We start from the raw sequence: 137,474 nt of genomic DNA, 5'->3' as shown, positions 1-137,474 counted from the left end.
AGAAATACAGTGTTTTAGCTTTTCTATGTATATGTTTGGTCTTGAAATTCGTTTTTAACAGAGATATGCTATTGAACTTTTTAATGTTTGTTGCTTACAGGGCTAGCCTTGAGTATGGGATAGGAGCTAGAAATTTTGTGAATGCAGCAACAACAAGTTTGGGTAATCCTAGTTCTATGCTATGTCCCTGCACACATTGCCGGAATTTGTCTCATCAAGGAATAGAGACTATGTTTGATCATCTAGTGATTAGGGGAATGGATGAGAAATACAAGAGGAATTCGTGTTGGAGCATTCATGGTGATAAGAAAATTGCTCAGCCAGATGAAGATCCAAGCTCTGAGTTTGAAGCTTATGATTTGATTAGAACAGCCTTCTTTGATAGTGATTCAAAGCCCAGTAGCCATAGTGAAGATCAGAATGATGATGTTGATAGTGTAGAAGAATTAACTAAAGATGTATTTAGAAAATTAACAGATGTACTAAATACATCTATAAACATGAATTCTGTTTTCACTATTTGTGTCAGGAAAAAATAAAATCTCTTGATAGTGAAATGGCATCTACAGCTAGCACTAGCATTAGAGAGGATGCTGTGAGCCAGGTGTTAGGAAGAGACAAACCTGGAAGGCTTAGAGGGATGGGCAAAGGGATCACTGCAACAAAGCTAGGATTCCTTCAGGCTCGAGATGCACATGTGTATGAGCTTGAGAAAACGCAGAAGGAATTGGTCAACAAGGTTGAAAATCTTGAAAATAAACTTCAGTTCTTGTCTAAAGGGAATAAGGTTAGTTAATCTTTATCTCACATTGGTCAACAATGCTTGATGATTCCAATGTATGCTTTTAAAATTCAACTTCTTCTGTGAACAGCCTGATGATGTTTCTACCTCGGACCTGGGTAGTAGTTGTAGACATGATGTTCGTATGTGTCAACTACTGGATTGGTACTCAAAAGAGGATGTTGTTGTCGGTGAAGGAGAGTACTGCTCGTCTGAACCAATGTACAAGGTTGCTGATATTCCAATTGGTCCTAATGTCTCAGTTGTCATTGTTAGGTCTGTACTAGTAGAAAATGCTTCTCTCTGGAGGCCAACTAAAACTGTTGGATCACTTACCCAAGCTGTGGGAGTCAAAATAGCATGGCCAGCTAATAAAATCAAGATGGTTGATTACCAAACTTCTGATTCATCGGTAAAATTTTGATTTTGGTTGATTTTTATGAAACTGTATTATTATCATTCCTTGTTCTGATATATATTTGTTTATGACTGACTTAGGTACATGACATGGTCATCATCTACGATTGTAATGTGGAGGAGGATGAGATAGTTGCTGAGGGTCATATATGGTCTACTGATCCAAACAAAGTGATCAATGATATTCGTATTGGTTCAAATGCTGCAGTGGTGAAGACTTGCATGTTGTTGGACTGTGAAAACTCAGGAGAGATCGTTGCAGAAGGTATAGTCATGTCAGCCAATCCGGAAGACACAGTCCACTGTAAACCCTTAGGACCTAATGCTAGCAAGGTATGGGTTAAAATTATAAAGATTGGAACAGCCAAAGTATGGAGACCAAGTGCGGAAGTGGAATGTGTTGCTGATGCTTTAGGTACAACAGTGGCATGGCCTACTGATAAGATTGTAGGGTCTTGAGTTCAACACAGTTGTGTTAGAAACAAACTAGGGCCTTAGCTTGGAACTTGAACAATTGTGTGGTGTTTATGTTTGGCTAACTAGTTTATAAGTTTATTGAACTATTGTGTGGATTATGTTGGTTAGTTGGATTGAAAACCTAATGTTATTTTATAAAAGTTTTCTTCTTCACTTCATTTTGTCGTAAATCAGGAATCCAAACAAATAGCATAAAACGAATGCTACAAAAAGTAATATAAAAATGTAAATAGTCTAAAAATAACGAAATATAATCGCTATTGTATACACTTAAATATGGCGGTTATAAAAACGTTATAGTTTTTGTCAACATTCAATAGCTCGCTAAAAACGTTATTGTTTATCAACATTCAATAGCGCGCTGAAAACGTTATTGTATATCAAAATTCAATAGCACGATAAAAACGTTATCTAAAGTGTCAGACTTTTTATCGCGGGCGATAACATAGCGTTTACCAAACCGCTATCATATGATACGGTAGCGTTTTTCAGGCGCTATCAATAGTCAAATTTCTTGTAGTGATTACAAAATACTTAACATGTACGTACTTGATTTATTTAATTGTGAACATTAGTTATGGCTTTAAATGACTGTAAGAAGAAGAAAATATGTTTACATGGAGATCCATAGTGAAAATCATATAAATGATGTTAGGTTGATGATCCCTTAAGGCCTTAATACCCATTAATATGTGTACTCGGTTACTCGTTGTCAGAACTTTTTATTATAGAGTTAAAACGTAACAATATACGTATTTAATTCCATCTAATATTGAGGAGAATATGGTTTCTTATAGTTGTTTAAATAAAAATTATGTAAACCATATTAAGGAATGAAGGAATTAAGCGGTGTATGTAAGACATAATGATTGAGCGGGAATATAGAGTCGACAAGAAGAACCCAGCTGTAACGTAACTACCCTTCTTGAATTCTGATAAAGCTTCTTATAATTCGTCTTCTCCATCTTATTTATATTTTGCCAGGCTACTTCCACAGCCTATTACTACAAATTCTTTATTTACTTTGTTTGTTTTTGCCTACGGTCATTATCTTGACGTCATCGACATTAAGTAGTTTGTGTCATTATAGTTTATACTATCCGATCCATACATTTTAACGTGATGTGAAGCTATGACTCCTGCAAGTGAAGTTTCTTCTATTAATCATCAACGAAGAAAAAAATACTCGTTTAAGATCGCATCACCTTTTTAAACGGTCTATGATTTTAAAGTTATGATTTCTTGAAAGTTTAAAGTAAATAATTATACATGTGTATGTATGTGTAAACAAATATATTAGCTAAAACACAAGTAAAAGCTTATTAAAAACACCAAAGTAAGTGATATACAATATGATCCTATATTTCGTTGTATTAGAGTTCTAGAGTTGGAGAAAAAGACAAGTAGATTTTGACATATAACTATCATCTTGTACTTGTCAAATCGAATATTGACAGAAATGATAAGAAAAACAAAGAGGAGTTTCGTTGACCTTTATAAAAACAAAGTTTGAACTTTGAACTCTGAAGTTTAGAGCTACTTTTTTTCATCTTTTTTAACTAGCTATCTCTCTCTCTCTCTCTCTCTCTCTCTCTCAATTTCTCTCTTTTTATTGTAAGAAGACAACAATTGTATAATCCCAATAAATCGGTTGGACCACATTCCATATATCTCTTGATTCGGACTTAAATTCAACGGTACTATATATATATATTTTCGTATCCTATCCTTGACAGACCTAGCAGTTTTACCAGACATCATTACTCTAACATTGAACCATACAGAGCAGACTTAATAATTATAACAACTCCAGTTCTGTACTTTGTTCTCCTTTATCTGCGCAAGGTTTTATTTGACGAAAGAACAAAAAAAATGGTTTCATATTATTAAAGAACCCAGAACCAGAACAAACATTTCTAGAATCGTTATTTTTCTTTTAATAACTTTTTCCAACAATAAAATAAATTCATTTTGATATATATATTCTCAGAATCACAATTTCACAAAGTGCTCTTCAGGTTTACCTTTAAATTACAGTTGGAACCAGCAATTTATTTGGCTGATGTTCATGACGGACGGCTATCAAAATTTTGTTCTTTTAACTATTTAAAAATGACATGCGTGTTAAATTTCATTGTATCTATAGTACTAATAAATAACCGTTAGGAGTATATATATATATATATATATATATATATATATATATCATAGTATTCATGAAAATATTCTCCAATAATCAAAATGGATTTGTGTTGATGCGGAGAGTCTAATTAACTATTTAAACAGTCTAATTAAAGAACACTTTTAGAGTCTAACTCAAGACCAAAGTACCTATAGGACGTTGTTATCAAACCCCAATTCAAAATCGACGTCGTGTAAGCAAACCATCCTTTACATAAAAAGTTCTTTACCACACGTTCTAAAATGGACTGTTACATGGATTGTTCATTATTCAATAGATCTTGAGTTATCTAGTCTTATTCGTAATTCCTTGGAGATAAACTGATAATAGAGTTTACACAAAAGTCAAAACAAAAAAAAAATTACTCGAAGATCATGTTGCATATAACATTGTGAATAGATCATGGGTATCCGATCACTAGAATAACAAACAAATCCATGTCATTGTTGGTTTTGCTTGAAGATAGCTTGGTGAGCAAGCTATCATAATCCTACCAAGTTATGGAATAAGATTATTTCTATTTAGGAGTTATCTAAATAATGTTAGTTTACCAATTGTGAAAAGGAAATTACCCTAGAGATCTCTCTGTATAAAGAGATGCCAAGATGTGGTATACCTTTAAGAGTTTAAGAGAGAACAAGAGGGCTTTAGGTTTTGAGAGATTGATGTGTCTGTATTTTATAGATTTTAACCATAGTTTTTAGTTTTGTTTTGAGTCTTTTATTAAGTCAAAGTGTGCTTTTAGAGTCTTTTTAATCTTTTGTGAGTCTGTACAGGTTCTAGGCTATTTTGGAAGGAAATTAAGTGTTTTGGGGATGAAGACAAGCATCTGAAGCCAATTTGGTGAAGACTGATGGAAATAACAAGCAGATGGAGCAAACAGAGAAAAGCATCCAGGATCGGCTGATCCGCATTCGGGATCCACCAGTCCCGTACCCGAAGCAAATTTTCTTTATTTGTTTTAAACCGACTTTTAGGGTTTTATTTTGATATTTAAGTTAGAGGCTCGGCCTCCAGAGACATAAGCTTTTATTTTTTGATACTATTTTGTAGTGAGAGCTGAAGAGAGAAGATCTCTAATCCTTCTTGACACTTTGGAGAAGATTTCTAAACCCTATTTCTTATTTCTCTTTGCAATTCAATTATGTTTTCTTCATCTTTGATTTGCTGTTTCTGTTTCTCTATGGCTGAGTAGTTTCACTGTTGGGTTAAGGGTTTCAGAAGGGTTTCTATGATTAATTGATGCTAGGTTTGTTAGATTCGGGATTGATCTTATTGTTCTTCATCTATTGTTGTTCTTAATGCTTAAGCTAGATTGATCACCTAGATTAAGATATTAGGTTTAATTCATCGGAGCACCAAAAGTGTTGTTGAGTTGCTTGAAAAGAACATAGGTGAGCAAGGTGATCCTTAGCCAACGAAAGTTGAAGTTAAGGCACCTTGTAAACTTATCAAACTTGAACTTATTGCTTGCTAGGATTGCTAGATTCAAACGACGGTTTAGAGTTTAATCAATTCCTTGCATAGATAACTAACACTGCGACAGTAGGTTAGTTTTACATTCGAGATTTGACTTCAAGAATTGTGTTTAATGCATCCCTATCTAATCATCTAAATTCGTGATCATAGTCCCTAATGATTCTCTGCGCCCAATGTTTCTCTTTCGAATTAAAACACTCTTTTATTTACTGCTTTTTGTTAGTCACTTTCAAACAAAAACTTTTCCATTGTCTTAGCTATATTTAATCTACATAATTTCATAGTGTAATTGTTTGGTCTCTGTGGATTCGATCCTGAAGTGTTACAACGATACCACTAGATCATGGTGGAGTACACATTAGGTTTTAATTGATCTGTTGATCAGAGATTTTCCTAAAGATTAATAAAAGAGAGTAATTCTTTTAGCTTTGTGTTCTTAAACTTGAAGAGTGTTCTTGATACAAACTCTATATTTGGTATCAGAGCAAAAGAACTTTTAGCTTTGTGTTCTTAAACCAGGGAGGAGAAGTCGTTGTGTGTAACTAACATGGGTGATCTAATTCCTGCAACTTCTGCAACTACAACTAGCAAATCAAAAGAGAACGGTCCATCCTCAATACAATGTCCTATGCTGAACTCTGCCAATTGATGCGTATGACGGTGGCGCTAAAGGTTAACAAAGTGTGGGAGACCATTGATAACACTCTAATTCACATGTTTTTAGCATCCCTTTTTGTCCATATTCTGCATTGTTCATACCCCTAACTTAGCATTTTTAGGTCATTTACTGTAAGAATCAAGTTTTAGAGCATTTAGGGTGTTGCATTTCTGCATTTGCATATATTAGATGAAAACAGGTGCTAAAGAGCCAAAAATGGGGAAAACCAAGGACAACTCGAGCATGTACCCGAAGGAGCCATCGAGCTACAAGAACAAGTTTGAACCCCAACACGATCATAGAGGATCCAAGAGCGCGAAGAGCAACCCGAAGATCCACCCGAGGAGTTACCCGACTCAACCTTCGTGTACCCCATCGAGTAGACCGTCGGGCAGATCTGGGAAGCTAGGTCAAATGGGTTTCCATATATAAACCCCCTATTTCCCTAGCTCGCAAACGAGCACGCCGCAGACCCTCAAACCAGAGAGCGAGAGCTTCTGTGAGAGAACTGAGCGACTCAACATTTTCTTCTTGTTTTTGTACTTTTATTTTGTAGTTTTCTTAGATATTTATCCCATACTCTTTCTACTCTACTCTATTTTTTAATATAATGTCATTTTCGTTTATTTCTATTGCTTTTTTATTTGTTTCTATGTTCGAGTAGTGTAGCAAAGTTTCTAGGGATGGGATAGATGATTAGGTGTTCTTGATCGGTTAGGATGCTTTTGTTGATTGTTATGATTGATAAATTTCCTTCTAGGTTGATATTCTTAATGCGGTCAATAGACCGAAAGGTTGAGATTAGATCTAGGGCGTTTACAATGCTACAAGCCGAAAGGAGTAGATAAAATGCTTGATTAGGTCAATTCTAGAGGTATACTTAACTTTAAGTGACAAAATCAGATAAGTCTAAGTATACTGACAAAAATGAATTGTTCTTAATGCCTGCTTGTTCATATTGCTAGTGCGACAGTGTGTTAGTATGTTCAAGGTTGATTGTTGCTAGTGCGAAAGTGTGGTGACAAGGTTTTAGAGGTTCACTGTCTAGGAAATAATTGCTTGAGACATGTAAGACATCTGTATTAGTCTAGAACACTTAGGATTCGATTACCCCCATCCTTAGGAACTTTCATATTTTATTTCTTGTATTTTCTTTACTTACTCGACCACTTACCCGATCAGGTACACGATAACCTGCATCGAGTAATACCTCGAGCTGTTCATAGTTTACTTGCATACTCGACCACCCCACTCGATCCTGTACTCGATTGCTTGCATCGAGTGCTTAGGTCGTGTGGTTTACTTGTTTATATTCTTTTACTTTGTTTAAATTAGGACTGTTAGAACCAAAACCCTAATTGCTTGGCTTGACTTGTATTGTGCTGATCATATCCTTCCTGCTAGCAATACACAACCATTTGGATTGATAACCCTTTGTACTACAACTGCATAGGGAATTGATACCCTGGGTGAAAACCTGTCTATCAATTTGGCGCCGTTGCCATTTGGTTGTTTTAATTTTGCTACGTTTAGGATTTCAGGACTTGCTAGATCAAGTTCGTTTGTTTATATTTGTTTCGGATACTGACTTGTTTGCTTTCGCTTTTGTTTGTTTTGAATCTCAGGTACAAACCCAAGCACCCACCCGACCCGTCACTCGATCACCTGGATCGAGTTGATCCTCGTGTACACACTCGGACACTTGCCTGTGCATGCAAACACGATCCAGAGATAGCCAGAACCTGAGTCCTTTCATCGACAACATCGACAGATCTCGGCTACTCAGACAACAACAAGTTCAACCGGAACTAGCAACCATTGAGGAGACGATGAATAATCAGAACGGTCCACCAGCTCCTCAAGCAAGGACCAACATAGGAGCAGAAGATGCTCCGACAACTCACACTCAAAGGAATGGCATTGTGCCACCAGCTGTGCAGAACAACAATTTTGAGATCAAGAGTAGTCTCATCCATATGATACAGAGCAACAAGTTTTATGGACTGCCAATGGAGGATCCACTGGATCATCTGGATGAATTTGATAGGCTCTGTAGCCTAACTAAGATAAATGGAGTCAGTGAAGATGGATTCAAGCTCAGGCTTTTCCCATTCTCTTTGGGAGATAAAGCACACATCTGGGAGAAATCGCTCCCTAAGGAGTCCATCACCACTTGGGAAGCGTGCAAGAAGGCATTCCTCGCAAAATTCTTCTCCAACTCCAGAACCGCAAGGCTGCGGAATGAAATTTCCAGCTTTGTACAGAAGAACAATGAAACGTTCAACAAAGCTTGGGAACGTTTCAAGGGGTACACTACTCGATGTCCACATCACAGCTTCAGTAATGCTTCATTGCTGAGCACCCTATACCGAGGAGTGGTCCCCAAGATACGGATGTTGCTGGACACCGCAAGTAATAATAACTTCCTCAACAAGGATGTTGATGAAGGTTGGGACCTAGTTGAGAACTTGGCTCAATCTGATGGCAACTACAATGAGGATTATGATTGCTCTGTGCGATCTACAGGAGAGGAAGATGCCAAGTATAAGAGGGACATGAAAGCCCTAAATGACAAGCTCGATCAGCTACTCAACCAGCAGAAGCATGTACATGCTATATAAGAGGAAGAGCAGTTTCAACAACAAGATGGGGAGACTATGCAGCTAGAGGATGTCAACTACATCAACAACCAAGGAGGGTACAACAACTTCAAGCCAAATCCGAATCTCTCTTATCGGAACCCGAATGTTGCGAATCCTCAGGACCAAACCTACCCATCTGCCGTTCAAGGGAACCAGACTCAACAGAAGCCCTTTGTCTAATATAACCAAGGCTATGGACCTAAGCAACAATACCAAGGGACCTACAACCAACCACCTGGTTTCCAACAACACCAAGGTCCACCAAACCAATCACAAGAAGCCGAGTTACGAGGTCTTATTCAGCAAATGATTCAGCAACAGGCTACAGCTTCTATGGACATCGCGAAATGGTTCGCGGAAATGAGCAACAAGATCGACTCAGGATACAATGACCTTAATGCCAAGTACGAATCACTCAACACAAAGGTTCGATACCTGGAAGGCCACCACAACAACCAACCCGCACAAAAGGTCAATCAACTGCCGGGCAAAGCTGTTCAAAACCCCAAGGATTATGCGACTGCTCAGGCCATTTTCCTGGATGATGACTACCTCACTGGGGACAGTGATGATCAGGATGGGGAGGATGTGGATAACTCAATGAAAAATGAGGCCAAATACTATATATCTGAGTATGAACCCGAGCCTTCACCCGAAGAGACTGATCGAGTTGATGATCGAGCACTGATTCGAGAATCACAAACTAAAGAACAACCCGAAGTGGAACCCGATGACCTACACGATGGTGTTGATCGGATGATGCATCGAGTAGATGTTGAGAAGGGAAATCATCCTCAACCACCTGCACTGGTAGGAGAGGAGTTGGAGGAAAGGTTCAATGCTGCACTTGACATCCAGTTGGAGGCGCTTGCAGAGCGAATGGCTAAGCGCAAAGCTCCACCACCTAAGCTTTTGCCCCCACATGAGCTTCAGCAGGAAGCTGCAAAGGAAGCAGCTAGATTGGAGGATGAGGTTAAGGAAGCTGTCAAGGAGATCGAATTTGAGACTCTAAGGAGGGGAGTTTGCTTGGATCCTGAGGTAAGAATTGAGGAAAAACTTGAAGATCTTGGCTCTTTCACAATGTCGTGTTCGATAGGACTTCAGATCTTCAAAAGCTGTTTGTGTGATTTTGGAGCTTTGGTCAGCATTATGTCGCTTTCAGTCGCTAACAAGTTGGGATTCACCGATTTTAAACCAAGTAAGCTGTATTTGGTTCTAGCTGATAGAACGGTGAGATATCCGATTGACATTCTGGAGAATCTGCCTCTAAGGATTGGGAGACTGGAAGTGCCTACCGACTTCATGATCCTGGATATAGATAAGGAACCAGATGATCCACTGATTCTAGGAAGACCATTCTTGGCAACAGTTGGTGTTGTGATCGAAGTGAAATGAGGGAAGATCAAGATAGAGCATGGTGAGCACTTCAAGATGGAATTTGATGTGAAGAAAGGGGTTAAGAGGCCAACCATAAACGGTCAAGCTTTCTCCACCACGACCAAACAAAGGAAAATGCTACATCTTGAAGAGGTCAAAACCACATTTGCCATGGAACCTGGACAAAATCTGGAAGATCTTTTGAACCAGCCTACTGTAGTGGAGAGGAACCCAGAACCTCTTCCACATGGATCACATGCTTAAGGAGCATGAAGATTCAAGCCTAGTGACTTTAAACAAGCTCACTTGGAAGGAAGTCCCAAAGGTATCTTTTAATTTTATTCTATTTGCTTTATTTACTTTTATTTAATTTTTCTATTTTTGGAATTTTATATATAAAAAAAAAATGGAAAATTGGGAAGAGGGAATTGGTAAACCCGAGAGTCAACCCGACACCGTACTTGACGCGCCTGATCGTGTCTCTGCTCGGGTAGCGAGTGAAGTCCGAATGTAGCAAGGAAGCCCACTCTCGGTGAAGCCCACCAACCGAAACCCTAGCCTATTTAAGGAGGTCGAATCCTTCTCCCTCTTCATCACTGATAAGTCTTCCTTATTCTCTTAAGCTATTCAATTTCCATAAGTTTCTATTCTTCTCTCTCGATTCCAAGCTCATTCGATTTTCTTTGGAGACTAACCCTATTATCCCCAAGAACTAGCCTTTCTTTTTCTTCTCAAGGAATCGACATGGAGCCAACCGCTAGAACCTACCAAAGGAAGGGAAGAAGATCCACCTCCGCTGCTGCTACAACCGGAGGAGATGCCGCCGAAGTTCGAGAATCTCAGGGAAGAAGAAAAGTTCCACATTCCCAACCGTTGGGTGGACGTTTAGCCTCCCCAACCCGATGCACAACTCGATCCACCACCTGACCTGATGCTCGAGTAACGGATCGAGTAGGCCACCGAGTTTGCTCACCGAGTCCAATGGCGAGTGCTGTCCGCCGTTCTTCTCGACGTAGGGACTTTTCTACGTCCGAAAAGACACTTACCGACCCTATGGTGTTCGATTCTGATGCTGGAGGGGAAGAACAAGGTGAGATCCAAACCTCTCGATCGAGGAGTAGAGCCGCAATTGCAAAGGGGAAGAGACCGGCTTTGGAGAAGGCTGAGAAGGTGGTTGAGAGAGCAGTTGAGGAAGAAGATCAACACGCCGAGGAGGAGGAAAGAGAAAGAGAAGAGGAGCAGAGAGAGAGAACCCGCCAAGCCTCGCGGAGGCTGAGGCAAAAGGAAGTAGACACTACGGCAAGACTATTCAAGGTCTTCCGGAAGATGAGCTTTGTTGGTACCCGATACCCTCACCGTGAGACTATGAAGCAGTTGGGAATCGCTAGAGATGTAGAATTTCTGCTTGATATGTGCCACATGGGCCAGATGATGCAATCCCATCTAGAAGCATATGAGGAGGAGACGGTCCACTTCTTTTCAACCTTGAAGCTGCACTATTTCGAGGACAACCCGACCCTGCTACCCGATGGGGGGATCGGGTTCATCACCTTCTCCGTGAGGAACAAAGACTACCGACTCAGTTTCAAGGAGATGGAGAAGCTATATGGCTTCAAAGCTGGTAGTGGAGAAGGTATGGAGGTTAGCAAGGAAGAGATGAGGTCCCTATTGCTGACAATAGGAGACAAGCACCCCTACAAGTCCACAAGCTCCAAATCCGCTCAAATAAGGAGCCCTGTTTTGAGGTATTTTCACAAGTCTCTAGCATGCACTCTTTTTGCTAGAAAAGAGACTGGGAATGTGAACGACCATGAGCTTCAGTTGTTAGATGTTGCACTGTGTGGAGTTTTGGATAGTGCTAGGGATGGAACACCGCTAGTAGGAGACAAAGCTGATACTAGTATGTTGTTCGTGCTACTCGATCAATTCCTATACTTGAAATCGTGGGCTGTGAAAAGGAGAGAAGGAGGTGGAGGGATCTCTATTGGGGGACTAGTCACACCAATCTTAGTGGCATGCGATGTGCCCTTGAAGGGAGTTGTTCACGAACCAAAGTGGCTGGATACGGACTACCTCGTGATGGCGAGATTTTTGGCCTATGAGAGGCCTAATGACATGACATTGTTCAAGTTTGTCCATCCAACCGCCGGAGCTGCTCAAATGATTCTACCCAATGTCACATGCACCAAGGTTCGGCTAGGAGACAACATTGACTTCGCACCACCATTGGAAGAGCTGTACAACCCGGAGAAGGAGTCCGAAGCTGAGAAGAGAGAGGAGACCGGACAGAGACAAGGAGATAGCTCGGAGGAGTTTAATTTTGAGGAGTATGCATGCTCTCAAAAGCAACCAGTTGGAGTGAGGGAAGCTCACAAGAGAATTGGCTGGCTGAAGAAGATGAACAAGTTCTTGGTGAAAAAGGTGAAGGATCTTGCCAGTTCGGTGAAGATAATGGGAGGTCAAATCAAGGAGCTGCAAGACAAGGCAAGCTGTGCCTCAGCTCCTACCTTGGCGCAAGCACCTACTTGGATGGGGAGAAGCGGACCAGTAGGAGGAACTCGAGGACTGCCACCTCCAGAACATTAAAGAGCATCATTATACGAGCCCCGAGCTGAGGAGGACATCACCCGACCAGAAGCATCGAGGAGAAGCCACTCTGACGCCTACCCGACACCCAATCCGATGGGGTACACGATGCACTATCCGATGCACCCATCGAGCACCCAATCGGGTGATTATGCTAGACTTTTTCCTCCACCGTACCAGATGCCATTCACGATGCCGTACACGATGCACCCTGCGAGTGGATACACGGGTGATCATTTTGGACCTCTTCCGCCATTTCCGTCCTACTACCCGATGCCCTACCCGATGAGCTATGCGATCCCACCCTCGATCAACACCTCGGATGCTAGTCCGAGTAAGTCGTCTGTACGCATATTTGAGCTCTCTGACGAGCAAACACCGGCACCTGCTGAAGCCGGAGACGACCCTGGGTACACGTTGGCAAGCATGGAGGCTGCTGCAACCTCCTTCTTCACCAACCCATGAGGTACCACATTCATCCGAAACTTGTATATACCATTGCATTTAGTTTAATTCATCTTGTGTGATTCTTGGATTCTTTTCCAACTTTTATTTACACAGGGACTGTGTAATTTAAGTTTGGGGGAGGTCCTAGAATGTATTTAACATTGTGTTTTATTTTTTTTTTTTTATTATTTCAAATTTTTGCATGCTAGTTTTATTCATTTGAGTCTGCATTTATGTGCATTAAAACCCCAAAAAAATTTGAAAAATTTTGAAAAAAAAAAAAAAAAAAAAAAGAGTGTTCATGTAGTTGCATTTACATATTAGGATTGAGTCTAGTTTGTTTCATATAGGATTGTTGCATATGCATCTTAGGGGATAATGATTAAAACCACCTTGTTTAAAAATCAAACCTTATGATTGAAGCTATAACCCTTAGTCACAGTTCATTGTTGCTAGATCAATCTTTGGAAAAAAATGAAAAATCTTTGCTTAGACCCTTTATGTCGATTGAATGCTTCCTCCACTTGCTTGAACATTAGAACATCTCTATATTATTGGATTTAATTTGAACTTTAATTGTCTTGCTTATGGAACTTGAATACTTGGTCATGGTAACTCTAAACTCGGGTTAGCACTCCACATTTTTACTATTTTCGTTTAACCTGATTCATTTGTCCTACCCTTGAACCCAAACCTTTCTTTCAAACCTTGTTGTGAATTGTTGAGTGAGGCTTTTTTCATTGTGCTATAGGTTGTGAAACCTTGAGAGTATTGAGAACGACAAAGAACTGCCTCTTGATTTAGCTAAGTTAGATTTGAACTAGCTAATAGATTCGGTTTTGAAAGATAGGTGGTTAGAATGTTTATTTGGGGTTGGGTTGTGGAATAAAAAAAAGAGAAGAAAAGAAAAGAAAGTCCCTAAGGTTAGAATTAATTAGCTCTAAGTCTCTAAGTAAAAAAAAAAAAAAAAAAAAAAAAAAAAAAAAGTTCTTGCTATAGTCTCCTAGAAAGAAAGAAAAGAATATATCTATATTAGGAGTTTAGCAAAGGAAAAAAAAAAGATTAAGAGTTAGAAGTTTAAAGTCTAAAAGTCTAAATCTTAGGGAGTAAAAAAAAAAGAGTTAAAATCAAGGGTGTGGGTAGTTACATTCTAGGAGGTTTAAATAAAAAAATATATGATGAATGTATGAGAAAAGGATAGATCATCAAGAGTTAAGCTTTGTATGCCCAAATTGTTCTCAGTCTTAGATAGTTTTCACGACTGTCTAGCATTCCACTTTTTGAGAGAAAACCACCTAAAGAATTTGCTTGAAACCACCTTATCAAAAAGCCTTACCCTTGAAACCGATTGAGCTTGATTCACCTTCCATTTGCAAGAATTCGCCAAACACTTAATTGAATGTGAAAGAGATGTTCTTTATCTTTAGTTGAAGGTTGAGCTAGATCGATGCATGGTAATAGGCATAGAAAAATATTTGTAAGTATGTTGATTGATCTTAGCATCATTAACCTATCTTTAAGGACTATAGCTTGAATCCTTCGGTTAGCATCTTAAGGTTATGAGTCCCCACATTCAAACCGTACCTTCTTACTTCCTTGCTAGAGGACTAGCAAGATTTAAGTTTGGGGGTCTGATAACACTCATATTTACATGTTTTTAGCATCCCTTTTTGTCCATATTCTGCATTGTTCATACCCCTAACTTAGCATTTTTAGGTCATTTACTGTAAGAATCAAGTTCTAGAGCATTTAGGGTGTTGCATTTCTGCATTTGCATATATTGGATGAAAACAGGTGCTAAAGAGCCAAAAATGGGGAAAAACAAGGACAACTCGAGCATGTACCCGAAGGAGCCATCAAGCTACAAGAACAAGTCCGAACCCCAACACGATCAAAGAGGATCCAAGAGCGCGAAGAGCAACCCAAAGATCCACCCGAGGAGTTACCCGACTCAACCCTCGTGTACCCCATCGAGTAGACCATCGGGAAGGTCTGGGAAGCTAGGTCAAATAGGTTTCCATATATAAACCCCCTCATTCCCTAGCTCGCAAATGAGCACGCCGCAGACCCTCAAACCAGAGAGCGAGAGCTTCTGTGAGAGAACTGAGCGACTCAACAATTTCTTCTTGGTTTTGTACTTTTATTTTGTAGTTTTCTTAGATCTTTATCCCATACTCTTTCTACTCTACTCTATCTTTTAATATAATGTCATTTTCGTTTATTTCTATTGCTTTTTCATTTGTTTCTATGTCCGAGTAGTGTAGCAAAGTTTCTAGGAATGGGATAGATGATTAGGTGTTCTTGATCGGTTAGGATGCTTTAGTTGATTGTTATGATTGATAAATTTCCTTCTAGGTTGATGTTCTTAATGCGGTCAACAGACCGAAAGGTTGAGATTAGATCTAGGGCGTTTACAATGCTACATGCCGAAAGGAGTAGATAAAATGCTTGATTAGGTCAATGCTAGAGGTATACTTAACTTTGAGTGACAAAATCATATAAGTCTAAGTATACTGACAAAAATGAATTGTTCTTAATGCCTGCTTGTTCATATTGCTAGTGCGACAGTGTGGTAGTATGTTCAAGGTTGATTGTTGCTAGTGCGAAAGTGTGGTGACAAGATTTTAGAGGTTCATTGTCTAGGAAATAATTGCTTGAGGCATGTAAGGCATCCGCATTGGTCTAGAACACTTAGGATTCGATTACCCCCATCCTTAGGAACTTTCGTATTTCATTTCTTGTATTTTCTTTACTTACTCGACCACTTACCCAATCAGGTACACGATAACCTGCATCGAGTAATACCTCGAGCTGTTCATAGTTTACTTGCATACTCGACCACCCCACTCGATCCTGTACTCGATTGCTTGCTTCGAGTGCTTAGGTCGTGTGGTTTACTTGTTTATATTCTTTTACTTTGTTTATATTAGGACTGTTAGAACAAAAACCCTAATTGCTTGGCTTGACTTGTATTGTGCTGATCATATCCTTCCTGCAAGCAATACACAACCATTTGGATTGATAACCCTTTTTACTACAACTACATAGGGAGTTGATACCCTGGGTGAAAACCTGTCTATCAACCATCAAACCAGGGGAAGACGACATAAAGAAGTATGACATGGCTAGAGCTCTCCTGCTTCAATCGATTCCAGAAGCCTTACTCCTGCAAGTTGGTAATCTTAAAACCTCCAAGGCAGTTTGGGATGCAATAAAAACCAGGCACATCGGAGCTGAGAGGGTTAAAGAAGCGAGACTTCAAACATTGATTGCTGAGTTTGATAGGATCAAGATGAAAGAATCCGACACAACTGATGATTTTGTTGGAAGACTCTCTGAACTTTCAACAAAATCAGCATCTTTAGGAGAAGATATCGAAGAACCAAAGCTTTTTAAGAAGCTTCTTAATAGCTTGCCAAGGAGGAAATACATTCACATTGTTGCTGCTCTTGAACAGGTGCTCGATCTAAACACCACATCTTTTGAAGATATTGTTGGTCGTTTAAAAGCTTATGAAGAAAGAATTAGTAGTGAAGAAGAAGCTCTACATGATGATCAAGGGAAGCTCATGTATGCAAATACGGATCATCAACCCTATCAAGACAGCTATAATGCACGAAGAGGCAGAGGCAGAGGTCAAGGTGGTAGATTTTATGGTCGCGGAAGAGGACGTGGAGGACGTGTTCGCTATAATGATGGATATAGACAAGAAAGGGACACATCTAAAGTAACTTGCTATCGTTGTGATAAAGTAGGACACTATGCGTCTAATTGTCCGGATAGGCTACTTAAGTTGCAGGAGACACATGAGAATGATGAAGAGGACACACAAACCGCTGACGCATTAATGATGCACGAAGTAGTTTATCTTAATGAGCGTAATGTTAAACCAAACGAGTTTGAAACTCATACTGATGGTGATAATGTGTGGTACTTAGACAATGGGGTAAGTAACCACATGACTGGGAATCGGTACTACTTCTCAAAGCTTGATGAGACAGTCACATGTAAGGTCAGGTTTGGAGACGACTCACGCATAGATATAAAAGGCAAAGGATCAATTCTCTTTATTACTAAGAATGGCGATCGCAAGGTTTTAGTTGATGTCTACTTCATACCTGGCTTAAGAAGCAATGTTATAAGCCTTGGACAAGCTACTGAGTCCGGGTGTGATGTTCGGATGCGTGGTGACGTGTTGACATTGCATGATCAGGACGGTCGACTGTTGGTAAAAGCTGCAAGGTCTAGAAATCGGTCGTATAAGGTGCCTATGGAAACAGAGAACTCCAAGTGTCTACAGCTTATATCTTCGGGTAATTCAAGCAAGTGGCATTCACGATTAGGACATATTGGAAGTGAGAGCATGAAGAAAATGATAAAGTATAAACTTGTCTTAGGAATGCCAAACCTTGAGGTCGAGAAGGAGGTTTGTGCATCCTGTTTACTTGGAAAATAGGTGAGAAGAGCTTTTCCACAGTCAACATCATTTCAAGCAACACATGTACTAGAGCTTATCCATGGGGATCTTTGTGGTCTTATTACTCCATCTACACTGGCTAGAAACCGGTATGTCTTTGTTCTGATAGATGATTGCTCACGCTACATGTGGTCGCTTCTCTTGAAGAAAAAAAGCGAAGCTTTTAGCAAGTTTAAAAACTTCAAGGCAGCAGTTGAACAAGAGACAGGCATGACAATCAAAACATTTCGAACTGATCGAGGTGGTGAGTTCCTATCACAAGAGTTTCAACGTTTTTGTGAAGAAACTGGGATCAAAAGGCAGATAACCGCACCTTATACACCTCAGCAGAACGGTGTAGTAGAACGACGAAATCGAACAATGATGGAAATGACTAGGAGCCTCTTAAAGCATATGAATATGCCTAATTATCTATGGGGAGAAGCTATTAGACATACTACATATCTAATAAACAGAGTGGCTACCAAAGCACTTGTTAATCAAACCCCATACGAAGCATTTAAGGGGAAGAAGCCGAATGTGGAGCACCTCCGAGTATTCGGATGTATAAGCTATGTGAAGACTGAAGTTCAACACCTGAAGAAGCTTGATGATAAAACTAGAATGCTTTTGTACCTAGGAACTGAGCCAGGATCAAAGGCTTATCGTTTGTTGGATCTAGCAAGTAGAAGAATAACAGTGAGTAGAGATGTAGTTTTTGATGAAAAGAAGAGCTGGAGATGGTGTAATATAAGTAATAAAGATGTTGATGGTTCAGGAACCTTCATTATTACTTTTGGAGCCTTTGGTAATAACGGTTTAAGAGAAGAAGGGAGTTACGGAGAAACAGAGAACACTCGTGAACAGAGTCGTGAACAGAGTCGCAGTTCTCATAGAGAAATAGAAGAAGATGAGTTTCCTGAAACTGAAAACGACCTAGATCAAGATGATCATGAGGAGGTAGAGGATCAGAATCAAGAAGTACAAGAATTGCGAAGGTCAACAAGAGTAACGAGGAAAACCAAGCTATCTGCAGGACTATATTCTATTTGCAGAAACAGAGGTTGAACGTCTGCTGTTTGCACTCAATGAAGAGCCATGGGATTTTAATGAAGCTAAGAGTGAGAAAGTTTGGCTACAAGCGTGTCAAGAAGAAATGTCCTCGATTAACAAGAAAAATACATGGAATCTGGTCGATCTTCCTCCTGGAGCTAAACCGATCGGTGTAAAGTGGGTATTTAAGATTAAACGCAACTCTGACGGAAGCATAAACAAGTACAAGGTACGGCTTGTGGCGAAGGGTTATTTGCAGCGTAATGGGATTGATTTTGATGAGGTGTTTGCCCATGTAGCACGCATTGAAACAATTTGCTTTATCATCGCTCTAGCAGCCTCTAACGGATGGGAGATACATCATCTTGATGTAAAAACTGTGTTCCTTCATAGGGAGCTGAAGGAGGATGTTTATGTTAATCAGCCAGAACGTTTTGTCATTCTAAGAAGTGAGGACAAGGTCTACAAGTTAAATAAAGCCTTATACGGACTTCAACAAGCACCTAGAGCTTGGAACAATAAGCTGAATCATATTCTCAAGGAGCTTAACTTCGTGAAGTTTTCTAAGGAACCCTCTATGTTTCATAAGCAAGAGAAGGAGCATCGTCTTATCGTGGCTGTGTATGTTGATGATCTTCTTGTCACAGGTTCGAACCTTGAAGTAATCCTAGAGTTTAAAAGGCGAATGGCATTGAAATTTGATATGAGTGACCTCGGTAAGCTTACGTACTACCTCGGCATTGAGGTTTCTCAATCTGACTTTGGTATTATTCTTAAACAAGAAAGATATGCTGACAAGATCCTGAGTGAAACTGGTATGGGAGAGTGTAATGCAGTTCATATACCCATGGACTTTGGTGTTAAGTTTTCTAAGGCTCAAGCTGAGAAGAGTATTGATTTTAAGGAGTATCGGAGGAAAATTGGATGCCTTCATTACTTGATTCAGACTCGTCCTGATCTTGCATACTCTGTTGGTGTTCTAAGTCGTTACATGCATGATCCCAAGGAGTCTCACAGTGCCGCGTTAAAACAGATACTGAGATATTTGCAGGGAACTCGTTCATACGGTCTTGTTTATAAGCGAGAGAAGAATGCTTAACTGGTCGGTTTCAATAACAGTAGTCACAATGTGGACGAGGATGATGGTAGAAGTACGAGTGGTCATGTCTTCTATCTGAATGAGTGTCCTATTACTTGGTGTTCTCATAAGCTTGATACGGTGGCTCTGTCGTCCTGTGAAGCTGAATTTATGGCGGCCACAGAGGCGGCAAAACAAGCGATCTGGTTACAAAAGATTCTAGATGAAGTTACCGGAGAACCTTGTGAGAAGGTCTCGATTCTGCTAGATAACAAGTCGGCGATAGCACTCACTAGGAACCCTGTTTTCCATGGTCGCAGCAAGCACATTCACAAGAGATATCATTTTATACGTGAGTGTGTAGAGAATGAACAGGTGGAGGTGGAGCACATTTCTGGTGAGGAACATAAAGCTGATATCCTAACCAAAGCTCTTGGTAGGATTAAATTTAAGAAGATGAGAGATCTTCTAGGAGTTCAAGATGTGTCAAAATGTGATTTCAAGCTTAAGGGGGAGAATGTTGGTTAAGCTTGAAGATAGCTTGGTGAGCAAGCTATCCTAATCCTACCAAGTTATGGAATAGGATTATATGTATTTAAAAGTTATCTAAATAATGTTAGTTTACCTATTATGAAAAGGAAATTACCCTAGAGATCTCCCTATATAAAGAGTTGCCAAGGTGTGGTATACCTTTAAGAGTTTAAGAGAGAACAAAAGGGCTTTAGGTTTTGAGAGATTTTCCTAAAGATTAATAAAAGAGAGTAATTCTTTTAGCTTTGTGTTCTTAAACTTGAAGAGTGTTCTTGATACAAACTCTATAGTCATTCCATCATTCCATGTCATGGGTATTTTCATTTTCTATGTATGTGGTGGTGCGATTTAATTTACACATTATTTGGGATTTTACAATTTAGTTAAACATATAGTATGTATAAATCAAATATACATTTTAGTGTAGATAAAAATATACTTGGAGATATACGAAGAATAGTTTTAAATATATAGTTTAAAATCACTTTAAAACACTAAAGGGGGTGTATTCAACTTGACATTTTAAATGATTTGTTTAAAAGTTACAAATTCTATGTTATTCAATCATGGATTTTAAAAAGTCTCATGAAATCCACTGTTATTGAACTGATTTTTTAAAAATCTACTTTAAAATCCACTGTTATTCAAAACAGTTTATGGATTTGGATTTTAATAAGTTTTAGGGATTCTGGAAGATTTGAGAGGATTTGTTTAGTTAAAAATACAGAAATCCAAATCTCATAGTTTTAGGTGGGATTTGAAAAAATTTTACCATAAATCATATCAACTTCCCTAAAATCTATCAAAATTCTAAATTTCCTAAATCCCATAAAATCCTCCAAAATCATTGTTTCAATATACTTCTAACTATTTTGTCCCAACGACGTTAGCATTCAAAACCGTAAAATACCAAACACATATGTTAAACCGCAAATATGTATTCAATAGTAACAGTTCGTCCAAAGTGGAGATGTGGTTTCGTATTGTACTAGCCATCTAGGAACTCTTTCTCTCACATTAAAAAAAAAAACACAAAAAAGCCATCTAGGAACTCTTTCTCTCAAGCACATAGAAACATACCCATAGAACATGACATATCTCAAAAGAAACACATTTGCTTCTAAGTTGTTTTGCTTCCATGTAGAGCTTCGACATTACCTCATGGTTTACCTTCCATTGACCTTTCATCTGTTGTTCTCAGAAACCATTAAAAAGGTGTGAGGGAGAAGCATCTTTGATTAATTAAACAACCTAATTGCACAAAGATATATAAAATTCACTGGACAAATTAACCTGCATATAAACTAGCTTGGAGTCACTTTTCACTTTAATTTTCGTGTAACCTTTCTCAATAGCTAGCATGCTTCAATCCTAGGATTAATCCATGATATTCTGCTGCATTGTTTGTGGCAATTCCTAAACCTTGACGTATTTTACAAATCTGTTCTTGAGAAAACTGATATTAAGATACATAACTGCACTCTCTAATTAAACAACTGTGGTTTTTAGACATAATTGAGTTTTGTATAACATAAAGTCACATTCGTATAAGTTAGTTTGTACATTAAGAGTCACAATTTCTAAGTTATGCCTTATGAAGAGTCATGTCTTTTCTTATAGAAACAACATGATGTTTCACTTGTATAAGTACAGATCGAGTCTCTATTTCCTGCAACACAATCGAGTCTGTAATACAACAAGCTATTTCAGTTTATCAATACAATCACAAGTTTCTTTAATACTTTGTTTTATCTTCTATAGAATAGAGAAACAAGTACGCTTGTTTTTGTTCTTTGTGAGAGAGAAGCTTTTGCTTCTAACATGGTATCAGAGCCCAACTGATTCAAGGGCCAATTCAAGAAAAAATTCAAGCAACAAAACAGAGGCGATGGAAGGAACATCACAACAGTTGATTCCCATATTCGATGGAGATAAATATGATTTCTGGCGTATCAAAATGACAACAATTTACAAAACCAGAAAGATGTGAACGATGGTGGACAACGGAGTTTCAAATCAACCATCACAAGCAGAACATACTCCGGAAGGGTTGCGACTGAAAAGGCAATGGGAGGAAGAAACGACACAAGATATGATGGCTCTGCAAATTCTACAAACAGTCGTGTCGGATCAAACCTTCTCCCGCATAGCACCAGCAACTACTTCGAAAGAAGCATAGGATGCACTGCAATCTGAATTTCAAGGGACTCCACAAGTACAATTGATCAAACTACAATCGTTGAGAAGGGAGTACGAAAATATGAAGATGAAATTATCCAGAAAATTCTCATATCTCTCCCAGAAAGGTTTGATAGTATTGTAGCGGTGCTGGTACAAACTAAAGATTTAACCGTGCTATCAGTTATTGAATTGATAAGCACTTTGAAAGCACACAAGCAGCGTGTATCACTTCGAGAAGAGCGATCAACAGAAGGAGCTTTATATGGAGAAGACAAACGTTGAAAGAAGGCTGATAAATGGTGTAGCGTTTGCAAACTTAAAAATCACAATGAGAGTGATTGTTGGATGAAGCAGAACAACAAAGGTCTTCTTTCGCAACAAGCGGCTAACAGTTAGAAAAAAATGTTTCGTGTGTAACAAACCGGGACATTTAGCCAAAAATTGCAAACTAAGAAGAACCGAGGGAGCGGATCTAAGTCTATAAGATACAGATGATGAGGATCACATGTTGTTCAGTATGGTTGAAGAAGAAGTATCATCAAAAATAAAAGATGAGACATGGTTACTTGACAGTGGATGCACTAACCATATGACCAAGTAAGTGAAATACTTCATCACTCTTGATAAGAGGATAAAGGTTCCGATCAAAGTGGGGAATGGTCAACGTGTAATGACAGCAGGAAAAGGAAATATCCAAGTGATGACAAGCCAAGGAGAGAGAAGATCATCAAAGAGGTGTTTCTAGTGCCGGGTTTAGCGAAAAATCTATTGAGTCTGTCTCAAATGACAAATGGATATGGAGTTTTATTTGAAGATAATAGATGTGTCATCAACAATCCTCAAGGGAGAAGGATACTGAACATTCCGATGAAGCATAAGAGTTTTCATTTAGATGGAATAACTCAGACGCAAGTGCCTTACTTGCGAGGGAAGAAGAAGGTTGTTTGAACGTGGCAGGTTATGAAGAGTTCGAGATCAAAGGCAAGGAGGAAGCTTGGAGTTAGACCAAAACTCAATTAAGGGAGAGTGGTAGACATAATTGAGTTTTGTATAACATAAAGTCACATTCGTATAAGTTTGTTTCTACGTTAAGAGTCACGATTTCTAAGTTGTGTCTTATGAAGAGTCATGTCTTTTCTTATAGAAACAACACAATGTTTCACTTGTATAAGTACAGATTGAGTCTCTATTTCCTGCAACACAATCGAGTCTGTAATACAACAAGTTATTTCAATTTATCAATAAAATCACAAGTTTCTCTAATACTCTGTTTTATCTTCTACAAAACAGAGAAACAAGTACGCTTGTTTTTGTTCTTTTGAGAGAGAAGCTTTTGCTTCTAACAATGGTTTCAAAAGGATTCATACCAAGCTTCTGTCCTCAGTTTTCAGTACAGCTGCAGCACCAGAGAGACCAGGGTTTCCTTTTGATGCACCGTCAAACTCAATAATGCAAGTTTCCTACCATATGAGGAGAAACAGAAACATATCAAACTTGAGAAAATATTCTGAATCCAGTCTATTGAAACTATGAAGTATAAGTATATACAAACATATCAAAACACTCACATCTGAGGTATCACGAGATGACTTCAGCTTAGAAAGCTTTTCCAAGGGATTACTTGACATGGAAGGTGAAGGAAGTTGATCCTAGGAAAATGGAATACATAAGCAATGAGCTTAAGCTATGTTCTCATCATCATTAAACTTCAAACTACAATATAAGACAGTTAATAACCACTCAGTTCCAAAATCCAACATCACGAATCAAGGCAAATGCAGATTATAATATAATCTTTCACCTGGAAAAGGCAAGGAGTGAGGCTCCAAACATATCCTCTTTCAAGTCATAAGCTCTAAAACAATAGAGTGAATTCTACATTCCAACAGTATTAAGATACTCATCTATGTCTTTGAGCAACGAAACGCTAACTGGAAGATTATAAACCTGCCACATCAACTTCTCTTATAATCCCACCTAAAGAAAGTATATATACATACATACATACATACACAAGAGATTGAAGAATTCACCGAAGATCCAATTTGAGCTTGACAATCACTTAAATCGTTATAAATTCCAATAATGTCACCCTTCCGAACAACGAAAAAGGCGTCTTTCTCTTCATCAGAAACAGAAGAAACAGCAGCGCTGCTTGACGTCTTTGATTTAGCAGTCTTTGATCTTGAGGAGTAGCAATGAACACTAGACAGTCCAAGTGCAGTCACACATGAAGAAGGCTTTATAAATTTGTAGGCATATAGAAGAAGCATTTTATCTAGGGAATGTGAGAACTGATGACATAGCTGGACTTCTTAAACATCCCCAAGTACTTCATAGCCTTACAATGCAGTTACAGCCACTGAGAGATTTATGGAAGAAAAATAAAAAAGCACACAGCTTAGTTAACTACAGAGAGACAAGAACCAAACTTTAGAATTATATATTGCCATTGAGGAACACTGAAGCTAAATAGCCTATTCAAAAATCACACTTTTCGCACAAAAACCACTAGTAAGATAAAATCGAAAGAGAAGAAGAGACAACATATCTGAGAGGATTTTGAGGAGGGAGAAGCTCACCGGAGGATTGTTTCTAGTCAGCGTTTGTGATTGGAGTTGTTTGAGCGGTGTTTCCGGTGACAACGAGAGGGCTGTAGTGTACCGGAACTGGAACTAGAACTAGAAGTCAAATTAGTCAATTTTGGTCTTTTTCGTTTATTATAAAGCGAGATTCGAAACGACGTCGTTAAGAAACCCTATTTTGAAATCGACGTCGTTAAGGTAAAACTAAAACGTACTTTACAAAAAAAGCTCTAAATTGGGTGGTTTAATCATATGTTTACCATAAAATCTATTTACTTTAATATTTCATTATGTTTACCATTATCAAACTTCAAACATAACATACTGTATAGTCCTATAGTGTATCTTCCTACTGAGAGAAACAAACACATTCAATAAAATTGTATCCATCGTATAATTATGCTTTAACAAGAAAATATACTAAACTCAATGAATATAGTCAAACGCTAAAAAAATTAAATGATCAGAATGTATAACCAAATAAAATTCTATTTATGTAGAAATTGATACAAGTCTTTTTGCAATCCAATCATAGTAAAAATTCAACCATCTTGTTTTTCTAAATTTATGTTTAGTTTACAATGCATATATTATTCAAGTTACGAATTGATTAGTCTAGTAAAATTAATAAATATAGAAAAAGCAATACTATATTACAGATAAGATATTATATATTACCTAGTGTTGCCGAATAGAAAGTTTTTGTCACGTCTTTGACATTCAAATTCCCGGTTAGAATTGTTGCGTCTCTCCCCTCTTCAATGATGGTTAAGTTGGGTTTCAGTTTACCAATCTTAACGATCTCGTCATAAATTTCCTTTTTCACATATATCACGAACCGTGTTTTGCTGAAAGTTGGTGCTGCCGCCACCACTTCGTTTATGATTTTGTAGTTACCAGTACCATATTTAGATACGACAAGATTCACTTTACTCTTAAGTGCCTACACATTAATGAACAACATACAAATTTTAAATAATCTAGCAATTGACTAACAAGAAAATAAGTGTTAAAAATTATCTCTATGTTGTTGCTAGTTTTAAAATATTTTTTGCTATGGTTTAACCTTTTATTTGCACATATTTTGCATATGTTTTCCTTTTGTTTCTAATATGTTCTTCTCAATGTAGTTCTTCCAAAAAATTCACTTTTCCAATAGATATATAATTAGCATAAAATATTTTAAGTTTCAATTTCATAGATATGTTAATAAAATAATTATTAAATGTTAAAAGTAGATTTATATGAATAAAAATAAATAAAGTACTGAAAAAACTTGAAAATTCTGAGAAAAACCTTAAAAAATAGGTTATAGCTCAATATAATAGAACAATGGTAAAGACTAAAAACAAATATTACTAAGAGATAATTTTATTTAGAAACAATGAGTCTGTAATTCTTGAGGGTCTATACAATGAACACATAGAAAATATTTAATAAGCAATTAAAAAAATAAATAATTAATTAATAAACTGAAATAGGCACCAAAATCACGGTGGTCAGTCTTATTAACGAAGAGTTGTGGTTTAACTCTACGGAAGTACCTTACCAAAAAGGACTTTAATTACTTGTGTTTATGTTAATTAATCTTAAGTAGTTATTAGCATAAGAAAATACATGTTCCAATTATAATGGATTACATTCTGTTCATTTAAAAACGGAGCATAAACCAACTAAAGTGCCTTGAATGTTTTTAGTTTAAAGTGGGTTTTTGGTTTTTGTTTTTCCAGAATCTATTTTATGGCCATTCAAAAATTTAAGAATGATTTCCTTAAAATTTATGGAATGTATATTTTGAGAGATTTTGAAAATTTCTATAGAGAATCCAATATCTTATTTTATGAGATTTTGAGATTTTTTTTGGCTTAAAATCTATTTTCATTTATTTTTCTGAATTTCTTTTGATTATGCTATTTTCTAAGAACCAATAATTTTGTTCACTCATTTATTAAAAAGGTTTCTAAAACTAATTATTAACTATTAAAATATTAAAAAAAATTACCATTCGTTGCCAAAAAAAAAAGATTACCATTCAAGTTTATAAAAAAACTAAAATCTACACCAAAAACTAAAAACCAAAAACCAAAATCTAAAAACCATTAAAAACTTCAAAATATTCATGCAAACCAAAAATAAATAAACTTTAATTTGGTCCCCTAATCCAAATAAAGAGCAAATAAAAACCACAATCTTAGTTTGGGTTTAGGATGTTGGTTTGGAATTTGGATTCAAACCATATTCATATCATGAAAACATATTTAAACATTGAAGGGATAATTGAACAAGTCAAACAAAATTTCCATTCAACATCTGTGAATTATTAAGGAGAAATTCCTTTAAATAGCACTAAATTTTTTTTTTTCCAACAATACCACATTGTAGTTTTTTTCCCAAAAATACCACAAAATTTTTTCCAAAATTACCATAAACACAAAAATTGATTTTTAAGGATGTAGAATTTTTTCTTTTTTAAGTTTGGGTTGACACATTTAGTTTTAGAGTATAATTTTAAGGGGTAGTGTTTAGTATTTAAAATTTAGAAATTAGTTTTTAGTATTAGAACTTTAGTTCAATTATGTGGTATTTTTGGAAAAAAAATATATTTTAATGGTATTTTTGGAAAAAAAACTAAATTGTCCTATTTTTGGAACAAAAACCTATTTTAGTGATATTTATGACAATTGCCCATTATTAAAACATTTACGACATATATTTAGTTAAAAATAAATTAATCAAAATATTATTTATATTTTTCTTTATGACATAAAATCTATATAGTAACAAAAAGAACCAAATATAGCTGTCCAAAAAGAAAAAAAAAAAAGAGAAATACCCTAGAATGGCACACATTTGGGTTTTTGTTCCAAAACTAGCACACATGCTGGAATGTTCCAAAGCTAGTAATTAATAGAGAGATATATTCTTATTTTAAAAAATTCAAAAAAATCAAAACCCGATCTCTTACATTTCTCTCCGGCGAAGCTTGATGAATTTTCTGATCAGAGATCTTCATTTCTGATCTCAGATTTTCCCATGAAGCTTCAATCAGGTACTAAATCCGTTGCCTTATCTTTCAATTTCTCTTTCTTCTTCTTCGTTTTTAGAGTTTGAAATTGTTGGGTTATCTTTCTTCTTCTTCGATCGATAGCTTCAATCATTGATTTCAGAGTTTGAAATTGTTGGGTTATCTTTCTTCTTCTTCAATCGATATCTTCAATCATGAATTTCAGAGTTTGAAATTGTTGAGTTCTTTGAAATTAAGGAAGAAATTGCGACTTATGGCTCTATATAGATGAATTAGCAGATTCGGTAGTTTTTTTGTTATGTGATTTTGGTATTGTTGGCTTGATTGTAGAATGTTGGAGATATACTATGTCTTTGGTGAGTGGAAAATTAATGACAAGCTTCATTGGAGATTCTTCGTTGATACAAACAAAGGTGGATGCCTTTGTGAAGTTTCTGAGAATATCACATACAAGGATTTAATGAAGATTGTTTTTGAAGATTTCGGACTTGATGGTCTAGTTAAAGAGATTTCACTCAGCTATGAACTTCCAAAGATGAAATTAATTGTAGAAGATTCTCCTCCTATCTTCATTCGCAATGACCGCCAAGTCTGCACTTTTATCAGGAAGATACAAGAAAATCCTGAGATAGGACGTTTGTGTGTATTGGTAAGTACATGACTTTTACTTTTGTTTTCACTGTAACTTTCTTATACTTAATTCTTCATAGTTTTTTAACTTAATTCTTCTTGTAGGACTTTGATCAATCATTTGGTAGTGATATCTCAGTTTCTAAGCCACTTGGTGATACATGTTCAACCGCTGAAAAAGAAAAGAACAATAATTCATTTGCCTTGCCTGCTGATCGAGATCCTATTCTGATCTCTGCAGGAAGTTCACATACGACTGCACATGAAACACACAAGGTTAGTTCTTTAATATAAGTTTTTAGACAAGATTCATATATGTTTAGGAACCCCTTCCTAAATCACAGAACATGATGAATATCAAGAATTTTAAGGATGAACTACTTAGGAACGGTTCAAGTATAAAGCTATAGTTACTTGCAAATGTTACTTTTCATTTACTAATCTTTTTATTTTTCTAGGAACTTAATCGGTCTATTGGAAGTGATGTTTCTACGACACATAATGATATAGAAATCTCAACAGCTGAAAAAGGAATATGATCTTTTTTAGAGAATTTGGTTCCTGCTCCAGATCTCTCTCCTATATCTGTGGTAGGTTCACATTCAACTTGAGGGGCTGATGATATATATGTGGACAGATATTTCAAGAACAAGGAAGAGTTGATGTTCAAGATGAGAAACTGGGCACTTGAATGGAGGTTTGAGTTCAGAGTTTGATGGTCAAACAAAACGAGAGTTAGTTTGGGATGTGTTGATGATAAATGCAGTTGGCAATTGCGTGCGACTAGGCTAAAATCATCTGAATTCTTTGTGGTGAAGAAGTATTGTCATGAACACAATTGTGACACAACCCACAGGAATGCCAACCATAGACAAGCAACTGCAAAGTTGCTTGGGAGTTTTTACTGCAACAACTATGGAGAAAAGAAAGTTGGTCTCAAACCAAAACAGATTATGGAGTTGGCCAGAAAAGATCATGGAGTATACATACCATACAAAAAAGCCTGGAGAGCAAAAGAGGAAGGTCAGAATTTGGTTAGAGGCATTGCTGAGGACAGTTATTTACATCTAGCGAAATGGTTGTACATGGCAAGGGAAAAAAATCCAGGAACAGTTGCTTATCTTGAGTTGGATCCTATGAAGAATTTCAAATACGTATTCATCTCATTTGGTCAGTCGATTAGAGGTTTTTCTTTAATGAGAAGAGTGATTGCTGTTGATGGTACATTCCTAAAAGGAAAGTATAAGGGAACTTTGCTAGCAGCTACTGCACAAGATGGAGATTATCACTTATACCCGATAGCATTTGCCATTGTTGATTCAGAAAATGATATTGCATGGAATTGGTTCTTCAGGTGTTTGCTCACTATCATCCCTGATGCACCAGATTTGGTATTTGTTTCTGACCGTGCTTCATTCATTGAAAAAGCAATCTCAGAATTGTATCCAGCATCCCATCAAGGCATTTGCAATTTTCATCTCAAAAACAACATTAAATTAAAGTTCAAGAGTAAAAGCTTCTTGCCTCTTGTCGAATCAGCAGCTAATGCTTTTACGTTTCATGAGTTTGAAGGTGCTTTTAGGGATATATAGAATTCTAATCCAAAACTGGCCAAGTATTTAGAAGAAGCTGATTTCAGGAAGTGGGCTCGTTGTTATGCACCATCTAACCGCTACAATATTATGACAACCAACATTGCTGAGTTATTGAATTCTATGTTAAAGGATCCTTGGGAGCTGCCAGTGATTTCACTTCTTGAGACAATCAGGATAACCCTTACAACATGGTTTCATGAGCGACGGGAAAAAGCTGCCAAACACAACAAGTGTGCTACACCAAATGTTACAGATAAGATAATATTAAGCTTCAGTAAGGCAATGAAACTAGATGTTTTTCAAGTGGATCAACATGAGTTTGAGGTCAAAGATGATAGGAATAAGTTTGTTGTTCACCTAAAGAACAAGACTTGTACTTGCCAGTTCTTTGACATTGAAAGGATTCCTTGCATTCACGCCATTGTTGCTGCAAAGCGTACAAACATGGATGAATACAAACTGGTTGATCATTTCTATTTGACAGATATTTGGGCTAAAGCATATGCTGAGAGCATTCATCCAAGTGGAGATGTGAAGAATTGGGTATTTCCAGATGCAGTAGCTGAATATTTCTGTGCTCCACCACAAACTAGGATAAAGAGTGGGAGACCGCCAAAGAAGAGAAAGAGATCAGTTGGAGAGTTTGGTTTACCAGGTTCTAAATCTCAAAATCATAAGTGCAGCAGATGTGGTAATGAAGGACATAATAAAAGTACTTGCAGATTCCCAATATGATGATTTTTATGCATTTGATTTTTTACAATTGTTACTAGATTTATCCAGGAACACTCTACAGATGTGAACTTCATAGCATACTGATATTCATAAGACAGTTTCATGAAGGATATCCTGAGATTCAAGGAGTCCTTCCTGAATATTATAATTTTTAAACAAATGTGTTTCTTAATCTCTATTGTGTGTGTGCTGAGTGTTTCTTTGTGGAGTGTCTGTGTTTTTTTACCTCAACCCTTCCTAAATACCATTCAGTCTTTACCTAATCCATTCCTAAATATTTCATGTTATATATTAAAGGTTATATTTAATTCCAGAATAACAGGATTTGGCCTACTGGTTACTCTCCCACTTGCAATTTCACGATGTCGCGTGTTCGAACCTTCGGATGTGCATTTGAGGAATGCCTTCCTGATTTTTTAAAAACCATTCCTAAAATGCCTTAATTGATATTTCCCCATATATACTAAAGGTTATATTTAATTCCCGAATAACAGGCTTTGGCCTACTGGTTACTCTCCCACTTGTAATTTCACGATGTCGCTTGTTCGAACCTCCGGATGTGCATTTGAGGAATGCCTTCCTGATTTTTTAAAAACCATTCCTAAAATGCCTTAATTGATATTTCCCCATATATACTAAAGGTTATATCGATTTCCCGAATAACAGGCTTTGGCCTACTGGTTACTCTCCCACTTGCAATTTCACGATGTCGCGTGTTCGAACCTCCGGTGCATTTGAGGAATGCCTTCCTGATTTTTTAAAAACCATTCCTAAAATGCCTTAATTGATATTTCCCCATATATACTAAAGGTTATATCTATTTCCCGAATAACAGGCTTTGGCCTACTGGTTACTCTCCCATTTGCAATTTCACGATGTCGCGTGTTCGAACCTCCAGATGTGCATTTGAGGAATGCCTTCCTGATTTTTTAAAAACCATTCCTAAAATGCCTTAATTGATATTTCCCCATATATGCTAAAGGTTATATCTATTTTCCGAATAACAGGCTTTGGCCTACTAGTTACTCTCCCACTTGCAATTTCACGATGTCGCTTGTTCGAACCTCTGGATGTGCATTTGAGGAATGCCTTCTTGATTTTTTAAAAACCATTCCTAAAATGCCTTAATTGATATTTCCCATATATACTAAAGGTTATATCTATTTCCCGAATAACAGGCTTTGGCCTACTGGTTACTCTCCCACTTGCAATTTCACGATGTCGCGGGTTCGAAACTTTCATTGGATTATTCATCCATTTAAAGATGCTCAGTAAATGGTGTGTTTTGTGAAACTTTTCTTATTTTGGATGGTATTTGTACTGATTAGGGAAAGAATGAAAGTTATTTAGGAAGGGTTTATAGTAAATCAGGATTGCTTTCCTCAAAAAATATAAAACAAGGATGGCATTCCTCAAATGCACATCCGGAGGTTCGAACACGCGACATCGTAAAATTGCAAGTGGGAGAGTAACCAGTAGGCCAAAGCCTGTTATTCGGGAAATAGATATAACCTTTAGTATATATGGGGAAATATCAATTAAGGCATTTTAGGAATGGTTTTTAAAAAATCAGGAAGGCATTCCTCAAATGCACATCTGGAGGTTCGAACAAGCGACATCATGAAATTGCAAGTGGGAGAATAACCAGTAGGCCAAAGCCTTTTATTCGGGAAATAGATATAACCTTTAGTATATATGGGGAAATATCAATTAAGGCATTTTAGGGGAAATATCAATTAAGGCATTAACCTCAAAATGGTGGAATGCCACCCAAAACACACAACATATGATTCCAATAAATCCATTGTAAACTTATAAATCCAAAGAAAAATCTACCATCTGAAAACAAGAAATCAACCTCTAAACATCTCAATCTTCTTAAGAATGATATCATGATAGATATCAAAACATAACTTGGCTCTAATATCTTCTGAAACCTCTTCTTGAAGCTTACTCATCATCTCTTCTACGCCCATTGAGTGGCATTCCACCATTTTGAGGAAATATCTCGCTTATAAGATAATGCCTCAATTATAAGATACAGGAATGGTGGAATTAAGATATTTCCTATATGCCTTATATGCCTCAATTATATGCCTCAATTAAAACATCTCTTATATGCCTCAATTAAGATATTTCCTCAAAATGGTGGAATGCCACCCAAAACACACAACATATGATTCCAATAAATCCATTGTAAACTTATAAATCCAAAGAAAAGTCTACCATCTGAAAACAAAAAATCAACCTCTAAACATCTCAATCTTCTTAAGAATGATATCATGATAGATATCAAAACATAACTTGGCTCTAATATCTTCTGAAACCTCTTCTTGAAGCTTACTCATCATCTCTTCTACGCCCATTGAGTGGCATTCCACCATTTTGAGGATGAATAATCCACAGTTTGCTTCACTCTTAATGCGACGAAAGAACTTCTTAGGGCATAAGACTTTAAATGGAGACAGATCAAGTGTTCCTCTGTTTCTTTCAGTGCCTAAGAGATAAGATATCATCTCTGCAATACACACAAATAGTTATCAGTAATATATCATAAGCATAAGATTCACATCATAATCAAATTATCATAATCAAATAAGTTCTTACCTGCAATTGGCTTAACATGAGTTTCCACCAAGTCACTTTTACTCTCATGAGTTCGACAATCAAAAACAGTAATCTTCCTAGACTTGAAGCTTATTTCCATACCAATGAACCGTTTGTATGTACAGTTATAGGCAATACCATAAACTCCATCGAGATCCTGCCACTTCTCAGTAGGAAGACAAACCGAAGGCAACTTCCCACTCACAATATCAGTGACTTCTTTTGGAAACACATATTGTGATTTAAAGTTATCCTTCTTGAAATTGAAGTATGCAGCTTTCAAATTTGAAAAGAAGTCTGGCCTCACAAAGGTTGATTTGGGAAGTCTCTTGTTGTGAAAATAAACAGGATCCTTGTTTCTTCTCAACCAAAGTAAGCCCACAGCTGCATCAATATGCTACATTTAAATGAAAAAAAGGCTTTTAGACTATTAGTCGAAATAGACAAGATTATATTTGATAACCTGATATTCAGGATAGCATTCATGACATTCATGATAGCATTCCGAAATTACCGTTTCTAGCAAATTCATCTCTCGTCTTCCCAGCAAATTTAACCAATGTGAGGTGAATGGTTCTGTATCTGTTATCACTCTGAAATTATCAAAAATGACGATAATTAGATGAAAGAAAATTGACTAGAATTGACAAGAATTGTTAAAACATCACACTAACCCTGGTCTAATATTTGATCTCTTCCAAGAATTTAATTCTTCAATGTCATTGAAAGTTGGAGAGAGGAAAGGGTTGAACATTAGATGAATAGCAGATGTGGCAGGGTTTCTTGGTGCTTTATATGGAGTAACGGTTGAAAATGATGGAGTTGTGAGCCGATTGCTTCTCCTTGGAACATGCTTCACACCATCACCATCATCTTTTTGCTTCTCACCATCACCATCAACTCTTTGCTTCTTTCTTGGAATAACAATTTTATCTTTCTGATCCAGCTTTCTCTTTTTTTCCTGAAATCAAGATATAACAAAGAAACGTGTTTATGAATATCCTCTTTGTACTTTTTACCAAAATCAGCAATGATATATACAAAACAAACAAGAACTGAATTAAATTGACATACCTCAGGTGAACTAAAACATTTAAGATCAAATGATGGTCCCTCGTCTTGTGGATTCTGTTTGTCTTCTTTTTCATCATCACCATCATTTGGGCTTACTCCTTCAGGTACATAATGACTTTGTTCGTCATCTTCTTCTTTATCAAGTCCATTATTTAGATTTTCACCTTCATCGACATGATGACTTTGATTGCCATCTTCCTGAGGAAGTTTCTCTTCATCACCACCTTCATGAGGAAGGTTCTCTTCATCACCCTACAAGCAAAAAATATTTTAGAACCTTTATTAGCGTAAGAAGACTTTCCTAAATAATTTAGTAACAGGAAAAAGTTTTATAATAAAACTTACATCAACAGCTGAATCGAGCTTCTGGGTCATCTGATCTTCTGAATCGAGCATCTGAGCTTCTGAATCGAGCTTCTGAATCGATCTTCTGGGTCATCTGAGCTTCTGAATCAAGCTTCTGGGTCCTCTGATCTTCTGAATCGAGCTTTTCGGTTTGGGTGAACTCCTCTGTTTGGTTTTCGCTTGGAGTAAAGAACTGGAGTTGAATTATTTCACTTGTCAATATAATGTGTTAGAATATTTTTAAAAAGTTCTAAGAATCATTATATTTACCTCAGCAGTTAAAACTTCTGGATTTGGTTCACCTTCTTTCTCTTTCTGATTCTCTCTATGGAAAACCCGTATTTGTTCTTTTCCAAAAAATTCTTCTTTCTTTGATTCGTCCATCAAAATACTGATTCCTGTATCATGAATTGCTCGCACTCTTCCTTTGCTCCATTTGTTCTCACAGCTAACTTCAACTTCTTGCAGCAATTGTACACACTGAATCAATGATTGCTGAAAAAAGCATTAGAAGGTTTAGTACATTGATTAAGAATACTTTCCCTATCATTCAAAATACAAGTATCAAACCAATTCTTACCTCCTTAGGAATCAGAGTCTCAGAAGTCAGAGCCACATGCACTGTTTTTTGTTCAGTGGTAGACCTGTTAGATGGTCGGATCCCATCACCACACTGCAAATATAATTCGTTTTTAGGAAGCTTTAGTTCATAATTAAGAATACTTTCCCTAACATTCAAAATACAAATAAGAAATATTTTCTTACCTCCGTAGGAATCTGAGTCTCAGATGTATATTGTTCAGTGGGAGAGTTGTTAGTTGGACGGATCCCATCACCACTCTGCAAATACAAATCATTTTTAGGAAGCATTAGTACATAATTAAGACTACTTTCCCTAAAATTTAATTTACAAGTAAGAAACAAATTTACCTCGGTAGGAATTTGAATCTCAGATGTATATTGTTCAGTGGGAGAATTGTTAGTCGGACGGATCCCATCACCACTCTGCAAATACAAATCGTTTTTAGGAAGCATTAGTACATAATTAAGACTACTTTCCCTAAAATTTAATTTACAAGTAAGAAACAAATTCTTACCTCGGTAGGAAGCTGAGAGTCAGAAACTTGAGTCACATTATCTCTATTTTGTTCATCGCATTGAGAACTGGGGAATGTAGGGTTTGTAAATGGAGACATTCCACTATCTTGTTGTTGCTCCTACAACACAAAACGAAAACGGTTACCAGTTACATGCATGAAAAAAAAATTGTTAAAGAGGAACCTGTAAGTTGATTAAATTTTTTTTTTTTTACCTGATCTTCTGTATTGGTTGGTTTATATGTTCCCAGACTCTCCTCTATTTTCGATAACCGGCAATTGATATCTCTGAACCCATCCGTAACCATGTTGTAAAGTTTATCTAGCTTCTCCATTAGTGACTCTCCAGAAGAAGATGGCTTCAGACTCTCCTTGTTACGTAACTGGTAAGAATTGATAGCAATATCTTCCATCACTGCACCAACATCCAATACTCTTTTTCTCCAGTCTTCAAGTGTCAATTTGTATCCCTTGTTCAGTACATCTGTTAACATACTCAAATCTTGATCAGGAGTGTCTTCCAAGAAGACTGTATCTTCTGGATCATCGGGTATCGATGGTAATATGTGAATAACCTTGAGCTGCACACAATCAATATTTGAAAACGATATTAGTCCTTCTTACGATCGTGATTATATTAGAAAACGATTCAATATTTGAAAACGATTCAGTTTTAAATTAAAGAGAATAACTTACATGGTTTGATGCTTCAATGTTCTCCACTTGAGCAATCGACGGATTAATTGTATGTGTGTATTTTTCACACAGATATGCTGATGGTCCCTCAATTACACTCAATGTGCTGAAAGATGACTTTAACATAGGAACAGACTCTAGAATCCACAAATGCAGTGCCAACGGATATCCATGTAAGTCATATTTTTGCTTCATCAGATTTGATGGGACATTCTTCTTTAGACTTAAGCAGAAGATTATAAGCATCTTTCCCCCACAGATAATTAGCCAAGACATCCAAATGCTGAGCTCTCTTAAGGTTTTTTTGCAGGAAGCTTGTTACCTCTGTACTTCTGAAAGAAGATGCATTCGATAAGGATCAGCATCGCAAGAGAGTATCTTTCATCTGCTGCCTCTGGATCAGTTCCTTGTAGAATATCCAAAACATCTTCATATGTGTGAGCATCTTCAGTGTTAGCCCAATCATAACGATTCTGCCGTTAATCTTCATTAGCTCCCCATTCAGTGCATTTCAATCCAGTGACCATATGGAATTCTCTTATTGAGAATCTCATTGGTTGTCCTCCAAAATGCATCCATAGTTCATTTTCCTTTGATACCTTTAAACTTCTGCTCAGAAAACAGTGCACCATCTTCCCAGACATCATCAGTCCTCTGTTGATAACCTTCAAAATTGGTCCCAGGAACAAATTCTTAATCCTCTCATACTCCGCAACTGAGAGGATGTTTTTTACTTGTATGACAGCATCGTAGTTTGGAAACTGGTTTATCTTCACATCTGATCTTGGTTCCTCTCCTATGTTGAAACAAAGTTCAGGAAGCTTTATATCTATAGGGAAAGAATCACCCATATCCTGCAACATATAAAAGAAAGAGAAGAAACGCGTATCATATCAGGAAAGTGATTCTAAATTATATAGATGCTTTCATGAACTTTAAAAAAAACTAGCATCTGACTGTAAAGATGAAATGCATATCATATCAGGAAAGTGATCCTAAATTATATAGATGCTTTCATGAACTTTAAAAAAAACTAGCATCTGACTGTAAAGATGAAACGCATATCATATCAGGAAAGTGATCCTAAATTATATACATGCTTTCATGAATTTTTAAAAAAACTAGCATCTGACTAAATTATGCTTTCACTAAACGGATTCATATGCATTCACTAATCACTGAAACTCTAGCAATTAGAAACCGTATACCAAACTTAATTGTGCTAAAGGGATTGAAAAATATGAGAAAGCAGTAATGGAGTAACCATGGAGGAAATGTGAGTAAACTTGTCAACAAACAAACTTGAAATTCGATTGCTTTATCACTAATGAGATGAATAGGGTTACCGGAAGCTGCAAAACACATAATATCACACATAATCACACATAAATCACACAATTTCTTCAAAGGAAGACTTACTTGCTCTGGATTAGGACTTCCTTCCTCAATGTATACTTGTCTTCTACCCAAGTATATAGGAGAAGCCTATTACACAAAACGGAAACAGATAAGAACAAAGTGAAACAGGAACAAAAGATCACAATTAATCTAGTGAGATAACTGTTGAATATATCTTAGACCCGAAAACTGAAATAATCTACAACAAAAACTCAAAAACAACAAGAATTGAATTTTAACCCACAAGAATCTTACTTAATTTTCCATCGAATTGATTTAGGGTTTAAGAAAATCAAAATTAGACAAAATCCGATTTGATTATCAAGAAATAAAGTCAAGAAATATAATCCGATTTGAAATTCGATTGCTTTGATCACTAACCCTATCAATTTACACAAAATCAAACACATAATCACACAACCCTATCAAATTTGCATCCAATTGATTTAGGTTTTAAAAAAATTCAAAATTAAACACACATAAACACAGCCAAAAAGAACCGCAAATCGAAATATGTTGAGATAATGGTGGTTACCTTTTAATTTCTAACCACGACGAGAAGAAGAGATGAAGTGTAACAACCCGTCCCGTGGACCCCACTAGCCTCACTGCTAGCCCGCTAGCCTCACTGCTAGCCGCCCAAACGGACCCCAAGCTGGCCCTGCAGGGCATCGATCCTAACCCATCACTGTGGAAATCCACATCCACCAGTAGGTTATTGGTGCGCCAGACGTTCCTCGAACCCTGGTCCTTACCCTTTAACAACTTTCCCACAGGACAAGCTGTCACCAATTGACCTGCAGATCAATTGGTGACAGCTTGTCCTGTGGGAAGGTTGTTAAAGGGTGGGGACCAGGGTTCGAGGAACGCCTGGTACACCAATAACCTACTGTGGATTTGGATGAATAGTTCCATTTGCCCAGTGAGGGGTTAGGATCGATGCCCTGCAGGGCCAGCTTGGGGTCTGTTGGGCCGGCTAGCGGTGGGCTAGTGGGGTCCACGGATGGTCCGTTGGGGCAGCTAGCGGTGGGCTAGTGGGATCCGCGGGACGGGTTGTCACATGAAGCGTTTTGGGTTTATGTTGCGAAGAGGAAACTGAGAAGATGGTTTATACAGCGACGCGAATCAAACGGTTGATAGCACGAAACGGCGAGACAACAACATCGATGACATACAGCGAGGAAATAGGTTGGTAAAGCGGCGAGCCTCCGGTAACCACCGTATCAGATTTTTAGAATGAGGCGACGAAAAGAGATGAAGAAGAAATCGATTTCGATTTTGATTTCGATATCGTGGGCTTTGAAATATTTTTGAGTAAAATAAAACTGGACTTTAGTTTTTGTTAGCCCAATCATTTTTGCTAATTTGAGTAAAATAAAACTTTATGCTAATTTTGTCATTTTTAAGAATCAATGCTAACTTTGGAACAAAAACTAAAATGTGTGCCATTTTTGTCAATTACCCCAAAAAAAAACTAAGTAACATATACTCATATACTATAATTTAGCTATAATCGATTATAGTTCTATTTTCATTAGAAAGAAAAAAAAAAAAAAAAAAAAAAAAAGGAGAAAAGAGAAAAATATATACACTTCCTAATTAATTAAAAAACGATACAGTAAAAGTAAATTTGGTAATTTAACTAATTTTCATAGAATTTAGAGAGTCAAAAATTAGGGCTTTTAATTTTAATTTTATTTTGCAATCTTTCTTTCTTCTTCCTCCACATTCCCATAGCCTTCCGCAACGGTTCTATGATCCCTGCTCTTGCCTACGCCAATTATCCACCGTCAATGGAGCCGCAACCCTCTACGGCGGCGATTCCCCGGCAATCTGAACGACGGCGGGGACAATTGCCGGCGGTTGTTGAAACAGATCAAATTACGATCGGTCAATCTAACCAGCCGCAGTTTCTGAAATCAATCGACGATTTGGCTGCGTTTTCAGCTGCGGTGGACGCTTTCAAACGCCAATTCGATGATTTGCAGAAGCACATCGAGTCAATTGAAAACGCAATCGATACAAAACTCAAGAGTAACGGCGTTGACATCGCCGCTTCTTCCGATTTCCATCAGCCGTTATCGCCTCCGCGAGACAATGCTTCTGTAGAGACCACCACAGTGACTGTGAGCCAATCGTCTCAGGATCCTGTACCGGCGATTTCAGATAAACCGGAAGGGGGACGTTTGTGTGATCCTGTACCGGCGATTTCAGATAAATCGGAAGGGGAACGTTTGTGTGAGTCAATGTGTAGCAAAGGTCTGCGCAAATACATCTACGGGAACATCTCTGATCGAGCTAAGCTACTGGAAGAGATTCCTGTAGCGTTGAAGTTGGCTAAGGAGCCAGCGAAGTTTGTGTTCGAATGTATTGGCAAGTTTTATTTACAAGGGCGTAGAGCTTTTAGTAAGGATTCGCCTATGATCTCTGCGAGACATGTTTCGCTTCTCATTATGGAGTCTTTTCTTCTAATGCCTGATCCTGGTGAAGGGAAGGCAAAGATTAAGATTGAGAGATATGTTAAAGATGAGGCGGAGGCGGCTGCTGTTGCGTGGAGGAAAAGACTGATTGGTGAAGGAGGATTAGCTGCGGCAGAGCTAATGGATGCAAGGGGTCTGCTTTTACTGATTGCTTGTTATGGTGTTCCTTCGAACTTTAGGAGTATGGACCTGTTGGATTTGATACTGACGTGTGGGTTTAATGAGATTGCGGGTGCTTTGAGACGGTCACGTTTTCTTGCCCCTATGGTTTCAGGTACCATGTTCTGTCTTCACTCGATTAATTTCATTGCAAAGGTTGTTCCTTTTTGTTGATAGGATCGATAAGTGTCGAGTTCAATCTTTGTTTTCTTGGAGTAGAATTGTATGTACCATGCTATAAATTAAGAGAGTAGATGGCATTTTAGAGTGCAATGACTGATTGAACAAAATTTTAGCTAGAATCTAACCTGGAAAGAACTTGGAACTCTCAACCATAGCACTGGTACAAAATTGTTGTTTGTCAGAACCAAACGAGATGCTGTTGCCTTGAATGTAGTGGTTGCTGTGGTTAAAATCATATGGTTTTGCTGTTCAATACTAATTATTACGCCTTAAGTAATGCCAAGTTGCCAACTTACTAGTGTTAAATAACTGGTCTTGACACAAAATTCTATTGGTCATAGGTATAGTTGAATCAAGTATCAAGCGTGGAAAGCATATTGAAGCTCTTGAGATGGTGTATAACTTTGCGATGGAGGATAAGTTTTCAGCTTCTACAGTTCTAACTTCATTCTTAAAGATGAGCAAGGAGTCGTTTGACAAGGCAAAGCGAAAAGCCCACTCACCATTGGCATTTGTATGAATTCTTCCTTGCATATTATATACCTTTCTGAACTCTTTTTTCTCTTCTGAATTTTACCATTGTTCTATTTAATTTCTCAACAGAAAGAGGCGACTGAAAAGCAGATAGGTACACTATCATCAGTGATGCAGTTTATGGAGACTCACAAGTTAGACCCTGCGAAAGAACTACCAGGGTGGCAGATCAAAGAAGAAATTGTTAAGCTGGAGGGTGACACTCTTCAGCTCAGAAGAGAGATGGAAGAGAAAGCAAGATCCATCAGTTTAATGGAGGAAGCGGTACTTACCAAGAGATTGTATAACCAACAGATGAAACGTCCGAGGTTGTCACCCATGGAAACGCCACCAGTAGCTTCTTCATCATATTCTCCTCTGTACCGTGATCGAACCTTTCCTAGTCAAAGAGACGAAGATAGAGATGAAATATCAGCTCTTGTGAGTAGTTACCTTGGCCCGTCATCATCTTTTCCTCATCGCTCAAGTCTCAGAAGATCCCCTGAATATATGGTTCCACCTGGTGGTTTAGGAAGAAGTGTATATGCATATGAACATCTGCCTCCAAATTCTTACCCTCCGGCTAACGGACAGAGAGTTCCGCGGCAGTACTCTCCGGTTCATGGACAGAGACATCCACGGCAGTACTCTCCTCCAATTCATGGACAACAGCAACAAATACCATATGGTCTACAAAGGGTTTACAGACATTCACCATCTGAAGAAAGATATTTGGGTTTATCCAATCACAGGTCTCCTCGTAGTAACTCATCACTGGACCACACATAGGAGGAATGTAAATGCTTTTTGTTTTTGTTTAAGGTAGTTTATTTTTTCCCCACAATAGTCAAAATTTAAGTTAATTTGTAAGGCTTAAGAATGCAAAAAATTTTGGCTCTCTGTAATTGACATTTCAGATGCTAATGTTATATGCTTCACAGGGTTTTTAGTCAACCTCAGATACATCAATATCACTATCTAAATAGACCTCCGGCTCTTCATCATCTGGATTCACGTCTTCTTCTGTATCTGTTCCTTCTTGTTCCATGATATTTACATCAGACATTGATCTTGAAAACACAACAGAAACACAAAATAATTGTAACACATTCTAAATTCATGAAGACCAACTGGGAAAATTAAGTGAATACCTGAAACGGATTGCTCTGAATCGAACAAGTGGATCAAAAAAAAATATAGTAAACAAATAAAATCGTTACAATTGAAACAATAGGGGGAACTTATATTGAAGGAACTGAACAATATATCGTTTATTGATGGAAAAGTTCTCTAAAATATTCATGTCATGTGCATACAAGTTTTACGTACTTAAACCAACGAAAACCAAAAGCAAAATAAAACACTGTTACAATAAAATCAAGCCAAAAATACATAGACTGTAGGAGTCTATAAGTAATTACACGATCGAGACAGTAGGAGTCTGTCTCTACTACTACTAGATCATCGTCTCTACTAGGTAGCTAGATCTCTCCTTCCTCCTTAATATCTTCAAGTTCAGGCCAATAATCCTCAACTATTAAACGCAGACCAAGCTCTTGAAGGCTCCGAGTTCTTGCCAGATAGGATCCACCACAGAGTTTGACGATATCCTTCTCTGTTTCCAAGTTGTTTACAACATTGAATTTGGCTTCTTCTTCCAACTCCTCTAGTGCAAGCCGTTCCCTGCATAGCAATTTCAACCTGGCGGCTCTAGTCTCACTTTCAATTCTAGCTTTCTCTTCACGTTGCCTTATTTCTAAAAGTTGCTTTGCTTTCTGCATTCCCATCATCACATTCACATCAGCCTTGTTGTTGTTACTGCCACCACTCCTCTCGTCAATGAGCTCCTTTCTATATCTGGCTTTGGCGATAGTATCAGCAAATCTAATCCTGATTGCTGCCGCACGAAGAGCTTTCGGATCGAATGTGCTCTCAGGCTTATCCTCTAATTTCAAGTCTGGATTTTTCGAAACCTTTTGGCCCAAGTAAAAGCTGTCACAAGCTTTCTTCTTAATGACCGGTTCCCATCTGACCTCGAAAACCCTCATAAGCTTCTTAGCGTTCTTGTGAAGCGAATTCGCAGGAGGATAATAACGAATGGCATTCTCATAGACCAATCGGACATCTTTGGGAAACTCTTGAGCAATATCGGCGTAGAGATTCTTGGCGAGTTTGGACTTGATCGTAACGAAGTCCATTGGCTTCGATATAACAGAGAAGTAATCAGGGTTTTCAATGACGAGCTCCTCGAAACGCGAACCAAACCATTCGTCTCTCATCGATTCTAGTACCTTCAGACACAGATCATATATGGACGACGACGACGACTCGCCATCCAGATCCAGCTTTTGCTTCTTCTTCGTATTTTCCTGATCATCATCATCACGCTGCTCTTCAGCTTTACGCTTGTTCGAGAGGAGTATTTTCAGTTTCGTTTCAGAAATTCTTCTGACGACATACATGATTAAAACAAATCCGACAGAGCACAACAAAATTTATGGGAAGACCGATCAAACAGAGACACGCTCGCACGAAGAAGAACGACTACGATACGAGAGAGGGTGATCGAGTGGAACCAAAAAAACGCAAAAAACTTCTCAAGATCTCAAGAGTGAAAGACGTGAGGAAAAAGGAAATTGTTACTGCTGCAACTGAGAGAAAAAATTGCCATTCTCTTACCTTATATACACATTAGGGATTAGGGTTTTTTTGCTTTAATTACTGTGATTAGTAACTAATTTAATTATAGGGTCATGTTATTATAATGACGTTTAGTCCCCTATTTGGATTTCCTTTTCTCAGTGTCAGTGAGTAGCGAAGTAAGTGTAAATAATTTACGATTTTTCTTTGCAGTTTCATTCTTTTTTTTAATTTTAGTTTCATTATTAAAAAATTTCCCTTTACTTTTAACAAAATTACAAAAAAAAAAGTAACATAATGAATTTATATTTATAAAACAGTTTCTAAATCCCTAGACCAAAATATGTTAATTTGGCTGCTCACTTTCCTACTTTTGTTTTGAATTATTATGTTCATTTATAGATCCATACAAAACTAAAATATTATATTACCTAATCAGTAATCACTCATGTTTTTAAAACTCTTTGACTATGGAAACCCTTCAGTTATAGTTTCAAATTTGTTTTTTTCTAAACCAATTTTCTTTTTTAACTCATAACAACAAACTTAATTAATATTATAATGCTTATGAACATAGTTAGTGAAAACGTTTAAAAATTTGGTTTAGAAAATGCTCTAAAAAAATAGATGTCCTAATCAATTGCTTCACTTGCTTACCCCTCGGCCGAGCCTGTTCAGAGCCAAGGTATATCCTCAGTTTTGTTTCTGTAACCTTTCTTACATACATGATGACAGAGAACGTAACAACAACACAAATCCTAGTGACGAGAGAGGGTGATCGAATTAACAAAAGACCCGAATAAGGGAATTGTACATGTTACTGCAAAACTGAGAAAAAGTGCTTATATACACATTAGGAGGGATTAGGGTTTTTGTTTTAATTATTATGATTAGTACTAACTATAGCCATTGTGATCAAGTTAGTATTTTAGATTAGGGTTATGTTATTATAATTACGAATAGTCCCTATTTGTATTTCCTTTTTTCAGTGAGAAGCGAAGTAAGTGTAAAATAATTAAGGAATCTTCTTTGCAGTTTCTTTTTAAAAAAAAAAAAAATTAGTTTCATTCTATTATTTAAAAAAAAACAAAAGTGGATAAATAAATAAACAATAAATAAATAAAAAAAATAAAAAAATGCCAAAGTGATGAATTTGTTTGTGATTAAAAACAACAATTTGAAAAGAAAAAAAATAACGGCATTCAAATATTGCTATGAAAAAACTAAATTAAAAGATTCAACTAAGGCTATCGTATATTAACCTATTATAGCATAGAAAAATAACGCTATCGTAGGTGGGATATCTACCATAGCTGTCGATATCATAGCATTTATGAATTCGCTATGTATTACATATGATAACATATTTTCTACGCTAACAATGTACGTCTTTTTTGTAGTGCCTAGATTTATCGGAAGAACGTCTTCGTTAAAAAAAAACTGAAAAAAGTTCTCAGTTATTAGGAATGAAATAAAGAAATTGTTACTACAAACTGAGAAAAAAGTGCTTATATACACATTAGGGATTAGGGCTTTTAGTATTAATTATTGTGATTAGTACTAATTATAGCCATTGTGATCAAGTTAGTATGGATGATTAGGGTTATGTTATTATAATTACGATTAGCCCTCATTAGTATTTCCTTTTTTCAGTGAGGAGCGAAGTAAATGGAAGTAATTAAGGAATCTTCTTCTTTTTGATTGCTTAATTTAATTATATTATTTAAATATATTTTTAAAAAAGGTGGTAAGATATTTGGGTTTGTACAATCACAGGTCTCCCTATAGTAACTCATCACAATGCTTTTTGTTTTTGTTCAAGGTAGCTTATTTTTCCCCCACAATAGTCAAAATTTAAGTTAATTTGTAAGGCTTAAGAATGCAAAAAATTTTGCTCTCTGTAATTGACATTTCAGATGCTAATGTTATATGCTTCACAGGTTTTTTAATCAACCTCAGATACATCAATATCACTATCTAAATAGACCTCCGGCTCTTCATCATCTGGATTCGCTTCTTCTTCTGTATCTGTTCCTTCTTGTTCTCTTTGGGTTGCTCGAACCATTGCAGCTTCTAGCCTTGTGTTTACAGTTTCCCATGACACGAGCTTTTCCATGAATGTATTTATGTATTCAGCTCTTCGGTTCTGCGTAGAAAACAACAAATATGAGACCGTTGCGTTCAAATATAGTAAAAATCATTTGGCAATTTGATAGTACCTCAAAATCCAGATAGTAAGCGTGCTGTTTGGCACAAAAGAAGGAAAAAGAAAAAGAAGTCAGCGATCAAGAAACCAATCTTTCTAAGTCAAATCAGATATAGAGAGATGAGTAGCTTATATTTATACCTCCCATGTATCAATGGTGAGAAGTGGCTGCACAAAAGGACAGACCAAATGTGTGAGGATATAAACATCCATAATAGCCAACAAGAGTTTGATCTTCATATTAGAAGTTTAGACACTTACAGAATAATCCCATACGAGCGGATTTACTGCGTTGGGAGTCTTCACTATTACAAGCTTCTTATCTTCTTCCGTTGGGAGCGGATTTACAGCATTTGCAACTTCAAGTCTATTTGCCTTATCTGCATCAATGAGTCCCGAGAAGCTTTAGTATGGTAAGTAAGTTGGGGGGTTTGCATATATGGAAGGGGAACAAAGTAAAAAACACTCACATGCAAGCCATGTCCAACCCGAACCAAAATTAGATGCTGCAGCCGACTTGAACCTTTCCAAAAACTCTTCAAAAGACCCGAAATCTCTCTCTATTAATCTGAGAAGCTCTCCAGTTGGCTTTCCTCCACCTCCAGGTTGGATAGACTCCCAGAAGAACTCGTGGTTCCAAGCCTGCAAGCACCTCATATATCTTCAATTCACATTCAATCCAGAAAAAAAAAACAAACCATTCCACATTAAGAAACTTGCCACTACGACCAGTGGTCCTAATCTGATTCAAGATATAGATTGTCGGCTGATGTTAATTCTTATCCAATTCGCAGTTCACAAGAAACTAAAGTTTTTCATGTCAACGAATGTAGTATCCAAGTGATTTCTTGTTAGTTTTAATGTATCTACCTATCTATCGGAGTGTTTCCACATAACCGGTACATTTTCAACACCGATACTGCCACTTATACGACTACAGTGTACTTAAAGGTTCCAGTCTAATTCTTTACATGGGCGGCTTAAAAAGGTTCTTTTCCTTAAAATGAAAAAAAACTGGTGGAAAGCAATATTGCATATACCTGTGCAGCATTGTTAAAGGCAGGAAGCATATTGCCTCTGTTGTATGAAAGAAGCACAACTTCTTCCAAGGACAATGTATCTAGATCTGTGCCAACAATTTGCTTGTTCAAGTTCTCAACGTAAGTTCTGTGATGTTTACCCCAGTGATAATCCAAGGTTTCTCGGCTCATATGCGGTTCCAGAGCATCCTACCCATATATCAAACACACAACGACACACAGAGTGAGCAACATCTCCCATATGATGCCAAAGCAGGGAAGCTCATCATTTTTCATAATTATTAAGTACACGACTCACATAGTGTCCTATTTGTTGTTCTTGCATACAGTCATACAAACTAAAAAGTAATGTATAGCAGCAGAAAGAACAAAGTCTAGTATAATTATATTATATCAACCACCTAAAAGCAGGGTCTTTTCTAATCTAAGAAACTTAGTTTCCAACACATGAAAACAACAAAATTCAAGAAAACGTACAAGAGGATACGGAGGCGGCTTTAACTCAAATCCCGCTGTGATAACACCAGAACCAGCCACCTTTGTCGCTAACCGTCTCTGTGCAATTCACAAAAAAAAAAAAAACAAAGAGTTTGTGTTATTGAATTCAAGTCCTAACACATATTAAGTTCAAGTTTCACTGAAGCATTTCATCGAACACTATCTATGCATAGTTCCTTAGTCAAAAGTTATATCACTAATAGAAGATTATAGAGTTCCTTGTAGAATTAATAAGCTAATTCGAACTTTCAAGGAGATTATCTATAAGAGAAGTTGCGAAACCCAACCTTTTCGTTTCTTTCACATTGCAGCAGTCGCCGGTTTGGCCCTGTTGTAATTCACCAACACAAAAACCCATAAGAAAACCAAGTGTTTCGTTCATAGAGAGAGAGAGAAAGAAAGATAGGAAAAAGGAGAGACCTTGAGAATGAAGAAGAAGAGGAGAGTACGATAGAGATGATGAGGAAATGGCTGTCACTGCAACTGTCATCATCTTTCCTCAAAGCGTTAAACTCTGATTTGATTGTGTTTTTGAAGATGTTAGTAATGTATCTGTGCAACAACAAGACCCCTTCTCTCTTGCTTTTAGATAAGTGAGTCTTCTTATCTCAATGTACATCTTCTTTTTTTTTTAAATGTTATTATCAATTTTTTTTTTTTGTTTATCTAAACACAAACTAAAAGTTAATTTTTTTTCAATAGTCTCTATCTATATGTTGCATGGAGTCATAAACAGGTACGCGAATAGTTTGGAAACATAAAAATGGTTTTTATTTTAATTATATGCGTTGAAAGCATACATATGTGCATAAAATGTTGAAAGCATAAATACCTAGCAATCAGGTATGCGTTGAAAGCATATATGTAATAATGTAAACTAGATTAGGTCCGTATAAATATAAGAAAAATATGCTGAATTTTTAGTAGAATTTTAAATATTAGTTTCATATTTTATTTGTTTTTTCATAAAAAGAAAAAAACGGATTTAGAGTTCACGCATTCCATTTCACAAAAAAAATTCAACTGTATATTACATCATAATAAATTTTTATTTTAATTATATGCGCTTAATTCTAATGGGTAAAAAATATAATTTTCATACAAAATAATGTGAATTACATCACATTTCTATCTTATTTAGTATTAAAATAATTAAAAATTAACAAAAAATTATTCTCAAAGAGAAAAGTAATGAAAACTAATATTATCTCATATTTTTAAAAAACTAATACTATTTTAGATATATTTGTTCCATGTCTTGTAATTTCATATGTAATAATTTTACTAACTGTCCAACTAACTTTAAATAATTCTATACTAACATTATCATAAATTAATCAAAAATTCATATAAGTTCATTAGTTTCTCTCAAATTTATATGCTATCCTGAAAATTAGAAGGAAAAAAAATAGAGGTAAATGTAATAATCCCAAGAAACTGAAAGAAGAATATATATATATATATATATCTAGCTTGGTTAAGAAATTTTTTTTTAATTGTTTTTTCTATCTACAAACAGTCTGATTAAGAAAATATCTTTTTATTTTGTTTTTTTTTCTTATTCATAAGCTACCTTTTTGTTTTTTTTTTTTGGACAAATTCATAAGCTACCTAGCTTGGTTAAGAAAATATCAAAATAGATTTTTAATTGTTTTTCTATCCACAAACAGTCTGCTTAGGAAAATATCCTTTTTTCCTGTGTTAGTCAAAGTGATTCATATCCATGAGACTCAATGCACCTATTACTCCATGATCAAAAATTTTGGCAGTTTTTAATTTTCCTCCAAATTTTAAAACAATAAAATTGATTACAAAAAATTAACTTGTAAACGTATGGCAATGCCAGCTAGTGTTTCATACTCCATTACTTTCATATAAATTTGACCACATAGCCGGCCAATTACATAACTTCATCAAAACGAAAACCAAACTACAAACTAATATATTGGATTTTTCAACTCTTCTATTTCTCTGGTTGCAATCCATCATGTCGATCAAAAGTGTGTTTTCTCTTCTAGTGGTTATATTATGCACCACAGCCTCAGTTAATGCTCAATTACCGCATTTTCCGTTCCCTTTTCCATTTCCAAATCCATTTCAACCGAGTCCTGGTATGCCTGGAATTCCGGGATTCCCTTTTGTTTCCAAATCCACTTCAACCGAGTCCCGGTATGCCAGGAATTCCAAAGTTCTCCTTTCCGTTTCCAAATCCATTTCAACCAAGTCCCGGTATGCCAGGAATTCCAAAGTTCCCTTTTCCGTTTCCAAATCCATTTCAACCGAGTCCCGGTATACCAGGAATTCCGAAGTTCTCATTTCCATTTCCAAATCCATTTCCACCAAGTCCCAGTATGCCAGGAATTCTGAAACCGTCGCAAGCAACTTCTGATATGCCAAGGATGCAAGAGATAGAAATAACCAAATGTTGGTCAACAGTTATGAATATGCCGGGATGCTTTGCGGAGATCAGACAAGCCGTGATGACCGGTAAATTTGACAGCATAGGTCCAGTTTGTTGTAAAGATTTACTAGATGTTGAAGCTAACTGCACACCGAATCTTCCCATGAACCCGTTTTTCCCACCTATGCTAAAACAACAATGCGTCAAAAGTGCTGATCCTCCAACCACCGCACCCTAGGATGCAACAAGTAGTTGTTATGTGAAACATTATTATTTTCAAAATTTGTGTTAGTCCCAAAATGTTTTAGAAAATTAAGAAGACGACCTAATGATTGTATAATAATAAAAATGTCATCCCTTTTTATATTTTGGTCAAATATAAAATCTTTATTTCATCTGTTTCATTGGCATCGAGAACAGTAAACTATATGATTGAAACTTCATGGGCCCCATTGGCAATGAGAATAGTAACACATGACGGTTATAAACAATGATCTATTGTAAAAATAGTTTCTGGAATTAGATGTATTCGATTGAAATATGCATAGTTGTGTATTTGTAATGATAAAAGATTCCACAACCATAAGAATGACGGGACTAGCCAAAGTAGCCAATACTTATGTAGATAACTAAGCTATGTACTAGTGGTTAGTCCTCTGCATAAAACAAACTTTAACAACATAATTGATTAACCAACGAAATTGTAAAGACTAGTAAACAGACCTTATGGAGGAGCGTTTGGGCATCATCGGCGGACAAAGGAGGATGTGAAGGAGAAACAGATGTAAACTCAGAGGGTAAAAAAGATTTTGAAGAAATCGGGACATTTATAGAAAGAAAATTGAAACAAAACATGCATCATAATATTGGGGTACACTGTCTGACCTATGGTTTGGCATTCAGTTACCCGGATCGAATATGGAGTATCAATATTCAAAACTCTAAATTTGAAGTTTCGTTTTTTTTTGCATTTCAGTCCCTAAAAATTATATATTTCAAAAATAATCTTACAAATTATGTTGTTTATCATTTTATTCCCCAAAATTTTATAACTTCAAAGTATTTCACATATATTCTTATAAATCTAATTGTTACATATAAAATTAAATAGATACATTTAAAAAAAAATTACACAACAAAATCTTATACTAAACAAACTTAATACAAAATAAAGTAACACAATGAAATAAGATTACATGAGCACATAAATATTACACAAATTAAAATACTAGAAAATATTAATTCTGAGGTAAATTTGATATAAAAATGTAATGTTTTATAAATTAATATTGTGTATAATATTTTAATGTATGTTTTAGAGTTCTTTATAAAAATTTTATAATTTTAAAATAGTTATGAACAATATAAGGACTATTATGCAAAATACACTAGCCCTGAGCATTCGGGTTCCCGAAGCCGATTGGATTCGGGTTTTCGGGTTTAGACATATAGAACCCGTTCGGGTTTTCTATACTTTCGGGTTTGGGTTCGGGTAATACCTGTTCGGGCTCGGGTTATTCGGGTATACCCGAACTCAATCGAACCATGAACAAAAAAAAAAAACTAATTTTTATTTTTTTATAAATTTTAGAAAACTTGTATATATATAAATATTTAACATTTCTTTTTGAGACAGAGAAACTGAAGTGGTAAAATGGTTAATGATGTACCTGTAAATATTCAAGGTTGTGGGTTCAAATCCCCTAAAGTACATATTTTTACATTTAATTCGGGTTAGTTCGGGTGGGCATTCGGGTTCGGGTATCGGGTATCCAAACCTCAGAGGTATTGAACCCGATCGGATTTTATACAATACCCGAACCATCCACTTTGGGTCGGGTTCGGGTTCGGGTTTCGGGTCCGGGTAATATGCCCAGGGCTAAAATACACATTTTAAAAACTTCGTATTTGAAGTATGCTCTTGGAGGAAAAAACCCTCGTACTTTAAATTTGAAGTTTGCATACTCTATATATGAAGTAACCTTTGGAGATGCTCTTAGAACTCAATAGGGTAAATTTAAAATTTTGGTTCAAGTCTTTTCGGATTCAAGTATAGATTTTTAAACCGTGATAAACCTGATTTTTCAGATACACAAATATCCAAAATTGTACCCGAGTATCGGTGTTTTTTAGGTAAATACGCGGATTTTCAAAAAAAAAATTTGGATATTTGGATATAAAACTATTAGTATTATTTTGAATATTTTTGGGTTTTGGTTTGGTTTCGGGTTTTTGGATTAAGGAGTTTAAAACTCAATATCAATAAGGTAAATTTATAATTTTGGATTTGGGTCACAATTGTTATTGGATGAATGATTTATAACTTCATATAGAATTGTAAAATTATGAAAATCAAAACACATGGATTTTGAAAGAATATGTTTTATCATTGGATTTGAATCCTTCTACTTTTCACTTTTAAATCCATTCAAATATATTTAGGGGGGGGGGGGGGGAGTATATTCAACTTGGCATTTTAAGAGAGTTGTGTACAATTAACAAATCCTATGTTATTCAATTATGGATTTTTAAAAATTTATTAAAATCTACTGTTATTGAACTGATGATTTAAAAATCTACTTAAAATCTACTATTATTTAAAACAGTTTGTAGATTTGGATTTTAATAAGTTTTGTGGGGGGGGGGGGGGGTTTCAACTTCACATTTTAATTGATTTGTGTAAAATTTACAAATCATATGTTATTCAATCATGGATTTTTTAAAAATCTATTAAAATCCACTGTTATTGAACTGATGATTTAAAAATCTACTTAAAAATCTACTATTATTTAAAATAGTTTGTAGATTTGGATTTTAATAAGTTTGGGGGGGGGGGGGGTTTCAACTTGACATTTTAATTGATTTGTGTAAAATTTACAAATCATATGTTATTCAATAATGGATTTTAAATAGTCCATTAAAATTCACTGTTATTGAACTGATGATTTAAAAATCTACTTTAAAATCCACTGTTATTCAAAACAGTTTGTGGATTTGGATTTTAATAAGTTTTAGAGATTCTAGAGGATTTGTTTAGTTAAAAATACAGAAATCTAAATCTCATGGTTTTAGATGGGATTTGAAAGAATTTTACCATAAATCATATCAACTTCCCTAAAATCTATCAAAATTCCAAATTTCCTAAATCCCATAAAATCCTCCAAAAATCATGGTCTCAGTACACCCCCTTAGAGATTCTAGAGGATTTGAGAGGATTTGTTTAGTTAAAAATACAGAAATCTAAATCTCATGGTTTTAGATGTGATTTAAAAGAATTTTACTATAAATCATATCAATTTCTCTAAAATCTTTCAAAATTCCAAATTTCCTTAATCCCATAAAATCCTCCAAAATCATGGTTTCAACACACCCCTTAAAACATGATGTGGATATTAAAATCCAAAAACAAATCATTTAATGAATAACATGAGATTTTAACAAGTATTTATAAATCATATAACCAATAACACATAATTTTGATTATTATTTTAAAATCAATAATTAAATAACAAATAATTTTTGTTTGGATTTTCAAATCTATTAAAATCATAAAACCAGTAATCACTTGAGTTAATTTCGATTTGAGTTTTCAGTTCTGTTTTTTTATCCGGCCTAATCTTTCCGAATTTGTGGGTCTAAACGTGAGAGAGTTTTTGGTTAATCAAATTAATTATATTCATAAACGAGACTGATTAGAAAACTATCTTTTCTATTTGTTTTTTCTGTCCATAAACAAAACTTGGTTAGGAAAATATCTTTTTTACATGTCTTTTTTCTAAAGAGTAGAGACTGGCTAAGAAGATAATTTTTTCTTTAATGTGTTAGTCAAAGTGATTCATATATCCATCAGATTCAATGTACTTCGTTACTCCATGATCAAGTGCTTTGAATGTTTTTTATTTTCTTCCAAATTTTAAAACGATAAAAGTGATTACAGAAAGTAACTTGTATACGTTTCACAATGCCAGCTAGTATTCTCTACTCCATTAGACCATTACTTTGATATAAATTTGACCACATAGCCACATAATTTCATCAAACAAAACTAAACTACATATAATCAAGTCTTCCATCTCTCTTGTCGCATAAAGTAGAGAACCCAATCATCATGTCGATCAAGAGTGTTTCTCTCCTAGTGGTTATCTTATGCATTGCAGCCTCCGCTAATGCTCAGCTACCGCAGTTCCCCCCGTTCCCGTTTCCATTTCCAAATCCATTTAATCCAAGTCCCGGTATGCCCGGAATGCCCGGAATGCCAGGAATGCCAGACATAACCAAATGCTGGTCGACATTTATGGAATGGCCAGGATGCTTTGCAGAGATCAGACAAGCCATCATGACCCACCAATTTGGCAGCATAGGTCCAGCTTGTTGTAAAGCTTTTCTAGACCATGAAGTTAACTGCAACCCGTTTTTCCCACCTATGCTAAAACAACTATGCGTCAAAAGTGCTGGTCCTCCAACCACCGCACCCTAAGATGTTTGTTATGTGAAACATTTTTATTTTCAAAATTTGTTTTAGAAAATCAAGAAGACGACACAATGTTTTGATAGTAATAAAAATGTCATCCTTTTTATATTTTGGTCAATTATAAATTCTTTGAAGCATTTCATACTCAATATCCTAATTATGAAATGAATCTCATACGACAAGTAGAGCGGCTTCTTTTGATTGATGAATGAAGAATAACATCACATACATTACATATTATCAAACAAAATTTGTAACAAAATAATAAAAATGAGGAAGGTTACGCCCAAGCTCTTTTCCTAGGGGAAAGATCAGAAGTCTTGATATCATCTATCTTGGCCGCCATTATGAAATCATTCAGGCTCAACCCTCCTGCATTGTTTGTACATCCAACAACCAACCATTTTAAAAAAACCATATATATATACATTAAAACTCAAATATCAAACAACTAATCAGATTTGTATATGTTTAACATACCAATAGAAGTGGTGGATAGTTCAGCTCGAACTTGGGTAGGACTTTCCAAATGAAGAGAAGGGTAATGACCAGAAGCTTCAGCAACCTTATGGATCCTGTTTATGAGTTCAACACCGCACCCGAAATCCCTCACCTTCCACATGCACCTTATTTTCCGACTGCCTGCTTCATCCTCCACTATACTCCATCCCAAAACCTGAACCGTTTACATAATGATTGAAAACTTCATGGGTTTCATTTAACCATGGCAATGAGAAGAGTGAGTAACACATGAGACTTATAAACAATGATCTATTGTTTTATCATTCCTAATCCACACTCTTCATAATATCTTTTGTAAAAATTCTATCTTTCTTGAACTAGATAGAACCGTTTGAAATATCCATAACTGTAAATTTTTTTTGTAGTGGTAACAGATTCCACAACCATGACAATGAGTGGAGTAGCCAGTTCTGTATAGATAACTAGTAGAAATCGAATTTTAACAACATTTTGATCAACCAACGAACTTGTAAAGCTTAGTAAACCAGACCTTATGGAGGAGGGTTCGAGCATCATCGGCGGACAAAGGAGGCTGTGAAGGAGAAACAGGGGAACAATCAAGCTGAGAGAGAGACAAAACAGAAGCGTTTGGTATCAAAATCTTGTGCTCAGTGCTTTGGCATCCCAACACTTTGTCACCGAACTGGCTCGCTATCTCCTCAGGGTAAGGGTCACGAGCTCCGAAATCACCGAGAAAATCCTGCGCCAAATTAGACCGGGTCACCGTTAACCGTCCTACTCTACGGTTACTCCTGCTCCCAGGCTGTGATAAACCGAACACTCTAAGGATGGTGCAAGAAGGTTTACGTAGGAGGTGGGAAGACACTGAGACGTTAACACACGGCGGTGATGATGACGTGGCGGCCATCGGAGGCTGGGTTTTTTTTTGTTTGCTCTGTCTCCGAAGAAGAAGATAAGAAGCTTTTGGTTTCAGAGAAGAGCGACCACTGAGTTAAATGGGTGAGATGCCACGTCATCACTAATGAGATCATCTAAAAGTCAGAGTGAGGCCCAGTTGCCACGTCATGTTAAGCCCATTGGAAGGTCCAACCGACGAATTTTTTGGGTTTTTTTCTACTTTGGTGAATGTAGTTTTAAAGATTTTGTTAATTTTCCAAAATTAACCTTTTCGGGTATATTTATTTACGAACAAACCTTCCAATCCCTTTCTTTCCCGATTTCAAGCCCTAAAAATTCCGAAACTTCTGTTTTCTCTCTTTCGCTTTTTTTACGACAGTCGCCGAGTGAGAGAGATAAAGTAAGAGAGAGAGAGAGACGAAGATGCCGCTGCACGATGAGCAAGAGCACGAGGTGTACGGAGGAGAGATCCCAGAGGAGGAAGAAGGAGAGATGGATACGGAGGAGTACGAAGAACACGGCGGAGAAGAAGGAGCCGCCGCCGGTGATGAGGAGCTTGAACCAGGCTCTAGCTCTAGGGTATTTTGATTCTTCGATCTATTTTTTATCTAATTTAGATATAGACCCTTCCCTTGGCTGTCACTGTATTGAGTATGTTGTTTTGCTTTGGATTTTGTTATGATAGGACTTGGAGGATATGAAGAAACGAATTAAGGAGATCGAGGAAGAAGCTGGAGCTTTGCGTGAAATGCAAGCCAAAGCTGAGAAAGATATGGGAGCTGGTCAAGGTTTGTGCTTATAAACTCTCAATTCGTAGATTCTTGAATCTTTTTTTATGCCCAGCTTCACTTAAACCTTAAATTGATAGATTAGGGTTAGAGCATCTCTTGTTAATTAGGATATTACTTTATTGGAATCTTTTTAGTTGAATCAACGATTCTTTTAAGTAATTGACTGTAGTTTGGGTATAGTATGGAAAATATTAGTTTTGTGTGTTGAGTGATGAATTCTATTGAAACGATTCCAGTTTACTAGGCAAGATTAACCTTGAGCTAATCGTGTTAATGCTCTTCTTATTGTTGCATATGAATGAAGATCCTTCAGGAGGTGTTAGTTCAGCTGAGAAGGAGGAAGTGGATTCGCGATCAATATATGTTGGCAATGTGAGGCTTCTTCCACCATTAATTTTCTCATGTTTCTTATTGATGTTTGTATCTTTTTCAAAGAAAGTTTGTTTTTGTAGTGATTTTCTGGTATCACTGATTGTTGTTTATAATGTTGTCTCTTGCAATTGCTAACCCACTTAGCTTTTATATTTATAAGACCTTTTATCCCATCTTTGTTGCTTTGAGTAGTATCTGTAAAGTGTTAGTACCCGCTGATTATTTAGCTTTCTTATGTCTTTGGCTTTGTGTATACTAGGTGGACTATGCATGCACTCCAGAGGAAGTCCAGCAGCATTTTCAATCCTGTGGGACAGTGAATAGGGTTACGATTCTGACTGATAAGTTTGGTCAGCCTAAAGGTTTTGCCTATGTGGAATTTGTGGAAGTGGAAGCTGTTCAGAATTCTCTTATTTTGAATGAGTCAGAACTGCATGGTCGTCAGATAAAGGTGCAAACTCGTTTTACTGACATGGAGTCAATTGTCTACATATCTAAAGATTTGTCATTACTAAACTTAGTTTAATCAATTTTTCAGGTGTCTGCAAAGAGAACTAATGTCCCAGGAATGAAACAATTTCGAGGAAGGCGTCCCTTTAGACCCATGAGGGGATTTATGCCAGGACCTCCATTCTACCCTCCATATGCCTATGGGTGCGTTCTAGAAACTTCTCTGCTTTGCTCTCTTTTGAATAAAACTAGCAATGGTTGGATTGTATTGACTAGTATAAAAACTAAAGATTGTGATAAAAAGTAGAGATGAGAAATTCATATGTTTGTTTCGGTGTATATCTATTAGTGAGAGGGAATAATCATGGGGTTGTTCATAAATATTGACAATGGTTGTTCTCATGGTTTTGTGCAGGAGAGTTCCCAGGTTCAGACGGGCCATGCGGTACAGACCGTACTGATCAAGGCAAATTGGTGTTAAAAGTAGCAGCTGCCTTTCGGTTCAGGAAGGTGCTTATCATCATCATCAACTCGATTCTCAATTTGGTTCATCGGGAGCGCTGCAGTTGTTTCGATTAACAGAGAAGAGTTGAAAGAAGAATTGTATGAACAGAAGAGAGGAGAGAGGGGAATCATATTTTTAGAATTTCTGTACAATATTTGATGACAAGAGCAACATTTTGAGTTCCTTGTTCTTTATCCTTTTCAACACGAATCGCATAAAAAAAAACTCATAAGCTTTCCATTGAAAATGACCTCCACTCAGTTACTACGAATTTTAACCCTTTTTTTTATAGGTTTTGTGTGTGTTGATCAGATTTTAATATCTGGGTCGGTCATTATGTGAAAAAAAACTGAAAAGTGGTTAGTTAAACTGTTCATTCTTGCCAAATTCTCGAGCAGGTAACTCAATTTTTGTGTAGACCAAAGAAAAGGAAAGATATAGATTCAACACACAAAAAGCATGTACTCACTCACACAAAGCATGCGTTTACGTGTTATAAATATATCGATATCGCGGCCTATAATTAAATGACAAAGAGCATGAAACAAGTTACTGTTAGGAAGGTATGTGTTTGATTTTGAGGCATCAAACTTTTGGGTGTGCAATGCATGATAAGGTCCTTACCGTCGACACCCCCAAATCTGATGTCTCATCGAACATATATATATATATTCTTTTTTGGTTAAAACATATACTTTTTTTGCGGTGACTTCTTTTTTCACGCTAATCTGATTTTCAAATATGGTAGTGGATGGAACAGTTAACAGTTTTAGAAATCTTGGTAAACAAAATTGGTTACTAAAATTTGTTCTCTTCTCAACCTTACCTAATGGAGAATATATTTCTAGTGACCGATTTTGTTTAATCAGGTTTTCTAAAACTGTAACTGTTTCCCTTTACGACACAAAGGCAAGTCATAATTTTTTCGCGTTCAAATGGACTGGCATGTAATCTCGGATTACCGTTTATGAGAGGAGTGACTTTTTAGTACATAATCTGACTAACTGACTTATATTGTGATTCATTCCCCTCATAGATGGAAATCCCGAGAATCCATGCCATTTCCCTCATAAACGTTAATCTCTCATAAACGCGAATCCGAGAATCACAATAAAGTCAAACTATGTACTAAAAATGTGGAAAAAAAAAAAAAAGGCTTGAATAGAAACTTCGTATATTTACAGGAATAGGCTTGAAAATATATATAATTTCAAAAAGAAGATAAATACTTAATAAAGAGACTCGTTAAACCCTTTAGGACTTTCAAAGACGGTTCTTCTTCTTCTTCCTCGCTCTCCGCCGCTTAAAGCTCTCGACCTCTCTACGAAAAAACCTCTCTTGCGCTAGCTTCGTCGAGTCTCTCTGTTTAGATTAATCGTTTTGTTTTCGATTCTATCTCATCGAGTTGATCGCGGTAACATAGAAACCCTAGCTCCGCGTGATTGTTCTGTCGCACATATGAAACCAACGTCGTGTGAGAGAATGGGTCGAGACAACGATCAGAAGAAGGATAAGAAGAAGAGAAAGAGAAGCCATGAGAATGAGAAGAGTATTGAGAAAGTTGTAGCTAACGAAGAGAAGAAAGTCCCAACCCAGCCGAAACAGCAACAACAAGGACAACAAGGGAACGAGAAAGTCCCAACCCAGCAGAAGCAGCAGAATCAGCAACAAGGGAACTGTAATCAAAGCAAGAAGAAGAAGAACCAAGAAGTTTACCCTTTTGGAAACTACAGAAACTACTATGGCTACCGAGTAAGTCCCTCTCCACACTACTATGTTACGTTTGATGTTTATATTGGTTAGTATCTGATTTTGGTTTTCTTGTGATAAAAAAAACGTAATGTATTAGATTAGCAGTGACACGGATGAGGATCCTCGGCTTAAAGTAGTGAAGAAAGAATGGTTTGAAGGCAAAGACTGTCTTGACATTGGCTGCAACAGCGGCATTATGACTATTCATATTGGTATGTTCTACTCATAAACTGTTCCACATCTTTCAATTCATAGTTCCAGAATCAATGCTTATTAGATATGAAGGTGTGGCCTTTTGTGAAGATTAGTTACATGTCCTTATGGGAATGCTTTAGTAGAGAGTGAATGGGCTTTTTATTGTATGTGAAATCTCTCTGTTAGCATACACAATGTATAATCCTTAACTGATATTTGTTTTTCTGTTTCTTCAGCTAAAAAGTTTGGTTGCCGGAGCATTCTTGGAGTTGATATTGATTCAAGTAAGAACTATTGGCTGTTATATTATCTTCCAAGTTTTGCTTTATATAGAAACTGTATGTTTTGTCTGATTTAATCAAGTATATTCTCATATCAAGTGTAACTCAAGTGACAACACAGAACTGTTGTTATTAGTTTCCTGATACATAATTTTTTAAAACTTGTGCATTGAACAAAAGTTTCTTTGATTGAAGGTCGTATTGAGGATGCTCACTGGCATCTTAGGAAGTTTGTCAGAATGCAGAATTCTGCTAAGTCAAGTGAAAAGGAACCTAGTTCAAAGATTGCAGATAGAGCACATGGTTCAATGGAGCAATCTACTTCTCTCTCCAATGGCGAGGTGAAGGCAGACATCCCAGAAACTAAAGACCTGTCTCAGATTGTGTCCTTTCAGAAGGAGAATTTTGTTCTAACCCGAAATCTCGACGATAATCGTTATGATACAATTCTATGGTAAATTACTTAAGTCCTTTCTTTTTTTGCTCTTTTTCTCACTCGTGTGTTTAGAAACAAAAGAACAGTCACCAGTCACCTCAAAGTGCTTATGAAATTCCAACTGTAGTTGAGAAAAGACTTACAGGAGGTTTTAGTTAAATTATCTTATGTTACTAAGCCTGTCTGTCTTGGTTTTCTAATGCTGGAATCTAAAATAACAGCTTTATTGATAATATGTTATATTTTTTATGCAGTTTAAGTGTGACAAAATGGGTTCATTTGAATTGGGGTGATGATGGTTTGATCACCTTATTTTCAAAAATTTGGCGTCTTCTTCAACCGGTAACTATATTATACTTAAATCAGTTGCCCATTATTTGCTTTTCGTATCTGCAACTGACAGTTGGGTTTGCTTTTCAGGGTGGTATCTTTATAATGGAACCTCAGCCTTGGAAATCGTATGAAAACAATCGTCGTGTCTCAGAGGTGCGTGTATAAGCAAGTTTCTTTCTAATTGCACAAGTTAGCTAGATATATAGTTTAAGTCTTTGTTTGCCTTGTGTGTTTGCAGACAACTGCGATGAATTACCGAAAGATTGTTTTACGTCCTGACCGTTTCCAAGAAATTCTTCTTGATAAGGTACTCCGTCCACTCCATTTTATTCCTTTGTTCGCCCATTCTCCTACTTGATCTGTAAATACAATCATGCAATAGTATAAGTGTGGTTCAAAGCTAGATTAAGAGTTTAGGGTAAAGTGTAGATCAGAGTTGTTATGCAGCACGACCAACTTGTGTAACAATGTAGTTTTGGCTTCTTTTTGTTGTAACCTGATGTTGCTGGCAAGTTTTGGGGTTGGAGCCTTATGTTCCATTACTTGTGTTTTGGTTTTGGTACAGATTGGTTTCAGAACAGTAGAAGATCTTACATCAAGCTTGTCCGGTGCAAGCAAAGGGTTTGATAGACAGATTCTTGCGTTCCAGAAATGACCAGTTGCGTCGCTGAGTTTTTGAAAGGCCTTGTGAAAATCAAATTAATATGGAACGGCATGGTTATATTTCGTTTCATATCTAATATGTAAACTATTTTTCGCTACAGCTTAGGCTCTCTAATCCAATTCTTTTGGTCCTCTTTTTGTACACGGTTTTTAATGATAATGACACAAATCTTTGAATCGATAAATGAGGGAATCTTTGAATCCAATGAATCAACTTGATACTCTTACTCTTCCATGTAAGCACTAATCAGCACATTTGTCGAACAATGTAATACAATACAGTTGTCAGAAGTGTTGGTAACAAGAATCACAGTATCAAATAAATGTAGCTAAAGTGATGCCCAAGATGGATAAGGACATTCGTATTCCCATCCAGTTCCAGAGTATTGAACGCAATGTAGCCAGAGCGCCTCGTCATGCTCCTCATATCTGCATAAGGTGGAAATATGAGACACGATTTGGATGAAAACAATAACTCACTGGTGGTTTTAGCATTTCTGATTTTTACCCTTGTGGGATCAACTTTGGGCAGTTTGTGCACATTGGATCAATGCTGAAATCTTCACTGGAATACACGTAGTCATCTGGAGAGACCATCTTTCTCTCACCCGCATCAATTCTTTTTGCAATATAGGTCTCAAGATTATCTATGTGTTGATTGAGATAAAGTGGGTCATTTGCTATGGGATGCCCTGTATATTGAAGATGCACTCGAATCTACAAACGTCAAAACCAAAATGAGAAACCCCAAAAGGCGAAACTCTCTCTTATCTATTTTCCCATGGCTACTAAGATCTAGACACCGAAGCTTTATAAATTTTTGACCACATTCTATGTATAATGGCTGATAAATACGCATGATCTACTATGTATAATAACTTGCTTACTTGATGGGTTCGTCCTGTCACTGGTTCACACGAGACGAGGCTATGAGTCCCATTTGTAGCGATTCTAGTGAACTTGGTACATGCAGGCTTCCCCTTCACCTTCTTATCATCACCACTTGATATGGCGTCCTGCATAAACCATATACACATTCCGATATTTTTACTTATAAGTGTCGAATGGAAGATTGCATTCTTTAAATCTATAGGCATAATGTGGCTTTACCTCTGCTGTGCTTCTTCCTTCGCTGCCATTATAATTTATGTTGGCGTCGACTACCATCTGACAAATCAAAGTCATGCAGCTCACCAATTTATTTCCCAAACCAAAGTGTTCTCCATATTATAATTCCCTCAAGATAAGCTTGTAGATTTTAAGATTTGGATAGTATGACTGCCCTCAAATCAGTTTTAATGTTGATTTAAAACATATTAAGTATCACTCGTGCACCAGTATAAACAGTCCAATAGCATCAATAATGTGAGAAAGATTCCAAACCTCATCTTCTGGGAACACGCCAATAACCTTTGCAATATAACGTTTCTTCACCAGTCCACCCTCAATCTGAAACAATCAAGATAAGCACTAAGTGTGACATTTTGATTTATCAGAGCCAATAGCATCTTCGGAATTATAGTATAGCCAAGCAAAAATGAAACTAACTTCTACCAGTACCTGTAGCCTAAAAAAATCAGCTTTTGCAGCAGTTCTTGCTATGATGAGCAATCCAGAAACCAAACGGTCTAATCTGTGAATAGCTGTGAAATGATGCAAGGATAACTAACATATTATTATTTAAGAAAGAGTAAACTAAATCTATGTATCCTTGTCAAAATATCTGTGGCTGGATACGAAAGAGAGTGCCTAGATCATGCTCAGCATCAAGGATTCCAACAACCGTGTTCTTACGGTATTGACCACATGGATGCACCTAGACAAAAACAAAAATACCAGGACTGTTACCAAAACATCAATCATACGCCACAAAGGCCACATGAATTGAAAAATATCAATCTCAATCAATCATTCTGAATAAAACATGATTCAAATTCTCGACAGAACACACGACTAGAAAAGTAACCAACGAAACACTCACAGGAACAGAAGCTGGTTTGCAGACAGTAACAACATCAGGTTCTTGATGAAGGATCACAACATCATCAATCATCACCGGTGGTTCATGCCTGAAAACCTCCACACATTTAGAATTTGGATTCACATTCAATGCAAAAACTGATTTCAATTAGCAAAATGCAAACCATCTGAATAAAGTTCTCAAAGAACAAACCTATGAAGAAAGTGAGTAATCTTTTGTGATGATTTCACAATGTAAGAAACAGGTACAATCTCTCCATCAACTTTAATTCTACCACTTTTGACTGCACCAACCTGCAAATGTTATATCATCACCAGACTTATATCATCAAACTAATCCCTTTGAGATCAGAGGAGAATGAGAGCTAAGTTACTTACATAATAATCACGAGGCCGTCCTTTAAATTCGTCGGCGAACAAATCCACAATTGTTTTCCCTGTCCATCTTTTGTTCACCTACATCAATTTCAAATCTCCCTGTGACTACTCTAGTGGCATGAGCAAAACAACTAGGACTAAAGAAGAAAGATGAAAAAACACTTACATGAGAAATGAACTCGAAGTAGTACGGCCTCACATGGCGTCTCCCTACACAAACGAAATCAAACGATTGATTGATTGAAGGGATATCGAAGATTGTACTAAGATTCGTGTTTTACCTCCATGGAAGATGTAGTCCTGTTTCTGTGATAGTTTAGAAGATGACTGCAAAAGTAGGTGGTCAGTACTCATGGTGTTTGAGCTAGTGGCGACGACTGTAGTAGTAGAGACGGCCTTCTCTACGCCGTCGTCTTCTTGCTGTTTCCGTTTCATGTTTTTTTTTTTCCGATTTTAATCTTAGCGGTGGTACTGGTCGTTGTCAATCTTAACTTGGTACAGTTTTGGGGTTAACCAAGTTTTTAATTAAAAGCTTACAATAAACCAAAAATTAGACTATTTGGTTCGATTCAATTTGGTTTGAGTTGAAAGGGAAATTACAATTCGTGAAACCGAAATTAAAATTCGGGTTTCGGTTTGAGCTTTATTATGGTAAGAAGGAAAAAAAATATTTTGGATTTTTCCCAAATAAAGAAAAATGGAAAAAATCAAAAAAATAATAAATGATGACGTGTCATAGCATCATATCCCAATCGCTTCTTCCTCACTGCTCCCAACATTTCTCTGATTGCATCATTTTACACATAGCGACGAGCTTTGAAGCTTTCCGATTTCAATTTCCGTTACTCGACGATGCCTTCTTCGTTCTCCAAGCCGGTTTTGGATCCTTCGTATTCGCCTCCACCGGTAACTCCTTTACTTCAAGACAGCTCGGAGGCTGAGCGCCGGCTTCGCGAGGCGGAGGAGAGGCTACGCGATGCCATGGCGGAGCTTCAGCGTAGACAGCGCTCCGCCGCGCGTGGATCTCATGCGGAGCTTTGTGATCACGCTGACGTTTCCTGTGTAGCCAATGCAATCGGGAATTTATGTCAGAGCTTTCTTCTCTCTTATGGTGTTAGAGTTGGGATCGGAATCCTTCTTCGCGCTTTTAAGCTCGCTAGGGGACAGTCTTATTCTTCGCTTCTTGATCTGAAGGTGAGGGAATTGAGAGAATTAAGATTGTTTTTGTGATTTTTTTGTTTGTGGCAGTTTCTATGGTTTATGTTTGAGATTTTGAGTCTTACGAGTTACGAGTCTGCTTCATCGTTCAATTTGATACGATTCTTTTGAAATTAGAGCCAATGGTGGTCATTGACTTCGACTTAGAAATATGAGGCGGTTCCAAAATAGTTCAATTGTTGTTATCAAGAGGCAAAAACTGTTCAAATCTTGATGCATGCTCTATTATCTCTTCTTGTTGTCACGCATTTCCATGTTGTGTTCTTATTTTCCAAAGACTAGGTTGAATTTTCCAGTTGGGCTACACACGTTTAGATGCACCTGTGAGGTGTTTGACTTTTGTCTAGGATGTGTCGAAAGATGTTGTTTCCATAGGTCTCCCTTCAAGTTCTACTAATAATGCTCTGAGTGTTTGTAAATGTGATTCACTAATACATGAACGTTGGTTGCAGCAACTTGTCTCAGAGAAAGATTTGATAGTGAGGGAAGAGGCATGTCGTATTGGTCTACTATTTGGTGGCTTTACGGGCTCATATCATGCCCTTAGATGCTGTTTGAGGAAGTGGAGAAAGAAAGAGACGCCACTCAATTCGTAAGTCTATTCTTTGTTTATGTTCGCTATTGTCTTCATGGTTGTATTGTTGTGTCTGTTTTTTTTATATGCTCCTCTTGTTTGCTTGTGCATAGTGCTTGAAAAGTATATACCTTATTATGACTTTGATTAAGGGTGGAGCAGAGTCTTAGCAGGTTCAATTGCGGGTTTGTCTGTCCTGGCTTTAGATGATTCCAACCAGCGGCGCACGCTTGCTCTATACCTCTTGGCTAGATTAGGCCAGGTAAATCTAATGGTCATAGTATTGTCTGTCGTACGAGTTATATCACCACACAGATGTATTTTTGAGTGTCTGATCTTTCTTCTTATTAATAGGCGGCTTACAATTCCGCAAAGTCAAAGAACAAGTTCCATCTTTGGGGAAGCCATTGGAGACATGGAGATTCATTACTTTTTTCTCTTGCTTGTTCTCAGGTAATTGAGATTCTTCTCTTTTCTGCCTGTTCCAGTGTTCTGAATTCTAGTAATGGAAGTGGTATATATGTTGAAGAAAAGTTTTGTGTACTATACATATTCTCTCTAATCTGATTTAGTAGTGATTATAATCAGCAAACTAATTTTGTTGCAATGAGGTCGGTGCAGGTTATGTATGCCTTTATAATGCGTCCTGAAACCCTGCCAAAATCATATAGAGAATTTATTCAGAAGACTGGTCCAGTTGCAAGGCCTGTCTATCAGGCTGTAAGAGAATGCTGCAGAGGTGGTCCAATCGATGTAGCCTCCTTATCAGACTATATTTCTAGTAAAAACCCAGCTAGTGACGTGAAGGTGGAAGAGTTTGCTTCCATCATTCCTTGTTCAGCTATTCATCCAAACACTAACTCGTGTCTGGCCCAAAATGCTAATGCAATGTCAGCTACATTCAAGAAAACATTTCCATTATACTTCTCCCTGACATTTGTCCCATATGTCGTTCTACACCTGCAAAAGGTAAGGCTTTTTCCTTAGAACTCTGTCATTTCAGTCATTTAGATCTTATGGTTTATCCTTTAGTCAGACATTATCTGTATTTTCTGATTTCATCCTTCACTTTCAGTTTGTGGCTTCCCCGTACCGGACATCTTGGCTTGCAATTAGGGATTCAGTTAGATCGACTTCCTTCTTGTCTGCTTTTGTTGGGATTTTTCAGGTAGCTGGTTTTGACATTTTGATTGTGCCCATTCTTTTGTACAGATAGTTTTCTAAAACAATTTCAAATATATGTGCCTAAATATCTGTTAGCCAATTGCCCCAGGCTTTCATATGTGCACATAGAAAAGTTGCAACCAAGGACCACAAGCTCGTTTATTGGTTTGCGGGTGGTGTAGCCGCCCTTTCGGTTATGCTGGAGAAAAAACCTAGACGCTCTGAGCTTGCCCTATACGTTCTTCCACGAGCAGGAGATTCTCTGTGGGAGATACTTATAAACCGCCACCTTCTTCCCGATATTAAAAACGCTGAGGTACAATACAAACCACTGTTGTTATATCCCAACTTTCTACCCCGTTTAACAATTGAACTGACGTTTTATTCCTACCAATGAAACCAGGTGGCTTTATTCTGTGGATGTATGGGAGGAATCATGTACTACCTAGAACATGAACCGGATACAATGGCTCCATTTCTGAGGGGACTCATCCGTCGGTTTCTTGCTAGTCAAATAAGCAATCCTAGCAGCAAATACCCTCAGAGTTCGTCGTATACATATCTCCAGACTCTAGATGCATTGAAGAAACCGAAAACGCAGGAGAGCCGAGAAGGCGAAACTCCCAAAGCTGAAGAAAAGTATAACTTGGAGGCAATTCCTGGTCTTTAGAAGCAGAAGCTATCTGGTACTGTATTAGCATCTGACGATGATATTGAACAAACCAAAGACGGCCCTTTTCAGATCATGATTTTGATTGTTGTGTTTTCAGGAAGTTAAACCCTTACAGATCATGATTTTGATTGTGTTTCAGGAAGTTAAATGTAAACTTTCCAGAAGAGAAGGGTTAGTCTCCACAGAGAAATCTTAAGAGATTGTAGTGATTTATAGGATTTTAGGAGTCTTTTTAAGTGTCTATTATTTTCTTTCACGTAATAACAACTATCTCTTCTTTATTTCAATGAGAGAAGTTGCAGAATGTAGAAGATTTATACTCCTTTTTGTTTGCTACAAAACAGTATTGAATACAATTACAACACAAGTTTTCACTTGATTTATTCCTTTTTCGACTATTATTCTTATTCTTTTGTCTAATCTCGATACGTTCCTTATATCCTTATTCTAACAAACTCACTTGAACAAAAAACACAGTTTCGTAAATTTCATCGTGTGAAAATGATGGGAGATAAGTCAATTCGGCTAAGATCGGACTTGGTCTTTTGACTCTCATATCCAAAAGTTATTTTATCTCTTTGGTTGGTGTGGTCTGCGGATCAGAATATCTGGTTTAAAACATATATATAATACAAAAATAACTGACACTTGTTATGTAAACGTTTGTTCCATTTAAGGATTTCTTAATATGCTACGAAGTCAAATGTCAAAGGGAGTTTTGTAATAGAATAATTTCAAGCGGTTGTCGTGATGGGTACACACACCTTCATTGTATATTCAAAATCTAACTCTTTTCTCCCTTCTGCATCATCACCAAAATGGATGCTTTTGAGATTCATTTACCAAAGGAGATCGTGCCGGATCCTCTCCATAACTCCTTTAACCCTAGGCGTGAAGAGTATGCTATCGGCGGGAAAATCCTCAGGCAGCGGTCAGGCGTTGTCTTTGACTTGGACAAAGACGGTTTTAGCCCTCTGCATGCGGCTGCAGCAGCCGGTCAAGTAGAGACCGTGAAGGCAATTTTGGGAATTGATAAGAAGTTTTGCCGGTTAAAAGGTAAAGATGGAAAGACTCCACTTCATCTAGCAACGATGAGAGGGAAAATAGATGTTATCAGAGAGATAGTGTTGAGCTGTGTTGATTGCGTAGAAGACGAGACGGTCCAAGGTCAAACTGCTTTGCACCTTGCTGTTCTGCACCAAGAGGCTGGAGCAGTCACGGCCATTGTTGATTTGATCACTGAGCAGAATCGAATTGACGTATTGTACAAGAAAGATGAACAAGGTAACACTGCTCTTCATCTTGCAACATGGAGAAAAAGTCGCCAGGTAAGATTAAAAATTATGTTGCGGTTATATATTTGTCTTAGAGTAGAATCAAAATCTAAATTTTTAAATTCTTGTAGGTGATTGAAGTGTTGGTTCAGGCAATGCCAGAAGAGTCAAGGTCATTTGAGGTGAATGCTATGAACAAGATGGGTCTCTCTGCACTGGATTTGCTGGTTATGTTTCCGAGCGAAGCTGGCGATAGAGAAATCTATGAGAAATTCATCGAAGCTGGAGCTCAAAGAGGGCGAGACGTTGGTACCACTAATGTCGAGAGAACCACTTCTACTTCTACTTCCACATGCCAAGAGAGATCCCAAAGCCACAAAGATCTTGTTAAGTACTTTACTTTCAAAAAGCACAGAGACTCACCATCAGAAGCACGTAGCGCATTGCTGGTGGTGGCTTCACTAGTCGCCACAGCTACGTTTCAGGCCAGCTTGACTCCACCAGGTGGAACCTGGCAAGATAGCTCAATACCTGCTGTATCCCAGAACACAACGAGCGTGAATGGTACAAATCAACAAGTTCATATAGCAGGGCAATCTATCATGGGGACCTTCAATGGAGTTGCTTTCACTATGTTTGTGTTCTTTAACACAATTGGCTTTTCGGTTTCACTCTCTATGCTCAACATTCTCACACTCGGGTTCCCATTGCGGTTCCAGCTTCAGATTTGTATGATGGCTATGTATTTCTCGCACAACACAGCCATGACCAGCATTGCACCTGATCAGGTCAAGCTTTACTGCATTCTCATCACGTCCATCCTTGCTGCTGCCACCCCGAGTCTGATGAGGTTGCTCGAGAAGCCTATTAGCATGCTCGGACAATTTGTGGACTCCAGATTACCGAAAATTTGTTCCATGATTTGACTTTCTTGGAAACGATTTGTAATATAACAGCCAGTTCAATATCTACCTTTATTTAGCCAATCACTGTCCACAAATCACCATTGTTATTATGATTTGTTAAGACCTTTTTTTTAATAAGAGACATGAATACATCTAATGTGGAATACCCTAGAAAACATTTCATTCATGCTTCTATGTCGTTACACTAACAAATGCATACCTGATAGGTCTTTAAACACATAAATTGGGATATTCTTATTCATCTGGGAGTTAACATATTCTGTGTTTTTGTTTTCCTATCTTACACTCGATCCCAGAAAACTCAGAGGCAAAGATACGATTCTGCACACAACCACCAGCTCTAAGCTTCCTCAGTTCCCCATCAACAGCTCCCTTTAGTGAATTTCTAATGTCACCCAATGCCCAGACCAAGGAAATATGCGGCCGCGGATCCTATAAGAAAAAATACAGATGGGTAAAGTGTTGGTGACAGAGACATTTGTTACATACACAATCAAGCTTTTATATAGAATAATAAGTGGAGATACCTTGTAGAACTCTGGCAGATTGTGAAACTTGTAAACTTCATTAACAGCATCGATCTGCTTGCTTATCTAAAACAAAGCTATAAACATCAGTGCAATACCTAACATCAAGCTAACATTCAAAGGTAACTTTTGTTGTTACAGCATTACCTCGGATAGTCCTGAAGTAGTGATTTCCAAAGAAAGGAAAGAGCGAGTACAGTCATCATTCACAAAGACTTCCCACTTATTGAAATCAATCAAGTACCTGTCGAAAAAAATTTCACAAATCTCATCGTTATTGGTTCATATAGTATATAAAGGAAAATGTAGCTATACCTCTTATGAAACTGAAGCTTTTGTCGAAGCATAGAAACGACTGAGTTAATCTGATGAACACGTATAGGAACGCTCCTTCCTAAGCTTATATGGAACTCTCTCCCCAATGCACGCTTAAACCTCTGATCATCCTTGCATAGAATGCTGAATGGCACATCAGCTTCAACTAAATGAAGATTAGGAACAACTGATGCAACCTTCTTTAAGAAACAACCAATCTCCTTCTTCGAGGATGGAGGTATAATAACTAGAACACATACTGATCCTAGTTAGCAAGAACATTTTGATAGAATTGAATGATGCAATTGGTTAGGGTTCTAAGAAAAAGAGGGTTTACCAGGGATGTAAACGTAAAACGCGTAGTTGCCATCGACGTGAGGGAAGTTTCTAACTCGAGCCACAGGCTCTGTTGTGGAGAAATCCAGCGAACCTTCAGATTTCAGAGAAAAGAATCAGTATGAATCAGATTTGAGAGAGAGTAACAAGTTCGTGAGGATCATACCTGTGGATACAATGGATTCGAGAAGCGAGAGTGGTGGAGGAGGAAGGGGAATCGATTCCTTATCAGCGGTTGATTTCTCGCCGGGAATTGCAGGAACGGAACACGGCGGAGGAAGATCATCGGTATCGGAGTCCGATGAAGCGTCGCCGTAAGAAGCTCTCAATGCGTCCATTTGGCCGTAAGTGTAAATTAAGAAAAAATAGAAAGAGAGGAGAAAATATTTAAATCAGAATTCAATTTCAAGACAGAACCAGATTAAACCAGATTAAACCAGATTAAACCGAATTTATTAAGCCAAAGCGGCACAAATTCTGGAAACCTTAACGGGCCGATAATGGGCCTTTGAAAAAACTACACACCGAAAACCTAGCAAAACCCTAAATACGACGAGTGAGAAATCTGAAGCAGCACAATTCTAGAAAACTCTAACGGGCCGAAAATGGGCCTTTAGGAAAACTACACCGAAGAAGACCTAGCAAAACCCTAATTATGATGTCCCCCTATAAATTGAAAGCAATCGCCGTGGTCAACCTCATCATCAGTTTACAATCTAGGATTCTCTCTAATCTGTGAAGCTTTTTCTGTTTTAATCGTCGTCTTCTTTAGATTCTTTAGGATAATTAGGGTTCTATGATGCTATTAAGTGTTTTTTGTTTTTTGTTGATATGTGATGGAGAGAGAGTTGTTGGCAGTGATGACTCGGAAATTTCAAGCTCAACAGACCGGAATGAGTCGTTTCATCCATAATTGGTTGATTCGTATCTGTGTCGATACTCCCGCTGATCTGAGCCTTCCTCTCTCTCTTTTCTTTAGTTTTGTTTTCGTTTTCGAATCTGAATTTTTCTAGGGAAATTTGCTTTACAAATTGATTGATTTTCTCGAGAACAATTGTTTTTGGATCTTGATTGGGGGTAATAAAGGAGATAACGATGAGGATATACAGCTCCCTCTTCTGATATAGCTGAAGAGAATTGCTGGCAGAATCGAACCTAAAATCACTAGCCACTACTGAGTTATCTCCTTTATCATTCTCTTAATTGATTTCGAATCGTTTTGTTTGCTTGGTTTTATTCAAATAATATTAGTTATAGGAGGATGACGATAATTTAAGAGTGGTGATAATGATGAAGCAAAATTAATCTAATCCAACACTTGATCTGAGAGTTGCTTTGTGCAACTCAAAGTGAATGTCAACCGTTTAGCTTCTGAATCTATACTTTTTACTTATAATTTTTAGATAATTCTGTTTATTTTGGTATCCCCTGGTCATCTTAAGTGATCGTTTCCTGCGAATTCTGAAATTTAGTTATTAATCCCTTTTTTTTGTGACCACGAAATTGTTATTAACAATTGGATATAAACAAGCCAATCTTATTGGATTAGAACAAGTTAATTTGGTACCACGCCTTTCAATCTTAGGATGAATGAAAATGAATCTGCCGTTCTTAATAGACAATTGATGTATTGTACGAATGACCACTTAACATGGTACAACTGGACGTGACTTTAAACCTAGTAGACTGGACATTGATTCGTTCGGTTATGAAGATCAAACTGGAGCATAATAACAACAAACTTGCTTTAATGTAAATAAGCAATCAGCTAATTAATAGATACAAATCTGGACTGGGTTTAAAAAGACAAGATCCCTCAAAAATGGTCAATAAGGCTTATGAGGGTATTCTATGGAAGGCATGGAAACATTGTGCTGATCAATGAATTTCATTGGTATCACCATTTGTGGAAACGGATTATCTCTGTATTCTTAATACAAACACCTTTACTTCAAATTTATACTAACACAATTCAGTTTGTCCAAGAAAAAAAAAGTTGAGCAGTTCGGTTATAACGAAATAACTGATTCCCTCATATCGAGTAAAGTGAAAATATTATTTTTGATTTTTTGTAGTTCAGAAAAAATATTTATTTTTCCCCGAATCAGAAAAATAAAAATTAAAGAAAAAAAAAGAAAAGCAATGGCGTAGAGAGAATCATCAGTTCCCCCAGGAGGTCGGTAATGTCCCTGTGGAAGCCGACTTGACGATTCCTTACTTCCACGGATTCATTTTTTTATCTTGTCTTTTGCTTCTGTGTTTCCTTCTCAGGCAAGTCTGTCTCTTTGCTCCCTCTTTATCCCCACTCTCCAACCACTTTCTCTACTCTTACCCTATCCCTCATTTATATTCCCACCTTTTTTTTTTTGTTCTATCCCAATTCTTCTCATTGGCTCATTGTATCGTACCTCGTTCCTGAAATTGGCTGTGTTTATGCTGTGAACTAGATCCGATCGGGTCGAATTCGAATTTCAATTTTGATAACTTCGGCGTTTGTTTTGAACCTCTGATTGATCCCATGGAGAATAAGCAAGAGGAGGAGAACGGTGTTTGCTCCGCGGAGTCTGTTGATGGGAGCCTTGATGTTTGGAGTTGTCAGAATTCTGATTCTTCTTCCGCTGATCACCTCGTTGTTATGGTCCATGGCATCTTGGGAAGGTATTTAAAACCTCTCTTCTCTCCGTGAGTTGTGAATTTTACTTGAATTAGATTTGGGAGGAGAATTGTAATTGTTGTTTCCTAATTTTGGTTCTGCAGTACGGATGATTGGAAGTTTGGAGCTGAGCAATTCGTTAAAAAGCTGCCTGACAAAGTATTTGTTCACTGTAAGACAATTCTTCTTACACTTTGTTCTTCTTAATGCATAAATCTGATTTGTGACGGTTTTAGGAATTTGGCTAATTAGGATTAGTTTCCCTGTTCAGAATTATACTTTAGTTAGTGGTCCCTTTAATTGGGTTATGTTGTTCTCTCTCTTGCTACTATTGGGTTTATGTAGCTGGCAATTATCTCTATTGCTGATGCTTTTGAGACTTATATCGTCCCCAAGATTCTTATGATCTTGCTATTTCTAAGCAGGTAGTGAAAAGAATGCATCTGCGCTTACTCTAGATGGTGTGGATGTAATGGGTGAACGTCTTGCATCTGAGGTAAGCCATCATATACGTATTTTACTCTTTCATTTAGCCATTAGGGAAGTTGGACTCTGTTTGATGTAACGAAATGCATGTCACAGGTACTCGAAATTATTCAGAAAAGACCAAATATCCGTAAAATCTCCTTTGTTGCACATTCTTTGGGAGGGCTTGCAGCAAGGTATGCTATTGGGAAATTGTACAAGCCAGCTAATCAGGAAGAAGATTTGAAAGAACCGTTAGCAGAGAGTAGTGAAGGGCCTTCCAGAGGCACTATATGTGGACTAGAGGCTATAAACTTTATTACTGTAGCTACTCCACATTTGGGTTCAATGGGTAATAAACAGGTAAATCTTCTTATGTGCATGCATAGTGTGTTTATTCTAGTGATTTGTTTGAAGTTGAAACGAATTCTCTTCTACAAAGTTCATTGCATTACATGATTCTTGTGAATGTAAAGATAACATGATTTGCTTTCTTTAACCATGGAGATATGTTTGTATAATTGAATTACTATTAATACTTATGTCTAGATGTTATTCTCATAGGAGTTGTTTGTTCTCTCATTCCAGGTCCCGTTTCTCTTTGGGTTTTCTTCCATTGAGAAAGTTGCAGGCCTCATTATCCACTGGATATTTAAAAGAACTGGCCGGCACCTATTCTTGAAAGATGAAGATGATGGAAAACCACCCTTGCTTCGACGCATGGTGGAAGATACCGGTGACTGTCAATTCATGTATGCCAGCCTATGCCCCATTTTTCACAAGTTAATTCACCTAACCATTTCTCGAAGGAGTTCTGTTCTCACTGGAAAACGGTTTTCTCTATTGCAGATCTGCACTACGTGCCTTCAAAAGGCGGGTGGTTTATTCAAATGTGGGCTATGATCGTATCCTTTATGTGTGTTGTTTGTAGTAATACGCTTTGTAGCATATGAAATTACATTTCCTTTCCTTCACTAAATCTGAATAGGCGTCGTTGGCTGGAAGACTGCATCTATTAGACGTGACAGTGAATTGCCTAAGGTAATTTGACTCTTACTGGATTACTTCATTGGCTTCAGAATTTTGATATGATGGGTCTCTCTAATAAATGAATAATTTCTTGTTGACCCAGTGGGAAGATTCTCTGAATGATAAGTATCCTCATATTGTTTACGAAGAACTCTGTAAGGCATGTGATGTTGAGGACATACCAGAAGGCGAGAATCATTCAGACGACATAGAAGGTTAGCTTGCACTTGATGACATACTGACCGTTTAGGCGTTTATTAGTTATATTGTAGAACTTATTGCTCACTTCTCTTATTTCTATTTCTACTTTCTATGCCTTAGATCTCATTAGCTGGTAGAAAGATTAGTGTTCACTACAAACAATTCATATGTTGGTCTACCATTTGTAGTGCTTCTGCTTTCTTATTTTAATAAACAGCATGATGTATTTAAGTTATAATCCTTGTCGATTTTGCAGAAGAAATTATCAAAGGTCTGTCCTCTGTATCATGGGAAAAAGTTGATGTTAGCTTTCACAGTTGCAGGCAGAGGTTCGCTGCCCATAATGTTATACAGGTCACTCTCTAGTCTCTCCTGTCATCCCTCACGTGTCCTAAGATATAACATTTGTTTATCCTCCTTCCTAAGGGTTTTAATTGCATCTTTTCGTGATAGTTATCTTTCTGTTGTTATTAAGCTTAAACAATATCGGAGTGTTAATTCATTCTGATAGGATGAATTTCCACATACTTTCTAGTGAAAACATGAAGTCTAATAATAGCCTGTGTTATGCCATTTACAGGTTAAAAATGAAGATATGCATATAGAAGGAGCAGATGTCATAGAGCATATCATCGATCATTTCCATGCCTAGATCAGTAAACTTTCATCACCCAAGAGTCTGGGACAAGATAACTAAGGACTCAATAGTAAAGCAACAGTTTTCCAGTCGGACGAGATATGTCACGTAGTTGTTTACACTATAAAAATCATCAAATTTTTTCTGTGAGTGCTCAGGTAGCAAGATGTCGATTATGACCAATGTATTTGATACATGGTTTAGCAGCAAAGGAAAGCTTGTTCAATTCAATTGTATCATGTATTATATTATGCAATGGAAAGTATAAATTCTGGAAGTTGTGTGCCTGTATATTTGTTCTATTTAGAAGAAACCTACTGAGTTAGCGGTGTCACTTAATAAAAAACATTTTTAACAGTCAGGGTGTAGCACTAAAATGCAATCAATACTCTCTCATATCCAGTATTCCCCTTTGGTTGTTCCCTTTGATTTAGTGACTTGGAACGATCAAGATACTCTTGTTTTGTTGTATGATGTGAACATGTTACGACCTTTTGCATTGGTTGTTCCCTTTGATTTACTGACTTGGAATGATCAAGATACTCTTGTTTTGTTGTATGGTGTGAACATGTTACGAACTTTAGCATCACGTACATCTGGAAGCCGAAGCTCAGGTGGAGCGGGTGACAAACAGATGGCTTAGGTTTTTTATTAATCATACTGAATTTTTTGTGTCTTGGGCAGTCTGTATCTCTGCATTATGGACATTGATAATGATCTGGCAAATACAGGTATGTTGGTTCAAGACCTCCTTAAGTTGTTGCCTTGTTTCCTTTCGTACTTTTTAGTTCAATGGATTTCTTCAGTATAATGTAAATATTCATTCTTATGTAATATTTCCACTTCAGATGCCAACAGAGAATGAGAGGATTTGGGATCTGAATGGAACTTGGTTGTTGATCGAAGATCCACTGGATTTGATGTTTTGCAGCATGTTTTCTGCTTGGTTAAAATGGTTTCATTGTAGGGGATGAAAGTTCCGGTAGAACCAAAGTAGTTTTCCTGTCTCTATAGGACCCTTCCATTGGCCGTGGAATCGTCTGTGTGTAGTCAGTTTATGTACTCTACATGATCAGCTCTTCCGAAATGTAGATATCTTATCTTTTGGTTCTCTTGAAGGTAGGTCCAGCTTTTCTTAGAGTATATTTGTAAGAATTTAGTTCAGCATCATCAGTAACCAATGGGTTCAGTTTTTATCAAACTATATGCTGCCATCTAGTTTATTAAATGATGCAAATTTTTGTTCTATGGTGAAATATATAGGGTTGAAGCAATGTCCATCTGTTTATGGATGTCTGCACTATTGGATGGCGACCAAAGTCTTGGATTCTTATCGTATTATTCGAACGGTTTCTTACCATGGTCTTGTAAGTTTGAACTTCCTCTTTGTTCTATAAGAATCCAATCATCCTCTTGAGTTCTTAAAGGAGGTTGAAAGAATTGCATTTTAGAAGAATGAATGAATATAGTATAGCAATTACAGTCAACTAATCTAGAAGCTAGTTCACTCCATGAGGAATCTTGAATACAACCCTTAAGATCAACAAGTTCGATTTTTTTTAATGTTTTGCTTGTTTTGAGAGTAATCCAAAGTTGATGTCACCTAATGTTCACAATTTGACCCAAAAGCTTCTGTAAGGACGAGTTGAGAGTATCCACAAGATGGATAAGGAGATAACGCAGGCACGGCGAATATTGTCATCTCCTTACTGTCTTCTCCGTCCCAAAACCCCATCCAATTTGACGGCGTTAACGGACAAGCCTCAGCCTGAGACTGAACTTCTGCTTCTTCTCTCTTCACAGCTTTATGGATACACAGGTTACTTCCATGGCTTTCATCCTCCATTACTTGTCTCTTCCTCTTTGCCTTTAAAAATACAGTCTTATTATTGTTGTTGTTGTCTTCTAAGTCCTTGTACTTGCCTGCTTCGAGTGGAAAGTTAAGAATGGCTTTACTTCCTCGTAGTTTAAAAGCAGCCTTGTCGTAGCCTCTTGCAGCTTCCATGGCTGTGTCAAAAGTCCCTAACCAGACACGAACACCTTTCTTGTTTGGGTCTCTGATCTCAGCTGCATACTTACCCCACGGTCTTCGCCTCACGCCTCTGTAATGCCTTTGATCATCCTCTTGAGCCACTGGTGCAGTAGTAACTGCAATGGTGGCAAGAGGTGGCTTGCGTTGGCTTAGAGTGGAGGTGGTGCTGTGGTGGATGTTTGAGACAAAGGTCTCTAAGGAAGGAAAATCGGTAAGAAGGTGTTGGGTTATGCGATCTAAAGCTGATTGGTCTTGTTCTTGTTGATGTGTAGATGCCATAGATGATTTTGGAGTCTTTTTCTATTTGATTCTTTTTCTTCGATTGTGGATTTTGGTTTTTGAGATTGCAGGGTTATATAAAAGTGGGAAGTGAGAGGTTTCGTTGGTTTGACAGAGGAAGGATCCTTTTCAATTCTTTGACTTGTTTACTTCTACTGTTGTTTTGGAGTGTGGCAAGTGGGCTTTAAATATTTTAACTTTAAGATAAGAAAGGAGGGATTTTGGAATTTTCTTTATCAGTGAGGGGCCATCATCAAGCTAGTGTCTATTTCCAGGTTTCTTCGTATCCGATACACATTTTAAAATTGTTTTTATTAGAGAAATTTGAAAGAAAAAGAGACACATTTTTTGTTAACTTTTTAGGGGTAAAGTTTAATTATATTTTGGAAAGGTGGATGCACGAGTGTTTGTCGACTTGCCTCTTTTAGACAATATCTCGATGTTTGTATGTTCAGGAGGACTTCCATAAATTACTCATTGTCTTGGTACTATACTTCAGTTCAATGTTCGTCAGTACAACGTGTATACAGTATATTAATTTGTATGTGATACTTCGACTTCTGAAATACCCACATGGTTTGATGTTGTGTAGCCAGCTTTCAGCTTAGTCAAATGGTTTATATGTATATTGCAAGGGTATGAACATTCCGGTGGTTCCAAAGTAGTTTCTCTGTCTTTGTTGGGCTCTTTTGCCATTGAATTGTCTGTGTAGTCAGTTTATGTCTATATGAGTGAGATCAGTTCTTCAAAATGTAGACATCTTTATCATATACTTTTCTTGAAGGTAGGTCCAGCTTCTCTTGGAGTCCGTTTGTAAGAATTACTCCACTATCAGTCTATCACCAGTAACCAGTGGGTCAGTCGTTATCAAACTATATCTACATGTACTTTATTACTGATGAGATTTTTTGTTCTATGGTGAAAATATATAGGCCCTATATTATAGGGTTGAAGCAAAGTGTTTTGTGGGTTTCTGCACTATTAGACAGAGCGACCTAGTCTTGGAGGCCAATCGTTTTGTTCGAAGGGCTCATTAATAGGTCTTGTAAGTTCGAATTTCCTCTTTGTTTTCGTTTAAGAAAAAGGAAGACATGCTATAAAAAAGATCATCATACTCTTGTGCTCGTTTAAGGAAAGGTAGAAAGAATCGCATTTAAGAAGAATGAATGAATATAGTAAAGCATTTTTTTTTACAATCAGCTAATCTTCGAAGCTTTTAACACAATTTAAAGTTGCTAATGTCACCTAATGCTGGAATTTTCCAGATTTGATCCTCGGACGTTTACGTAAACACTAGTGAAGAGTATCCTAGAGATGGATAAGGAGATAAAGGAGGCACGGAGAATATTCCCATCTCTTTACTGTCTGCTTTGTCCCAAAACCCCATCCAACTCGACGGTGTTAATGGACAAGCATCAGCCTGAGCTTGAACTTCTTCCCTCTTCACAGCTTTATGGCTGCTCAGGTGGCTTTCATCCTCTGTTACTTGTCTCTTCCTCTTTTCTTTTAAAGACACAGTCTTCTTCTTGTTGTCTCCTAAGTCCTCGTGCTTGCCTGCTTCGAGTGGGAAGTTAAGAATGGCTTTACTTCCTCGTAGTTTAAAAGCAGCCTTGTCGTAACCTCTTGCAGCTTCTATGGCCGAGTCAAAAGTCCCTAACCAAACACGAACACCTTTCTTGCTAGGGTCTCTGATCTCAGCCGCATACTTACCCCACGGTCGTCTCCTGACGCCTCTGTAATGCCTTTGATTCTCCTCCTCTTGAGCCACCGGTGCAGTAGTAGGAACGGCAATGGTAGTAAGAGGTGGCTTGCGTTGGCTTAGAGTACTTGAGGTGGTGGAGTGGTGGATGGTGGAGACAAAGGTCTCTAAGGAAGGGAAATCGGTAAGGAGGTGTTGGGTTATGAGTTCTAAAGCTGATTGGTCTTGTTCTAATTGTTGCTGTTGTTGTTGATGTGAAGAAGCCATAGATGATGCTAAAGTTTTCTTTGTGTTTTCGATTGTGGTTTTGAATGTGGGTTTTTAGTTTTTGGGATTTGAGGTTATATATAGAAGTGGGAAGTGAGAGGGTTCGTAGTGAGCTTCTTGTGTTGGAGAGAGGAAGGATCCTTTTTCAATATTTTGACTTGTGTGGTTCTTTTGTTGATTTGGAGTGTGGCAAGTGGACTCTAAATTATTATTTTTAAGATAAGAAAGGATTTGAGCCTTTGTCTTTTTGTTGTGGAGGGGGCCATATCAATTATGAAGCTAGTGTCGGCTTCCAGATTTTTTCATATCCAAGACAAATTAAGAAAATGTTTTTAAAGAGAAGTTTTGAATAAAAATTTGACACTTTTTTATATACTTTTATGGGTAATTTATATTTTGGAGAAGTTGGATGCACGAATGTGTTTGTCCTCCACTTGCCTGTTTTAGACAAATATGGCTGCCTTGGATTCTCGTCTGGCACACTGGATTATATGATTTGGTGGTTGTACGTAGACTTGTAGTAGCTCTTTTGGCCGCATTATTTGAAACGTATTCTTTCGTTTAATTGTTTGAACTTTGAAATTATTCTGAATTTGGTTACTTGAGTTCTGTGCCTTTCACGGCTAAGCAATATAGTATAGTTATTAGACCATCCACATTGGTGTGGAACTTTTTTTGGTCCCCCACATTTAATACTAATATTTTGAGGGTTTCTTATTTGTAGTAGGAGCATTGGGATGTATTTGTATTTGGTCCCCCAAATAAAATAATAATATTTTGAAAGTTTAAAGATTAATTATTTAAAGAAAGAAAATACAAAAACATACAATTTAGAGATTAATAACATTAAAAATATAACATAAAAACATCAAAACAAAAACAAACATTTTATTCAATTCATAGAAATTTTAAAATCAAACTTCATTATCCGGAAGATGTCCAAAGTTTGTCCAAATATGCTCAATCAAATCTTGTTTTAGTTGATCATGAGCTTGTTTATCCCGAAGTCTTGTTTGACGAGTAATCGTACTGATGATATTTGAACCCACACCGGCGGCACAAACGATAAATGTTTGATCCACATGTTCTCCGTGTTGAAATTCAGAAATAATGTTTCGGTAACTGTATGTATGTCGTTCGTCTTCGACAATCATATTATGGAGTATTATGTATGATCTTATTACATTTGCCATTTTGTTTTTATCCCATAAACGAGACGGATTTTTAATAACGGCGAATCTAGCTTGCAAGACTCCAAAGGCACGCTCAACATCTTTCCTCACAGCTTCTTGTTTTTTAGAAAAGAGAGATTTTTTCCTACCTTGTGGAAGTCGGTTTGATTGAATAAAAGTTGCCCAATTTGGATAAATACCATCAGTGAGATAGTACGCCAAGTTGTACTCCCTTCCGTTGACAACAAAGTTGACTTCCGGAGCTTGACCGGTTATTATGTCATCAAAAACATTAGATCGATCAAGAATATTAAGATCGTTCATAGTACCTGGAGCTCCAAAAAAGGCATGCCATATCCAGAGGTCATACGAAGCTACTGCTTCCAGCACAATTGTAGGTTTTCCGGTTGATCGTGAATACATGCCTTTCCAAGCCGTGGGACAATTTTTCCACCCCCAATGCATACAGTCAATGCTACCAATCATCCCGGGAAATCCACGCTGTTCATTCTGATAGAGTAGTATTTGTAGATCCTCCTGTGTAGGACGTCTTAAGTATTCATCTCCAAACACTTGGATGATGGCGGCGGTAAATTCGTGCAAACATTTCCGAGCTGTCGAAGCACCAATTCGGACATACTCGTCAACACTGTCAACAAGTACCCATGACAGAACATAGTCAAAATACATGTAATACCCGTGAGAGACCAAAACAAAACAACATACATGATAAGAAAATAACAAGTACCCGTGTAAATCATTACACCAACATGAACAAAATACATGTGAAAATGATGATTACACCTACAACCAGCAAATCAGTAAATTTTCTTAACTTATTTTCCTTACGTATCTCATTAACTACATTCTCCAACCTTACCAGTTTCTGTTCAGTTGCGTTACTCTCATCATTGAACAAGGTTAAGTAATCTACCTTCTCAGCCATCACTTCAAATCGTCTATCACTGTCCCTCAACTCCTCCATTACAGCCACATCCCACCACTTGTGAATATGCATCTCACCATCATCGACATTTGGACATGTGAAGAACCTGCAATAAATAAGGAGTTAGTACGTATACGAAACTTACACTTATACTTTATTTAAACTTATACTTCATCACATACCTTCTGTTGTAGCAGTTGGATAGAAAAGGCTTCACACCACATAACATTCCTTCGGGAATCCATGCTCCACCTCCGGCTGAGGTGGGTATTGCCTCGACTCTGCTTCATCCATACAAATCAAAGCATCTAGCTCTCTATCCGCAGTGTCCTCTGAGTACTTATCAGCCAGATAGGATGAAGAAGGCTGGGAATAGCTATAGTCGTGGCCCATGTCTTACGTAACCTGAAGATAAACAAGAAGAAGCAGATTAGACTTAGTACAACAATACACAATCTGATTAAGTTAGTTTATACAATAGCCGAGTACTAGAAATTAAAATAGACGAGTACTAGAAATTAAAATAGACTTATATTAATTTAGTTTGAAACAAGAAATACACAACTGATTAAGAAATACTTAAACAGGAAATACAAATCAAACAAACAGGGAATACAAATCAAATACATAAGCCGAGTACTAAGCAAGAAAAACAAACAACAAACACATGCTCTAATATCAGAAATACTGGGACACTATCTTGTTCATGATGATTTCTTCACTCGCACTCAAGGGTTCTTTTTTGGCTAGGAGAGTGTCTAGGATGGCCAGCTTCTGTAGTTTCTCCTTTTCAGCCAATTCCTCTTTCTTGACATCCCACATACTCTTATACTCAGCAAGAGTCTTCACGTTTGTGGACTGAGCATTGTTCCTCTTCGCCTTGGCAGCCTTGATCCCTTCTGGCCGTTTCTCATGATCATCAACATTGGAGCTTGATGATTGTGACCCTTCAGCAGCTTGTTTCCTCTTTGTTGCAGGCTGAGATGGGAGCGTGTTAATAGTGTTCAGGGATAGAAATTTCTGCTCAAACCTTAACCGAAACCAACAATGTTCAAGATTAAATCTCTTCATATGGTCAGCGAAGTAGATATCATGTGCATTGATCATGATATCATTTTCAGAATGACCAGAGCTGTTCTGTCTCTCAGCAGCTGCGAATGCCGCACAGAACTTGTTAGTTTGGTCATTTATCTTGTGCCAACGCTGCTTGCAATGTGTCACCAGCATCTGTTCACCACCATTTCTAGCATGAGAAGTGTCAGCATAGTATTTTTGAATCCTTTGCCAGAAGCTTCCTCCCTTTTGTTGATTTGCAACGATGGCATCTTTTGAAGTGTTGAGCCATGCGGAGATCAAGACTTCATCATCAGCAGGTGTCCATGTCTTTCTCTCCTTGCGCTCCAATGGTGTTTCTTGTGAGCTGTGAGGAGAAGGTTGGGAGCTGTGAGGAGAAGGTTGGGAGCTTTGAGGAGAGGGTTGGGAGCTGTAAGGAGAAGGTTGGGAGCTCTGTCCAGAAGGTGGATAACTTTCCCAACGAAAGTTTTCATTTAACCCACCTTCTTCTTGACTGTTAAGCAAGTTTAAGTAAGAAGAAGACTGAAAGAAGGGATTCGTAGAATCCATAAGAAGAAACGAATAGGAAGAGAAGAGAAAAGAAGAGAAGAGAAGCGGGTATAGAAGAGAAGGAATGCGAAGAGAAGAGAAGAGAAGAGAAGTGAGTATAGAAGAGAAGTGATAAGCGAATGACAAGTGAGAAAGGGTTACTAAATGAAAGAGATTTATGGGTTAAAAGCTAACTTGCAATAAGTAGCAAAACTTAAAGACCAAACAACCAATGTCTAATCACAATTTATGACAAGTACACATTACAACTAACAAAATTAAACAAGAAACTATGAACAAACCACACCAAAATTAAATACAACCAACTACACAACAATCACAATTTATTAGAAGTACACATTACAACTACCAATTGAGAAACCTAAAATACTTTGTGAATTAAGAAAAAAAAAACAAAAGTTTAACCAAACTCAATGTTAAAAAAAAAACTATGAACAAACCATACGAATGACACAAAGATGTTGATCCTTTAACAATTAAGACAAAAATACCAAAGTTTAACCAAACTCAATGTTAAAAAAAAAGACCGAGACACAAGATGTTGATCCTTGAACAATTAAGACAAAAATACCAAAGTTTAACCAAACTCAATGTTAAAAAAAAAGAAAGACCGAGACACAGACACAACTCGATCTTCACACAGACACAAACGACACAGACACAACTCGATCTTCACACAGACACAGACACAGAAACAACTCGATCTTCACACAGAGACTAAACGATCCAACAAACACATGAAAAAACAGAACGAGACCAAAGCAACAAAACCTAAATCATTAACCCTAATTCAATAACCCTAAAATAACCCTAATTCAATAACCCTAATTCAATAACCCTAATTCGAAAACCCTAATTCGAAAACCCTAATTCGATAATCCCAATTCTCTAACCCTAATTCGATAATCAGCGCCTATCAAGGTTAAATCGAATATTGGGGGAAGAAGACAAACCTTAATTAGCACGATTCACCTGCCGGACAAGCATCGGGTGACAGAGAAAGATCGCTTCGGGAGAGAAGATCGAACCGCCGGACAAGCTTCGGGACAGAAGATCGGACCGGCTTTGGATGCGACAGAAGATCGGCTTCGTTAATATGGGGACGGAATTCCGGTGACAAGAACGGAACGGCTTCGTCAAATCGTCGAGGATGTATCGTCTTCGTCGTCGCCGTCGAGAGAGAAGAAAGAACTCGAGAAAGTTTTGTCTCGCAAATGAGTTTTTTTTTTTAACCCTAGATAAGAAGACAACCAATCAGACGACACCACGTGGCGAAGAAGACGGACGAAAAACGTCCCCAAATAAGAACCGTTTTTTCGAAACTGGGCTTTTAACAATTAAATTTAAATCCAATAAATACGGGGGACGGGCCGAGTATACTCCGTTGCCCATGGTCTTATATAGAGCAACTTGCCTATTTTGGACAATGAAAGTTTGAAATTCTTCATGGTCAAGATTTGTAACTTCCGTCCATTTAATTACGAGTCCCCACGTACAAGGGTTTTATGAGGTTTGGCTTCATAGCATTTCACGTATGGGTTAGGTTAATCATACAACGAACAAAGAACTCCAAATATTCTTGTTGGCAAACAAAACAAGAAGGATATATCAGTTCCCATTGAATATGTATTCTGAGAAACACCTCTGAAATAAATAAGAAGCAAAAGAGTGTTGGTCGGAGAACATTTGACTTATATGAAATGAAAGTACGGTGCGCATCACATACAGATTAATCCTTAAGCCATCAAAATAGTTATTTCCCAATTAATGAAACAACTAGAGTTACAGTCGTTTTGTTGAGAAACATGATGCGCATACTTGTTAAACAATGCATCGATATTAAAGGCATCTCCAAAATGAGCTACGAGCATTGTTTCAATCACCGCTCTTATACAACCAGCTTCTCTTTGCCCTGCTTTTGCTCTATGTCTCTCTAAGGTCTTCTATAAACTTCTTTTATAATTTTTCACCTAAACACATTTAAACTTCCTTAAAACTAAAAGAGTTATAACAACGGTATTGTGAACTTGTAAGGTTCCCGACGGTCTGGAGAAAAATAAGATGAATGCATACATCACAAGTTCAAGTCCCCTAAGTGTATACAAGGCTTACTTGAATCAATTCCAAAGAGATTTTACGACATTTCTTGAAATGCGTTCTGAAGAGATGGTATATAGTGGACGTATGGTTCTCACATTAATGGGAAGAAACATTCTGGATGATCCTTCGTACAGGGATTGTTGTCATATGTGGACATTGTTACCTGATTCTCTCCGCGACCTAGTCTTCGAGGTATCATATTATTTAGTATTCATATTTAATTTTTAAAATTTTCAACCCCAATATATATATATATATATATATATATATGTACACAATAGTTTGAAATATGTGATATTTTTGTTATTTGATTTACATAGGGTCTTGTGAGTGCGTCAAAGGTAAAGTCTTTCAAAATGCCGTTTTATGATCCGAGCGAGGAAGAAGTGAAGGAGATCATAAGAAAAGAGGGATCCTTCCAAATAAACAACTTGGAGGCACATGGATTTGATATCGGCCATAGTAACAGGGACTTTATTAGCTTACAATTACATAAAGCAAAAACAGGGCAAAGAGAAGCTGGTTGTATAAGTTTTAAGGAAGTTTAAATGTGTTTAGGTGAAAAATTATAAAAGAAGTTTATAGAAGACCTTAGAGAGGAAATGAACACTCTAAATCGAATGTACCAAATGGAGACTCTTTCGAGGGAAGAGCCTCGAGTGAAAGGAAACCAGGGAATCCAGAAACGAAGCATGATCCCTCGCTTGTGAGCTTCTTGTTGAAGAAAGTTATGAACTTGAAAGTTGTGTTGAAATCGTTACCAGGGAGATTGTTCAGACAACATTCTATCTCCGGCGGATATTGGTTCTGTTCTCGACATAACACATTGATTGTGTTGACGATCTCACTCATTGCCATATATAAACGAGTTTTGCCCAGAAGAACACCCCAAATCAGCTACTTTAATGCACGTGGGAAAGTCCAAGTTTGTCACCATTTCCTTTGTGTTTCTAATCAAGATCGGCTTGATCATTGATAAAATCCTTCTCTGAAATAATCAATAAAAGAGAAAGAGACAAAGAGTATAAAGAAATGAGTATAGACTCCAAGGTTTACAAATATGTTTTGTTTCCCTTTTACTTTACAACTTCTTGACACACTATTAACGTAATGAGTTCTTTTGGTGCTTCTAACCAACTATATATATGAATGTGATATATTTGAAGTTAAAAAGATGAAAGAACCGGAAGAAGAGAGTTGGCAGAGTAGCTTTTGTCTCCAATCCATCTCCTCCATTCATACACAGAGCACTCACAAAGGATATATACTACCACTCTCTTCATCAAAGCCGTTACTTTGACTCTTACACCTGCGAAATAATAATAAACTAGGGTTTAACCCGCGGTACATCGCAGGACAATATTTTACATGCATTTGATATAAGTATTCAAAGTATAAAATTTTGGTAGTGTTTTCAAAGTTTTAACCCGTGTGGTATATGTATAGTCTAAAAATACATTTATCTCCTGGTACAAATCTAAAAGTGTTTAAAAAAAAAAACAATTCCACTTAACTCCCTATATGAGATTAATGCGAACCCGTCTCACTAAAATAAAAATAAGTTTTTGCGTAAAAAAAATAATCAAAATAAGTTTTTTATCAAGTTTAATTATGTTAATTGTTTTACCAAATTAGCATATTTTTATAGTTTATAATTTTTCCATGTCAATATATATAGTTTATGATAATTAATAGAATTTTATTTTTTTTTTGTAATTCCTCAAAAAATAAAAAATAAACCAAATTATATGGGGGGTTTTCAGCATATTTAATGTGACATTTTAGAATTGGATTTTCGGTTTAGGAAAATTATTAATGTTAATATAATTATGGATAACAAATATGTTGTATAACATTTAAATTTGAGAGATTCTCGCATCCATAAAAATAGTTTTGGAGATTTAATGGGTTAAAACTTTAATGGGTAGAGTTGTTTTTGGAAAAATCGGAATATGTATGGATGTTGTTAAAATTTTATGGTAATAAATGTAACAAATGTTGGTCAATTTAAGAAAGTATAGTATTTGAGTTTCTCTGCAATGTTATTTATGGAATTGTTTTAGGAATTAATGTTGTAAAAAAAATAAAAAATAAGTAAAACTTAAAGGACATAAACCAAAATGTACGTAAAAAAATATGTTAATATAGATATACATCTATCATTGTCAATAAACATATATAAAAAAAAAGACAACAATAATTAGTATGCAGTTTGAAGATGTAATAACGTATAATGTATTAGAGAGAAAAACCTCGAGGAAGGATTAGTGTGGATGAATTTTGAATCCATTATTGCTCGCACTATTATGTTATCTCAAGAAATTTAAAAAAAAAGATGGAAGCTATCACTAGAAGAAATATGAGCTTCGGTAGCTGTAGCACAAATTTACGAACTGCTACTAAAAGTATCAAAATCGGATGCCAAGTATTTCGTAACATTATATTAAAGTTAGTATATATTTTTATTTAGCGGGAACATAAAAATCAGTATTATAGCTGGAAAGGTGTATTTTGGAGGCAAACTAATTGGGTTTTTTCCCGCAAACAAAAAAAAAAGTCTCGATACTATGACCAAATTTTTTTTTTTTTTCAACCTAACAATAAAATAAATTAAAAAGTGACTCCAAGGTTAGTCGCCCAATCTGGAGCAAAAGAGTTTACAAATGAAAATTCAGAAGCTAAAGGTCTAGAGGAGCGAGCAAGACAGTCTGCTCGGATGTTTGACGTTCGCGGAATCTGGGTCAGGGTGAAGGAGGAGTAAGATGATCTGAGGGAATGGAAATCTTCCAATAAATGCGAGAATGCTGGCCAGTCATCCAGAGCCTGCACCATCGCCACCAGTTCAGCGCTATCTGACTCAAAATTCTGACAATCAATCCCCGCCGCACGAAGAGACTCCATAGCCCATAGCAAGGCATTAAACTCCGAATGAAGGGAAGAGGGACTACGACGAAGACTGCGAGCTCCCAAAAGTAGCGTCCTATCATCATGAGTACCATACCACCATCCCAAGCCCTCTAAAGGGTCGGAACCTTTCCAGGAACCATCAACCTGACAACGAACAGAAATAACCCTTTCCTCCGGATCTGGCTGGGGAGTCAAGGAGTTCACAGAGAAGGACTTAGCCTCCTCCCACAAAAGTTTATTGTTTGATGCCTGATTTATAATATCAATTGGCTCAGCCTCAACTCCTTGAAAAACCTTTTTATTCCTATCTTTCCAAATTGTCCATAATATCCAGGGCAACATATATCCAATACCCGAACCCCCGGAGCTTGATAAGGCCTACAATATAAGAAATCTAAATTTGAATACACTGATCCATAAGGAAAGCCAGTCGAAGGAAGATGTATCGGCGATAGCTCCCAAACCAAACGGGATCGTACACACTCAAAAAGAGCGTGATTAATAGACTCCACCGCAGAGCCGCACCGTTGACACGTAACATCACACCGTACACCCCGATGAGCGATCCGTTCCTTTACAGGAAGACTACCAGACGTCACCTGCCAGAAAAAATGATGAACCTTTGAGGGGACTTCAAGTTTCCAAGCTTGTGCCCGTAAAACTGTGCACGTTGGCCCGAATTCGGCTTCCTTCTGTAATTCTCGTGCTAGCCTATAACCAGAACTCACGGAATACTTACCAGACTTAGTATAATGCCAAATCAGTCTATCCGAACGAAATGACTTACTAACCGCCAAACTCTGTATAAGCGGAATATCCGCTGGATCCATATACTCCTCTAGAATGGGCAAATGCCAATCCATCGTAAGGGGATTAATTAATTGATTGACCTTCAGATTAGGATGTAGAATTCTCCCCCTACCATTTGCTGGTCTTGGCTGGTGATCGGGTATCCAAGGATCCCGCCATACCAATATGTCACAACCCGAACCTACTATCCACCGTGCCCCTCGTTCCACTAGTCCCTTAACGGAAAAAATACTCCTCCACGCAAAGGATGGAGAATATGGTTTAGTTGCCCGTAATGGATGTTTTCTCAGGAAGTATCGACCACGCATCACCCGAGCCATTAAAGAGTTCGGGTAATGAATCAGTCTCCAATACTGCTTAGCCAACATTGCATCATTAAATTCTTCCAAAGCACGAAGACCCAAACCCCCATCACATTTGTCCTCACACATTTTATCCCAAGCTACCCAATGCATGCCTCTAGCCTTATCATTAGACTTCCACCAGAATTTTGATATGGCACCCGTAAGTTTGGTCGTTGAATGCCTGTGGCAATTTAAAGCACGACATAACATGAGTTGGAAGAGCTAACGCCACCGACTTGATCATAATTTCTTTACCCCCTTTCGATAAGGTCTTCGCCGACCAACCGTTAACTCGCTCATCCAGACGATCATTAACATAACTGAAAACGTTAGTCCTCGAACCCTGAAGGTTTTCAGGTATTCCCAAATAAGAACCCATACCTCCCTCACTGGAAATACCAATTACTGTTTTTATCCGAGATCTTACATCCGGCGGAACTTTCTTACCAAACATGATAGAAGATTTCTCTAAATTCACCTCTTGTCCCGACGCTTTCCCGTAATTACCTATAATATCCATTACCACCTTACATTCAGACTCCTCTGCCTTACAAAAGAACAGACTATCATCAGCGAACAATAAATGCGAGATCGACGGACAATCTCGAGCAATCGATATTCCGGTAAGTTTCTTTTCGCGTTCAGCCTTTTTAAAATTCGCTATTAGAACCTCTGTATAGAGAATAAACAAATAGGGAGAAAGAGGATCACCCTGACGTAATCCCCTCTTTGGTAAAATGGAACCCCGAGGTTGACCATTTAAAAGAACTTGATACGATACCGAAGAAACACACCACATAATCCAAGTAATCCACCGTCTATCAATCCTAATTTAATCATAACCGCTTCTAGAAAATCCCATTTTACACGGTCGTACGCTTTGCTCATATCCGTTTTGAATGCCAGAAAATCTGACTTACATTGTTGATTAGTATTTAACCCATGGAACATTTCCTGCGCAACTAAAATATTATCTGTAATCAGCCGCCCAGAAACAAAAGCCAATTGTGTTTCTGAAACCAGGGACGGTAAGAACCGCTTAAGCCTGAAACATAACACTTTTGAAATAATCTTATAACTCACATTACATAGACTAATCGGCCGAAATTCCGTCATACGTTGTGGTCGATCCACCTTAGGGATGAGACAAATATTAGTCTCATTAAGGCGAGGATCAAAACCACCTGTTCAAAAAAAATTCTTTAACCAAAGTCACCAGATCCCCTTTTAAAGAAAACCAGAATCGTTGAAAGAATAGGGCCGTCATACCGTCAGGACCTGGAGATTTCTCTGGGTGCATAGCAAATAATGCCTTCCGAACCTCCGACTCCGTAATTTTCCTAGTTAAACTTTGGTTCATACTATCCGTAATGATAGGTGAAATCTCCTGAAGTATATCTGAAATACTGCTTACATCAGATCTTTTAAAAAGCTCCTCAAAATAATTTGAGGCAATCCTCTCCATTCCCAAGGGCGTATCGTCCCATACATTGTTCGGACCATATAAACCAACAATCTTATTCCGTACCCTCCTCTGCTTGGTCGATGCATGAAAATATTTTGTATTTTTGTCTCCCACTCGTAGCCAGAGTTTGCTACTCTTTTGTTGCCAATATATTTCCTCATCCCTATAAGCCTCTTTTAGTTTTCTCTCAACTTCCCTAATTTCTTCCTGAGAGATCGAGTCATCCATCTTAGCCTCCTGTAAAGCTATCTTAAGGGAAGAAATAAGAGATGGACCAGACGTCACATTATTCTTTCGCCACCACGAAATCGAATTTTTGCAATTCCTGATCTTATCCACGAAAGCCGGTATCCGAAAATTATTCGTGCGGGCCCACCCTGACTCTACCGCTCCTAGTAAACCATCCTTCCCCAATCATCGTTTATCAAAACGAAACTGCCTATTCCGTCGTGAAATTGTTCTAAGACAGGTTGCCAAAATGGGACAATGGTCAGAACCAACCATCTCCAAATAATCTACCTTCAAATTGGGGAAGAAACTATGCCAATCCTCATTTCCTAATGCGCGGTCTAGTCGACACCAAACCACCTGATTATTACATCGATTACCTCGCCATGACAACTGTTCCCCATAGCACGGGAACTCCAGCATACCACAATGATTAATCATTGAATTAAAAGGCACAAAAGATGACACTGGGCGCATAGCGCCACCCCTTTTCTCATGATTACCAACTAATTCATTAAAATCACCAATCATAAACGAAGGATCAATTCGAAAAGAACCAATATCCATTAACTTTTCCCACACCTTAACCCGATTTTGCGGGACAGGATCCCCATAGACGAAAGACAAAAAAACTAAATGTTGACCAAAACACGCTTGTGCATCAATTATACGATCACTCTCGTATAAAATAGATAATTTTATTTCATCCATGAAAAATAAAGCTAACCCACCCCTAGAACCAAGGGGTCAACTGTATACACATTATTATAACCAAACTTCTTCTGAAATTTTTGTCAATAGGAAAAACATTTTTTAGTTTCTGATAAAAATAAAATGTCTGGCTTATGCTGCTTCCACAAATCTCCCAAATATCCTTCTGTCAGATCCACCCCAATGCCCTGACAGTTCCAACTCAAAATCTTCACGTTCGAGCCGGCGGTTTCGGGAGAGCCCCCATCCCTTTCTTGTTTGGACGACCCCCATCCGAAGGTTTGCCGTCCACTTTATTATTACCCGGTTTCCCCATCTGCTTCTGTTTGTGTCCATCACCTGCAGGTTTAGACAAAGACTTAGCAAGTAAGCGTTTCCCTGGAGAAGCCAAAACCACAGGAGCTATCCTAATACTACTCGCACTCTTTCTACCGTAAGAACTAAATGTCCTCCCTTTATGACCACTTGTATCACTAAATGTAAAAGCTGCCAAGGCACTATTAACAACCCCCACAGCTAAATCCATCGAATTAGAATTAAAACTTTTACCTTGTGGACCACTTCCAGACTCATCCTGAGGCTCCGACCCTTGATCACCTTGGAAATTCAGATCCGTGACTAGGATGTGACTCAGCTCCCTGGACTGGAGAATCTACCTTATCCTGAACAACTTTGTGGTCGCCCTTATCAGTATCACCAAACTCACCATCCTCAAGAAGATCATCGTTGTCAACCTCAAAATCCATCACTAGAGACGCCCCCGCATCCCCCTGATGACCAAAAATTAAAGACTGTCTTTTACACTTAGCCCAAAAAAAAAATCTAGAAAACAAAAACTTTTCAGATTCTCTAAAATTTTCAGATCTCTTATCTCAATCTCAAAGTTTTTGATTCCTTTCCTCAAATCTCAATACCCATTCCATCAAATCTCGATTCTCATTGACAAGATTTTGATTCTCAGCACCAAAATCTCTAACAGTCTCTGTGTAGCTATATCCGTTATCTAGATCTGTCTATCTTTCCGGTATCCATCGCTTTGTCTCTGTCGCTCTCTGTGTCTCTGTCGCTCTCTGTCTCAGTTTCTCTCTGCCTCGGTCTCTCTCCGCTTCTGTCTCTCTCTGCCTCTGTCTCTGTCTCAATAGCTCAGCCGATCTCAGTAGATTCGAATTCAGCTGATCTCATGCACCTGAAAGGTATAAGGCATTCAATTAATGTATTTCAGTTCTTTACTATGTACTCTGGTTTTAATTTTGACCATTATATGTACTCTGATTTAAATTTTGACCGATTTAAATTTTGTCAGGTAATCACATCTCATCAGCCGGATCTTCTGCCTGCTTGCATCAGAACACAGAGGCTAGTTCTCACAATGAAACTGATATTTGATGCATTTGTTTAAGAGTTGAATGAATTGGTTGTTTGATATTTCGTTTTAATAAATTGTTGCTGAATGTGTGAATATGTTTGTTTGGTGTTTGTTTAGTGTTTGTTTGGTATTTGTTTGGTGTTTGTGTTATTTTTATGTGTTTGTTTTGTTTTCTTTATGGGTAAGGACATATAATGGTTATGGAAAAGATATGGGTTCATCTTAACAGGTATGTGAAAACGTTTTGTATAGTTGAGTTTATTGGTTTAATTGATATGTTAAAGTTTTTTTAAAGTTTGTAATTCGTTTTTTTCTTTTGGTTTTTTGCTTTTATTTTACTTCATTGCATAACTGATCCTGGTTATGAGAAAGGTGCTTGGGATTTTGTGAGGTCTGTGGCTGCAGGTTTAGGAGACAATGCAATTATTATTTGCCCGTGTATTGACTGTCGCAACGTATATCGCCACTCAGCCGCTGATGTTGTTGATCATCTTGTAACAAGGGGAATGGGTTGGAGTTACAAGTCGAGGGATGACTGGTTTCATCATGGAGAAGTGAAATCAGGGACTGAGTGTAGAAAGAACACAAGCCAGTGGAACCAAGAGATATCTTAGGTTTGTTCAAAGCTGCTGAGTTTATGGATGAAGAGCTGGTTAGTTAGGGTGATTTAATTGATGTTGCTGAAGGGATGATAAGGTAGAAGATGAGTTCTTAGCCAAGCTAGCTGATGCAGAAACACCATTGTATCCAGGTTGCACAAACTACAGCAAGCTATCTGCGATTGTTTCACTCTTTAAGTTCAAGACTCAGAGTGGTTGGTCTGACAGAAGTTTTGATAGTCTACTAGAGACTTTAAAACAGATGCTACCCAAGGATAATGTATTGCACACATCCTTGTATGAGGTGAAGAAATTTTTCAAATCTTTTGATATGGGTTATGAGAAGAGACACGCTTGTGTGAATGACTGTTGTCTATTTAGAAATCAGTACGAGGAGCTCGACACTTGTCCTAAATGCAATTCTTCGTGATGGAAGATTAACAAGCGAACTGGTGAGGTGAAGAAAGGTACTCCACAGAAAGTACTTAGGTACTTTCCGATAATTCCACGTCTCAAGAGGATGTTCAGGTTAGAGGACACGGCGAAAGACTTACGGTGGTATTTCAGTAATAAGAGCACAGATGGAAAAATGCGTCATCCGGTAGATTCAGTGACGTGGGATCAAATGAATGAAAAGTATCTGTCATTTTCTGCAGAAGAAAGGAGCATTAGGCTTGGACTCTCCACAGATGAGTTTAATCCTTTCAACATGAAAAATGTTAACTATAGTGCATGACATGTTTTGCTAGTCAATTACAACATGCCACCTGGCAAGTGTATGAAAGAGGAGAACATCATGTTGACATTGCTGATTCCTGGACCAACTCAACCAGGAAACAGTATAAATGTGTATTTAGAACCTCTTATAGAGGATCTAAACCATCTGCGGGAGAAGGGAGAGGTAACGTATGATGCATTCAGTCGCTCTACATTCACTTTAAGAGCAATGCTTCTGTGGACCATTCAGGATTTTCCGGCATATGAAAATCTAGCAGGCTGCAAAGTTAAAGACATAATGGGTTGTCCTGTTTGCGGGAAGCACACAAATAGTTTGTGGTTGAGTAATTGTAGAAAGCACGTGTACATGTCTCACCAGAAGTCTCGGTCACCCAACCATGTTTATAGACGAAAGAAAGCATGGTCTGATGGTAAAGCTGAGCATGGAAGAAGAGGTAGGATTCTGACTGGTCATAAAATTTATCAAATACTATGGAGGCCTACAGCCGAGATGAGAACTTTGCAGGATTCTTTAAACTGTTTTATATCATGGCCTGGAAGTGGCTATGGAGGCCTACAGCCGAGATGAGAACTTTGCAGGATTCTTTAAACTGTTTTATTTCATGGCCTGTAAATAGAGTTGTGATTGAGACAACATCGAATGAATCCCCTGTTCTTCAGAAATCTACATCTAAGGGAGGAAGCATAAGATCTCATAATGAGATGTCCCCTGTAATTGCTAAATCTCCTAATCTTCCTGTATCTTCGACAGCAAGTCCAAGTTATCAGAAAGACAAGTCTCCAGAAACTCCAAAAGCTCCTTTGAAGAAACCTTTATTCAAAACAAAACCATCTCTGACAAGGGAATCTCCTCGTCAAAAATCACAGGTACATAATTGGTTGTGGTTGTTCTTGTTGTATGGATTTATTTTTTGTTGGTTGCTGCTTTCTGAAATTATTTTTTGCTTGTTGTTCTTGAAGCCATCTCTGACAGAGGCATCTCCTTGTCGCAAATCAAAGGTACATGTTTTTAATAACTTAAGACATAATTGCTGAACTGGTTTTATTTTTTTTGCTTGAGGTTGATTTCTTTATATATTTTTGGCTGGTTGTTCTTGAAGCGTCTTGCATTCAAAGAAAATCAAAAATGCAAGTTGATGGATATATCCGGAGAGAATCGCGTTGTTGCTGAAGGACGTTGGTCGTCTAGTAATCCTGATCAACATGTACATCACGTTAAATTGGGGCCTAATGCTTGTTGAGTATGGGTGGATATTGTGATTGTTAAAGATGCTGCAGTTTGAAGGCAAACTCCTGAAATCGAATATATGAAAGATGCACATGGATCTTATCTTGCCTGGCCAGAAGATAAAATTGTAATGGTGGGTATATACTTTAATTTTACATGTGTGCAAAATATGATGACAATAACAACTATTGACTATTTTTTTTTTTTCAGCAGGAATAAATTAATGAGGATAATTGATGTTTCAGATTGGGAAACGTGTTTTGTAGTTGAAAGACATAAGTACAGTAAAACCTCTATAAATTAATAATGTTGAGACCAAGATATTTTATTAATTTATTTATAAATTTATAATTATTATTTTATAGTGTAAATTAATAATTATTAATTTATAGGTATATTTTTAATTTTTTAATTTTTAAAAAGTTATGAATTGAGACAATTTTTGCAAAACAAGATTAATTTTGGATGTTGTAAATTTTATGGTATTGGAATTGAATGTGAAATAATTAAAAAAATATTATTGACAATGAATTACAAATATTATAGACAAATTCACTTATATATATGACATAAATATTCAAATTTATGAATAAGAATATCAATTCTCGTATTTTAATAGTCTATCAAACTATGAAAATGTAAATGATGCATATTTAGTAATTGAAAATTTTAAAAAGTTTTAGCTGTTTTATGAAATGTTATAGAATATTTTTTATATCATTATAGTTTGAAGATACAACATAACAATTGTTTTATATATATGAGGTTTAAGAGAAACATAGTTTACTATATCAGAATATATATATATATATTATGTAAATTTACATGATTATTAATTTATGATATTATTGGGACCATATATTACATAGGGATTTCAAAAAAATTATTATCTTATTATCTTATCGAATTTTGTTAATTTTTACACTGTCCCGACTAGGGACTAGCAAAATTTATAATGTTTATTAATTTATAGAGGTTTTACTGTACTTTCTGTTCTTTTGTGTCATACACTAGTCTTTGTCCCTTTGTTTTTATTTTTGGATTATAAGGTTGAATCATAATTTATATGTTTCAGATATTAATTTAATGGGACAAGTTATTTAATGTTTCTTTTTAACAAGTTTGAGATATATTTAAAAATATATATATATATAAAGATAATAAGCCATTTAGGTTGTTCAAGAAAAAAGCCAATTTTTAAAACGTTAGTTATATTATTAGTTAGGGATAATAATTTGGATACATACAAAATTAACATCAATAGATAAATAAACCAAATAGTTTTTGAAAAAATTAAAAAATAAGGAAAACAAATATTAACAATAAATAAATATTGATGACACAATTATGAATTATTAATATTAATTAACATTAAAAAGAAATATTTATATCATATATATAGTAATATAAGATATAAACCTCAAACCCTATACCCTAAACCCTTTACCCTAAATCTCTTAGTTGAAAGCATTATACACCAATATATGAAACATGAAATTAACAATGTAAAATATAATTTTATGTATATTTGTACATAATTATGAATTATTAATATTAGTTAGTATTATAAATAAATCTTTATATCATATAGTAATATAAGATATAGACCCCAAACCTTATACCCTAAAAACCTATACCCTAAATCTCTTACTTGAAAGCATTCTACACAAATTAACAATGTAAATATATAATTTTAAATTTTCAATTAAACTAGCTTTACCATATGAAACATTAATTTTTATTTAATTGTTACACCATATTCCAAAATTAATACAAAGAAAAATAACAAAATACTATACTAATAACATACAAATCGTGAAACAATTATCTCATTGGCTAATTGGTTAAGGTGTGGATCACCAAATTATTCATATCTACCGTTGATTAGAATACATCTAACGGTCAATAATCAGCTCTTTTTTTAATAACTTTTAATCATCTCGATATCTACTTTTCTCGAAGGAAACCCAATAAACTCAATCTCGAACCTTCTTTCACCATCGCCAAACACCAAAAAAAACACAGATTGAATCTAAAGAGGAACTCATATCATCTCTTTCACCATCGCCAAACACAACATAAAATCATCGCCGAATCTAAAGGTTTTATTATCTCTTTCTATTGCTTGTTTCTCGAATCCCCTGATTCTTTGTTTTTTGTTGTCGCTATTTTGCTTTCTCGATTCCTCTGTCAGAGATGGCTAATTGAATCTTAATAGTTTTTGGTTTCAATAATCTTAATAGATTTTCATTTATTGTTTGATGAAGTAGATCTGCCTTAAGACAATGAGTATTACAACATTGATTAGTTACTTCTTCAGTTTGGAATTAGGTTTTTTGCAGATATTCAATAGAATCCAACACTGATAGTCATTATTATTAGATTTAAGAAATAAAAAAAACAGGATCTTGTTAATATTTTGTCTGTTGAGAATGTAGATGGTGTTTTGCAGATTCTTGTTGATAGATCTATTCATTTTCAGGTTTCGGATCTTGTTATATTGTTTTCTTTTGCTTGTTGTGGTTGTTGATTAAAAACAAACATATCTAAACAATATCATATTTGGTTCTGCAGAAACTGTTACTTAAATGGAAGGTAAAAGACTCATATGCGGCCTCCCCGCTAAGAACGTTGTACCAACACTCAGACAACAGACACAACAGCAAGCAATCAACGATCAACAAACTGATGCGGATGATGAACTGAAGGAGATAACAAAGCTAGAGTTTAGAAGGTCCTGTGCTCACCTAGGCTACTTAATACGCATCGAACTAGAGGAAGAAGACATTGATCCACTGTACAAGCAAGTTTGGAAAAACATGCAACATGATACACGCAACAACACTGGTAATAAACGCCCAAAAGTAGAAAAAGGAGAGTCCTCAAACCGCAAGACTCTTTGAATAATAATGGCATGGTAATCACTCTTAGAGCGAGTTCATGTTCTTTTAGTTCATGTGATGTTTACATTTTGTCAAGTTAACTTTATGTAATATGATATTTTATGAGTCATTGTCTTTCATAAATTAAAACTAATTACATTTTGTGCAATTCAATGTTTCAAATAACAAATTATTATGCAACTCAATATATATTCAATATAGGTTAAATATAGATCCAAATTGGAATATAAACAGAATTTTCTCAGTGTCATGATAAATATTACATAGTACAAAATAAAAGCCAAGAAATCTTATATTATAGCACGAGAAAATGCTGGATTACATTATTAAACCGCAATTGATAAATGCTATTGTAAATGATGGTATAGCAAAGGGAAACCGCTATATAACGCTTTCCTATAGCAAGTATTTTGTGCTACTATAGTGTAAAATTCGAGAACTATAATGTCAGGAAACAATATCCACCAGCACATATAATGTGTTATCATTACAAGTTACACAGCACAAAATGTTTGCTATAAAAACAAACATAATAGCACAAACTGAGTGCTAGTTACTAATATAAAATAGCGGAGTATTAGCGCTATAATAGGTCAATCTACCATAGCGCGTAAAAACTGCTGTGGTAGGGGAGGGGGTCTACTATAGCTCCTCATTATACAGCGTTTTCAAATGCGCTACGAAAACCCTTTAGTAGCATTATCCGTGTGCTACCGAAGCTCATTTTTCTTGTAGTGTATTAAACTTTTATCTTGTTTAAAAAGTTGGCAACCTGGCACAGGTTATTTATAGTAGTGGAAGCTTGATGCAATATGTATCTCAAATGTGATAAATGGTTCTGGTCAGAGCCGTGCTTCAGCAGGAGAAAAAGAAGTGGCCGCCTACATTCTGGAAAAATGTTAAGGGTGTTAATAGGTGTATAAACTTATATACATTACCTTGTATGGGAAAGTAACACAACAAAAACATATAGAAGAATTGCGTTCCGTGCAAATTAATTTGAATCTGAACTTAAAATTTGCATATTTGACATTGTGTCTTTTTCTATACATATATACTAGGAGATATCCTGTGCTGTACAGCACGGATCAATATATTTTCTAAAAATAATAATACAATAATAATAAACTTATTGTTATATTTCTTTTAAAAAATATATTTTATTTGAGATAGTATTTATTTTTAATATTGTAATTGTTCAGTAAATCTATATATATATATATTTTTGAATACTAATTATTTTAGAATATTATAGTTTTTAGTTTGTTTGATGTATAATACAGTTTTATATTGCTTGTTTGCATTATTTGCATCATTATTTTGTGAAATATTTTGAGGTAGTAATTATAATATTGTAATTATGAGTAAATAAAATTTATAAATTTATCAGGCACATAAATTTAGTTTTACCAATCCGCCAATGTGTAAAATTAAAATACATATTTTTTTTTCATAGATTGAGTAATATATCTTTGATTTTAAAAATTCTAATCATAACATATGCATAAATTTTTTTACATATTTATTAATCATAAGTATTATATGATAATTCAAAATAATTTGTAAATAAAATTAAAGAAAGGTGATAGGAGAACCATAATTTAAAATCTTAACAAAATCTTCCAAATCTAGTCATTAAAAATAATCATATTATCTACTTGGATATAAAATCTTAGTTTTAAAAATTCTGATTGGTTATATATTTAAAAAAATAAATAATAATTTTCGTCCATAATTAATTAGTCCATAATATTTTTTTTTTGAAAATTAATAATTATTTAAAAGATTTTATTAGAAAATTCTGATATATTGTTTATATTTGGTCAAAGTATTTATTATCTTCATTAAATTAAGTAATTAATTTTTATTAAATATTTTAAAGAGCATTTGAATGTAAATTTTTACACTTTTTAAGGTTAGTTTCATATTTATACTTCTCAATTAATATAGTAGGATATATATATATATATATATATATGTCCCAAGGTAAGAATAAGGAATGCTCGTGGTTTTGATAGTCAAACGGTTCAATTTGACATTGATTCATGTAATTTAATTAAATACAGCGATTTTTTTCTTCGATAATTAGTTGATTTTGGCTATAAAAAACACGTAAATGAAAATATAAAATTACATAAACATTTTTCTTTCCTTTAAAGAAAAGAAAGTTACATCTCACAATTGAAATTAAAGAAAAACAACATTTTCCAAAAAAAAAGAAAAAAAAAAAAGAGAGACAACATAGCCAAAAATGTCAAATATTTCAAATTAACATGAAAAAAATTAATAATAAATAAAATTGGGGTGATAAGTCACCAGTCGGATGTCAAATACAATCCACACAACAATATATGGCTTTGGACCCTATGATAAACACTGGGAATGGACAATGGCGCTTACATCTCTTGCAAATTGGTCTGGAGAGGGAACTGTTGAGAATAACCCGAACATCTATCAATTCGAGATTTTTATCTTTAACTGAGTAGTGGTGAAAAGAGACCTTTTCTGTTTCACTAGGTTTCATGTACATGTCTTTTCCAAATAGACAATCAACATGTAGAGCTGTACTGCAGTCATTGCATTTATATTTATATTTATATTTATCAATGTCTTTTCTAATAATAATAATAAACTTATTGTTATATTTTTTAAAAAAAATTATTTTGTTTAAGATAATATTTATTTTTAATATTATAATTGTTTGGTAAATCTATATATATATATATATATATATATATATATCTTTTTAAATACTAATTATTTTAGAATATTATAGTTTTTAATTTGTTTGATGTATAATACAATTTTATATTGCTTGTTTATATTATTTGCATCATTATTTTGTGAAATATTTTGAAGTAGTAATAATAATATTGTAATTGTGAGTAAATAAAATTTATGAATTTATCAGCTACATAAATTTAGTTCTACCAATCTGCCAATATGAAAAAATTAAATACACATTTTTTCTTCATAGATTGAGTATTACATCTTTGATTTTAAAAATTCAAATCACACATATGCAGAAATGTTTTTACATATTTATTAATCATAAGTATTATATGATAATTCAAAACAATTTGTAAATAAAATAAAGGGAAATTACCTAGAATATTGCATAGAAGTAGGTTTATTACTAGACTAACACGTTGAGATTTCTGTCTTACTAGAATAACACATAAAAGTTTGCAAATTACTTCTATATCTGAGTTGTGTGTTTTATTACGATTTATGCCATTCTCTTTTAAAACGAAGATCTTAAAAGGGGAAAATAAAAAGATCATAAACCTAAGTCGATCCCTTGAATCTTTGTGTTGTTTGTCTTACGATTGTTGGGTTGAGATCAGCTATTTTTAGATAGCTTGCGGCGTGAAAAGAATCTGTGTGGAGGACGTTTGGCTGGAGGACCACTGACGGCGAGTTGACGGCGAGGTGGTTTGAAGTAGAGGAGGAGGGAAATAAAGCGATTTGCTCAGAGGTAAATTTCTATATCGTGGTTTAGTCTCTATTGCTTACTGTTTTCTTATACCCGAGTATTACATAGTAGCCCTTGTATATTGTATGTTAGTTTTCTGTATGTTGTTGAGCTCTGTTTTTTGGAAGATATTTGTGTGACTTCATGTTGCTTCGTTGCTAATATAAGCAACAAATGTTTTGTGATATTGAATTAATAACTAAACTAAAGCTTCTGTCGTAGATATGGGGTCAAGCAAGAGGTATCCAAGTAGGTTGTATGGGGTTGGTAATTTTCCACTGCCGATGAGAAGCATGCACCACGATTGTAGTTTGTCCAATCTTGGTGGTTTGAAAGGCTTTGTTGGTGATGAGGTGTATGACAAAATAAGAAAGAATTCGCAGCTGAGAGTTCTATTGGATCTAGCCGAATCTGACTACCTGTTTTGTGGGAAGACCATCCATTATCTATTATCCAATCAATTGGCAATAAACATTCCTTCGGAGGTATGGTTTTTGGTTGGAGGAAAGCCGCTGAGGTTCTCTCTATATGAATATGAAGAAATTAGTGGTTTGAATTGTGAGAAGATTGATGAAACAGAGTTTGAAGTCGATCATACACCTTTATGGGCGGCTTTAAAGGTGAAATCTTTTAATGGACCCAACTGGGAGGAGCTAGTTGAGGGTTTGAGAAGCTGCCGTGGGTGGTCTGATGAAATGAAGACGCAGATAGCTCGGTTGTATCTTGTTCATGTTGGAGTGCTTGGTTTATCAAGGAACAGTCGGATTCCTCTGGAATACGCTAAAAGGGTGTTGAATGAATAAGCATTTGAGAGTTTTCAATGGGGTAGGGTTGGATTCAAGAATTTAGTTGATTCCATCAAAGTCCTTGGGTTACCTAACAATGCTTATACCCTCCATGGATGTGTCCATGTATTGCTGATATGGGCATTTGAGAGCGTGAAGGTGCTGGGGGCTAGCTACGGGAATGTAAGAGAAGGTGTAGATTTGCCTCTGTTAAGGTGGAGAGGAGGGAGGCCAAGGAAGGATATCGAAGCCTTCATATCCGGGAGCAAACTCCTTAATAATGGGGAGGTATGCCTTCAATTTACGTATACATTATTTGTCTGCATTTTTTCTTTGTGATAGATTATTAAAAGTTATGGTATCTGAAATGCAGCTTCAGGTGAAGCATTTAGTACCTAAACCTTTGGAGTTCATATATCCAGATTGGCCAGGACAGTATTGTATGTATGGTGTAGGAGAAGGTTTGAAGAAGAAACTGGATAATCTGCTGTTAGACGTGATCAATGGCGAAGTGGATGAAAGAGAATGGGATTGTGTAAAAAAAAGGAAGGGGGAACATACGAAGAAGAGGGAGAGGAGGCAACATGTTGCAGGGGTAAGTGACGATGATTTCCTTGAAACAGCCCCAACCAGCATCCGTAATGTCCCCAATAATGCGAAGGAGCAGAAAGAAAGTGTTGGGGACAAATGTTCAGCAGAGAAGGCGTCTGGAGATAAGCATTCAGGTGTGCAGGGTGAAGATGGTAGTGGAAGGTTATTTACTATGGTTGAAACACTAGGGGCGAAAATGGATAATATTCAGATATCGTTTTCTAGAGCAATAGCGGAAGTTGTGTTCAAACTTCAAGGTATGGAGAGTAGGATGGGTAACTTTGAGAGTGACGTTCAACTATTGAAGAAAGTTGTTATCAACACAACGGATGGAGGAGCGCATACGCAAGGACCTCTTACATTAAGAAATGACGAACAAAAAATAGAGGAGGTATGATCTGCGTACCGTATTGATAAAATTGTTATTATATATCTATTGTTCAGTATGAAGTCTTTGTATTTATCTATTCGAGGACACAATATCAATTTCATTTTTATGAAGTTGTATAATTTTGTAATTATTTTGATATATGATTTTTTTCGTACACAACCAATTTAGCAATTTGTATACTTTGTCTCTAGTTTAACAGCGTCATATTATATTTCAAATGTCTTGTATATAACGTCAAATACATGTCTTTTTTTTCAAGTCATGGCTATATCAGATAAAGCATTCGGACAAGGATGGTTATAAAGTTGCTAGTTGTGTTAGGAATCCGTTAGCCATTAAGGATAAGGTCATGTGGTCTGGGAGTATTAAAATCGAACCAGAGGACAGTGTAGAGCGAATTCCAAAGCAGATGGTAGACAGTGTACAGCGTGTCAAAAGAGTACAGAGTTGGGAGAGAGAGGAAGGCGATAAAAGAGCAAAGTATAATGACAAAGTTGATGGAGCAGGTGCTCAACCCGTTCCTATTAATGTTATCCATCCGGTAAGTGGTGGTAACCCTAGCTCGTCGGATCGAAAGTGCGAATCTGTTGTGGATTTAACCAAGGGGACCAGCAGTCCTGCATCGTCTCATACAGTGAAAGATAAGGAGAAAGCCAGGTATTTTGCATATTTGTTACAAAAGGTGTTTCCTCCATCAAGAAAGCTTGATCTTCTATTAGTAGATCCAGTGGGCACCAACATAGGGTTAAACCCTAATGACGAATCAATGCGAGCTGCATTAATGACCCGACGTGAAAGCCACATTGTAGTCCTATCTCCCGCAGTGTACGATCCTTTTAGTAAGGCAATTCCTGAGAAAATTGCAAAGCTGATGTCCTTCCTAACTGATGATTTGTAAGTCTTCATTTAGAGTTGTATATAATTAGTGTCTATATTCGGATTTGAGGACTACGATCTATAACTGATTTGTTAATTTTGGTATTCAGGGCTAAAGTACCTTGCACTGGAAATGCCGAATTTTATTTTTGCCTCCTGACCCCTAAACAATTGTGGCCAACTACAACATTCGGCTGGTTATGGGATGCGGTAAGCTTCGTAGCATAACATTTGACGCAGTTAGCTATGGTATACTAATGCCTGATAGATGTCACTCGTGTTGCAGCACATGGTTACATGTATGCATATGTTCCGTATTAGGGGGACGCAAACGCCATCCCCATATAAAACAGATCGTATTGCTTTTCTCGATCCTTTGTTTGTTAGTATGTGGGCATTCGAATTCCCTAAAATGGAAGCCTCTAATCAATGGGTTTTGGAGAAGGTTATTTTGAGACGTATGTGGGAAGGCTGCCAAAATACGGAATGACAAACAAGGTGTGGGTTGACGATGTAGACACCCTGCTCTTCCCATACAACCTCGATAACAACCATTGGGTAGCCATCGAAGCTGACTTAGTCCAGTGGAGGCTAAGAGTTTACGATAGCATAAACAGCGGTAGAACCGACGAGAGTCTACAAAAGAAGTGCAAACCGTTCGCAAAAATGATCCCACGCTTGATACAAGCATATAACCGGAGGTACAAAGATGAGCATATCGGGGCGGCGGCATTTAGTTACTACCGGGTGAAAACACTCCCACAGAACTATCAACAAGGTGACTGTGGTGTGTACACGTTGAAGTGCTTAGAGTGTATAGCTCTTGGAGTAAATTACACAGGCCTATGTGATGCGGCCATGCCTTCTATTAGGATGAAACTTGCTGCAGACGTGTTTGATGAGGTCCCAGACCGAGACTGCTTTCTCCAACTAGATGCTACGTCGGAGACAGTAGATTATCCGGAAGCTGAGTTCAACTCGGGATCAAAAAGTTGAAGAGGTTCCATGTACATTACCGGAGCAGTATGATTTTGCAAAATTGAAGATTGGTTTTACGCGTGTTGCTAATAGAAGATGCGTGTTTGGTCATTTTTTTGGTAACATGTGGGATTTGAGGATGTCGTTCTTAGATTTTCTGAGGTCTGGTCACTCACATAGCTCCTATCGGTTGTTTGTAAACCCTCTTCAGGTGTAGTGTTTTTTGTATATTGGAGGGTCTAGATATGTATCATTATGACGTCTTTCTAACCAGTATTAGTATATGTTAGGCCTTTATCAGATGTGTACGTACCATCAGCTAAGTAACGGCCTTATTATGGTCTGTGTACACACGTACGTATATTCATATGTGTACGTACCATCAACTCAGTAACGGCCTTATTATGGTCTGTGTACACACGTACGTATATTCATATGTGTACGTACCATCAACTAAGTAACGGCCTTATTATGGTCTGTGTACACACGTACGTATATTTATGGTCTGTGTACACACGTACGTATATTCATCAGTGTACGTACAATCGATTTTCTAACGTTATAGACTTGATTTTTAGGTCCATGGTTGGTGCTTAGTTTCTATCCATTTTGAGCACACTAACTTGTCCCTACTGGCAATCCTATGATATGATGAGCGTGATGTGATTAAATTGTATTCAAATTCAGCGAACTAATCATCCTGACAGACTGTTACGGATCATATGGACCACCTGCGTGAAAGTAATAAGTACAACCATGAAGAATGTTTATTCGCTACTTAATTTATCGGACCAATAGCAGCTTCGTAGACGTCCATCGCGAATTCTTTCGGAAATTGTCAATATTGTTGTCGGTGATCTTCAAGCAATCATTAATCGGTTTGCCCATGCTCAACAGTTCTAAAAACTTCATAGTAAAAGGTCCACAATCTCCCGTCCTCAAGTTTTGTCCTACTTGGCTAACCCTTTCAGCGGTAAATGGATCGAGAGGGTAATTGACATCGATAACCCTCTGAAGTAGGTACGGTATCATCTCACACACCGGCTTGATCCGGGACATTGCAAGAGTTTCTCTGGAGGAGGTCATCAAAGGATCGTAAATGGAAACATGTCTCTTTATAAGATTTATGCCCACTCCTACCCAATGCTTAGATTTCCAGTTCATTGGAGCATATATAACGTCGACATCTGTAACCCACTTCAACCTTGGTTCGTGGTGCATCCTTTCCCCATTGACGATGTCAATGAGTACTTTGTCCCATCTGAAATTCCGTTTCGCCGTGCTCCTGTTGAATGCTTGGAACCTTCTTGTCAACTCGTAAAAGAGAACGGAGTCCAAAATTACGGTCCTTTGTTTTATCATTTCTTCTCCGTTTTTGTGCCACAGCGTTAGGGCAATCATCTCCATGTGCTGCAGATGCAGTTAAACGCAAACCGGTCGGATTTAAATCCAACAAGAAACCATGAACACCCCAAAATCGTATAGTTAAAGTTTAAAATATGTACCTGACTATGGACCCATTTTTGGGACGATATAAGAGTAGAGAAGAATAGGATATCTGCCTTGCAGAATCCGAAAAAGGTGTGTACCCTGCGAAATTTTGTAATTATGAATATCCTATATCAATGATTGAGCATATCAATATGTCATCGGAGTAATATATACTACACTTACACATTATCTTGTTTTATCATCTCGGTGAATTTGGCGAATTTCCCATCAGCAACATCTTCCATAGGGTCGTATGAAACCGACCCTGCTTTTATCACTATGGCTTCGGATGGTTGACTCGCACGTATCTCCATTATCACTTCTTCTGCGCGTCCTGTTTCATCTACAATAATAACCGACTTGCGGCACTAAATTGTCTGAGTCACCGGGAATACATTCCTCCCCGGGACTTTGATCTGGTTGACCTCTAGTCTCTTTACAGCCCTCTTCGACATCGCGTTCGTTGGGTATTGCTTGGTCTCCGGCCTAATAAGATGCACGTAAATGATTAGTTGTGACGTACACTGGACCATCTAAGTAGACACTATAAATATGGCAAATATTTGAAATAAAAAATAATTTTGCACTATTGGAGGTTAACTGTTGTTTCTATTTGTACATGTCCATCAGTTTTGTTACAGCCCTCCTTGCCATCGCTTTCCTTTTGTAGTGCTTGGACTTCGGCCTAATAAGATGTACGTACATAGATTCATACTTACGTACACTAATGTCACAAATACTCGAAATCATCAAAGTTAGACACTTGCCTCTTGTTGACCGTCAACTGCAGTTTCATTTTCTACAGGTATTTCGGTTTTGTTACAACCCTCATCTGACTTGCCTTCCTGACGTCTTATGTCCCCTCCGTTACTGTTAAACCACTCGACTTTCCCGCCTTCTTGATGCAGTTCTTCCCCATCCTCCTATTCAAAATAATGAAACTTTTAAGACGCGTGTTCGTAGTAGGAACTTGGTACAAGCTCAATTTTTCACACGTGTAGATTAGAGGAGATAAACAAATAACCGAATATATATGAGATCCACAGATGGTTATCCCTTTTATGGTTACTTCCTGACCTACCATTTTGTTACAATGCAGATCAGGTTCCATTTTAGTATTCAGCTGCAGCAATATCTGTTCAATTAAAGGTGGACAATGCTTTATTACGAATATAGTGTTGTAATCTCCATTTCGTGTCAAATACTTACATCGGATACGGTTTTAGTTGGTGATAGCTCGACAGCAATGTCCCCCGCGTCATAATCTTGGCGACACTCATTAACTCCATTGTCCGGGGATGGTTCGTTCATGCCACAGTCGTTATTATCGGTTACCCACTCATTAATATGAGTACGGGTTGTATCCTACGGTCAAATATATAAAGCGTATATGATAGGTGCATAAGCAAAAACACCCCCATTACGTTGATTGAATCGCATTCTAAAGAGGATCTTGTTGTCCATTACTTGGCCTCCAACTAAAGAATCACCACTGACATAGTGTTGACCATCTATGGCATCCTTCGAACCATCAGTATTCCGATCACCCTCTGCACACCACGATAGCAACATAATTTAATATATGTAAGTAGTGAAAAAATTACAACCCTTAAGCTATTTGTCATATCAACCTTAGCAGTGTCAGCGTATCCCCTGTTTCTGACCTTCTCTCCCTTTTTTTTCATAACCATTACTGAACTCATTCTTCGAAACTTTATAGTTTTCCCTCTTCTTTTTTTTTGAATACTTCTTCTCTGAAACTGTATGCGAAGCGTAAGAAGGTTCCCCATGTTCGTTTCTTTTAACCTCCAATAGTGCAGCTCTTATCTCCTTGCGGATCTCTGTGCGTACGAAAATCTCCATGTTTGCCTGATTTTCCTTCATCAGTGCTTCTTGTTTCCTGTAGAACTGGCTTAGTTCCGCCGCATACCTTTCAAATTGGTCATCGTCCAAACGTTCATCAACAATGGGCGTACCCCCCGGTCGCCCATCAGTTCTCGTGCTCTTCTCTTTCTTATTGTCAATTGTTGCGGTGTCTGCTCTTTTCCTCTTCCGACAGTCAACTGTAACTATATCACCAATTAACCATTAATTTTTAAAAAAATTATCTTTATAGTGAAGCCCTTTGTAATGTATAAATGTTTTTAATACCTTTCTCTTCGGGACGTGTCTGTTTTGGACACCTATCATCACCTCCCATCCATATTGCCTCATCCCATTTGTGGCCAGCTTTAATAAGATTTTCAATGTTGTCAACTTGATGGTCTTCCTCTTCGTCACGCCGCTTCAATTCTCCACTATCACAATGCTCCCCACTACCAACCATCCGTCTAATAACCACCTATAATATGATTACAAATATATATACATTTGACAAAACTGATAGATTCAGGTCGTTAACGTATTATATCAACCAAGTACATACCTCTTTAGCAGCCTCGCATGCAAATATGTCTGTTGTCTTGATTGGCCGCAGTTTAGCCAGATTGTGGATCGATCTTCGATTAAACGCCTGATCTTGAACGTTAGATGGTACTAATCTTGCAATTGCTGGGACAGATTGGAAAGCCAGCAGCTGGAGTGCTAGAGGAAATCCATGAACAGCAACTTATTGTTGCTTCAAAGTTTTTATTATGCAGTCTACGTCTGCTGGACATTTAAATCCTGTAATAGTCTCCAGCGTCCGTTCAAATGACAACCTTCCCCATGGATATTTGAAAAAAAAATCAATATTCTTGGTCATCTCCATTGTCTTCGGATCTGGTTTTACTGGTTGCGTGGCGCATGTTAGAACTCCATCAACTATTATTATCAGCGCTAAAGCTAGTTTCTGCCACGTTTCCATTTCCTCAGTCTCCAACCTTTTGACCAACTCGGAGATCATTGGTTCTATGTTTTCCCCGAATAGAACTTCCCAAACAGTCTTACATCCTTTATCCGTTTTTGTAGCTCTTTCCACATCTCTCTTTTTTGGATAATTTCCACATTCGAGACCTGTCAACTCTGCAAATTCCTGTAATCCAAACTTGATTGGATTGCCACCAAACACAATCCACATCTCATGCCGCTTTTTGGTCACCAATTGACGGCAAACAAATCCATGAACTAGTTTACCGGAGAACGAGATCTTGTTAGCAGGGATACAAAAAAGCTGCCTAAATGGAGACTCTAACAAGTTTTCCATTTCTTTTGTTCCACTCAGCACCCTCGATATTGTAGAAAGATATTCCGGTTTTGAATACGCATTTATCTTGGTTTTGAGAGGGTAATGGTCAAGAGCAAATAACCTCCTCGGTAGATCCAAGCTCAATTGAGGAACGATCTCTACAGCCTCGGGATCCATCCTATCACCATGAAGTAACGTACATATTAATATGTACGTACACTAAACCAATTAACCCTAATACAAATGTCTACCAAAGTTTAATTCTGTTGACGATTACGGTTATTTATCCTCTGCCCGCCACAGATACACTACTATTCATCGATTTCACATCCTGGGCTACTCAAAGCGATTCTTAAATGTATTTGCTATATACTCTTCCAACATAATATAGAACTTGGGGGTACAATCTCTCTTCCAATTTAAAGTAAGAATCCAAGAGAAACACTTACCTTCTGATTCAACACCGGTGATGAAAGAGGGATCGAAACTAGTCGCCTTTCTCTGATTTCACCCGGCCTCTGTAATCTCTTCTTCCTTAAATGTTCCGTCGCCGACTTCTATGGAGTGTCGTTTTGTAGTACTTATCCCAGATCTAAACACCTTAATTCAAAAAATCGGGATGTAAAACAACCCTGTCGGACATCCGAATGCGCCGTCACAGCTGAGGCCTCAGTTTTCCGTCTATTACTAAGAACGAAGATTTTGCCTCTACTACTAAACTATTTTAAAATAATTTTTTATTTATAAACAGTGCAATGGCTGAGCTTTTCTTTAAATATTTTTATTCAAATTATACAGTTCTTCAACGTTATTGGTTCATTTACACTATATATCAGCCTTTATTTGTCTGGTTAAACCATCATTCACTATTCCTTGATGTTTTATAAAGTTTTACATTGAATTGGTTTGTTAAATGAACCAATATATTTTCCGCCAATATATAATGTCGACTATAGGGTCATAATTAAGTAGTGCATGCGATGTCTCGTCTTCGCTTAACCGGCAGTTACACATGTTAAATATCTAAATGCGATGAATCTGTATGGAATGCAGTCACGACGTTTGAAAAGCCATAATATTGATAATCCATTTGTGTTTGTTCGCTGATTATATAAGAAGACAAATACACACCCAGTGAACTATGTATTCGTCTCTCAAAAACCAAAATATCACATCACAAAGTAAACATAAGTGCAACAAAGTCATGGTGCATTTCGACAGGCTATCCGATCTCCAGACGTGGCGATCTGATTGGAAGGTTTCTGTTAAGATCATCCGCAAGTGGAGAAAGAGAGAAGCGAACATCGTCACCTTTGAAATGGTTGTTTCGGATGTTTTCGTAAGTGACTCGTCTCATCATCATATTATATGCACTTAATATTAAATGATACATGTACATCATGGTTGAACTTTTTTCCCCCACTATAGGGAGATAAGATGCAGGCAACAATCAGCGAGGACCTGTTGCCCCAGTTCTTTGCGGGGATTGAGGAGGGTTTGTGGAAAACCTTCTCTAATTTCGTCGTCACTGACGACACATCCGCTGTGAAGGTCGTGGCTTCCAACTACCGGATCAAATTCACTGCTGACACGGTTGTAGACAACATTCGTTGCTTGTCGACCAATCACTACATCGATTACGTCCCTTTCGACCAAATTTACGAACGATGGCCTCGTTGGACCCAGAACTGCTGCTTAGGTAACGTTGCATTGTGTTGTTCCAGTTTTTAATATCATATCCAGTACTATAATTCTAATGACATGACACCATAGACACGATGGGGTAAGTTACTCACGTCAAACGAAGAATATTGGTGGACGATCCAACTGCTCCACGTTTTGCCGAGAGAACCTGGTTGATACGGTTTTCATTGACGAATCTTGAGTAAGTCGTTTTCGCGATTATTAGCTTTCACACACTTTAAAGATATACCGGGCTATTAACGTAAGGTGTCTCTGTGTGTAGGGGTCATCACTTGCACTGTGTGGCTTATGATGAGATGGTCGATGATTTCGTCCGTAATTTTTGGCTATGTGGAGGCAAACCAGTTGTAGTCTTGCGATTCTGGAGGCCCAAGTTTAAGGATGGAGGTACTGATTAGGCAAACGTATTTAAAACAATTCAATCACCTTTTAAATATAAGATTACTGCATAAAACTAATTTTGGTTACCCTTTTTCCTTATTTTTCCACACCGCAGGAGGGATGGAAGTGGTTAGTCAACCGGGTGTCTCTAAAGTGATATTTGAACCACCCTTCCCTGAGGTTAGAGATTTCAAACTCCGGTTGGAATACTTCGACCAGCGCGAGCGGAGTGATGACGATTCGTAGCCTATGTTTCCATTTGTCAATGTTGCTTACATTCCAAACTTCTAAACCACGTTGCTAGATTCTTTATATTATCTTCATTACCTACATCCCAACAATCTATCTTACGTGGATAGGAATAATTTGATGTAAAATGTTTGTGTGTATTACGCATGGTTAATTATATATTTTTATTTGGTAAGCATCTACCTAATAGTGCCAACCTTTAATGTTAGACGTATGTGTACAAACGTGTACAAATGTTTATGTTTATGTTTAATTTCAAGGGTTTGGTCGATAATAATAAAACGACAAGGTTTCAAACAGTCTTTTTTTTAGACGATAAAAAAATGGGAGTAAACCAAATAAAACGTTTATAACTTGATGTTAAACAATTAAACCACAACCCAAAGTACTACTAATAAAACGTCCAAACTACTTTAAAAAATAGGTCATTGTTGCTAGTATAACCAAAGTCGCAACAAACACATTGGTCAGTTTTAATTCCATAGTTAATCCATCACTCTTGTACGCAATCAACGCCTTCATCCTTTCCAACTCCATCTGATTTTCCTTGTGCATATTTAAGATGTTAGCAATCTCCTCTTTTTGTCCCTGAAGCGCTTCACGCATTTGATTCAAACTAGTTAACTTTAGAAGATCTTCCTTCACTGTTTTCAGTTCCTCCATCATAGCTTCATCCCACCATTTAAAAATGTGATAGTCCCCATCCTGCATTTTTTTGCTTATAATGTTTGTTAAAACGAAAACCTCAAGTTATGCAAATAAATCTGATCTTTAATCAACCTCCGGGAAACTGTACGTTACTTACCTCTCTATTTCTACAAGTGTAGTGGAGCCTCCCTGGGTTTGTCCTTGTAAAAGAAGGTTGTAGGTTTGGCCTTTCACCACAGTAACAAATAGCCGGGATCCCATACTCCGCATCGTCATACTCGACTGGACTCGTGTTTGCCAAAGCAGACATAAAGAACGAAACTGATAACGTAATTGAAGGAGGGAAAATAAAGAAAAGAGGAACGTTAAACTATTAACCGAATATCCAACTCTCTAAATCTAATCCAACATCTATGGCAGCGGCTCTCTCTGTTTCCCCCAAATCAGTTCAATGAACCCTAATTTCCCTGAATTTTATAAGATATCAATTATATTCGGTTAGCTTTTATAGAACATTCGGTTTTGTGCCATTTTTTGTATTCTAAAACAACATGAACTTTTCCAAGTTGTGTCGTTTTCCACTAGATACGAACGGCATCGTAAGCTTAATACAGTGTCGGTCCTTTAATAAAGCCCGTAAATCAAGGGCTTTATGCTACAGATTATATTAGCGATTTTAGGGGAATCAATATCAAAAAAGGTGCGGTGGTACAGTGGTAGGATTGGCCTTGACTGTTCTTCAGTGTCACGAGTTCGAGCCCTTGTAAAGTTTTAGTAGGAACTTTTTTTTTCCTACTGTTTGTTAATGGGCAAAATTGGTTGGGCCGGCACTGTTGATAGTTTTGTGTGTTTGCCCGGTGAAACTAAGTACACGTCGTCTATATGGATGGTTCGAAGCTAGGGAATTGCCATTTTAGACCTTTTTCGGAATATAAGGAGCAATACAACATCTAGTACACATTTTCGGAACAAAAGGAGCAAAACGACCAAAACGACAGATATTGGCATACACGTTAATTAACATCTTCATTACATAGTAATTTAATTATCTAATGAAACATACGTGGCGAGGTGAAACGCAACACAGAAGGGAACCGACGATACACCTAGAGGATTTCACATATAGATTTGGCCACCCACCACACTCAGCAATTTACACAGATGATGTCATAATAACGTGTGTCGGTCGATAACCTGCCCCATCTCAAACAACTACTCATGGTACAGTCCGGGAAAGGGATCAACGAACTGGAGGGATATACAAAAGAATCTTTGTACGTGTTTTTACGCGCCGTCTTAAACATACTCAATCGTTGGAACAGATCTTCCACGATAAGCCGTACTCCCTCTGATTGGAGTGGATAGTGATGTGCATCAAATTGGTGAAGAAAACGAACCGCCATCTGCTCGTCCCCATATAACATAGAGAAAATTCCACATGCGAGAGTGGACTCGGCATCTTCGGGAACGTTGTTTTTTAGTAGTGCGATACCGCGCTCAATGTCTTGCTCCTCGGCAACGATCCGTAGCCCCTCGTTGTAGATTGCTATTCTGTTCCCTGCGTCCAAGCATTTTTTGAAAATACGCCTGTGAATCCCTTCTTCCTGGAGTTCACCATTTGGCTTCCTTGTCGTTTGGAATGAAGAAGGATGTTCACAGATTTGGTAGATGCTGGCAACCTTCAGAACTTCTCGGGCAAGCACCGTATCCACTCCTCGCCGACCAGCCTTTAATAATGGGCCTGCTCGCCAGAACCCATCAACTACGAGATGCTTGGCTATTTTTATCAAGATCTCGTCTGGCAGATCAGTCTTCTTACGGCTAGAAGTCGCCATTTTTTGGGAGTTAATAGCAATATGTGCAGTATGTGCAGAACCAAATAGACGGAAACTGCCGCCTGCCCACTAATAAAACCTACGATGTGAGAGGTGGTTGGGGAGTTTGGCGAAAATCCTGGAAATTTATACTAGTTTCTATATGACGTCGTTTTAAATTACCCTATTGTTAACTACTTAATTACGAAGGAACCCATTTTAGGTTTATGAGCTCTCATGCACGCCTACTCGATTAGAATTACTAAAACAAATAAGTAGTGCGAACCACGTGTCAGTTTCGTGTTATCGGATTTCAAATTCATTATATTCGAATTCGTTAAATATCGGCTGTAACTCAACCATCAGCTAACCCTAAGCCTAGACTATGACATTTGTAGGTTCTCTGATGTGACAACTTCGAAGAGAGTCGTATTTTTTGTTGCTTAGATATGATAGTTTTCTCATCATTATGTTTATTTGATGTGTATCCAGTTACGTAATTATCATCACTTCCTCTCAACTAGATCAATCCAAAGGGTTGCTATTCACTTGTATTGATTGTACGATTATTTAAGCTTCTGTACGTAGACGACTACCACAATATATTATGACTCCCAACGTACATCAACTATGGTGTGGGGAATAAATTATCCTCCTGATAAGACAATACAACATTAAAGATTCTACTTATTATTAGGAGATAGTACAAGCATTCGGTCATTTCTTTTACTTTATTTAATGTCCAAAAACAAATGAACATTTTCTAATATTTTTGTGAAATAGCTACTAATAATAACAATTTTAATATTCAAAATTCTACATATTATTTTCTATCTCAATTTCAATAATTATTAGAATATAAAATAAAAAGGATAGAGTACGTTTTAACAATAAAACCATTGTACATATTCTCACGAAAATAAACCAATATTTGAAATAGAAAACAACATTTTGATTTCTATTTCTCGTCAGTTTTTCATTCCTCATTCCGCGGACAGTCTGACGAACGTCTGTGCAGATTCTGTATGGGTTCCGGAGCTTTCTCCTTCCTGGGCAATTGTTTCAATTGTTGTCCCATCGTGTCCCATCACAATTTTAATGTGGTGTTGTGCAGCAAACTCACTTCTATAAGTTTAAAAAATTAAATGTACATGTGAGACTATGAACAGATAAGAACACATACGCTTTCATACCAAGTATTAATATAATATCAACTTACATCTCCTTGTGATGTCGAAGTCCTTAGAAGACGCTTCGGTGTGTACAAGACATGGTACGCCTACACACATTTACGTAATTAAGTTGATAGACAAATTACATGTACTTGCTTCCATCATAATATCAATTTCATCTGACGTACCTTCATAACTCCCAACCTTAAAGAACCGGAAGACACAAAACACTGGCTCGGATTTGTGGAGAACATGACATCCCTTTGATTCCCAATCAGAGAGGAATTGATGGGCATAGAAGTCTGTGAGACGACATTTGACACTTTCATTCCTGCATTAACGCACAGTTGCTTTCAAATTTAAACCTATGAAGTTCAAATATATATATATGTATATTACTATGTCTATAGCATAATAGGTCCTTAACCTGCCATTCTGGAGAGTGAAGACAACTTCAATACATCTGCCATCGTAACGTCTTCTTATGACGTCCTAACGTCTTCTTATGACGTCCACATTTACAATGCACCCACAAACATCTAACGGGGGAAAATAAAATGGGGATGTAACGTTTATTTTGTACTTTTGCAAATGATACACTTAAAAGTAATGTCCTCAACTGACCAAACGACCACTAAATGAATCTCAGCAACCATCGCAAGTTCATAATTCCACGGACATTAATATATACATATTAAAGAAATTATAGATAAAACATACCGAAAGAAACGGGATGAGTAACTCTGCCACGAGTTATATCATCGATATCCTCGAAGCGGAAGTAATTTTTGTGTTTCAAAGGTTGGATCACATCCATGGTTGACTCATGCGTAAACTTGTTTTGGTATGGGTGATGAGTATTCCTCTCCTTGAGAGTTGGATTGATTAATTTAAACTCCCGAATATCGTACCAGGAACCGATTTCAGGGTTTGGCGGGATATTTGGGTATTCACCCTGTAGAAACGCCACTTCGATTGTGGAACCCTTCATAACAGATAAATTGTTATACATCAAAAACTGTTGGATTTAGCGAAATAAGAAAGACTTGTTCAACTAACCTCTTCGTCCACAAGGAGGAGAACTCGTTTTATAAAGCATTCGTGAATCGACCAAGCGTTCAACACCTTGGCGTGGATACACCAACACCAATTCCTTCTCTCGCGGTCCAGTTCAGCAATACGATCGGTTCTGAAGCTCATGGTGATCTCAGATTTTGGATATCTCTTACTTTAAACTGTGTTAGGAATTGACGAAGGTTGAGAGCAATTTAAATATTTACGGAGAGCGAAATCTCGAAACGGCGCGGCCTTTCAACTTTCCATGGTGTCCGTTTAATAAGACCCTAAATGTATGTACCTTCCCAATGTAGTATACGTACATATGTATAGTTTGTATATTTAGAAGACTAACAAATAACCGGGAATCATAAATTAATAACGAGATCCCGACCAAAACGAAAGAGGATATCGCTAAGCCCACACCTTAACCATTAAACTCATAAATATTAACAAGCATCGATAGACCAAAATTATGTTTCCCTCAATTCGAAACCCTGTACCATAATTGTGATAAACACTTCAAGCGATGGTTTAATCGGGCTTGTTTTAAATAATATTCGGTTATTAGCGGTTTCAGATTTACAAGCAGAGTAAAGGTAGATCAAATATTTAGCTGTTCAGGTCTAGATTAAGGGTGAAGAGCATAATAAAAAGGTATACAATTTATGCATGTATTTCTCATGCATTAATCACAAAAAGACAAATAAACTGCAGTTAAAAATAATATCTATCTTGAATGGTAACTTATAAAGTGATGACAGGACTTGATGCTTTTCACCCTTGATCTGCACTTGAACAGCCACATATTTGTAAAATTGATTTGTAAAATATGCTAGTACGGAAACGTGTCTTTTTCTACAAACCGGATTTGAGTCAAATTATATACGAACTACACAACTTTCCAATTTGACGTCCGGAACAGCCAATAGCTATAGTATTAAATGCGACAAGTACATGCAGGGATTTGACATCTTCTTTTGTGGAAAGTCATTCTTACTTATATTTTCAAATGACTATTATCTCATCATAGTGTTTACTGATCACTTTTTAAGCATGTAATAATTATAAACTTTGCCCAGCGAGTACAGTATATATTTTTGGTTACCGAGACGACGAGAGAAAAACCTTTATCGTGTGAACCAGTATGATGTTGCGTAAGCATTACGTACACCTTTTCCCAACTAATTACTCTGTGTAACTTATTCTTCATTATGCATTGTGCTAAAAGGACACGCAGAGTAATTATATTGTACAGTATATATACAAATTTCACAACCTACCTCCTTTATTGTTGAAGCATATATAATAGCTCCGATAACAAAATCTCAAAAAAAAAGAAAAAATGGCGAAAGCACACAATAAGCTCCCATATCTCCCTGATGATATTTTACTCGAAATCTTTAGGCTTCTCGCAGTAGATGGGCTGTCGCACCTTGCTCCAATTTTAAAGTTGGGTCAGCGAGGACTGAAGACGGTGCTCGACCCCTATGTTCTAAAGGATGCAAACATCTACAACATCTGTTGGCATCCGTTATTGATCCAAACGTCAGACGACCCAAATGGTGGCCCTCAAGATAAAGGGATTCATAGGCGTATATTCAAAAAATGCTTCAAAGCTGGAAACGAAGTTGCAATCTACTACGAGGGCCTCCGGATTGTTGCGGAGGAGAGAGACATCAAGCGAGGCATTTCTGTTCTATCTCGTAACGTTTTCGCAGATGCTGAGGCAACACTGGCATGTGGTATCTTTTCTATGTTATATGGAAACGAACAGATGGCGGTTCATTTTCTTCACTTATTTGATGCACATCACTTTCCTCTCAAATCGCATGGGGTCAGATTTGTAGGCAAGTCTGTGTTTCGCCTGTTGTTTACATACCAGGTGGCACTTCAAAACACGTACAAGGATACATTCCTCTATCCATCTACTCACCTCATCCCTAACCCGGACTGTGCCGCCATTTGTTGTATCCAATCCGGTTTCTTCTCTATAAACTTTCGAGATTACGACATCTTGTGTACTAATTGCGGACTTTGGTGGTTGGCGAAATCTATATGTGAAATCCTTTAGTTCTATAATCTCCAATGGCTGCTCTTTAAATTTTTTTTTTTTTAATGTGCTGTTGTATACGTCTGGTACGTACATGTGAACTTATATGAGCGGTGGCACGTACATCGATAATTTTTAGGGTATGTTATTAAATAAAACAGAACGATATGAACGGGACTAGTCCATGTGTACGTACACGTCACACACAATAGAACTGGTTTGGAACTGTGTACAACTATGTATTTATGTACGATGCCCTGTTACGTTGTACGTACACAAATACATAGGTGTGGCACCGTGTACGATGGCGGGATATTACTAAATATAATACATACGTTGATTATAAAATAAACTCCGGCATACACCGGATAACGGTTCGAGGTTCCAAAAAGAAAAAAACAACCATCAAGTACATAATATTTCTACATTAACCTAGTTGAAAACGTCGTCACTAAGGTTAAGCCGCAAAAAAAATAAAAACATGAAAAGAGGATCTTAAAAGAACGAGCGCAACTCCTGTGCATACCAGTAGAAAAAACAGGACTTACACCCGGTGAGGTAGCTACTGCAAGTACACCTACGGTGGTGGAGGAGAGAAGGCGACGATCTCACTTCAAAAAGGGGACCACGGAGATGGAGGTTCGCAACATGGAACATAACCAGGCCAGCGACTTCAACGGCGGTGTTCATGTGAGGGACCATGAACCAGAAAATATTGCCAAACGCCTCGGCCTCCATCACTTGGCCGGTAAACGTTGCAAACAGCACATAAGCGAAATTCGCATACGGATCCGTTGGTGCAAAATAGCGTAGCTTTGCCATACCTTCAGCAAAGGTGGAGGAGTTTGAAGCTAGCCTGACGCACTCAAGATAGTTCGCTACGATGTGGCCCCTGTAGAGGAGAAGCTCAAAGTAGGGCCTGAACTTAGACTCCATAGTGATGAACTGTGGCCACGTGATGAACGGACGAAGTTGAACAGTTTGGAGGTCGACAGTGTTGAGCGCCTCGACCAAGGCGGGGATAGGAGTGACAGATACGGGTATAAAATTGACAAGGAGGCTTGTAGGGTTTGGCAGCTTGATGGCCAGGAATATCTCGTTTGGAGGGGTGTTCATTGTTTTTTTTTTTTTTTTTTTTTTTTTGTTGGAGACGATATGGGCTGTGGATGGTATTTGCTCTGTGTAGGGAATAAAACATCTTCTTACGGACACACATCTATATATAGTGAGAACAGTGGTAATTTTATTTTTACTATAACAGGTAACTAACTCGATGGTATTTAACAGTAAAATGTACTGATTGTATAGGAATATATTTATATAAAAATGTAATGATTTAATTCTGTTTATTAGCCACGCCAAAAGTATTCAACAAGCTCTGTTGGTTCTTTGGTACTCGTGTACGTATATAAGTAAAATTACATAACTGATATTTGACATCTACAACCCTGCAAGTCATATCGATTCAAATTGACTTATATGGACGTCAAATCAGTTGGCCATTGCATTAAAAATTGCAACATGTTATTGCATTAAATACGACTACTAATAGATACAAACACATTGTTAATTTCCCTATATTATATATTAAATATAGTGGTTTCAAAATTAAGTATAAAAGGGTACAATTCAATTCAAGCTACACGGGCATGTAACTGTTGATGTAGGTCTTAGCCATGTATCGTACAGAATAAGATATTCGATAAACTATTAGTTTTCATGGAACTAATAGTCAGTTATCACATCTAACAAAGTTCGTGGTTACCTTTATTAGCTTGCCTTATTATGCAAAGGTGCATCACTGACAAAATACTTCGTTTAATATTAAAATTAGAATTGATAGGAGATAAGGTGTACACGGAAACGAGGAAATGCAAACATGCTTCGTTATAACTACCAAAGCATTTGACTAATTCGGCGAGCGCACCACCAGATTGTGCATTTCCTGCAACGATGCTTGTAAGGGCCCACCATATTGAGTACGTCTTTCTTCCTTATTGAGAGCGCGCATTTTAGTGCGCACGAAGGAGTTGTTATTTCCCCATCATCAGGGTAGTCAAAAAACACACCATAAGTTGTATTGTGTGATGCTCCATATTGAATAAGCTCAGTGATGAGATCTTCACACATATCTCCAACCTCTGCGGAGTCAAGTGGGTAGTGTTTTATAGAAAACAGCTGAAGCAAATGACCCGCCTGGACTCCGGACCCTTTACAGATGCACAACATGGCAGACGCAAGAGTAGCGTCGGCATGTGTTGGTACGTTACGCAGGAGTAAATTTACGGCCCCTTCAATGTCTCCATCTTTTGTTGCAAGACGAAGGCCTTCATAATATATGGCCATTGGATTATCCGCATCAAGGCACCTTTCAAAAAACTTCCTGTGTCGACCACCAAACATGATATCATCGGGGTCACTGCACATGTTGAAGATGTTTGCCTCTTTCAAGATGTCGCGACGGTAAACTATAGTTTTGCCTCTATTTTCCGAACGTAGGAGTGACTGCATGTACCACCAGTGTTTTGCTACCATTAGTTTAGCTATTCGCGCCAACAGATCGTCAGGAAGATTTGGGTTGGTCATATTTGTAGTGAAAGTATTATGTGCATATTGTAATGCAAACGATTTTATAATACGAACTTGTTGATATGGTTGGGGAAGTATTTGGTATGGATATAAATGATACTTGATATAACTGCGTGACAAGATGGCGAGGTGACATCAAACCACTAATTTTATTATTAGGATTTTAAAACATCCACTAACAAAATAGATGGAGTGTCATTTTGAGAATATTAATGGGCCGTTAATATTTTTGGCCCATTTACATCATAACCATATATGATCCCCCACATCCCCTATTAGTATACACGTGTCATAACCATATTACGGATTTGAAGTCTACTAGTATAATCTACTATCTCAATCTCGATTATTCACTACCCGCTCAGCTTAACGTAGTGGCAGACATGACACCAGCTGGCAACTGCGATGTGACAACTGATACCCGCAAAAGTCGTATATGCGAAGACGTAGAAGAGTTGTTTAACAAGTAAGTAGAGGGATGTGATGTGTCTTGATGAGTACGTTTAATATGATGTATTTGTAATCATTACTAAGTTACGAAATCTGGTCACATTGTGAACTAAATATGTCTCTGGTTAGCATTCTATATATATTCACACATGGTTTGTATGGCACAAATGATTACTACGTATTTAGGCTATAGTTTGACCTCTCTCTATGTCGAATTATGTGCTGATTTGCAACTTGTATTAGTATTAAATAAAAAAGAAAAATCAAATTATTGCTTTGTTCAGTGCGGAATTTATTAAACCGCTGGGTAAATGGTAGTTGGGTAAAGTATATGTGGTTCATGGGTTAATTGATTGTTTTGGAAACCGCAACAGTAATTTTTTTTTTTCAAAATAAACGAAAACTACAGAATATTTCTTGATTGGTAACATAACGCGGATTTAAAAAAATAAAGCTTAAAAACCGCACTTATGCATGTCGCCATTCATTGCCATAAATTATTAAAAAACCTGCAACTTCCAACTACAACTCTCCCTTTATTTAGAGTACCCTCCACAAGTTGCAACACATACAAAACATTGTTTTAGAAAAAGCAAGTGAAAATGCCGCATGCAACTGGAAAAATGCCTGAGATACCCGATGAAATATTGATTAAAATCCTCGGCTTTCTCGCAGTTGATGGTTTGGAGTACCTTGCTCCAATACTGAAGGCAGGTCATCGAGGTGTAGAAACGACGCTCTCTCCCCAAGTTTTAAAGGTTGCTAACATCTTCAGCTTATGCTGGCATCCGACGATGTTCCAAACACCACATCACCCAAATGGTAGAGTCCAAAATGAAGGGATCCATAGGTGTATTTTCGAAAAATGCCTAGATGCTGGCAACAAACTGGCAATTTTTTTCGAAGGTTTCCGGGCTGTTGCCGATGTGGAAGACATTAAGCAAGGTATCGCACTTCTAACTCGTAACGTTCCCGCGGAACCTATCTCGACACTAGCTTGTGGGTTTTTTTCAATGTTAGTTGGGAACTGCGAGATGGCTACTCATTTTCTTGAACTGTTTGATTCACATCACTACCCAATTAAATCGGAACGAGCAAGGTTTCTGGCCAGTTGTTTCGGTTGCTGTGTAGATATCAGACGGCGCGAGTAAACACATACTGGGACACATTCGTCTAACCTATTGCTCCCTTTATCCCTAAACCGGAATGTACTCGATTGTGTTTACGGGAACATGGTTTCTACTCTCTCCGGTAAGAAGATTATGACATTGTCTGCACAAAGTGCGGCCTCTGGTGGTTGGCGAGAGCTATATGCGAGATCCTGTAGTTATATTTTCTCATAATATGTTTCGCCCTAAACGTAATATCTAACGAATATCCTCTTATCAACGCAGTTCTAATATCTTCTAGAATCCTTGTACGGCCTATAATTATTATAAGAACGCGGAATCTATCGCTACTTAATATGTTGTTTACGAAAGCTAAGAGGTTGGGTGCCTAAATGTGACCATCGGAGATGATTTATGAATATAAAACTATATAACTCATACCTTCCCATTGCAAAACCAATTAAATATAATACTAAGACGTACACAACCTGAAAGATGTTAGTGTAATAACAACGTTTAAAATTTCAGTGTACGTTCAAGAGTAAGTACGTTTAGTGTACGTACAAAGGTTTATACTTTAAGGCCTTGTACGTATTACAGTTTGCAAATTGTGTGTACGTAGAATGGGAAGGAATAGTTCGGGCATTATCTCCCTTCATGCAATTTTTATTATGCAAATTAAATATAAATAAAAGGTTCTGACGCAGATTCTTCTATTACGTATCTACGTGGCGCCACCATAATAACGGATGTCAAATGCGTTATACACTACTTGGACAATTATTTCTCTTAAATTCCGCTAGGCTCTACTTAGGGTAGACATGACAGCAGTAGGTTGGACGAAGTGACAACTCCTACCCCCAAAGTCGTGTTACCATAAACGTGATGTGATTTATTTCTCAGCGAGTTTTAATTAAACAGTAGTAAGTGACGTATGTCTCGGCACATTACAACAATGAACGGGTATGGTGTTAGCGAAATAAGTATCTCGTTAGCGTTCTATAAATTATAATTACCAGTCCCACTGAGTGCAACCTGAACTTTGAGTTCTTCAAACACCCTTCTGTACAAGTTGCAGTTCCTACTTAAAAACCACAGCAAGCTGGCGTCTGCGTCTCAAAAAATGCCTCATCTACCAGATGAGATGTTGATTATCATCTTCGGGTTTCTCGCAGTAGATGGTTTGAACTACCTAGCTCCAATAGTCAAGGCAGGACCTCGGGGAGTCAAAACAGCGCTTACGCCTCAAGTTCTCAAGGATGCTAACATCTCCAGCATTACTTGCCATCCTTCTTGGTTCCAAAAATTACATCATCGAAATCGTAGAATAAGAGAGGAAGGGATGCACCGGCGTATCTTCGAAAAATGCCTTGACGCTGGGAACAAAAAGGCAATCTATTACGAAGGTCTCCGGGTTGTTGCCGAGGAAAGCAACATTGAGGGAGGTATTGCACTTCTAACTCGTAACGTACCCGCAGAAGATGATGCCACACTAGCATGTGGGTTTTTTTCTATGTTACGTGGGAACCTCGACATGGCGGGTCATTATCTTTACCTGTTTTTTGCATACCACTACCAACTAAATACAACTCAAACAAGGATTTTGGGCAGGGAGTTGTTCATGTTGCTGGGTAGATATCAGACGGCGCGAGAAAACACGTACAAGGATACATTCGTCTATCCGATTACCCCTTTGATCCCTTCTCCGGAATGTGCTAAATTGTGTTTATTGGAGCATGGTCTGTACTCTCTCAAGTATCGAGACTATGACATGGTGTGCAACAATTGCGGCCTTTGGTGGTTGGCGAAATCTATATCCGAGATCCTTTAGTGATATTATCTCTTTAGATGTTTCGCCCTAAACGTTTCATCTAAATGTCTTCTGTAATAAACGTCGTACTAATATCTACGTCATAGGGTTTACGCGCACTGAATCCGGCCTTTTGTTTCCATGGTTTTCGATTCTAGTTATTTTTAAGCATGTACCAATTGATGTTGGTTCCTTTCCTTTTTTAACTGTTCTATCTTGCAAAAGAACTATACACTATTGATATATCTGCCTATTGTGTATGTACAACAAAGTGTGTGTGGGTACATGGGTGCTTACGTTTGGTACGAGAAATGTATTGTTTTGTTACAACTGTGCATTCGGTTGGTGAAGTCGGATGTGTACACATCTCTATGAAACATAGGTATCGGGCCTCAATTTTAGTAAGCCCATTCGGTATGGATTTAATTTGTTGTTTATTTTCTTAAAAATAAGGCCTCAATTTTAGAGTTTGAGTTGACGCCCCATTTAAAAAATTTAAAATTACATCGGACTTACTGAGAAAAACAATTTAAAAGTAAACAATACATGATCTTTTCGTATTGGGCCTCCAATGTTGCTGGACCGGTAATTAAATTTTGGTTTGTTTAAACCAAATTGTGACTAGGATAACTCTACAATATCAACCATTGAATCAATTTTGTCGTAGTGGGTGGGCGCCATAACGTAATTAAGAAACCATTGGGGGGGGGGGGGGGGGGGAAAGCATACATCAACAATAAAAATAAAACAAAACCACGTACAAAACGTAAATTAGTTGTCTGTACGTACACTACGAATTAAAGTAAATTTGAAATATAAACCCGAAGAAAAACAAAGAAAGCGAAGAGTCGCGCTTATTAGAGTAGGAGAGAGGGGGAGTCGATAGAAAGACGGAACTACTACTGGCGACGTTTTGTTTTATTTAAATAGCATCACCCTTTCTCCTTTCCAAACCCAGGGTAGAAACGAGTAACACGATATTATCAGAAAAAAACCATGGAGTTTAGAGTTGATGCCATCGCTGATCTTATACCATGAAAAACGAATTGGATTATCCAAGCGAAGGTCTTGAATTCGTGGTATGTTACTGAGTTCTTTTGGAAGCGAGTTCTGCTCCTTGCTGATACACGGGTTAGTCCACTTTGCTTTGTAAAATATTTGCACGAAGTTGTTAACCAACGCAGTGGTCTTATACACAATTGATATGCAATTTGTAGGGTGATACAATCGAGGTGGCGTTTTTACCAGGGACCTATAAGAAAATGAGGAAGTATGTCTATGATGGTGATTGGTATGAAATTAGGAATTTCAAGGTCATCCAGCCAACACTTAGGGAGAGGAATACACATCATCCTTTCCAAATCAACTTTACTGATGAGTCGACGATGGGCCTGCTCTCACCGGTGAATCAAAAACACTACTTCCGTTTCGAAGATTTGGGTGATATATCTCGAGGGAGAATTACCCATCCCATATCATTCGGTACGCTTATCTTCAATTTTCAATTACAGAAATCGTTTGAAACAACGTTAAAAAACGTTTGCTAATTGATATATTTGTGATTATCACTAGTTTTTAGGCCTGATACTAAATAAATAGGTTAGTAGACAATTTCATATCAAAATACATAGGTCGTAACATTTAAAGTATGTGTCTACCCCGAATCAGATGTCTGTGGGTGTGTAGTTGGGGTGGAAGACAGAAGATTGCTCGAGGGGGAAAATGCGGCCAATGAAGTTGTCCTCACCCTACTGAATGGGAGGTAAAGGAGATTTGTGCTACCTTTTCAAAACATTTACATTTAAAGTTTTTTCGTATGCCCGTTCAATATTAACATGAGAAAATCGTAGGAATGAAACCCTCAAGTGTCGTGCCTAGATGATTATGCTGCTTGCTTCATAAATGCTTGGGAAGCACTCGGGTGTCATCTTACTCTTACATCCGAACCCGTCTTTTGTATTTTGCGGTTCTGGAAGGTTGGAAGCTACGAAGGTATGTTCAATTTGATAGATCAGATAAGGAAACCAGCCTTGTGAAACCATATACAACTAATTTTGTAAATGTTCGGAAGGTGCTCCTTGCCTCGTCAACACAACCGCCTCTTCGCTGTTCTATATAAAACCAGATTTCGAGGGAATGGAACATCACAAGGAGATGTAAGCTCTTTGTTTTCCTACTAAAATATCTAATTGTATTTGTTGCTACTGTCAAATACGTTAATACACTTTCTATATTTACTGTAGATCTGAAATCGCTGGACGTTACTATATAGAACATATAATGGAGCACGTAGGGGAGAATGCAGTACCTTGAGAATAAAGGAACTAGATGGGCGAAAGGGAGAACTCAGGGAGTTTATCATATTTATTTAAAGAACCGGCATAGATCTATGCAATTTATTAACTTTTTTTTCCCCGGTGTGTTTGTACTTTTGAGTGAACCCAATGTTACGCTGATTATGGATAATATATGGTTATGTTTTGTCAACAAAATATAAAATTTAGTACTCTGCAATATATGTACGTACATAACAATAGTTATCTACGATAAGTGAACATGTCAACACTATCCAACCATCGCATTATGTCCTCTCTAATGGACCATATAATGCCCACAAACAGATATATTTCGCTTTAAAAAGCTTCTTATTCAAACAGAAAACCGTTTGCTTGAGATTTCTAAAAAGCTCACACGAGTAAGAGGCCCATCTAGGGCAGCCGGGAACAATTTCGCTTAGAAATTATAGTTAAACAAAAATGTGGGCTTAGAAATTAAAAAGGGCCATCATAAACATGTTACAAAAAGCTATGTTGGCACTTAGGAAAAAAGAGTATTATCCTCACGCCAAGAAAAGATAACACGTCTATTGTGGCCCATGCACTACGTATTAGCTGGACATGTTGTACGGTTGTGGCCAACCTGTTGACACTGAGAACAAGCATGCTGTTTGCGGGGCCGCTTCGTCTCTAACGCAACCTCGACAAAAGACTTCCTCCTCGTCATCTTTGGCCTTCCTGGAGGATTCCTAACAAAAGGCGGTTTACATCTGGACGGTGTAATATCAGTAGGAACGATGCAGGATGTATCTATCGGCATTATCGCCTCCGCATACCCACTGCAGAGGCTGTCTCTGCGGAAGTATGGATGGTGCTGGTTTATAACTGATACGTTCGCCGTATATGCGGCTGCGATAGCATGTACGCATGGCATCCTCTCTAGATCAAAACGCCTACATGAACACCTCTTATACCTCAGATTGACAACATGCGTTGAGTTACCACCACTTACTTCAAATCGATCTTCATCAATTTCTTGAACCTTTAGACGCCTTGACTGTTCAATACGTGCCTATGAGTAAATCAAAGCGTAAGTTCATATAACCAAAACAACACAACATATCCACTAACATTTTTCAGGCCTTTCGTTAACATATATATCGATGGATATGTTAATGAATGTCACACCTGTAACAGGTTCTCCACTCCTTTGGTGAGTAAAGTTGGCATTGCGGCAGCTTGTTTTCTCCTTGTAGCAAACCAACGTGTCAACATATTCCGAACAGCTTCTAGTAACTCTACAATGGGATAGGCTCTGGCAGGATTCAGTACTTTGTTTAGCGATTCTGCAATGTTGCTCGTGGTGAAGTTGTACCTATCACCAGGAAAGTGCGCCCTGCTCCACTTGGTTACATCTGCACGAACCAAGTAAGCATGCAGTTGCGGATTCGCTTCTTGAATTTGGTGGAAGATTTCTTCGAAATCAACTACACGGTACGCTGCAGCTACTTTTTTTACCAGCCGGAATGTTTCGCTCCCACTAAATCTCAGAATAATATTCTTGTGAAGATGATAAGTGCAGATTCCTCGACTTGCCAGGGGGTACACTTTAGCGATAGCTTTACCAATAGATTTATGCTGGTCAGATATCAGTGCAAGCTCTTCATCATCAGGAATTACACTACTTAATTGAGTAAAGAACCATTCCCACGACATGTCGTTCTCTGTATCAACAACCGCATACGCCAGAGGGAAAATATTAAAATTCCCATCTTGTGTTGTCGCTATCAGAAGAGTCCCTTTGAATTCCCCTTTCAAAAAGGTTCCATCTACAACTACAACTTTCCGCATATACCTGAAACCCTTAATGCATCCAGCAATCGCAATGAAAACATACTTGAATCTGTCTTCTGCATCAACGACCAGTCTAGTAAGGGTCCCCGGATTAGAGGACCTCAGCCTGTATAAATATGCCGGTAATTCAGCGTATCCACTTTCAGGTGTACCCCTAACATACTCCCGCGCCTTTATAAGTGTATGATGTGCCTTCCAGTAGCCAAGCTATTATATAAAAATGGTCAGTAAAAGACATCAGCACTAAACAATATCAACTAGATCGAATTATATATATGTGCAGTGCAGGCCATAGAATCAACTAATTTCTGACAAACTCAACAAACTTAAGCTACGATCTGTTTGTACACCCTATAAACAAGTACACTCACAGAGCCAACCATAAAACAAACATATTAAAGTATTCCAGTAGCCAACCTGTACACCATATCGTAGGTTGAGCCCATCCCCAACAAGATTTGGCACAACAGAACTTCCCACACCACCAACATAATCCTTGTATAATTGAGCTAGGATTGGTGGTTTAGCATTACGGCTACGGCCATATCGTTCGGTAACAGAGCAAGTATGTTCACGACAATATCTGCGAATATGAAATACCGGCGAATCACCCATGGTTGAAGCCCGTATTCTCCATTTACAACCTTTTACCCAACACTCAACGATTAACAAAACGGGCGTTGAATATCGAACATTATAATCATATTTATCTAATACACTCAGCACCCTCAACCTTGCCACCAACGTTTCTTTGCTATCAAACTTATCCCCCACAGCAATATCACCACCTCCATTTTCTATTTTGCGAACCTCCTTCTCAATTGCATCAGCTACAGAGTTAGTCTTGCGGGTACGGTTATTTGATTCTGTGTTACACACATTTTCCTCTATACAAGACCCACCCCCAGGTCCGTCGTCCAATGATTCCTCTGCTTCATCCGGGGCGAAGTTGGAGTACAGCAGATAGTCTTCATCCCCTGAACTTGCACCATCGCTGTCGTCACAGTAATCAAATCTACTGTTGTCCTCGTCATCTGCTTCATCTTCATCTAGATCATTTCCTACATTATCTTCACCATCTTCCTTCCGACTCTCGTACTCATCATCTTTCTCTCCCATTTCCTCTGCCACGCCTACGAAATCATCTACAACGACTTCAGGGGTCTTGGGTGTTGGTTCTGGGGTTTTCGGTTTAACTTCCTCGAACAAGGTTTCACCAGATTTAGCTTCGATCTCAACGCATAGCCGGATGAGTTCACTCCTATGCTGTTTGAGAAAGTTTTGAAACTGCCGACCATTCGAAACAATCACCGGTGGCATATAACATCCGCTTTTTTATATCTATCTAACATATAGCTCAACTTTATCGCGGAAGTTCTTTCACAGAAACCAAAGTCATCGTACACCATAGCAGTAAAGTCTTCAAACTTTGTTTCTTTATCGGCAACTATAATCCTACACCCTTTCCTAGTATCAACATCAAACAACCATCGCTTTTTGTCTACCCTCCACCTCCCACACGCCAATACGATATCTTGCTCTTCCATGGATGAACCGAGATCAAAGATTAAAAAAACTGAGTAGGAAAAAGACGTTTGCTCCGGCAGACAAACAGAACACGATTGATGAATCTGCTACAAACTTTATTACATGAACACCATAGATCGTAAGAACAGTAAAGGTGTTTAGATCTTCTTCCAATAAGTCTATCGCAACGCTCGACTGTCTTTGCCAGCTTAAACAAATTCGTGTTATTCTGGTAAGACTTTACAGCTGTCAATCTTGCTTACTAAATCTACCACGGACAAGAAGCCTACCACAACACTACGAAAACTATTTCAAAAATCAAACAAAGTATACCAAAAATATCTGTAAGGAGAGAAGGCTGTCGCATAAATCTGTAGCAACAGGCCATTAGTCTACCATAAATATCTTCCCACCCTGTTACGTTTGCCGCTACACGCGCTTAAAACAAAAGTCTATCATCAAAGGGAAATTCCTCTACCAACTTAATCTAACGAATCGATTTCATGTACGTCGACCGATAAGTGTACCAACACTACAACTAAGTGTACCATCTACGTCGACGGCTAAGTGTACCAGCACTACAACTAAGTGTACCAAAAATATCTGCGGAACACCTTTAATCAGTCCACGTGTATAAATCTACTATCAAAGGATCGGTAGACTTAGTCCCAACTTCCAATGTTTTTTTTTTCTAATGGCATTAGCCGTAATTACGTTTTTTCTCAACACTAGTTTCAGGGGTAGTATAGGTACAAGGTGTTAGTCTAGTCATTACAAACAATTGTATGTTGCTTTTGTAATAAGGAAGCTTTTATGCAATATTCAAGTAACTCACTCTAAAATAAAAGAAAGATGATAGGAGAACATAATTTAAAATCTTTACAAAATATTCCAAATCTAGTTATTAAAAATAATCATATTATCTACTTGGATATAAAATCTTAGTTTTAAAAATTCTGATTGGTTATATATTTAAAAAAAAAAAAAAATCGTCCATAATTAATTAAAAAAAGAAAATAATTTTTTTTGGAAAATTAATATTTATTTAAAAGACTGTATTAGAAAATACTGATATATTGTTTATATTTGGTTAAAGTATTTATTATCTTTATTAAATTAAATAATTAATGTTTATTAAATATTTATAATGGCATTTGAATGTAAATTTTTACACTTTTAAGGTTAGTTTCATATTTGTAATTCTCAATTAATATAGTAGGCTTCATCAGTCCCGGGATTTCCTAACATTTAATAAATTGTCAAACAAAAAAAATTGTAAATTGTAATCAATATTTTGAAATTTTTTTGATTTAATATATATATATATATATATATATAAGGTCACAAAGATTAAAATAATCCCCCACATGGCCACATGAAGACCCTAAGATAATATATATACCGATGGCCACTTGGTAAAACATAATAATATCCTTTTATAAACAAATTTGAATTTTTCAGTTAACTATGATTATAAGAACACCTCCATATAGTAATAATAATTTTAATTGTAATAACTATTGACCACTAATAAATGTCCATATATACGAACAATGTAAAAAATGTTTTTTAGAACAGAATTTTTAGAACCATTCTCTATTCTTTCTCTTATCTTTTTAATACTCTTTTTTTGGTTATTCATTAAAGTTATCTGTTTTTTTTTGTTTTACTATCTGAATTCATGTTTGCTATTATCGTAAGAAAAAAGGGTCAACTTTAAACTTGAAGTTCTTCACAATTATTTAATTTCGTTGAAGATCAAACAAAAAACAGATAACTTTGGTTTGCTTATTTATATTATTTTCATATTATATTAGAAAATCCATTAAGTTACAGCTAAGATTGGGTTCTATGTTTATATTATTTTTCAACCTATGGTCTTTTAATATTATTTGTTGTAGAAAATCGTTAACTATTGTTTTCGATTCTCTGAACGTGTGTCACGCAGAGCAATGGTAACTGCAACATTAAACAAATAAAATTAAAGAAGTCCCGCTTCGACAACGTACATTTATCCAGTCCAATTTTTCACCTGTACTTGAGTACTAACGAAAAGAGAGGTCCGGTTCACCAGGTTTGATGTACATGCATGTCTATCCCAAGTAAACATAAAACATGCAGAATGGTGCAGCAGCCACTGCATTTTTAATATCATCTTTCTTTTTAAAAGAATCGATAGGTAACTAGATTAAAAAATGTATGTCAAGTATACCAAAATTAGATTTTTTAATTAAAAAATGTATGTCAAGTATACCAAATTATGGATTAAAATAAAAATTAGAAGAAACAAAGTAGAAAAAATGAGGTCGACACATATCACTAAAAATAGTGTCAAATATCGCAATATTATGAAAAGTTAGAAAAATATTATAATCTTATATAAGATGCTTTGAATATAGAAACAAAAACCTCAAAAACTGTTGGTGTAGATGAATTTTATATCAATTGCTCGCACTATCAATTATATTATTTCAAGAAACTAATTCAAAGATGATAGCTATCAAAACCTTATTTGTGTAAGAAAGTTGGCAACCTCGCACACTTTATTTATAGAGGTGAAGCTTGATGAAATATATATATGTATCTCAGATGCATGTGCTGTCTTTTGTTAGATATATATATATATATATATATATATATGTTTTGTTCCAAAAATGGTTCATGTCGCAATTTTTTTGACATATGAATGTTTTTCTCTGCAAAAACCAGACCTATTTGTATTCGGACGAGATCAATTTTGAATGATGCATGTTTTGCTTACTTGTTTTGGCTTTAAATGGTTAGTTCAGCACAGTTTATTTATGAAGGTGGAAGCTTGATGAAATATCTTAAATGTGATATATGGTAATGATTATTTAAAAGCTTTTGTGGACCTGTGAAATATATGATGGTAAACAAAAAGCTTACAATAGTCTCGTCAAAATGAATTAAGCTCACATGACGCAATGAGTTTTTTTTTTTTTAATTACTTTGCGCCTATGTCCCACTCTCCCAGCCACAAAATAATTGAATAAGAAAGAATCTATATACTTATTTAAGCAATCCTTTAAACAAATAACCCTACTCCATATAAAATATTACACAAAATGCCATTGTATTTTAATACAAAATATAATAACAGAATCTTAATATTAATTTGTTGTAACGTGAAAATGATTATTCAAAAAATAGTAATTATTAATTTATTAGATTACAAGAAACCATTAATAAAATAATTTCAAAATTATTTAATAAAATAATAATAAAATTATTTCGAAATTATGTAGTAAAATAATTAAACAAATTCTATTTATTGTTTCAGAAATTTTAGGAAACAATAACAAACTATTTAGAAAATTATAAAACTTAAATTTATTTATAAAACTAAGATTAAATATTTTTACATATCTAAATTATTTAATAATAACAAATATATATTAAAATTAGGATACAACATTGTTTATATTTTTAAAATATATCTATATACTTATTTAAGCTATGTTATTAAAAATTTAACCAGTTCTGATGTAACATATTACGAAAATGCTATTATATTTTAATTATTCTAATAAATAACAAAAGAAAAATTTAGATTTGTTTACAAAATAATAAAACTCTATTTATTGTTTCATAAATCTTAGGAAATAATAATAAACTATTTAATTGGCTAAAACTTAACTGTTTATACACAATATTCACTATATAAACAATACTAAGTGTCTTTGTCCAAAAAAAAAAAACAATACTAAGTGTATAATATTGATAATATACATAACCTAATTGTAATTTTCACCTATAAAATTAATATACAACATGTTATACCAATAACTTCAATTTGTAAATTTGGTATATTAAGATCTCTAAACACGATCACATCAATTTGTAATACCAAATCACGGGTCAATACATGTTTTGTTAGATTTTTTTGGCTTTATCTAATGTATAATTAACGAATTTGATATTGTACCAAACCAAAATATTAGTACCAACTACGGGTCGAAATTAGAGTATGACCTTAAGTAAATTAAATATATGATTTTATAAAATGTATAGAATTAATATATTTTCTACTATTATTTTGTAACAAACAAATCCAAATTTACATAAATATTTTCTCATGCTGATAACATTATTCTACAAAATATAACGTATATTTATGAGTCGGGTAATAAGATGGGTAACGAGACGCTCAAAAATTAAATTAATATCCGATACTCTATCATTATTCATGGATAATATAATTATTATACCCTTCACTCGATCCTAAAGCTGCGGTACCTTTTCTCGGGACGGATACAAACCAAAAAACATGTTCAATACGGGTATCGGTAGTAGTTTCCAGGCCTATCTATTAGTAGTTTAATATGTATCAAAATTCACCATATAGTACTATATTATATAACATGTAAATGAATGATACAACATAAACATAATATTAACAAATAACAAAATAAAAAAAATAAAAAAAATTCTCTGCGCTATCAGCGCGGATTATTATCTAGTACGCAGGAGACGACACATATCAATTACGACCAATGTGGTCCAAAAATTTGAAAGATTCATAAATTAAAAGATTATAATGTCTTAATTATATGGTAAGAATACATGTACCAGAGTATCTCGCCAATCTGACTTTCCGGAGCATGTATTACAGAACCCAGACCATCAGCTAAAGACGATATCACACCCTCCTACTTATGGCTTTTAAAATTATATATGAACACTTATTTAATAATTATGTTTTATGATATGTACATATAACATGTTATAGATATTTTTATTAACTTACTAACTTTCTTTTAATTTCAATTTACTACTTTAATTTATTTTAATTACTATAACTGAAATTAGTCTTTCAATTTTCTCGCAAATTTGCGACTGAATTGAGATTCGATCGGATTCTTTTTAACAAATGACTCGTAAACTTTGGTAGAGAATTGTGATGGAGTACCTACCACGAATTATCTTTGCATTTTGTCCTTGCAATTTTTTAATGAATTGGTGCTGACATTTTTTGCCGCTATTCCACCAAAAAGTTAGGTAGGGATATGCGACTAAGTTTTTATGATGGAAGAACTACACTTATTTTTTGTCGTTCGTAAAATTTTGAAAGGATTGCGATAGATTTTGTTTTACGACTATCAATTGTTATGGATTGAAAAACTGTAGCTATTCCTTTAATTGTTATAGGCCAGTGGCGACACTATTGCGATGTTTCCTCTATTCAACTCGTCTTGTAATGGTTACTAGCTACTAGTAAATACACAATTCCACATTCATATAGTTATCCCATCTAGCATTATTAATGGATATATTAATATAACAATTTAAAAGAAATAGGATGAAAATAGGTCCAAAACGAAATATATACATAGGGAAAATTAGAATTATGTGTGTTCTGT

At 36.8% G+C, this 137,474-nt stretch overlaps 23 protein-coding genes, 2 long non-coding RNA genes, 4 other non-coding genes and 5 pseudogenes across 37 annotated transcripts; 20 read left to right on the top strand and 14 right to left on the bottom strand.

The window, feature by feature from the left end:
* Positions 1-8,225: 8,225 nt before the first annotated feature.
* Positions 8,226-8,332, bottom strand: LOC147948886 (small nucleolar RNA R71). Its single transcript, XR_015586119.1, has one exon. It is a non-coding gene; the product is annotated as a small nucleolar RNA R71 (small nucleolar RNA).
* A 1,063-nt stretch (positions 8,333-9,395) lies between these two features.
* On the top strand, positions 9,396-10,031 carry LOC147948885 (uncharacterized). The gene is made up of 2 exons (XM_087469024.1): positions 9,396-9,446; positions 9,573-10,031. Exons 1-2 carry the CDS (start codon positions 9,396-9,398, stop codon positions 10,029-10,031), a joined length of 510 nt encoding a protein of 169 aa, XP_087325150.1.
* An 11,806-nt stretch (positions 10,032-21,837) lies between these two features.
* Positions 21,838-25,026, bottom strand: LOC104715404 (uncharacterized). Its single transcript, XR_015580771.1, has 4 exons — positions 24,928-25,026; positions 24,379-24,707; positions 23,914-24,292; positions 21,838-23,805 (listed from the first exon to the last, which is right to left on the bottom strand). It is a non-coding gene; the product is annotated as an uncharacterized LOC104715404 (long non-coding RNA).
* Positions 25,027-29,030: 4,004 nt separating this feature from the next.
* Positions 29,031-31,087, top strand: LOC147948884 (uncharacterized; annotated as a pseudogene).
* An 8,573-nt stretch (positions 31,088-39,660) lies between these two features.
* Positions 39,661-42,421, top strand: LOC104711315 (protein FRIGIDA-like). Its single transcript, XM_010428006.3, has 3 exons — positions 39,661-40,886; positions 41,296-41,468; positions 41,558-42,421. The coding sequence occupies exons 1-3, from the start codon at positions 39,887-39,889 to the stop codon at positions 42,254-42,256; spliced, it is 1,872 nt and encodes a 623-aa protein (XP_010426308.1). The 5' UTR covers positions 39,661-39,886; the 3' UTR covers positions 42,257-42,421.
* Positions 42,422-42,948: 527 nt separating this feature from the next.
* On the bottom strand, positions 42,949-43,929 carry LOC147948883 (transcription factor GTE12-like). The gene has a single exon (XM_087469017.1). It carries the CDS (start codon positions 43,927-43,929, stop codon positions 42,949-42,951), a length of 981 nt encoding a protein of 326 aa, XP_087325143.1.
* Positions 43,930-45,987: 2,058 nt separating this feature from the next.
* Positions 45,988-48,466, bottom strand: LOC104711316 (superoxide dismutase [Fe] 2, chloroplastic). Its single transcript, XM_087485956.1, has 9 exons — positions 48,272-48,466; positions 48,139-48,179; positions 47,831-47,908; positions 47,354-47,542; positions 46,784-46,955; positions 46,575-46,693; positions 46,455-46,481; positions 46,327-46,350; positions 45,988-46,253 (listed from the first exon to the last, which is right to left on the bottom strand). Exons 1-9 carry the CDS (start codon positions 48,342-48,344, stop codon positions 46,053-46,055), a joined length of 924 nt encoding a protein of 307 aa, XP_087342082.1. The 5' UTR covers positions 48,345-48,466; the 3' UTR covers positions 45,988-46,052.
* Positions 48,467-49,805: 1,339 nt separating this feature from the next.
* On the top strand, positions 49,806-50,490 carry LOC109126444 (uncharacterized). The gene is made up of 2 exons (XM_019229987.2): positions 49,806-49,991; positions 50,260-50,490. The coding sequence occupies exons 1-2, from the start codon at positions 49,839-49,841 to the stop codon at positions 50,488-50,490; spliced, it is 384 nt and encodes a 127-aa protein (XP_019085532.2). The 5' UTR covers positions 49,806-49,838.
* A 3,749-nt stretch (positions 50,491-54,239) lies between these two features.
* On the top strand, positions 54,240-54,831 carry LOC104711314 (uncharacterized). The gene has a single exon (XM_010428005.3). The coding sequence runs from the start codon at positions 54,361-54,363 to the stop codon at positions 54,727-54,729; it is 369 nt and encodes a 122-aa protein (XP_010426307.2). The 5' UTR covers positions 54,240-54,360; the 3' UTR covers positions 54,730-54,831.
* A 66-nt stretch (positions 54,832-54,897) lies between these two features.
* LOC104711313 (putative pterin-4-alpha-carbinolamine dehydratase, chloroplastic) lies at positions 54,898-56,211 on the bottom strand. Its single transcript, XM_010428004.2, has 3 exons — positions 55,736-56,211; positions 55,204-55,399; positions 54,898-55,095 (listed from the first exon to the last, which is right to left on the bottom strand). The coding sequence occupies exons 1-3, from the start codon at positions 56,111-56,113 to the stop codon at positions 55,004-55,006; spliced, it is 666 nt and encodes a 221-aa protein (XP_010426306.1). The 5' UTR covers positions 56,114-56,211; the 3' UTR covers positions 54,898-55,003.
* A 156-nt stretch (positions 56,212-56,367) lies between these two features.
* LOC104711312 (polyadenylate-binding protein 1) lies at positions 56,368-58,468 on the top strand. Its single transcript, XM_010428003.3, has 6 exons — positions 56,368-56,682; positions 56,789-56,891; positions 57,199-57,266; positions 57,526-57,717; positions 57,805-57,920; positions 58,132-58,468. Exons 1-6 carry the CDS (start codon positions 56,527-56,529, stop codon positions 58,175-58,177), a joined length of 681 nt encoding a protein of 226 aa, XP_010426305.1. The 5' UTR covers positions 56,368-56,526; the 3' UTR covers positions 58,178-58,468.
* Positions 58,469-59,452: 984 nt separating this feature from the next.
* Positions 59,453-62,066, top strand: LOC104711309 (putative RNA methyltransferase At5g51130). The gene is made up of 8 exons (XM_010428001.3): positions 59,453-59,973; positions 60,071-60,185; positions 60,405-60,452; positions 60,645-60,903; positions 61,140-61,227; positions 61,306-61,371; positions 61,457-61,525; positions 61,784-62,066. Exons 1-8 carry the CDS (start codon positions 59,680-59,682, stop codon positions 61,871-61,873), a joined length of 1,029 nt encoding a protein of 342 aa, XP_010426303.2. The 5' UTR covers positions 59,453-59,679; the 3' UTR covers positions 61,874-62,066.
* Positions 62,067-62,076: 10 nt separating this feature from the next.
* LOC104711310 (RNA pseudouridine synthase 7) lies at positions 62,077-64,738 on the bottom strand. Of its 2 annotated transcripts, none has more exons than XM_010428002.3 (12): positions 64,521-64,738; positions 64,406-64,449; positions 64,240-64,317; positions 64,055-64,155; positions 63,863-63,950; positions 63,619-63,697; positions 63,442-63,524; positions 63,265-63,330; positions 62,992-63,048; positions 62,769-62,897; positions 62,390-62,598; positions 62,077-62,310 (listed from the first exon to the last, which is right to left on the bottom strand). In XM_010428002.3, exons 1-12 carry the CDS (start codon positions 64,672-64,674, stop codon positions 62,211-62,213), a joined length of 1,188 nt encoding a protein of 395 aa, XP_010426304.1. In that variant the 5' UTR covers positions 64,675-64,738; the 3' UTR covers positions 62,077-62,210. The 2 variants fall into 2 exon arrangements, with proteins under 2 accessions (XP_010426304.1, XP_087342048.1); XM_087485922.1 differs by having other exon boundaries at positions 62,390-62,528.
* Positions 64,739-64,960: 222 nt separating this feature from the next.
* Positions 64,961-68,247, top strand: LOC104711308 (uncharacterized). Of its 7 annotated transcripts, none has more exons than XM_010428000.3 (9): positions 64,995-65,433; positions 65,910-66,049; positions 66,194-66,293; positions 66,386-66,484; positions 66,653-67,000; positions 67,107-67,199; positions 67,305-67,511; positions 67,599-67,881; positions 68,008-68,247. In XM_010428000.3, the coding sequence occupies exons 1-8, from the start codon at positions 65,092-65,094 to the stop codon at positions 67,863-67,865; spliced, it is 1,596 nt and encodes a 531-aa protein (XP_010426302.1). In that variant the 5' UTR covers positions 64,995-65,091; the 3' UTR covers positions 67,866-67,881; positions 68,008-68,247. The 7 variants fall into 7 exon arrangements, with proteins under 7 accessions (XP_010426301.1, XP_010426302.1, XP_087342028.1 ...); XM_087485916.1 differs by having other exon boundaries at positions 65,014-65,433; positions 66,205-66,293; XM_087485913.1 differs by having other exon boundaries at positions 65,014-65,433; positions 66,184-66,293.
* Positions 68,248-68,586: 339 nt separating this feature from the next.
* LOC104711306 (uncharacterized) lies at positions 68,587-70,234 on the top strand. Its single transcript, XM_087485892.1, has 2 exons — positions 68,587-69,196; positions 69,274-70,234. Exons 1-2 carry the CDS (start codon positions 68,687-68,689, stop codon positions 70,066-70,068), a joined length of 1,305 nt encoding a protein of 434 aa, XP_087342018.1. The 5' UTR covers positions 68,587-68,686; the 3' UTR covers positions 70,069-70,234.
* On the bottom strand, positions 70,093-71,617 carry LOC104711307 (uncharacterized). 2 transcript variants are annotated; one of them, XR_015580758.1, is made up of 7 exons: positions 71,413-71,617; positions 71,248-71,340; positions 70,911-71,157; positions 70,743-70,839; positions 70,596-70,661; positions 70,268-70,500; positions 70,093-70,131 (listed from the first exon to the last, which is right to left on the bottom strand). XR_015580758.1 is itself a non-coding variant. In XM_010427998.3 (6 exons), exons 1-6 carry the CDS (start codon positions 71,582-71,584, stop codon positions 70,318-70,320), a joined length of 858 nt encoding a protein of 285 aa, XP_010426300.1. In that variant the 5' UTR covers positions 71,585-71,617; the 3' UTR covers positions 70,202-70,317. The 2 variants fall into 2 exon arrangements, 1 of the variants encoding a protein (XP_010426300.1); XM_010427998.3 differs by lacking the exon at positions 70,093-70,131 and having other exon boundaries at positions 70,202-70,500.
* A 479-nt stretch (positions 71,618-72,096) lies between these two features.
* On the top strand, positions 72,097-72,206 carry LOC147948882 (small nucleolar RNA Z107/R87). Its single transcript, XR_015586452.1, has one exon. It is a non-coding gene; the product is annotated as a small nucleolar RNA Z107/R87 (small nucleolar RNA).
* A 125-nt stretch (positions 72,207-72,331) lies between these two features.
* On the top strand, positions 72,332-72,428 carry LOC147948881 (small nucleolar RNA R30/Z108). Its single transcript, XR_015586433.1, has one exon. It is a non-coding gene; the product is annotated as a small nucleolar RNA R30/Z108 (small nucleolar RNA).
* A 99-nt stretch (positions 72,429-72,527) lies between these two features.
* On the top strand, positions 72,528-72,627 carry LOC147948880 (small nucleolar RNA snoR31). Its single transcript, XR_015586449.1, has one exon. It is a non-coding gene; the product is annotated as a small nucleolar RNA snoR31 (small nucleolar RNA).
* A 499-nt stretch (positions 72,628-73,126) lies between these two features.
* On the top strand, positions 73,127-76,508 carry LOC104711305 (lipid droplet phospholipase 1). The gene is made up of 11 exons (XM_010427996.3): positions 73,127-73,517; positions 73,694-73,904; positions 74,004-74,071; positions 74,325-74,395; positions 74,482-74,727; positions 74,953-75,116; positions 75,214-75,269; positions 75,353-75,405; positions 75,497-75,608; positions 75,851-75,948; positions 76,175-76,508. The coding sequence occupies exons 2-11, from the start codon at positions 73,765-73,767 to the stop codon at positions 76,244-76,246; spliced, it is 1,080 nt and encodes a 359-aa protein (XP_010426298.1). The 5' UTR covers positions 73,127-73,517; positions 73,694-73,764; the 3' UTR covers positions 76,247-76,508.
* Positions 76,509-77,676: 1,168 nt separating this feature from the next.
* On the bottom strand, positions 77,677-78,696 carry LOC104711304 (ethylene-responsive transcription factor ERF105). Its single transcript, XM_010427994.3, has one exon. It carries the CDS (start codon positions 78,540-78,542, stop codon positions 77,835-77,837), a length of 708 nt encoding a protein of 235 aa, XP_010426296.1. The 5' UTR covers positions 78,543-78,696; the 3' UTR covers positions 77,677-77,834.
* Positions 78,697-79,668: 972 nt separating this feature from the next.
* LOC104711303 (ethylene-responsive transcription factor ERF105) lies at positions 79,669-80,577 on the bottom strand. The gene has a single exon (XM_010427993.3). It carries the CDS (start codon positions 80,506-80,508, stop codon positions 79,825-79,827), a length of 684 nt encoding a protein of 227 aa, XP_010426295.1. The 5' UTR covers positions 80,509-80,577; the 3' UTR covers positions 79,669-79,824.
* Positions 80,578-83,250: 2,673 nt separating this feature from the next.
* Positions 83,251-84,249, bottom strand: LOC104772918 (glutathione S-transferase T3-like). The gene has a single exon (XM_010497472.2). It carries the CDS (start codon positions 84,247-84,249, stop codon positions 83,305-83,307), a length of 945 nt encoding a protein of 314 aa, XP_010495774.2. The 3' UTR covers positions 83,251-83,304.
* A 2,061-nt stretch (positions 84,250-86,310) lies between these two features.
* On the top strand, positions 86,311-86,897 carry LOC104715401 (salicylate/benzoate carboxyl methyltransferase pseudogene; annotated as a pseudogene).
* Positions 86,898-86,915: 18 nt separating this feature from the next.
* Positions 86,916-88,639, bottom strand: LOC147948879 (salicylate/benzoate carboxyl methyltransferase pseudogene; annotated as a pseudogene).
* A 320-nt stretch (positions 88,640-88,959) lies between these two features.
* On the bottom strand, positions 88,960-90,119 carry LOC147948878 (uncharacterized). Its single transcript, XM_087469006.1, has 2 exons — positions 89,736-90,119; positions 88,960-89,634 (listed from the first exon to the last, which is right to left on the bottom strand). Exons 1-2 carry the CDS (start codon positions 90,117-90,119, stop codon positions 88,960-88,962), a joined length of 1,059 nt encoding a protein of 352 aa, XP_087325132.1.
* A 418-nt stretch (positions 90,120-90,537) lies between these two features.
* LOC104715400 (uncharacterized) lies at positions 90,538-92,670 on the bottom strand. Its single transcript, XM_087468998.1, has 4 exons — positions 92,395-92,670; positions 91,680-92,280; positions 91,529-91,594; positions 90,538-91,082 (listed from the first exon to the last, which is right to left on the bottom strand). The coding sequence occupies exons 1-4, from the start codon at positions 92,668-92,670 to the stop codon at positions 90,538-90,540; spliced, it is 1,488 nt and encodes a 495-aa protein (XP_087325124.1).
* Positions 92,671-94,374: 1,704 nt separating this feature from the next.
* LOC147948877 (uncharacterized) lies at positions 94,375-95,209 on the top strand (annotated as a pseudogene).
* Positions 95,210-95,539: 330 nt separating this feature from the next.
* Positions 95,540-96,964, top strand: LOC147948876 (uncharacterized; annotated as a pseudogene).
* A 1,730-nt stretch (positions 96,965-98,694) lies between these two features.
* LOC147948875 (uncharacterized) lies at positions 98,695-99,796 on the top strand. Its single transcript, XR_015573756.1, has 2 exons — positions 98,695-98,847; positions 99,320-99,796. It is a non-coding gene; the product is annotated as an uncharacterized LOC147948875 (long non-coding RNA).
* A 3,814-nt stretch (positions 99,797-103,610) lies between these two features.
* LOC104715399 (uncharacterized) lies at positions 103,611-104,966 on the top strand. The gene is made up of 4 exons (XM_087468984.1): positions 103,611-103,620; positions 103,703-103,838; positions 103,953-104,196; positions 104,282-104,966. The coding sequence occupies exons 1-4, from the start codon at positions 103,611-103,613 to the stop codon at positions 104,894-104,896; spliced, it is 1,005 nt and encodes a 334-aa protein (XP_087325110.1). The 3' UTR covers positions 104,897-104,966.
* A 1,229-nt stretch (positions 104,967-106,195) lies between these two features.
* Positions 106,196-106,762, top strand: LOC147948874 (uncharacterized). The gene has a single exon (XM_087468979.1). The coding sequence runs from the start codon at positions 106,196-106,198 to the stop codon at positions 106,760-106,762; it is 567 nt and encodes a 188-aa protein (XP_087325105.1).
* Positions 106,763-112,605: 5,843 nt separating this feature from the next.
* On the top strand, positions 112,606-113,132 carry LOC147948873 (uncharacterized). The gene is made up of 2 exons (XM_087468977.1): positions 112,606-112,740; positions 112,830-113,132. The coding sequence occupies exons 1-2, from the start codon at positions 112,606-112,608 to the stop codon at positions 113,130-113,132; spliced, it is 438 nt and encodes a 145-aa protein (XP_087325103.1).
* Positions 113,133-129,316: 16,184 nt separating this feature from the next.
* On the bottom strand, positions 129,317-131,886 carry LOC147948872 (uncharacterized). Its single transcript, XM_087468974.1, has 3 exons — positions 130,984-131,886; positions 129,901-130,773; positions 129,317-129,784 (listed from the first exon to the last, which is right to left on the bottom strand). Exons 1-3 carry the CDS (start codon positions 131,884-131,886, stop codon positions 129,317-129,319), a joined length of 2,244 nt encoding a protein of 747 aa, XP_087325100.1.
* Between the last annotated feature and the right edge of the window lie 5,588 nt (positions 131,887-137,474).

The sequence above is a fragment of the Camelina sativa genome, chromosome 2 (assembly GCF_030686135.1).
Source record: "Camelina sativa cultivar CO46 ecotype springtype chromosome 2, ASM3068613v1".
Lineage (NCBI taxonomy): Eukaryota > Viridiplantae > Streptophyta > Magnoliopsida > Brassicales > Brassicaceae > Camelina > Camelina sativa.
Note: the sequence above shows the minus strand (reverse complement) of the source record. Positions and strands in the feature narration are given on the sequence as shown.

Bases quoted from the DNA above. Each gene is read 5' to 3' on its own strand.
- LOC147948873 (XM_087468977.1), top strand. From the start codon at position 112,606: ATGGTGCATTTCGACAGGCTATCCGATCTCCAGACGTGGCGATCTGAT. The intron at 112,741-112,829 runs GTAAGTGACTCG...CCCCCACTATAG, and splicing joins TGGTTGTTTCGGATGTTTTC to GGAGATAAGATGCAGGCAAC.
- LOC109126444 (XM_019229987.2), top strand. From the start codon at position 49,839: ATGTCGATCAAAAGTGTGTTTTCTCTTCTAGTGGTTATATTATGCACC. The intron at 49,992-50,259 runs GTTTCCAAATCC...AGGATGCAAGAG, and splicing joins GAATTCCGGGATTCCCTTTT to ATAGAAATAACCAAATGTTG.
- LOC147948878 (XM_087469006.1), bottom strand. From the start codon at position 90,119: ATGGATTGGCATTTGCCCATTCTAGAGGAGTATATGGATCCAGCGGAT. The intron at 89,635-89,735 runs GTACGATCCCGT...CTTATATTGTAG, and splicing joins ATCACGCTCTTTTTGAGTGT to GCCTTATCAAGCTCCGGGGG.
- LOC104711304 (XM_010427994.3), bottom strand. From the start codon at position 78,542: ATGGCATCTACACATCAACAAGAACAAGACCAATCAGCTTTAGATCGC.
- LOC104711303 (XM_010427993.3), bottom strand. From the start codon at position 80,508: ATGGCTTCTTCACATCAACAACAACAGCAACAATTAGAACAAGACCAA.
- LOC104711308 (XM_010427999.3), top strand. From the start codon at position 65,092: ATGCCTTCTTCGTTCTCCAAGCCGGTTTTGGATCCTTCGTATTCGCCT. The intron at 65,434-65,909 runs GTGAGGGAATTG...CGTTGGTTGCAG, and splicing joins CTTCGCTTCTTGATCTGAAG to CAACTTGTCTCAGAGAAAGA. The intron at 66,294-66,385 runs GTAAATCTAATG...TCTTATTAATAG, and splicing joins TCTTGGCTAGATTAGGCCAG to GCGGCTTACAATTCCGCAAA.
- LOC147948883 (XM_087469017.1), bottom strand. From the start codon at position 43,929: ATGTATGTCGTCAGAAGAATTTCTGAAACGAAACTGAAAATACTCCTC.
- LOC104711316 (XM_087485956.1), bottom strand. From the start codon at position 48,344: ATGATGACAGTTGCAGTGACAGCCATTTCCTCATCATCTCTATCGTAC. The intron at 48,180-48,271 runs GTCTCTCCTTTT...GAATTACAACAG, and splicing joins TCTTCTTCTTCATTCTCAAG to GGCCAAACCGGCGACTGCTG. The intron at 46,956-47,353 runs GTATATGCAATA...AGGTGCTTGCAG, and splicing joins CCTTTAACAATGCTGCACAG to GCTTGGAACCACGAGTTCTT.
- LOC104711305 (XM_010427996.3), top strand. From the start codon at position 73,765: ATGGAGAATAAGCAAGAGGAGGAGAACGGTGTTTGCTCCGCGGAGTCT. The intron at 75,270-75,352 runs GTATCCTTTATG...AAATCTGAATAG, and splicing joins TTCAAATGTGGGCTATGATC to GCGTCGTTGGCTGGAAGACT. The intron at 75,949-76,174 runs GTCACTCTCTAG...TGCCATTTACAG, and splicing joins CTGCCCATAATGTTATACAG to GTTAAAAATGAAGATATGCA.
- LOC147948885 (XM_087469024.1), top strand. From the start codon at position 9,396: ATGCATCGAGTAGATGTTGAGAAGGGAAATCATCCTCAACCACCTGCA. The intron at 9,447-9,572 runs GTAGGAGAGGAG...GAGCTTCAGCAG, and splicing joins ATCCTCAACCACCTGCACTG to GAAGCTGCAAAGGAAGCAGC.
- LOC147948874 (XM_087468979.1), top strand. From the start codon at position 106,196: ATGGGTTTTGGAGAAGGTTATTTTGAGACGTATGTGGGAAGGCTGCCA.
- LOC147948872 (XM_087468974.1), bottom strand. From the start codon at position 131,886: ATGCCACCGGTGATTGTTTCGAATGGTCGGCAGTTTCAAAACTTTCTC. The intron at 130,774-130,983 runs GTTGGCTACTGG...TTTATATAATAG, and splicing joins ACCTACGATATGGTGTACAG to CTTGGCTACTGGAAGGCACA. The intron at 129,785-129,900 runs GTGTGACATTCA...ATTTACTCATAG, and splicing joins GAGTGGAGAACCTGTTACAG to GCACGTATTGAACAGTCAAG.
- LOC104715399 (XM_087468984.1), top strand. The intron at 103,839-103,952 runs GTTGTATCTTGT...TCAATGGGGTAG, and splicing joins ATGAAGACGCAGATAGCTCG to GGTTGGATTCAAGAATTTAG. The intron at 104,197-104,281 runs GTATGCCTTCAA...TCTGAAATGCAG, and splicing joins AACTCCTTAATAATGGGGAG to CTTCAGGTGAAGCATTTAGT.
- LOC104711315 (XM_010428006.3), top strand. From the start codon at position 39,887: ATGATCCCTGCTCTTGCCTACGCCAATTATCCACCGTCAATGGAGCCG. The intron at 40,887-41,295 runs GTACCATGTTCT...TATTGGTCATAG, and splicing joins TCTTGCCCCTATGGTTTCAG to GTATAGTTGAATCAAGTATC. The intron at 41,469-41,557 runs GTATGAATTCTT...ATTTCTCAACAG, and splicing joins CCCACTCACCATTGGCATTT to AAAGAGGCGACTGAAAAGCA.
- LOC104711312 (XM_010428003.3), top strand. From the start codon at position 56,527: ATGCCGCTGCACGATGAGCAAGAGCACGAGGTGTACGGAGGAGAGATC. The intron at 57,718-57,804 runs GTGCAAACTCGT...TCAATTTTTCAG, and splicing joins TGCATGGTCGTCAGATAAAG to GTGTCTGCAAAGAGAACTAA. The intron at 57,921-58,131 runs GTGCGTTCTAGA...GGTTTTGTGCAG, and splicing joins TACCCTCCATATGCCTATGG to GAGAGTTCCCAGGTTCAGAC.
- LOC104715400 (XM_087468998.1), bottom strand. From the start codon at position 92,670: ATGGATATTGGTTCTTTTCGAATTGATCCTTCGTTTATGATTGGTGAT. The intron at 91,595-91,679 runs GTATGACGGCCC...TTTTTTGAACAG, and splicing joins GAAATCTCCAGGTCCTGACG to GTGGTTTTGATCCTCGCCTT. The intron at 91,083-91,528 runs GTATGACGGAAT...TTCTCTATACAG, and splicing joins TAAGGTGGATCGACCACAAC to AGGTTCTAATAGCGAATTTT.
- LOC104711310 (XM_010428002.3), bottom strand. From the start codon at position 64,674: ATGAAACGGAAACAGCAAGAAGACGACGGCGTAGAGAAGGCCGTCTCT. The intron at 63,331-63,441 runs GTACTGGTAGAA...TGATTGTTTCAG, and splicing joins CTGATTTTTTTAGGCTACAG to ATTGAGGGTGGACTGGTGAA. The intron at 62,311-62,389 runs GTAAAAATCAGA...CACCTTATGCAG, and splicing joins CCAAAGTTGATCCCACAAGG to ATATGAGGAGCATGACGAGG.
- LOC104711313 (XM_010428004.2), bottom strand. From the start codon at position 56,113: ATGGCCGCCACGTCATCATCACCGCCGTGTGTTAACGTCTCAGTGTCT. The intron at 55,400-55,735 runs GTCTGGTTTACT...TAAACGGTTCAG, and splicing joins CTCGAACCCTCCTCCATAAG to GTTTTGGGATGGAGTATAGT. The intron at 55,096-55,203 runs GTATGTTAAACA...CAAACAATGCAG, and splicing joins ACTATCCACCACTTCTATTG to GAGGGTTGAGCCTGAATGAT.
- LOC104711309 (XM_010428001.3), top strand. From the start codon at position 59,680: ATGAAACCAACGTCGTGTGAGAGAATGGGTCGAGACAACGATCAGAAG. The intron at 60,453-60,644 runs GTAAGAACTATT...CTTTGATTGAAG, and splicing joins TGGAGTTGATATTGATTCAA to GTCGTATTGAGGATGCTCAC. The intron at 60,904-61,139 runs GTAAATTACTTA...TTTTTTATGCAG, and splicing joins CGTTATGATACAATTCTATG to TTTAAGTGTGACAAAATGGG.
- LOC104711307 (XM_010427998.3), bottom strand. From the start codon at position 71,584: ATGGACGCATTGAGAGCTTCTTACGGCGACGCTTCATCGGACTCCGAT. The intron at 71,341-71,412 runs GTATGATCCTCA...TGAAATCTGAAG, and splicing joins CGAATCCATTGTATCCACAG to GTTCGCTGGATTTCTCCACA. The intron at 70,840-70,910 runs GTATAGCTACAT...TTTTTTCGACAG, and splicing joins AAGCTTCAGTTTCATAAGAG to GTACTTGATTGATTTCAATA.
- LOC104711306 (XM_087485892.1), top strand. From the start codon at position 68,687: ATGGATGCTTTTGAGATTCATTTACCAAAGGAGATCGTGCCGGATCCT. The intron at 69,197-69,273 runs GTAAGATTAAAA...AAATTCTTGTAG, and splicing joins CATGGAGAAAAAGTCGCCAG to GTGATTGAAGTGTTGGTTCA.
- LOC104711314 (XM_010428005.3), top strand. From the start codon at position 54,361: ATGTCGATCAAGAGTGTTTCTCTCCTAGTGGTTATCTTATGCATTGCA.
- LOC104772918 (XM_010497472.2), bottom strand. From the start codon at position 84,249: ATGGATTCTACGAATCCCTTCTTTCAGTCTTCTTCTTACTTAAACTTG.